This window comes from Bombina bombina, chromosome 2, assembly GCF_027579735.1.
Source record: "Bombina bombina isolate aBomBom1 chromosome 2, aBomBom1.pri, whole genome shotgun sequence".
Classification (NCBI taxonomy): domain Eukaryota; kingdom Metazoa; phylum Chordata; class Amphibia; order Anura; family Bombinatoridae; genus Bombina; species Bombina bombina.
In genome coordinates, this window is record NC_069500.1 from 1,179,262,594 (window position 1) to 1,179,406,772 (window position 144,179).

Here is a 144,179-nt window from a genome sequence, read left to right on the forward strand (position 1 = left end):
CCATATATACATAGAAGGATTATATACATAGAAAATATATTTTGATAGACTCTAGATATGTTAAAAGTAATGCCCTTTCATTACTTTTGGTACTATCGATATGGGAGCTAGGCCCTCAATAGACATTCCTCAAATAATCGAAATAATGTTGTCGTTCCCCGGCACACATGTTGCAACACTTTAATTCAAATAAAAAATGACTATAAATACGGGACAGGCTAGTTAGCCCATGAGTGGGATATTATATACTCTGTACAATGACTTCCATTCTATTGGGATTATATCATATAGTGCTGAGACCGGGTGTATTGTACCCCTACTATATCATGTCCCATATGTATAATTACAGAGCTCCATTAGTATCACATAATTGGCACCATATACAAAATTATCATACTGCATCCATTCTTCATGAGTCCCCAATATATACCCAGAAGGTATCATAAATTTTCACTGGAGAGATAGAGTAAAATCAAGCCAAATCTGCCTGATTCATTGGGTCTAGGAGAACTCTAAGTGGGTAACTTTTAGAATGAAGACCTATTGGTTACATGATGCCAAAGGATCACATAATGACTCAATTGCATCATGGGGCTTGGTGTAGAAACAGTGGGTCTACCCTCCCTAGGGTCTGACCCCCAGCTACACCAGTCCACACCAATATCTGATTCTTGCGTACCCCAAGTATGTATCTCCACCCTAGAATAGCATCTTGAAATCCGGTGGTGAGTTAAGCCCCCTTGGGATTATTGTGCCCAGGAGGTACAGCCACTCAGCTTCACGTCAGAGCAGAGTCCTATCCCGGTCACCACCCCTGTCCAGGCAGGGGATATGGTCAATCAAAATGTATCTGATTGGGGGGGGCGGAGCTAACCGCCGACATGGATGGCTGCATTCCTACAGAGCTCCTGACCCAAGACTCTCAAAAAGGAATTTAAATATCAAATTCGCCTGCCTAAAGCAACTACAGTAAAGTCCTACTTAGTGGGGATGCTATGTGATCGAGTTTGAGGAACTACAAAGCCTCTTTCTGCTACTGCAGGCCCTATTATGAGCAATCAATGAGGGGATCTTAGAGCCGGAAGCATTCAATATGGCGACCTAAGCATTAAACAGATTGGTGCAGAGAGATCAACGGAATAAGTTGGAGCGAGTCTGACACAGAAAACAGCTGCAGAAAGTTGAGGTGGAGTTGCCCGCATATACTAAAACACCATATGAGTGGATTTGTGCACACAGCGGGAGGAATCGTCGCTGCACTTACAAGTCTGTGACCATTCTCCAGGCCTCTGCTGTCCCATTATGCCTGGGGGAGGCTACGGAACACCGCCGCTCAGAGTTGAAACCCGAATACCTTACGCTGCTGTCAGGGACCTCCTGGTGGATCATGGGAGGAGGATCTGCGAGAGACTTGATGCTCTCATTAATACTGTACAAACGGCACGCACACGGAATGACAGCGTGGGAGAAGAGCGCACAGAAGCACAGGAGCTGCAGAGAGCCACAGTGTCTACAACTTCTCAGGTGCGTCCCTCGCCATTGGCGCTAGCAGATTTAGGCCTGGAGCCGGAGCTTCACTCTCTCTCTGCTGACACGAGTGGACTGCACGCATGGAGGGGGTCAAAATATAACCGCTTGTACATGGCGGTGGGCACCACAAAGCGCTACAGCGCTCACGCATCTCCAGACTCTCCCCTATCAGTCAATAGCATGGCTCTTTTATGTTTGTTTGTCCTGTTCTCACAGGGCCCTGGATTGCCTACCTGTGCCAGCATAAAAACCGGAGTAGGGTGAGAACCGGGCAGCAGCAGCGGACACCAACTGAGTTGCAGCAGGGTTTTGCGTACTTTGCATGCTCCTCTTTAAGTTTGGTATTCAGACTCATTCCCTAACTATACTATGATTAATATTCTGCATTTATGAAGAATATAACTGAATATTGTGCAGATTGAGTACTTGACTTCTGGACACTGCAAGGAATATTTGACTCTAGGTTTGCCCAGTTTATTATGAGGGTTGCTTTGTTATCTCTACATTCCCCCCCCCCCTTTTCTTGCATTTATTAGCGATGTATTTCAGCTCCCACTCTGCTCATTCAAAATGATTATGAAGCGTGTTTGATAATTTTAATATTACTTGAAAAGCCAAATATAGCTCTTACACACATATTTTGTTTACTTGCTTAGGCTAATACCTACATCAAATATTCCACTCTATGACAGGTGGGTATCTGTGAATTAGTTTCTCTTTATGCCTATACGTGTCTCCCCCTCCCCCCCCCCCTCTGTACATAATAACAGTTTATTTGAGTTACTGCCCTTCATGTTCATGTTGTCTGTGCAGCCTGTTTGCTAACTGTACTTGTTTTCTCTAATGCAAAGTAATGATCTATATACATAACCACAGGGAACAGCTATTTAATATTGCTTAGGTGTGTGATTGGGGAAGGAAGTACAGTGTAGGGCCATACATACATAAGCTAGCCATCTAGTTACCATGGCGTGCAGGGTTTATGTTTAATTACAATGCTGGAGGCTAGAGTAAATGCTTGCTAGGCAGACTAATATTGATGAACCTTTTAATGCGGAGGAAGTTCTCCTAGCTCTGCGGCCATTTTGGGTCTATTATCTTTTTCGCATAACTAATTTCCCCAATGCCGAGCTGTCAGCGGCCGGGACAGTAAGGCATATACATTATTTTACTGCATAGACCATAGGGGATCAACACAATTTCTTTAGATAACTGACATCGGGTCCCAATGGAGCGGCGGCCGCAGAGGTGCATTGCACTATATAAAGTTCTTCAGTGTGACGCATAGACGCTATAGGAAAGCCTGCTTGTGAGTGGCCCCCACTTAATAGTGCCGCAGCTTATCTCCCAGAAGACCTAACTTTTGATAGTCTAATAATTCTGTCCCTGTGGTTGAGTGGGAAAAAACAAACAAAACAAAAAAAACTTTTTCTTTCTTTGAGTTCATTCTATATTTGCAGACTGTACTCCTATTATGATAGTACTCTAGATGATCACTACTTTATCTACGATCATGAGTGTTCTCCAGAGACCCTTGATGTTATTATAGCTTGTTGCTTATAGTAAGTTACCCGATTGCTTAAGCTTTATAAAGTAAAAAACCTGAGGTACTTGTGATGGGATCCAAGAGCGGTCCCTTTATTCTATTATACCTTCCCCTTTCTTCGGCAATGCTTTACCATATAAGGTCCAAGAGTGGCCTTTAGAGTTTACAGGGAAGGTTAACTTTTATATAGGCACTGTATATGAATATGTCATGGAATGTACTTCAATATTCACTGTTTGTGTGTGATGCTTGTTTGCCTATCCTGAATACCTCAATAAAAATATATTAAATAAAAAAATGTATCTGATTGAAGATACTTGGTGGCCCATTTGGGCACAATGCCTTGCCACCGGTTGTTCGGATTCGCCTGTTCTCAAAGCCACGCATATTGCTCGTGTATGATTGGCCATTCTCTCTTGTAGTGTGCCAATGGTTTTGCCCACATAAAACCAGGCACATGGAAAAAACAGCAAGTAAACCACGTGAGTGGTGGTGCATGTGATGGAATGCTTTATGGAGAAAACTTGGTTGGTATGTGGGTGATGGAATGTTTTTGTGGAGATGAGACCATTACATGTGGTACAGCCAAGACATCTATATGAGCCTTTAATATTCTTGTACATCCTCTCTTGGTACCACTTCTTTGGGTCAGTCTTGACCAGGATGTCCCGCAAGTTGGTACCCCGCTTATATGCTACCATTGGTGTAAGGTCCTTAGTGAAGATCAATCTTGTATCTGATTGCATTAAGGGCCAGTGTTGTCTCAAGGCCTTCCCTGCTTCTGTAGTATTAGGAGCAAATGTAGTGGCCATGATTAACCTTTTTGATTCACGGGCTATAGCAACCTTATTGATAAGACTATCCTGTGTAAGCTCCATCACCTCCTGTAGTACATCATTCACCATCCGTGCCTTATAGCCTCTATTGGATTGTTCCGAATCACTCTGATAAATTGGGATTTGATAATACCGTTAAGTAGTGCAGGGGGGTGGCAACTAGCAGCATTCAGTAGAGAGTTACGATCGGTAGGCTTGCTGTATAGTGTACTACCCAATGTATGTTCCTGTATGAATATATTCAAATCTAGGAAATGTATCTGGGTGTCACTATGTGTCATTTTAAACCTTACAGGTGTGTCTGTATTGTTGAATTTGTCAAACCATTCCATAAGTGTCTGTTGTCCCCCCCGCCAGACCAGAAAGACGTCGTCAATGTACTGGACGTAAAACATGATAGAAGATGTGCCAGTACGCCACAGATACTCATCTTCAAATTGGGACATGTAGATATTGGCATATGATGGGGCCATATTAGACCCCATCGCCGTCCCAGCTACCTGTAGGTAAAAATCATTCTCAAATCTAAAGTAATTTCAATTAAGGCAATATTCCAACAGAGTCAGTAAGTACTCAACCGGGGGGCCGTCATAGGTTATGCTATTAGTGACATATTCCTTAACTTCAGCTAGGCCCACCCGATGAGGGATGATGGTGTAGAGGCTGTTGACATCCAGGGTAACTAGGATGTCCCCAGCCTCCACCGCCACCCTCCCCATCTTGCGGATCAGGTCTGTGGTGTCTAGGATATACGATTGTGTACTCCTCACAGTGGGCTGTAAAAGAATGTCAATATATTGGGCTACGGGTTGTGTCAGAGATTGAATGGCCAAGACAATGGGTCGACCTGGGGGCTTCTCCAAAGTTTTGTGTATTTTAGGGATTGTATATAAAATCGGGATTTTAGGATGTAGTGTGATACAAAACTCAAATATCTGATCTGATATATATCCCTGTTCAAAGCCCAATTTTAGGATGCTGTCTAGTTCCTGTTTAAACTTACTTGTGGGGTCATGTGTCAGAGGTATATATGTGTTGAGGTCCGCCAGCTGTTGCAGAATGTCTGCTCTGTAGTCCGTATAATCCATCAAAATAATCCATCAAAACGATGGCCCCGCCCTTATCAGCAGGGCGGATGACTAGAGAGTGGTCATCCTGCAATGAGCGAATAGCTTTTCTCTCGTCCTCAGAAAGGTTATGTTTCCATACCCTATGTGTTCTCTCAGATTCCATGTCCTGTGTGATTAATCTCATGAAAGTCTTGGTGCTAGCACTACTATTTTGGGGTTCGAAAAGTGCTTGATTTTTTACACCGTTGTGTGGGACTATTGTCTACCTCCCTTTCTGGAAGATGTTGAAAGTGCTCCTTAATCTTCATAGTCCTATGAAGCTTGTATAGATCAATTTTAAGGTCTAATTCAGAAATAGACTGGCTAGGTACAAATGACAGACCCTTATTAAGTGTCTTTCAATCGGAGTTAGAGTGTGGTAGCTAAGGTTAATAACTACATCCTCCGCCGACTGCAGCGGGGTGGTCTGTACCTGCCAGCCCGCCCTACTGATATGTGGTCTACGTTTTCTCTGCCCCCACCCTCCCCTCGTGATCGGGTAGTTACCCCTAAAAAATGATCAGGGGTTGAATGGCCACGGTGCATATATAAGGTGTCGTGTGTAGGTTGTGTAGTGTGCCCCATAGGGGATAGCTGTGAACCTTGTGTCATGCTCCTATCTGTGTCAGATGATTCTGCGCCACTGGTATTAATAGTGGTAAATTGTACCCTTCTAGTTCTCTGTGTCCTCCTGGTTCTCCCCTCTGTAGCACTATTGAGCCATTTATAGACTCTTCCATGTGTGTAATCAGCACTAACGGTGTCTAATTTCTTGTTTTTGAATGTTATCAGATCTGATCTATATTTTTCAATCTGTTGGTTAAGTTTTTGTAACCAATTCTCTTGTTGGTCTCTAGATAGGGTGTCATTATGTGTCTGTTCAAAGCTGACTATCTCCACCCTAACCTTGACCAGGATGGTCGTTACTTCTTCTATAACCAGCAATACCAGGTCTAGAGAACATTTGTTTAATATATGGCACCATTTTTTTCGGAACTCCGGATTGTCCCTCCCTATAGTGGGGATATTTCTGACTCTAAAGCCCCTGGGTATATGGTTTAGCCTATGGTACTCAGATAGATAAGTGCTTCTACACCATCATCCCTCATCGGGCGGGCCTAGCTGCAGTTAAGGAATATGTCACTAATAGCATGACCTATGATGGCCCCCCGGTTGAGTACTTACTGACTCTGTTGGAATATTGCCTTAATCGAAATTACTTTAGATTTGAGAATGATTTTTACCTACAGGTAGCTGGGACGGCGATGGGGTCTAATATGGCCCCATCATACGCCAATATCTACATGTCCCAATTTGAAGATGAGTATCTGTGGCGTACTGGCACATCTTCTATCATGTTTTACGTCCGGTACATTGACGATGTCTTTCTGGTCTGGTGGGGGGGACAACAGACACTTATGGAATGGTTTGACAAATTCAACAATACAGACACACCGGTAAGGTTTAAAATGACACATAGTGACACCCAGATACATTTCCTAGATTTGAATATATTCATACAGGAACATACATTGGGTAGTACACTATACAGCAAGCCTACCGATCGTAACTCTCTACTGAATGCTGCTAGTTGCCACCCCCCTGCACTACTTAAGGGTATTATCAAATCCCAATTTATCAGAGTGATTCGGAACAATTCCAATAGAGCCACGGGGGTCTCTCAGTTACAGCTGATGAGGGACAAATTCCTCCAAAGAGGCTATAAGGCACGGATGGTGAATGATGTACTACAGGAGGTGATGGAGCTTACACAGGATAGTCTTATCAATAAGGTTGCTATAGCCCGTGAATCAAAAAGGTTAATCATGGCCACTAAATTTGCTCCTAATACTACAGAAGCAGGGAAGGCCTTGAGACAACACTGGCCCTTAATGCAATCAGATACAAGATTGATCTTCACTAAGGACCTTACACCAATGGTAGCATATAAGCGGGGTACCAACTTGCGGGACATCCTGGTCAAGACTGACCCAAAGAAGTGTTACCAAGAGAGGACGTACAAGAATATTAAAGGCTCATATAGATGTCTTGGCTGTACCACATGTAATGGTCTCATCTCCACAAAAACATTCCATCACCCACATACCAACCAAGTTTTCTCCATAAAGCATTCCATCACATGCACCACCACTTACGTGGTTTACTTGCTGTTTTGCCCATGTGCCTGGTTTTATGTGGGCAAAACCATTGGCACACTATGAGAGAGAATGGCCAATCACAGACGAGCAATACGCGTGGCTTTGACAACAGGCGAATCCGAACAACCGGTGGCAAGGCATTGTGCCCAAATGGGCCACCAAGTATCTTCAATCAGATACATTTTGATTGACCATATCCCCTGCCTGCACAGGGGTGGTGACCGGGATAGGACTCTGCTCCGACGAGAAGCTGAGTGGATGTACCACCTGGGCACAATAATCCCAGGGGGGCTCAACTCACCACCAGATTTCAAGATGCTAATCTAGGGTGGAGATACATACTTGGGGTACTCAAGAATCAGATGTTGGTGTGGACTGGTGTAGCTGGGGGTCAGACCCTAGGGAGGGTAGACCCACTGTTTCTACACCAAGCCCCATGATGCAATTGGGTCATTATGTGATCCTTTGGCATCATGTAACCAATAGGTCTTCATTCTAAAAGCTACCCACTTAGAGTTCTCCTAGACCCAATTAATCAGGCAGATTTGGCTTGATTTTACTCTATCTCTCCAGTGAAAATTTATGATACCTTCTGGGTATATATTGGGGACTCATGAAGAATGGATACAGTATGATAATTTTGTATATGGTGCCAATTATGTGATACTAATGGAGCTCTGTAATTATACATATGGGACATGATATAGTAGGGGTACAATACACCCGGTCTCAGCACTATATGATATAATCCCAATAGAATGGAAGTCATTGTACAGAGTATATAATATCCCACTCATGGGCTAACTAGCCTGTCCCGTATTTATAGTCATTTTCTATTTGAATTAAAGTGTTGCAACTTGTGTGCCGGGGAACACCAACATTATTTCGATTATTTGATGAATGTCTATTTTATAATATTGAGGGCCTAGCTCCCATATCGATAGTACCAAAAGTAATGAAAGGGCATTACTTTTAACATATCTAGAGTCTATCAAAATATATTTTCTATGTATATAATCCTTCTACGTATATATGGTTTTAGTATTCTGTGATACTCCAAATGGGGGTGACCACCGGAATATGGAGCATTTATCTCTCCCGGCTGGTACTTATAATCATCAGACTTAAGTTTTTAGTACTATCTCAGACACCGTAGAGAAAGGGTGCATGCGATTTTGTTTATCCGGGTTGCCATGGTAACCAGCGGTAGTTCCGTGCACTCGATTCCTCTGAGGTGGACGAGAAAGACCTGAGAGAATATGCCCCAATTAGACATCGGTCACACATTTGGGTAAGGTATATGCAGGTACAACTGATGTGCACTTAATGTGTTAAGTGGATCTAATTTTTTGTATGTTTTCACATATATAATGTATGATGCTAGTATTGAAAAAGCACGGGTTGATTCACTTTTGAAACGGAATTAAGATAAGATTGATGCTATAGGCTAGATCACATTTGATTATTTGCAAATGTAACATGTTGAAATCGGAAAATATATTAATTTGACATTCTCACACTGGTAGTGCTTAGATACATAGCACTTCCGGTTTTTCACTCTATGCGTTCCAGCTCAATGCCTATAGGTTTTTTAATTCACTGATCACACACAGGTATTGCTTGTTTAATTAATTATTTTGTTTTGAACTGTGTATGCATGTATAAATTGAACACATTCTCACTTTTTTGTTATGCTGATGAAGGGGAAAATATCCCTGAAAACGTTACATCAATAAAACAAACCTTTGTAATCTAAAATATACAACACCTTGGAGGCATGGCTGACCATCAGTGATATTTTTCACAGCGATATTATTTTGTGTAGTAAATTTGGATTTTTATTAACAAAATTATATTGTGCAAACAGTGATTTCTAGAAAATAAACAAGCATTTTTATCTTATTAAATACCATACTAAAATAGCTATGTTCTCAACAAAAAGCGACGCTAGCGTTTCTGTATATGATGAAAATGTGCCCTCCCCAAGATCCTCTGTTCATGAAATGGTTCAGGCAGAAACTCTTAAATTTGAAGCCATGAGCCAACTCATGGACAGGCTTGATATTGGGGATGATGTACACACGTATATTAAGGGATTTAAAGCTAAGGCCAAAGGTTTAGTTAAAGATATGTGGGTTGAAGATGGTGAATTATACCAAGTTTTAATGAAGCTTAGTAAATGCATGGAATTAAGAGGGCATGATGAAATAATTTTCAAAACTTGACCGATCCTAATGTATTTGAGCTGTGAGATGTCTAGCCAAATGGCAGGACAAAACAGACAATTAGGACAGCTAAGGGGTGAAAATTATTCATTGCGAGAATTTGAAGAAGCCTTTGTTAACCGAAAGTTAGAGATTCTAGAAGCTAATAAAAAGTTTTTTGCCTTAAATGAATATAATCAAAAATTAATGGCTAAATTAAAAACTTTAGAAGAAGATTATGAAAAATGCCAAAATGAAAATAAAACTTTAAAAGCTAGATATCGTGGAGCTGAAAAAGAATATGAACAGGTAATAAGTGAATTAAAGAGACAAATCAGCAGAAATAAGAAACTTTTTAATAATAACACTAGTGCTGAAATTATTAACTCAATTAAGGACTGGGTCAGAAGTGAGTTTCAAAATATAAGGCATGAGGATAAACAAAAGTCCTTAAATTATGCCCCTAATTCAGACCCAGAGATAACTTTTCCCCTTAGACAATTACCTAACTCTGAAGGACAAGATACTTATTACACCTCAGAGGAAGAGGTCAGTTACTATAGCGGGTCAGAAGGGGGGGCTAGCTTCTCAGACACCCCATACCAAAATACACAGGTGAAATTTCAGCATAGTAAAGATAGGACAGATAAAGGGCACTCTAACCCAAACAATAAGATCCCAATGATTATCGTAGGGGTGTATGACACCCCTACGATAATCAAGTTCCTAAGTAAAGCAGTGCATCCATTCTCCAAATGGGGGACCACTTCCATAATTGATCATTTAGAGGCTTATGAAAATGCCTTAGCTGTATTAAATGTAAATGATGGGCAATCTAAAATTGAATTTCTGCCATGAGTATTTGAGGTTAAGCATCATAAATACTTTGCTTCACTAAAAGATATGAATGTCAGTTCATGGAGTGAAATAAAGCAACGGTGTAAAAGAGAATTCGGCCCATATCGTACAGCGACCGCAGCTAAAGCAGCGATATACAGTTTGAAATGTGGTGCCAATCAGAGCCCAATTAAATTACTTTCTTCACTGAAAGGAGCTTACAGTATGGCCAAAAATTATCCCAAATTTGAGAGCATCAGAAACTGTTAACTTATTTTATGAAGCCCTACCCCCTCATATCAAAGTAAATTTGGCCAGAGACTTTGATGAAAACTGTTCATTCGATTGGCTGATTAGGGAAAGTACAAAATTATATGCTATACAGCAAACCAATGACCATGGGGATAAAAGAGAGAGAGAAAGCCCAATCCTAAAGTTGTAGCCGAAACTAGGGTGTCACCTAGCTCCCTCAATTTAGAATCCAAAAAGAAGACTTATGCAGAAGTGGCCAGAGAAAATAGGCCTAGCCCACAAGGTTTTGAATCTGCCCCTTCCCCATCAAGGGCTGAGTCGCAGAGGGAATATACCCAAGAGGGGGGGGCATGACCAGGAGAGAAGAATACCCACAAGGTAATAGGTATCCCCATAGAGGTAGATAAAATAAGTGGTGGAGATATTCTCAGGGTAACCAGTCGCCCCAGTTAAATAGTGCACCCAAAGAAAATAATGCGAGACAAGCTGAACCCCAGGGGCAACCAAGCGGCCCTGATTCTGAGGGGACCCAATGGTCCAGGAATCACTACTATTGGGCATCAAGAGATAGGCCCAGGGGTAGAGGTAACTTTTACAATCAAGTAGATCAGCTTAGTACCCAGCTAAATCGGTTGAGCGAACAATTTGCTAATATGAGTCAAGCGTTTACGTCTCAGCCACCGAATAATACTTTTTTAGGGGTACAGCCAGTGGTTAACAGTGGGCCACAGGCACAGTCATAAATACTCAGATATTATCTGAGGGGAGAGAAATATCAAATTAAATAATGAATGTTAAAAATTATACTAATCTAATTCTCTCCCTACAGCCCAGCAACGAAAGGCCTGAATGTCATGACAGGTGTCCCCAGTCTGGGAGTATTAATGCCTCTTCTATTTTTCAGTTGTCCCTAAGCATTATTCCCACAGATGAACGCGCAGAACAATCCCTACAGGAGGAAGTATCCCCTAACTGCAGTGCTGTATACAGGAAACCCGTTATCCCTATTACAGAGGAGACAGTCAATAAGGATTGTGCCGCGTCAGGTGATGTTAGTGAATCTAAGTAAATCGTGGCGAAGTCCACCAATGTTTAAACATGATAACTTTATGTGTGAAATGTTAGAAACTGCAGGGAGATATTATGTATCAACTGAAATCCAGGATTCTGTTACTAACCCTATCATGGGATTAATTGATACTGGATCTCAGGCAACTATTCTATCCCACAGGTACTACTCACAGCTAGATGAGCTAATGCCCTAAGCTAAGGGAATTTGATGGTTCGCTAATAGGTGTTGGGGTGATAAACTCAAAGTTTGGGGTACGGCATGGTTAAAACTAAAGCTGGGGAACAGGGTCATAAGACACCCTGTCATTATAGTGAATCTGCCAACTGATCGTTTAATCATTGGTATTGATCACCTGAAGCAATTAAGCACCATAATTGATTGCATAAATAATATAATTTGGTCACAAGTAAAAAGACCTATTAATTATGAGCGATCTATTATGTCTCACACCAGACATAACTGTCACGTGGTGGAAGAGAAGCCAGATGCTGTGGAGATTCATTTCAGGAATAACTCTGTACCTGAAGTAACTATCCTGCAGATAGATGGTCAGACTCCACTAAGTGGCTCTGATGATCATACTTTTAAAATTTCACCTGGAAAAATAGCCAATATTTCCTTAGAAAGCGATGTATTAACAATATCTCTCCACACGGGGACCCTAAATCCCCTAAAGGGGGAGAACATTCACAATTCCTTCCAGAAATTGTGAAAGTTAAAGAGGACCTATTTATCACTATGCAAATTCATGACCTTGGAAAAACCAAGTATGCCAAATTAAGTTTAAAACAGGAAGCTAGCTATATAAGTGAAGGCTTATTAGCACAGATAGCTGAAACTCAGGTGATTAAATATCTTTCTCCCCAAGACTACTGTGTCCATGGCCTGGATAACAGGTCTGAAAGCTATAATATCACAGCTAAATGTTTATTATCTATCTCTATAGGTAATAAATCAACAAAGCACCTGTTTTTAGTTTTAAATACCCCCCATAATTAAATATACATCGGCAATGATCTCTTACATAGATATGCCATACAAATAGATTTGATTAACTCCTGCCTCTGGAGCAGGTTAAAGGGGGACCCTGAAATATTTCAGGATGAAAAAGCAGCCCTGAAATCAAACCAGCAATTGCCATATGCTGTGAATATGCAGGTGTCCAACGATATTGTAATCCCCGCTGGGACTGATAAACTCCTCTTACCCTTACAGGTAAAAAGAGGTCAGAAATTAAAAACTTCTGAAACACTAATTTGCTTCTCCCATAGAGTGCAAAATCTGGGTATAACAATGAGCCATACTCCCATGGTAAATATTGGAAATATTCCAATACATGTTATTGTGTATAACATGACCCCACAGGATATAACCTTATCCAAGGGAACTACCATAGGATATGCGCTGGAATCAAGTTATTACACTTTTGGATTCCAGAATAATATAATTGGGCTAATACCTGAAGGATATTTAACTGAAGAACAATTAATAGAACAATCCTTTGAATCTATGCCAGAGGGACTATTTACAATTCAGTCTATTTATCCCTTCAGCTCAGAGGAAGGCATCTCTAAAATTGAAGAGGCCTCTCTAGTATTTGATCAGCAGATCAAAGCGCAAGAATACCCCAATACCTAGAGTCATGGGGGCAATGTAAATTATAATCAAGGGGACCTCACCTCTAGGTTGGAAGAAGCCTATGAAATAGGACAGCCTGAAATCTTTCCAGGATTTAAACAAATAGTCAAAGAGCAGATAGCTTTAGATAATGGCTGTTCCAGTGATGATGAACACCGACAGCTACGAGAACTCCTGATGGAGTACAAGGATATTTATTTCATGTAATTAGCAAGAGTCCATGAGCTAGTGACGTATGGGATATACATTCCTACCAGGAGGGGCAAAGTTTCCCAAACCTTAAAATGCCTATAAATACATCCCTCACCACACCCACAATTCAGTTTTACAAACTTTGCCTCTCGTGGAGGTGGTGAAGTAAGTTTGTGCTTAGATTCTACATTGATATGCGCTTCGCAACAGGTTGAAGCCCGGTTTTCCTCTCAGAGTGCAGCGAATGTCAGAGGGGTGTGAAGAGAGTATTGCCTATTTGAGAACAATGGTCTACCTCTAGGGGATCTATTTCATAGGCTCTCTGTTATCGGTCGTAGAGATTTCTTCTCCTACCTCCCTTTTCAGATCGACGATATACTCTTATATACCATTACCTCTACTGATTCTCGTTTCAGTACTGGTTTGGCTATCTGCTATATGTAGATGAGTGTCCTGGGGTAAGTAAGTCTTATTTTTTGTGACGCTCTAAGCTATGGTTGGGCACTTTATATGTAAAGTTCTAAATATATGTCTATAAACTTATATTTGCCTTGATTCAAGATAATCAGTATTCCTTATTTTCAGACTGTCAGTTTCATTATTGGGATAATGCATTCAATTATTTTTTCTTACCTTGAAAAATTTTAATTTGGCCATTTTTCCTGCGTGCTGTTAGGCTTGCGGGGGCGGGAAATGTTTCTTTTTATTTAGTCATTTTTTGGCGCGTTCTTTTTTTTTTTTTTGCCACTAAAAATTGTCACTTCTGGCGCGGTAATTTACACCGGAAGTTGTATTCTGTTACGCATGCGTATTCAGACATTTTTTTGCGCAAAAAAAATGTGGGCATCTTTTTTACTCACATTATTTAGACTTTTCTCTTCATTGCTTCTGGTTGCTAGAAGCTTATCATTTTGCATTCTTTCCCATTCCTGAAACTGTCATTTAAGGAATTTGATAATTTTGCTTTATATGTTGTTTTTTCTATTACATATTGCAAGATGTCTCATCCTGACCCTGGATCAAAATCCACTAATGAACAGACGCTGCCTGATGCTGGTTCTACCAAAGTTAAGTGCATATGTTGTAAACTTGTGGTTATTGTTCCTCCAGCTGTAGTTTGTGTTAGTTGCCATGACAAACTTTCCAATACAGATTGTGTCTCCATTAGTAATAATCCTTTACCTGTTGTTGTTCCTTCAACATCTAATGTTCAGGATGTTCCTGTTAATGTAAAAGAATTTGTTTCTAATTCTATTAAGAAGTCTCTGTCTGTTATTCCTCCTTCCAGTAATCGTAAAAGGTCTTTCAAAACTTCTCACATTTCAGATGAATTTTTAGGTGACCGTCATCATTCTGACTTATCTGATTCTGATGAGGTTTTTTCTGGTTCAGAAGATTCTACTACAGAGATTGATTCTGATAAATCCTCATATTTATTTAAAATGGAGTTTATTCGTTCATTTCTAAAATAAGTTTAGATTGCATTAGATATGGAGGAATCCAGTCCTCCTGATACTAAAACTGCTAAACGTTTAAATTCAGTTTTTAAGCCTCATGTGTTAATTCCAGAAGTTTTTCCAGTTCCTGATGCTATCTCAGATGTGATTGCTAGGGAATGGGATAGTTTGGGTACTTCATTTACTCCTTCTCCAAGGTTTAAGAAATTGTACCCTGTGCCATCTGATAGATTGGAGTTTTGGGATAAAATCCCTAAAGTTGATGGGGCTATCTCTACTCTTGCTAAACGTACTGCTATTCCTACGGCAGATAGCACTTCGTTTAAAGATCCTTTAGATAGGAAAATTGAATCTTTTTTAAGAAAAGCTTATTTATGTTCAGGTAATTTACTTAGACCTGCTATATCTTTGGCTGATGTTGCAGCAGCTTCAACTTTTTGGTTGGAGGCTTTAGCGCAACAAGTGACAGATCATAATGCATATAGCATTGTTAAACTTCTTCAACATGCTAATAACTTTGTCTGTGATGCCATTTTTGATATCATTAGAGTTGATGTCCGGTATATGTCTTTAGCTATTTTAGCTAGAAGAGCTTTGTGGCTTAAATCTTGGAATGTAGATATGACTTCTAAGTCAACTTTGCTTTCTCTCTCTTTCCAAGGTAATAAGTTATTTGGTTCTTATTTGGATTCTATAATTTCAACTGTTACTGGAGGAAAGGGAGCCTTTTTGCCTCAGGGCAAAAAATCTAAAGGTAATTATAGGGCTGCTAATCGTTTTCGTTCCTTTCGTCAAAATAAAGAGCAGAAGCCCGACCCTTCTCCTAAAGGAACAGTTTCCGGTTGGAAACCTAATCCAGTCTGGAATAAATCCAAGCCTTCCAGAAAGTCAAAACCTGCTCCTAAATCCGCATGAAGGTGCGGCCCTCATTCCAGCGCAGCTGGTAGGGGGCAGGTTAAGATTTTTCAAAGATGTTTGGATCAATTCGATTCACAATCTTTGGATTCAGAACATTGTTTCACAAGGGTACAGAATATGTTTCAAGGTAAGACCACCTGTAAGAAGATTTTTTCTCTTACGCATTCCAGTAAATCCAGTGAATGCTCAGGCGTTTCTGAAATGTGTTTCAGACCTAGAGTTAGCTGGGGTAATTATGCCAGTTCCAGTTCTGGAACGGGGTCTGGGGTTTTATTCAAATCTATTCATTGTGCCATAGAAAGAGAATTCTTTCAGACCAGTTCTGGATCTAAAAATATTGAATCGTTATGTAAGGATACCAACATTCAAAATGGTGACTATAAGAACTATTCTGCCTTTTGTTCAGCAAGGGCATTATATGTCTACAATAGACTTACAGGATGCATACCTACATATTCCAATTCATCCAGATCATTTTCAATTCCTGAGATTCTCTTTTCTAGACAAGCATTACCAGTTTATTGCTCTTCCATTTGGTCTAGCAACTGCGCCAAGGATCTTTTCGAAGGTTCTAGGTGCCCTTCTCTCTGTAATCAGAGAACAGGGTATTGCGGTATTTCCTTATTTGCACAATATCCTTGGTACTTGCTCAGTCTTTACATTCTGGTACTTGCTCAGTCTTTACATTCTGCAGAATCTCACTCGAATCAACTTGTGTTGTTTCTTCAAAGACATGGTTGGAGGATCAATTTACCAAAAAGTTCCTTGATTCCTCAGACAAGAGTAACCTTTTTAGGTTTCAAAATAGATTCAGTGTCCATGACTTTGTCTCTGACAGAAAAGAGACGTCTGAAATTGGTTTCAGCCTGTTGAAACCTTCAGTCTCAATTGTTCCCTTCGGTAGCATTATGCATGGAGATTTTAGGTCTCATGACTGCTGCTTCGGACGCGATCCCTTTTGCTTGTTTTCACACGAGACCACTCCAGCTTTGTATGCTGAACCAGTGGTGCAGGGATTATACAAGGATATCACAAATAATATCTTTAAATCCCAATGTTCGATCATCTCTAACTTGGTGGATGGATCACCATTGTTAATTCAAGGGGCCACTTTTGTTCCTCCAACCTGGACTGTGATCTCAACAGATGCAAGTCTTTCAGGTTGGGGAGCTGTATGGGGATCTCTGACGGCGCAGGGGGTTTGGGAATCTCAGGAGGCGAGATTACCAATCAACATTTTGGAACTCCGTGTGATTTTCAGAGCTCTTCAGTTCTGGCCTCTTCTGAAGAGAGAATCATTTATCTGTTTTCAAACAGACAATGTCACGACCGTGGCATATGTCAATCATCAAGGTACGACTCACAGTCCTCAAGCTATGAAAGAAGTATCTCGGATACTTGTATGGGCGGAATCCAGCTCCTGTCTAATTTCTGAGGTTCACATCCCAGGTGTAGACAATTGGGAAGCGGATTATCTCAGTCGCCAGACGTTACATCCGGGCGAATGGTCTCTTCATCCAGAGGTTTTTCTTCAGATTGTGCAAATCTGGGGTCTTCCAGAAATAGATCTGATGGCCTCTCATCTAAACAAGAAACTTTCCAGGTATCTGTCCAGATCCCGGGATCCTCAGGCGGAAGCAGTGGATGCGTTGTCAATTCCTTGGAATTATCATCCTGCTTATATATTTCCGCCTCTAGTTCTTCTTCCGAAAGTAATCTCCAAAATTCTAATGGAGCGCTCATGTGTATTGCTGGTGACTCCAGCATGGCCTCACAGGTTTTGGTTTGCGGATCTCGTTCAGATGGCCAATTGCCAACCTTGGACACTTCCGTTAAGGCCAGACCTTCTTTCTCAAGGCCCTTTTTTCCATCAGGATCTCAAATCATTAAATTTGAAGGTATGGAAATTGAACGCTTAATTCTTAGTCATAGAGGTTTCTCTGACTCAGTAATTAATACTATGTTACAAGGTCGAAAATCTGTCTCTAGAAGGATTTATTATCGAGTTTGGAAGACTTACATCTCTTGGTGTTCTTCTCATAAATTCTCCTGGCATTATTTCAGAATTCCTAGAATTTTACAATTTCTTCAGGATGGTTTGGATAAAGGTTTGTCTGCAAGTTCTTTGAAAGGACAAATTTCTGCTCTTTCTGTTTTTTTCACAGAAAGATTGCTAATCTTCCTGATATTCATTGTTTTGTACAGGCTTTGGTTCATATCAAACCTGTCATTAAGCCAATCTCTCCTCCTTGGAGTCTTAATTTGGTTTTGTCAGCTTTACAGGCTCCTCCATTTGAGCCTATGCATTCTCTGGACATTAAAATACTTTCTTGGAAAGTACTGTTCCTTTTGGCTATCTCTGAGTTATCTGCTCTTTCTTGTGAATCTCCTTTTCTGATTTTTCATCAGGATAAGGCGGTGTTGCGGACTTCATTTAAATTTTTACCTAAGGTTGTGAATTCTAACAACATTAGTAGAAAAATTGTTGTCCCTTCATTATGTCCTAATCCTAAGAATTCTAAGGAAAGATCGTTACATTCTTTGGATGTAGTTAGAGCTTTGAAATATTATGTTGAAGCTACTAAAGATTTTAGAAAGACTTCTAGTCTATTTGTTATCTTTTCTGGTTCCAGGAAAGGTCAGAAGGCTTCTGCCATTTCTTTGGCATCTTGGTTAAAGTGTTTGATTCATCATGCTTATGTGGAGTCGGGTAAGTCCCCGCCTCAAAGAATTACGGCTCATTCTACTAGGTCAGTTTCTACTTCCTGGGCTTTTAGGAATGAAGCTTCTGTTGATCAGATTTGCAAAGCAGCATCTTGGTCTTCTTTGCATACTTTTACTAAATTCTACCATTTTGATGTGTTTTCTTTTTCTGAAGCAGTTTTTGGTAGAAAAGTACTTCAGGCAGCTGTTTCTGTTTGATTCGTCTGCTTATAATTTCAGTTTTTTTCATTATAAAGATTAAAACTTTTGATTTGGGTTGTGGATTATTTTTTTCAGCGGAATTGGCTGTCTTTATTTTATCCCTCCCTCTCTAGTGACTCTTGCGTGGAAGTTCCACATCTTGGGTATCTGCTATCCCATACGTCACTAGCTCATGGACTCTTGCTAATTGCATGAAAGAAAACATAATTTATGTAAGAACTTACCTGATAAATTCCTTTCTTTCATATTAGCAAGAGTCCATGAGGCCCACCCTTTTTGTGGTGGTTATTATTTTTTTGTATAAAGCACAATTATTCCAATTCCTTATTTTTTTTATGCTTTCGCTCTTTTATCACCCCACTTCTTGGCTATTCATTAAACTGAATTGTGGGTGTGGTGAGGGGTGTATTTATAGGCATTTTAAGGTTTGGGAAACTTTGCCCCTCCTGGTAGGAATGTATATCCCATACGTCACTAGCTCATGGACTCTTGCTAGTATGAAAGAAAGGAATTTATCAGGTAAGTTCTTACATAAATTATGTTTTTTGCTAGGGATTCTTATGACTGCAGGACTACAGACTTGCACATTGCAAGAATCTAAACAGATCCCAATGCACCGCCTGTCTTTGTTAAACAATACAGACTTCCTTTAGCATCATATGATTCTCTTGTAGAAATCATAAGGAACCTGGAAGAAAGGGGTATTATCTGACAGGTGCACAGCTCTTATAACAATCCTATTCTAGGTGTTCTAAAGCCCAATGGACAATGGCATTTGTGTGCTGATTTAAGACAGCTAAACAAACGAGTGTACATGTCTGGCTGGCCTGTGCCATATATTGACCAATGCCTAGCGCAGATGCAGGGATATAAAATATTCACTGCTATTGATTATGCACAGGGATATTGGACCATAAAGGTACATAAGAAGGACCAGTATAAACTGGCATTCTCATTCCAAAAGGTCCAGTATGCATTCCAAAGACTCCCGTTTGGATACATAAAATCAGGGCATGAATTTGCTGTATTCATACATAAGGCTATGCCTGATGCACTGGAAAGGGGGGGACTTTATCTTATGTTGATGATGTGACAGACTTTGAAAGACACATCACGGAGCTTAAACATGTCCTCAGCCAACTTAAAAGGGCAGGTGTCAAGCTATCCCTACAAAAAGCCCAATGGTGCCGTAACCGTGTGAACTTCTTGGGACATGAAGTCACTTCTGAAGGGTTAAATCCTCAAAAGAAAAAGGTGGAAGCTATAACAAATTCTAAAAACCCAACTAACTTAAAGGAATTAAGATCATTCCTTGGTATGACAAATTATTCTCGCAAATTTATTGATAATTATGCAGAATTAGCTAAACCACTGCTACATCTGCTAAAGAAGGATGTGAAATGGCACTGGAGTGAGGCTTAAGAGACAGCCATAAGAGAGCTGAAGAGAAAACTCACTCAAGCACCTTGCTTAGCTTACCCTGAAGGCGGTAAACCTTTCTACTTAGAAACAGGTTACACAGATATAAGCATGAGTGCTGTCTTATGCCAAAAGCATGATAATTTAAGCAAAGTAATTGCTTATGCGAGCAAAACTCTATCCCCAGTAGAAATAAAATTTAGTGATTGCGAAAAAGCCCTTTTATCTACTGTATGGGCTCTACAAAATTTCCCCAGCTATATACAGGGCGAGAAAATTATTGTAGAAACGGCCCACCAGCCTTTTCTATATCTGCAAAGTGAGAGAATAAAAGATGGGAACCTGTCCAATAGCTGCATAACAGCTTGGACCCTTTCCTTACAAGGCTGGCCTTTAGAAATTCCCTATAAACAAAACAAAAGGAATCCAGTCGCACAGGGGCTTGCTGAACTCCATGACTGTACTGCTAAGGATCATGGGGAAGAGTTATTAGAAGATGATTTCCTGGAGGATCAATTGCTTTCCCCATATAAAATGTATAATGAGGGACTTCCGGTGGGCGGGCGCACCAGCAGGACGCACTTGAGAGGAGCTCCGTGCTGGCAGCGAAAAAAGGAGTAAAATACCCTTTTATAACACCCCACAACGCATATCCTAGGTGGCATCAGATACCATTTGCTGTCGGAAGCAATAAAGTTGGGAGCCGACATCGAGCTCCACACCGGAGGTCTAGCGATTACAGAGCCAGACGGCGGATCGTATCAGCAACCTGACTTAGAGCAGCAGCGGCGAAACAAAAGCCGAGATTGTGAGTAAAAGAGGGGCACTAAAACTAAGAAGGAGAGGGAGGAGAATAACTTTACCCACACCAAGAGTCAAGATTTTGGGCACGAGATTAAGGGCCATTTTCAATAAGGCCTTCACTTGCTGCTGCCAGATCCCGGTACAGGCCACCAGCCCTCAGTACCTCCAGATAACGGCTCAGAGCCAAAAATCTTAGCAAGCAAAGGGGACTCTTAAACACTTGCTTGACTAATAGAGGAGAGAAGGAACACTAGAAACCACATTACCACACACGGGGCCTGAGCTTATTTCTTAAGGGCAGCGGTCTGGATACTGATACCCTGAGATCTAAGAAACACAGGGAGGAACACAGAGCAAGCTGAACGCTGCTTTTTGCAGGTGTTAGGTTTTTTTTCAGCCGGCTCAGCCCCATTTTTTCCTATGGGGAAATTGTGCACAAGCACGTTTAGCCAGCTTACTGCTATCGTAAGCAGCGCTAGTATTGAGGTGAGATGTGGAACTAAATTTTGCTTAACGCTCACTTTTCTGCGGCTAACGCCGGGTTTGTAAAAACCCGTAATACCAACGTTGTCTTAAGTGAGTGGTGAGAAAAAAAGGCTCGTTAACACCGCACACCATTACCGACAAAAACTCGTAATCTCGCCGGAAGTGTTCCCAGACAGAGGACATACACAAAAGGATTGTCTTACGTGTTTCACACCCCCTAGTGGAGCTTAATCTTAGACTACAGGAGCCAGGGCCGCCACTAGAAATTTTGGGGCCCCTGACTTAACCATTGATCAGGCCCCCCCCCCCCCTTTGACAGGTGCAATTTTTGACCAAGTGACTAAAACGTATATGCACTTTATTCTTAAGTGTCTAATTAAACTTGGAAATGTTGTAAAGGTAGTAACATACAAACACACAGACACACTCATACACTGAAACACACACACACACACATAAGGATTCACATATAGACACTCTAGAAACACACTCAGACACAGACACCCAAACAGACACTCAGCACTTGTTTACATTGACCTGACAAGTAATGAGGTAAGGTAAACTACAGTTTCTTTCATGAAATTAGCAAGAGTCCATGAGCTAGTGACGTATGGGATATACATTCCTGCCAGGAGGGGCAAAGTTTCCCAAACCTCAAAATGCCTACAAATACACCCCTCACCACACCCACAAATCAGTTTTACAAACTTTGCCTCCTATGTAGGTGGTGAAGTAAGTTTGTGCTAGATTCTACGTTGATATGCGCTCCGCAGCAGGTTGGAGCCCGGTTTTCCTCTCAGCGTGCAGTGAATGTCAGAGGGATGTGAGGAGAGTATTGCCTATTTGAATTCAATGATCTCCTTCTACGGGGTCTATTTCATAGGTTCTCTGTTATCGGTCATAGAGATTCATCTCTTACCTCCCTTTTCAGATCGACGATATACTCTTATATATACCATTACCTCTACTGATTTTCGTTTCAGTACTGGTTTGGCTTTCTACTTCATGTAGATGAGTGTCCTGGGGTAAGTAAGTCTTATTTTCTGTGACACTCTAAGCTATGGTTGGGCACTTTTTTATAAAGTTCTAAATATATGTATTCAAACATTTATTTGCCTTGACTCAGGATGTTCAACGTTCCTTATTTCAGACAGTCAGTTTCATATTTGGGATTATGCATATGATTAAATCAATTTTTTCTTACCTTAAAATTTGACTTTTTCCCTGTGGGCTGTTAGGCTCGCGGGCTGAAAATGCTTCATTTTATTGCGTCATTCTTGGCGCTGACTTTTTTGGCGCAAATTTTTTTTTCTGTTTCCGACGTCATACGTGTCGCCGGAAGTTGCGTCATTTTTTAAGTTTTTTTTGCGCCAAAAGTGTCGGCGTTCCGGATGTGGCGTCATTTTTGGCGCCAAAAGCATTTAGGCGCCAAATAATGTCGGCGTCTTTTTTGGCGCTAAAAAATATGGGCGTCACTATTGTCTCCACATTATTTAAGTCTCATTATTTATTGCTTCTGGTTGCTAGAAGCTTGTTTTCTGGCATTTTTTCCCATTCCTGAAACTGTCATTTAAGGAATTTGATCAATTTTGCTTTATATGTTGTTTTTTCTATTACATATTGCAAGATGTCCCACGTTGACACTGAGTCAGAAGATACTTCTGGAAAATCGCTGCCTGGTGCTGGATCTACAAAAGTTAAGTGTATCTGCTGTAAACTTGTGGTATCTGTTCCTCCAGCTGTTGTTTGTACTTAATGTCATGACAAACTTGTTAATGCAGATAATATTTCCTTTAGTAATGTTACATTACCTGTTGCTGTTCCGTCAACATCTAATACTCAGAGTGTTCCTGATAACATAAGAGATTTTGTTTCTAAATCCATTAAGAAGGCTATGTCTGTTATTCCTATTTCTAGTAAACGTAAAAAGTCTTTTAAAACTTCTCATTTTTCAGATGAATTTTTAAATGAACATCATCATTCTGATGATGCTGATAAATCTTCATATTTATTTAAAATGGAATTTATTCGTTCTTTACTTAAAAAAGTCTTAATTGCATTAGAAATAGAGGATTCTGGTCCTCTTGATACTAAATCTAAACGTTTAAATAAGGTTTTTAAATCTCCTGTAGTTATTCCAGAAGTTTTTCCTGTCCCTGATGCTATTTCTGAAGTAATTTCCAGGGAATGGAATAATATGGGTAATTCATTTACTCCTTCAAAACATTTTAAGCAATTATATCCTGTGCCATCTGACAGATTAGAGTTTTGGGACAAAATCCCTTAGGTTGATGGGGCTGTCTCTACTCTTGCTAAGCGTACTACTATTCCTACGGCAGATAGTACTTCCTTTAAGGATCCTTTAGATAGGAAAATTGAATCATTTCTAAGAAAAGCTTACTTGTGTTCAGGTAATCTTCTTAGACCTGCTATATCTTTAGCAGATGTTGCTGCAGCTTCAACTTTTTGGTTAGAAGCTTTAGCGCAACAAGTAACAAATCATAATTCTCATAGCATTGTTAATCTTCTTCAACATGCTAATAATTTTATTTGTGATGCCATCTTTGATATCATTAGAGTTGATGTCAGGTATATGTCTCTAGCTATTTTAGCTAGAAGAGCTTTATGGCTTAAAACTTGGAATGCTGATATGTCTTCTAAGTCTACTTTGCTTTCCCTTTCTTTCCAGGTTAATAAATTATTTGGTTCTCAGTTGGATTCTATTATCTCAACTGTTACTGGAGGGAAAGCAACTTTTTTACCACAGGATAAAAAATCTAAAGGTAAATTTAGGTCTAATAATCGTTTTCGTTCCTTTCGTCACAATAAGGAACAAAAGCCTGATCATTCATCCTCAGGAGCGGTATCAGTTTGGAAACCATCTCCAGTCTGGAATAAATCCAAGCCTTTTAGAAAACCAAAGCCAGCTTCTAAGTCCACATGAAGGTGCGGCCCTCATTCCAGCTCAGCTGGTAGGGGGCAGATTACGTTTTTTCAAAGAAATTTGGATCAATTCCATTCACAATCTTTGGATTCAGAACATTGTTTCAGAAGGGTACAGAATTGGCTTCAAGATAAGGCCTCCTGCAAAGAGATTTTTTCTTTCCCGTGTCCCAGTAAACCCAGCGAAGGCTCGAGCATTTCTGAAATGTGTTTCAGATCTAGAGTTGGCTGGAGTAATTATGCCAGTTCCAGTTCTGGAACAGCGGCTGGGGTTTTATTCAAATCTCTTCATTGTACCAAAGAAGGAGAATTCCTTCAGACCAGTTCTGGATCTAAAAATATTGAATCGTTATGTAAGGATACCAACATTCAAAATGGTAACTGTAAGGACTATCCTGCCTTTTGTTCAGCAAGGGCATTATATGTCCACAATAGATTTACAGGATGCATATCTGCATATTCCGATTCATCCAGATCACTATCAGTTTCTGAGATTCTCTTTCCTAGACAAGCATTACCAGTTTGTGGCTCTACCGTTTGGCCTAGCAAAAGCTCCAAGAATTTTTACAAAGGTTCTCGGTGCCCTTCTGTCTGTAATCAGAGAACAGGGTATTGTGGTATTTCCTTATTTGGACGATATCTTGGTACTTGCTCAGTCTTCACATTTAGCAGAATCTCATACGAATCGACTTGTGTTGTTTCTTCAAGATCATGGTTGGAGGATCAATTTACCAAAAAGTTCATTGATTCCTCAGACAAAGGTAACCTTTTTAGGTTTCCAGATAGATTCAGTGTCCATGACTCTGTCTTTGACAGACAAGAGACGTCTGAAATTGATATCAGCTTGTCGAAACCTTCAGTCACAATCATTCCCTTCGGTAGCCTTATGCATGGAAATTCTAGGTCTTATGACTGCTGCATCGGACGCGATCCCCTTTGCTCGTTTTCACATGCGACCTCTTCAGCTCTGTATACTGAACCAGTGGTGCAGGGATTACACAAAGATATCTCAATTAATATCTTTAAAACCGATTGTACGACACTCTCTGACGTGGTGGACAGATCACCATCGTTTAGTTCAGGGGGCTTCTTTTGTTCTTCCGACCTGGACTGTAATTTCAACAGATGCAAGTCTTACAGGTTGGGGAGCTGTGTGGGGGTCTCTGACAGCACAAGGGGTTTGGGAATCTCAGGAGGTGAGATTACCGATCAATATTTTGGAACTCCGTGCAATTTTCAGAGCTCTTCAGTCATGGCCTCTTCTAAAGAGAGAATCGTTCATTTGTTTTCAGACAGACAATGTCACAACTGTGGCATACATCAATCATCAAGGAGGGACTCACAGTCCTCTGGCTATGGGCGGAATCCAGCTCCTGTCTAGTTTCTGCGGTTCATATCCCAGGTATAGACAATTGGGAAGCGGATTATCTCAGTCGCCAAACGTTACATCCGGGCGAATGGTCTCTTCACCCAGAGGTATTTCTTCAGATTGTTCAAATGTGGGGACTTCCAGAAATAGATCTGATGGCCTCTCATCTAAACAAGAAACTTCCCAGGTATCTGTCCAGATCCAGGGATCCTCAAGCGGAAGCAGTGGATGCATTGTCACTTCCTTGGAAGTATCATCCTGCCTATATCTTTCCGCCTCTAGTTCTTCTTCCAAGAGTAATCTCCAAGATTCTGAAGGAATGCTTGTTTGTTCTGCTGGTAGCTCCAGCATGGCCTCACAGGTTTTGGTATGCGGATCTTGTCCGGATGGCCTCTTGCCAACCGTGGACTCTTCCGTTAAGACCAGACCTTCTGTCGCAAGGTCCTTTTTTCCATCAGGATCTCAAATCCTTAAATTTAAAGGTATAGAGATTGAACGCTTGATTCTTAGTCAAAGAGGTTTCTCTGACTCTGTGATTAATACTATGTTACAGGCTCGTAAATCCGTATCTAGGGAGATATATTATAGAGTCTGGAAGACTTATATTTCTTGGTGTCTTTCTCATCATTTTTCCTGGCATTCTTTTAGAATTCCGAGAATTTTACAGTTTCTTCAGGATGGTTTGGATAAAGGTTTGTCTGCAAGTTCCTTGAAAGGACAAATCTCTGCTCTTTCTGTTCTTTTTCACAGAAAGATTGCTAATCTTCCTGATATTCATTGTTTTGTACAAGCTTTGATTCGTATAAAATCTGTCATTAAGTCAATTTCTCCTCCTTGGAGTTTGAATTTGGTTCTGGGGGCTCTTCAAGCTCCTCCGTTTGAACCTATGCATTCATTGGACATTAAATTACTTTCTTGGAAAGTTTTGTTCCTTTTGGCCATCTCTTCTGCCAGAAGAGTTTCTGAATTATCTGCTCTTTCTTGTGTCTCCTTTTCTGATTTTTCACCAGGATAAGGCAGTGTTGCGAACTTCTTTTAAATTTTTACCTAAGGTTGTGAATTCTAACAACATTAGTAGAGAAATTGTGGTTCCTTCATTATGTCCTAATCCTAAGAATTCTAAGGAGAAATCATTGCATTCTTTGGATGTAGTTAGAGTTTTGAAATATTATGTTGAAGCTACTAAGAATTTCCAAAACACTTCTAGTCTATTTGTTATCTTTTCCGGTTCTAGGAAAGGTCAGAAGGCTTCTGCCATTTCTTTGGCATCTTGGTTGAAATCTTTAATTCATCATGCTTATGTCGAGTCGGGTAAAACTCTGCCTCAAAGGATTACAGCTCATTCTACTAGGTCAGTTTCTACTTCCTGGGCGTTTAGGAATGAAGCTTCGGTTGATCAGATTTGCAAAGCAGCAACTTGGTCTTCTTTGCATACTTTTACTAAATTCTACCATTTTGATGTGTTTTCTTCTTCTGAAGCTGTTTTTGGTAGAAAAGTACTTCAGGCAGCTGTTTCAGTTTGATTCTTCTGCTTATATTTTCAGTTTTTTTCTTTATAAGATTTAAACTTTATTTTTGGGTGTGGATTTTTTTCAGCGGAATTGGCTGTCTTTATTTTATCCCTCCCTCTCTAGTGACTCTTGCGTGGAAGATCCACATCTTGGGTAGTCATTATCCCATACGTCACTAGCTCATGGACTCTTGCTAATTTCATGAAAGAAAACATAATTTATGTAAGAACTTACCTGATAAATTAATTTCTTTCATATTAGCAAGAGTCCATGAGGCCCACCCTTTTTTGTGGTGGTTATGATTTTTTTGTATAAAGCACAATTATTCCAATTCCTTATTTTTATGCTTCGCACTTTTTTTCTTATCACCCCACTTCTTGGCTATTCGTTAAACTGATTTGTGGGTGTGGTGAGGGGTGTATTTGTACGCATTTTGAGGTTTGGGAAACTTTGCCCCTCCTGGTAGGAATGTATATCCCATATGTCACTAGCTCATGGACTCTTGCTAATATGAAAGAAATGAATTTATCAGGTAAGTTCTTACATAAATTATGTTTTTGTAAAAAAAGGAGATTTAGAAAACAAAATATGGAGTTCTGATTATCTTTTTGTGAAGGAAGATGCCAACTAAATGATGCCAACTGCATGCAGTGGCTGAAAGGAAGGGCCCTGTACTGTCTAAACAATCATTTAAAGGTTAAATGGTAGATTGGTGACTTCCGGAAAGGTCTCATTAGTCTCAAAGTCTGTAGAAAGATGTGAATAATCAGTAGTAAGGTCAAAATGTCCTGAAAAGGAACAGACAATGGACACACACACACAAACTCAAACTTGCACATACACCCAAGGAAACACCGACAGAGACAGCCTCAGAAGTCACACAAAGACATACACACAGAGAGGCACCCACAGAAAACACACAAAGACATACAGACACACAGAGAGACAACCACATAAAACCCAGATAGATAGACATACATACACACACCCTCACTGAGACATCCACAGAAAACACACAAGGACATACACACACCCTCACAGAGACACCCACAGAAAACACACACCCTCACAGAGACAGCCACAGAAATCACAGACAGACATACATACATACATACATACACACACACACACACCCTCACACAGAGAGATCCACAGAAAACACAGGCATACACACCCACCCTCACAGAGGCATCCAGAGAAAATAAATACACAAAGACAAACATACACACACCCTCACAGAGACCCCCATAGAAAAAGCTCAAAGACATATGCACACACCCTCACAGACATCCACAGAAAATGCACAAAGAGATACACATCCACCCTCAGAGAGAGACCCACAGAAAAAAATACATACACACTCATATAGACACAAACCAAAGCACAAATACATAAACACAGACACCCACAGAAACACTTACAGGAGGAAACATTTATGCACCTTGCATCCCCTAAATCAACATTGTGTGGCATGCATGATAAAAAAAATTGCAGAAATTAAGAGATCACTTTTTAAAGAATCATATTTGTAAATGTGCAAACAAAAATAATTCTGTGAATTCAAAATTGTACAATAATGATCTGGGTAGATGGCTAGATGACGAAAAGTACTTTTAAAAGATTGACATATGTTTGTTTGATTTTTCCCCATTTTCCCCAACCAAGAGCACCACTTCAAATATAGTGTACAAATGTTCCCATCTGTCAGCTGTACTTATGGATTTTAAAAATGCTGTACTCTATATGGTCTTGGTGGAACCATAAACTGTGGTACTCATACCACAAAATGCAGGATTTAGGCATGTTGGTATGTATTTCAAAATTAAGTTAGCTGTAGTGTAAACAGAACAGTTTTAAGTTAACCTGTCTAATTTCAAACACTGAGCAATCTTAGTCTGAGAGTATAACATGTTATGCAGATGTAAACATCTTAGATAAAATGCCTCCTTGCATCTGGAAAGTCCTTCCATAAAGGGGCAGTAAACTGGAATGTAATATATATATAGGAGGAAACATTTCCGCATGATTTTAAATATAGAAATTCAACAGTATTGTCAAATAATCATAAATACACTGCTGCTAAAAATGTGTTTTTATGGACACCTGGCCCCACCATACAACTACTACCACACTGAAGTTACAATCTGAAATTGCACAAAGAATTAAAAAAAAAAAACATTTGCTAATTAAGTCCTACCTCCTCTGCAAATTAAAGTGATCTGCCGTCTGACTCAGGCACACACTGTACAAACAAAGTGCCTAGTCTGTCTCACACTGTGCATAGCGGTTGAGTGCACACTCAGCAATCCTCTCAAATGCTAATACTTTACTCCTTGTAATAACATCTCCCATGCTCAATTAGCACTCTGCTGTAGTACCCACTGGTGGCTGCCAAAATAATAAAAAAAAATAATAATATTTTTTTAGTTAATAATATAATAATATTTTTTTAGTTCTTGCCTCATGGGGCCCCTGATAGGAGTCACCCCTGTCACCCCCTGATGGCGGCCCTGACAGGAGCAGGTAAGGGGCAGCCAATTTATGCGCAAAGCAGTAATTGATTAACCCTTCACTGCTCACAGAAAATGTAAAAACACACTCAACACAGAGTCAAGGTAAAAAAGCAACATTGCTTGAGTAATATAATCACAGAGGCGTGGCAGAATACAAAATAATACACATTGATATACAAGCATCCTATATATTAAATAAATATTCTAAATGATACCAAAAAATGGAGGCAGAGACATAATGAAAACTACCGCAGTAACAGAAATGGGAAAAAGAAAATATGTATTATATATTATATATACTGGTAGAGACATGATGGGTAAAGGAGGCTATGTAGCATAACTAAAAAATGATAATAAATCAAAGTAATAAGAATAGTAGAACGAACATCAGTCATCAATAAAGTAACTGATGTCAAATTCTCTATTCATGCATAGAGGTGTTTTGGTTTTAAGTTTGAGAATCCAAAACAATTCTTGTTTATCTAAAATGTATTGTTTGTTACCACCTCTGATTCGTCTCAATAAAGTTTATATTTTTTATTTTATCCTAACTGAGCAGTGCCTGCTATTTTTTCTACTACTTGTTACCACTTGGCCTGATCCGCTATTTGCTATGGCACTCCGGGTATTTGGGCAGCAGCAGTTTGCTTGTTTTACTGCTTGACCTGTAGTCTTTGACTGTGTACCGGTGCTCACCCCTCATCTGCCACTACATGAACCTGTTAACCCCTAAACTCCCGGCCTTCCACATCGCAAAACACTAAATTACATTGCAACTGCTAAACTAAACCTATTAACCCCTAAATTGCCAGCCCCCCACATCGCAACTACTATAATAAAGCTATTAACCCCTTAACTGCCGGCAGCCTACATCACGACACACTAAATTAAACTATTAACCCCTAAACCTAACATCCCCCCTCACTTTAAATTAAAATTACAATATAACTATATTTAAATAAATAAAAACTTACCTGTATAATAAAAATAAACCTAACATTAAACTATAAATAAACCTAACCTTACTATTATAATAAAATAAAAAAACTTCCAAATAAAAAAACTAAATTACAAATTTTAAAAAAACTAATCCTACGAAAAAATTAAAAAAACCTAACTTTAAAAAATACCTAAGCTACCCATTGGCCCTAAAGGGGCATTTGTATGGGCATTGTCCTTAAAAGGGGCATGCAGCTCTTTTACTGCCCTTAAAAGGGCATTCATCTCTTTTACAATTGCCCAAAGCCCTAATCTAAAAAAAACCCACTCAAAAAAAGAAGAAAAAAAAAACTAACACTAACCCCATAAAATCTACTCATGGTTCCTGAAGTCCGGACATCCATCTACATCCAGGTGACGAGAAGTCTTCATCCCGATGGCAACACCTTCATCCATCCTGGGAGCGTCTTCTATCTTCATCCCGGTGGCGCGGTGCTATCCTGGAAGCCGATGCCATCCTGCGTGGAGTGTCCTCTTCATACGATCCCCACTGTACACTGAAGCTTCAATGCAAGGTAGCCGTTTCAAAATGGCGTACCTTGCATTCCTATTGGCTGATTTGATTCTTTAAATTCAAATCAGCCAATAGGATGAGAGCTTCTGAAATCCTATTGGCTGTTCAAAACAGCCAATAGGATGAGAGCTACTGAAATTCTATTGGCTAATTTGAACAGGTTTTACTGTTGGGGGGGGGGGACTTTGTATTTTTTTTACAGGCAAAAGAGCTGTTTAACTTAGGGCAATGCCCTACAAAAGGCCCTTTTAAGGGCTATTGGTAGTTTATTGTAGGTTAGGGTGCTTTTTTATTTTTTAGGGCTATTAGATTAGGTGTAATTGTTTTCATATTTGTAATTTAGTATTTTTAATTGGTATTTTTTATTTTATTAGAATAGTAAGGTTAGGTTAATTTATAGTTTAATGTTCTTTATTTTTAGTGCACAGGTAAGTTTTTATTTATTTAAATATAGTTACATTCGGCTAGATTACGAGTTTGGCGTCAGCCTTAAAAAGCAGCATTAAGGGGTGGGTGGGTATAGGTGTACAGCTCACTTTTCTTCCGTGACTTTTCCATACCGCAAATCCCCTTACGTCAATTGAGTATCCTATCTTTTTAATGGGATTTTCCTAACGCCGGTATTACAAGTCTTGGAAGAAGTGAGCGGTACAGCCTCTACCTCCAAGAATGCTACCGCATTTAAAAGTCAGTAGTTAAGAGATTTATGGGCTAATGCCGGAACATAAAGCTCTTAACTAAAGTGCTACAAAGTACACTAACACCCCTAAACTACCTATTAACCCCTAAACCGAGGCCCCCCCACATCGCAAACACTAAAATAAAATTTTTTAACCCCTAATCTGCCGACCGGACATAGCCGCCACCTACATTATACCTATGAACCCCTAATCTGCTGCCCCAAACATCGCCGACATCTACATTATATTTATTGACCCCTAATCTGCCGCCCCCAACGTCGCCGCCACCTACCTACAATTATTAACTCCTAATCTGCGGACCGGACATTGCCACCACTATAATAAATATATTAACCCCTAAACCGCCGCACTCCCACCTCGCAAACACTATAAAATTTGTTTATTAACCCCTAATCTGCCGTCCCTAACATCGCAGCCACCTACCTACAATTATTAACCCCTAATCTGCCGCCCCCAACGTTGCCGCTACTATATTAAATGTATTAGCCCCTAAACCTAAGTCTAACCCTAACCCTAACACCCCCCTAACTTAAATCTATTTTTAATAAATCTAAATAAAATTACTATAATTAAAAAAATTATTCCTATTTAAAACTAAATACTTACACCTATGTGAAGTTGGCACCCCATGTTTGTAAAAACTGAATTAAAATATACCATTCGTTTGTGCTGCGTTTGTGCTGATTTGTGCCACAAAAACCAACGTTTGTGCCGGTTTGGTTTAGGAGATATTGCACATTATTTTTTTATGAAACCCCGCCCACTTTGCACCCCATGTTATGCAATTTTAAAAACAAATATACCATTTGTTTGTGCTGCGTTTGTGCCGGTTTGGTTTCGGAGATATAGCGCATTATATTTGCTGAAACTCCGCCCACTTTGCGCCCCATGTTATGCAATTTTAAAAACAAATATACCATTTGTTTGTGCTGCGTTTGTGCTGATTTGTGCTGCAAAAACGAAAGTTTGTGCTGTTTTGGTTTCGGAGATATAGCGCATTATTTTTTATAAAACCCCGCCCACTTTGCACCTCATGTTATTCAATTTTAAAAACAAATATACCATTTATTTGTGCTGCGTTTGTGCTGATTTGTGCCGCAAAAACTAACGTTTGTGCCGGTTTGGTTTAGGAGATATTGCGCATTATTTTTTTATGAAACCCCGCCCACTTTGCACCCCATGTTATGCAATTTTAAAAACAAATATACCATTTGTTTGTGCTGCATTTTTTACTTACACCTATGTGAAGTTGGCACCCCATGTTTGTAAAAACTGAATTAAAATATACCATTCGTTTGTGCTGCGTTTGTGCTGATTTGTGCCACAAAAACCAACGTTTGTGCCGGTTTGGTTTAGGAGATATTGCACATTATTTTTTTATGAAACCCCGCCCACTTTGCACCCCATGTTATGCAATTTTAAAAACAAATATACCATTTGTTTGTGCTGCATTTGTGATGATTTGTGCCCCAAAAACGAATGTTTGTGCCAGTTTGGTTTCGGAGACATAGCACATTAAATTTGTTGAAACTCCGCCCACTTTTTTGTTTTCGGAGAAATAGCGCATTATTGCAATTTTAAAAACAAATATACCATTTGTTTGTGCTGCGTTTGTGCTGGTTTGTGCCACAAAAACGAACGTTTGTGCCGGTTTGGTTTCTGAGATATAGAGCATTATATTTGCTGAAACTCCGCCCACTTTGCACCCCATGTTATGCAATTTTAAAAACAAATATACCATTCGTTTGTGCTGCGTTTGTGCTGATTTGTGCCGCAAAAACTAACGTTTGTGCCGGTTTGGTTAAGGAGATATTGCGCTTTTTTTTTTATGAAACCTGGCCCACTTTGCACCCCATGTTATGCAATTTTAAAAACAAATATACCATTTTGTGTGCAGCGTTTGTGCTGATTTGTGCCACAAAAATGAATGTTTGTGCCGGTTTGGTTTCGGAGATATAGCGCATTATATTTGCTGAAACTCCGCCCACTTTGCACCCCATGTTATGCAATTTTAAAAACAAATATACCATTCGTTTGTGCTGCGTTTGTGCTGATTTGTGCCACAAAACAAACGTTTCTGCTGGTTTGGATTAGGAGATATTGCGCATTATTTTTTTTATGATATCCCGCCCACTTTGCACCCCATATTATGCAATTGTAAAAACAAATATACCATTTGTTTGTGCTGCGTTTGTGCTTATTTGTGCCGCAAAAACGAACGTTGGCACCAGTTTGGTTTCTGAGAAATTACGCATTATATTTGCTGAAACTCCGCCCACTTTGCACCCCATGTTTTGCAATTTTAAAAACAAATATACCATTTGTTTGTGCTGCGTTTGTGCTGATTTGTGCAGCAAAAACGAACGTTTGTGCCGTTTTGGTTTCGGAGATATAGCGCATTATTTTTTATGAAACCCTGCCCACTTTGCACCCCATGTTATGCAATTTTAAAAACAAATATACAGATTGTTTGTGCTGTGTTTGTGCTGATTTGTGCTGCAAAAACGAACGTTTGTGTCGTGTTGTGTTAAGGGAAATATAGAACACCAGTGATTAAAGGGACATTATACACTCATTTTATCTTTGCATAAATGTTTTGTAGATGATCTATTTATATAGCCCATAAAGTTGTTTTTTTAAAATAAAATAAAAAACCTGATAGTTTTTGCTTATACTTAAATAACATTGCTCTGATTTTGAGACTCCTAACCAAGTCCTACTTCACCTTGCTTCTGTTTGTGTAAAGGGTCTTTTCATATGCAAAGGAAGGGGGAGGGGGAGTATCTGATATTTCCCACTTGCAATGGGTGCTCCAGTAACCTTTTTAACAGAGCTAAACTGGAAGCTTCTAAGTAAGTTTTTAAATGGTTTAATACCAGATTTTTATGTCAGTATCTGTGCATCTTATTCTTTATAATAGTATCTATTACATGCAGTTATATGACAATTGGTGTATACTGTCCCTTTAACACTGCACCAGAAAGTAAAATGTAAGAGGGTTAATATTGCACCAGAGAGGTTAATGTGGCATTTACAGGGCCAGATTAGTAATGAGGCAGAGTAGGCATGTGCCTACAGGCACCCTCCATAGAGGGGAGCCGTGCCTAATTGCTGGTGTTCTGTCAATTAATTCGACAGAACACCGGCAACAACAAGGAGGGTGCGCTCTATATAGAGCACTATTCACAGCGCACCTCCTTCTTTTCCATGACCGGCGACTTCCGTGGGGGCAGAGAGGGACCTCGGTGTAGGCTACCCATTAAAAAGTCTGTCCAGCACAGGCAGGCGTTTCATTTGCACCACGGAAGCCGCCGGTAACAGAAAACAAGGGGATGCATTCTGTATAGTGCACTCTGTGCCTATGGGCGCCCGAAATGTAAATCCGGCCCTGAGCATTACAGGATTAACATGGTACCATACCGGTTTATACGGCATACATGGGGTTATTGAAGAGTAATGGATTGGAAGAAGCCCAAACCATAGCTTAAAGGGATACTGCACCCAATTTTTTTCTTTCATGATTCAGATAGCGCATGCTATTTTAAGCAACTTTCTAATTTACTCTTATTATCAATTTTTCTTCATTCTCTTGCTATTTTTATTTGAAAAAGAAGGCATCTAAGCTTTTTTTGGGTTCAGGCTCTGGATAGCACTTTTTTATTGGTGGATGAATTTATCCAACAATCAGCAAGGACAACCCAGGTTGTTTACCAAAAATGGGCTGGCATCTAAACTTACATTCTTGCATTTCAAATAAAGATTCCAAGAGAATGAAGAAAATTTGATAATAGGAGTAAAGTTGCTTACAATTTCATGCTCTATCTGAATCACAAAAGAAAAATGTGGGTTCAGTGTCCCTTTAAAGGGATATGAAACCCACATTTTTTCTTTCATGATCTAGAAAGAGCATGCAATTGTACACAACTTTCCAATTTACTTATATTATCTAATTTGCTTAATTTTCTTGATATTATGCTGAAAATGCATATCTAGATATGCTCAGTAGCTGCTGATTGGTAGATGCACATAGATGCCTCGCTATTTCTTCAAAAAAGGATATCTAAAGAATGAAGCAAATTAGATAATAGAAGTAAACTGGAATGTTCTTTAAAATTGTATTATCTTCTTAAATCATGAAAGAAAATGTTTGGGTTTAGTGTCCCTTTAAGTAATTTAACTGCAAAGTGAATAAGTAGAAACCCACTACTTAATTGAAAAAAGACATTTTCAATTAAATTGCAGTAAAGCCCTCTTCAACCCTATTAGGCCTAATAAACCTCCTTTAGCCAATTTAACCTCTTTGTTGCCATATTAATCGCCTGTAATGTCATGTTAACCACAGACAGCCCAATATTAACTTGCTTAGATTTAACAAGCGCTTTATAGCACTCAAGCAAGTTTTCTTATATAAGTCAATTCTTTTTTAGTTGCTATTTTTATTTTTAAAACATTTAGGGTGGCATTACATCCCTGGCGATGGGGGAAAAATTGTCTCACTAGTTTTCTATGCAGCGTAACTAGACTGTTGCGCTGAGCAGCTACACTGAGGCGCTGCATAGAAAACTGAAACAGGTTTTTTTCCCAGTTGCCAGGGATGTAATCTCCCCCATATGTTCTTAAATATTTTTTTCTGGTGTGGAAGTCACATCTGTTCTTTTGTATACCCCAAAGTTTTATAATTCTAATGTACTTACAAACATTTTTGTTGTTATAATACTTTTGAATCAAAGAGTACATGTACAAATAATGCACAATATCTCCGAAATCAAACCGGAACAAACGTTCATTTTTGCGGCACAAATCAGCACAGACGCAGCATAAACAAATGGTATATTTGTTTTTAAAATTGCATAACATGGGGTGCAAAGTGGGCAGAGTTTCAACAAATATAATGCACTATATCTCCGAAACCAAACCGGCACAAACATTCGTTTTTGCGGCACAAATCAGCACAAACGCTGCACAAACAAATGGTATATTTGTTTTTAAAATTGCATAACATGGGGTGCAAAGTGGGCAGGGTTTCATAAAAAAATAATACGCAATATCTCCTAAACCAAACTGGCACAAACGTTCATTTTTGCGGCACAAATCAGCACAAATGCAGCACAAACGAATGATATATTTGTTTTTAAAATTGAATAACATGGGGTGCAAAGTGGGCGGGGTTTCATAAAAAATAATGCGCTATATCTCCGAAACCAAAACAGCACAAACGTTCGTTTTTGTAGCATAAATCAGCACAAACGCAGCACAAACAAATGGTATATTTGTTTTTAAAATTGCATAACATGGGGTGTAAAGTGGGCGGAGTTTCAGCAAATATAATGCGCTATATCTCCAAAACCAAACCGGCACAAACGTTCGTTTTTGCGGCACAAACGCAGCACAAACAAATGGTATATTTGTTTTTAAAATTGCATAACATGGGGTGCAAAGTGGGCGGGGTTCATAAAAAATAATGCGCTATATCTCCTTAACCAAACCGGCACAAACGTTCGTTTTTGCGGCACAAACCAGCACAAACGCAGCACAAACAAATGGTATATTTGTTTTTAAAATTGCATAACATGGGGTGCAAAGTGGGCGGGGTTTCATTAAAAAAATAATGCGCATTATCTCCTAAACCAAACCGGCAAAAACATTGTTTTTTGTGGCACAAATCAGCACAAACGCAGCACAAACGAATGGTATATTTTAATTCAGTATTTACAAACATGGGGTGCCAACTTCACATAGGTCCAAAAAGGAGCATAATTTAATTTTCTATTAAAACCATTAGGTTATAATGTAACAACATTGAGAATCTGCTTACATTTTGATTTAAAGGACTTCTCATTGCAGTAGAATTGCATAATTACCAAATTTATAATAAAAAGACAATGATTTAACACCTACTCTGAATTTCAAATAAGCAGTAGTTGTTTTTTCTGACAAATTTATTTTTTCTCCCATTTTCCGGCGCCCTGTATCATGTGACAGACAACAGCCAATCACAGACTAGAGTATGTATACCCTGTGAGCTTGTGCACATGCTCAGTAGTATCTTGTTCCTCAGAAAGTATGAATATAAAAATATAAAAAGATAATGGAAATTCAAATAATCATCTTTGCTATTATAAGCTTCTTTGAACCACTATATTTTATATATGTTTAAATATTCTTTGAACCACTAAACCATTATATTTTACATGACCTTTAATTATATGCCTCCAGTGGTCCTTCATTCTCTCATAAAATCCTCTAATGGTCTTACCTGCATATTGATGTAGTCAATTATATAATGTCCCATACGCAACTCCTAAACTTCTAGAGTTGCTGATTTGATTTGAACATTGGCTGATTTCAAAATTTCCGCCAATAGGAATGCAAGGTACCCCAATATAGAAGGGGTACCTTGCATTCAATTTTCAGTGTTTGGTGGAGATCGCATGAAGAAGATGCTCCGTGTTGGACGTCCGTGCGCCGGCGAACCTGCTCCCTGCTGCCACAGCTCGGTACCACTGGGATGAAGAAAGAAGATGGCCCCGCGCTGGATGAAGATGTTGCGGCCTGGATGAAGACTTTACTCCACTTTAAAGAAAATGGATGTCCGGACTTCAGGAATGGTGTTTACATTTTTTGTGGTTATTGTTAGGTCTTTTTTATTTTTTGGGGTGTTTCTTTTTTTTTTTTTAAGATAAGGGCTTTTTTATTTTTTAATGGGCACTAAAGAGCTCATTGCCCTTTTAAGGCTAATGCCCATACAAATGCCCCTTTAGGTAGCTTAGGCTTTTTTATGTAAAAGAGCTGATTGCTTCAGGGCAATGCCCTACAAAAGACCCTTTTTTAAGGGCTATTGGTAGTTTATTGTTAGATTAGCGGTGTGGCTTTTTTGTTTTTATAGGGGTATTAGATTAGGTTTAAATTTATTATGTTGAATAATTTCGTTTATTATTTTTTGTAATCTTAGATTTTTTTATTTTTTTGTAATTGTAGAATTTTGTTTTGTTTTTAAAATATTTTTTTATTGTTTTTGCATATTTTTTAATACAAACAGTATATTACCATACTTTCGCCTAAATTCCAAGTTTTGCATTGCGGCTTTCAAAGCTGAAAAAATGGCAATTTCAGCGTAAAAGCAGTAATGCCGCTATTGGGAGTTGTGTTGGTATAGCTATACCGCAAGCATTTTAGCCTTTAACGCAACATCAATCCTGCACTCAAAATGAAGTTTTTGCGTGGGATTTCCATAGCTCTGGTATTACAGGTTGTGCGGTGAGGCTAAAATGCTTGTGTTACAGCCTATACCGACACAATCCATACCGCCATTTTAGAGCAGTAGTTATGAATTTTGCACCACAAAAATGTTTCATAAAACTCATAACTAAAGTGTTACAAAGTACACTAACACCCATAAACTACCTAGTAACCCCTAAACTGTCACCTTCCCACATCACAAATACTATATTAAACCTATTAACCCCTAATCTGCCGCCCACCCACATCGCAACTATTCAGTAAAGTTATTAACCCCTAATCTGCCGCCCACCCACATCGCCAACACTATTTAAAAATATTAACCCCAATTCCCCCACACCCCGACATCGCCGCCACTATAATAAAGTTATTAACCCCTATTCGGCCGCTCCCCAACATCGCCGCCACTAAATAAAGTGGTTCAACCAATCGGATTGAACTTGAATCTGATTGGCTGATTCAATCAGCCAATCAGATTTTTCTACCTTAATTCCGATTGGCTGATAGAATCCTATCAGCCAATCGGAATTCGACGGACGCCATCTTGGATGACGTCATTTAAAGGAACCTCATTCATCAGGAAGTCGTCGTGCCGGATGGATGCTCCGCGGCGGAGGAGCGAAGAAAGAAGATTGAAGATGCCGATTTGCTTGACGACATCGCCGATGGAAGAAGACTCTCTGCCGCTTGCTTGAAGACATCGCCCGGATGGAAGAAGACTTCACTGCCGCTTGCTGGAAGACATCGCCCGGATCGGATGAGGAGTTCGGCCCGGCGTGGTGAAGATAAGGTAGGGAGATCTTCAGGGGGGTAGTGTTAGGTTTATTTAAGGGGGGTTTGGGTTAGATTAGGGGTATGTGGGTGGTGGGTTGTAATGTTGGGGGGTGGTATTGTGTTTTTTTTTCCAGGCAAAAGAGCAGTTTTCTTTGGGGCATGCCCCCACAAAAGGCCCTTTTAAGGGCTGGTAAGGAAAAAGAGCTTTGAAATTTTTTAATTTAGAATAGGGTAGGGAATTTTTTTATTTTGGGGGGCTTTATTATTTTATTAGGGGGCTTAGAATAGGTGTAATTAGCTTAAAAATCTTGTAATCTTTTTTTTATTTTTTGTAATTTAGTGTTTGTTTTTTTTGTAATTTAGTTTAGTTTATTTAATTGTATTTTTAGATAGATATTTGTAGTTTCTTTAATTTATTGATAGTGTAGGTGTATTTGTAACTTAGGTTAGGATTTATTTTACAGGTAATTGGGTAATTATTTTAACTAGGTAGCTATTAAATAGTTAATAACTATTTAATAGCTATTATACCTAGTTAAAATAATTAACAATTTACCTGTAAAATAAATATAAACCCTAACATAGCTATAATGTAATTATTAATTATATTGTAGCTATCTTAGGGTTTATTTTATAGGTAAGTATTTAGATTTAAATAGGAATATTTTAGTTTATAATATGAATTAGATTTATTTAATAAGAATTTAGTTAGGGGTGTTAGGGTTAGATAGAGTTAATATAGTTTATATAAATACTATAGTAACTATATTAACTATATTAACCCTAATATAATTAGGGTTAATATAGTTAATATATATAATGTAATAACTATATATTAACTACAATATACTTAGGGTTAATATAGATAATATAGCTGGCGGCGGGGTAGGTAGATTAAATTAGGGGTTAATAATTTTAATATAGATGGCGGCGGTGTAAGGGGTCCACATAAGGGGATAGATCAGTTAGATGGTGGCGGTTTTAGGGGTTCACATTAGGGGATAGATCAGTTAGATGGTGGCGGTTTTAGGGGCTCACAGTAGGGGGTTAGTTTATGTAGATGGCGGCGGTTTAGGGGTTAAATACTTTATTAGGGATTGCGGCGGGGGATCGCGGTTGACAGGGAGATAGACATTGCGCATGCGTTAGGTGGTAGGTTTTATTTAGCAGATCGCAGTTGACAGGGAGATAGACATTGCGCATGCGTTAGGTGTTAGGTTTTATTTAGCAGATCACGGTTGACAGGGAGATAGACATTGCGCATGCGTTAGGTGTTAGGTTTATTTAGCAGCCAGTTTAGGGAGTTACGGGGCTCCAATAGTCAGCGTAAGGCTTCTTACGGCTGCTTTTTGTGGCGAGGTGAAAATGGAGTAAGATTTCTCCATTTTCGCCATGTAAGTCCTTACGCTGTATATTGGATACCAAACTGCGCGGGTTTGGTATACCTGCCTATGGCCCAAAAAACTACGGGCGACGGCAGAAATATACGTGCGTAACTTCTAGGTTACGCCGTATATATAGGATACCAAACCCACGCAAATATTGGCGTCGCCAGCTTTTGCGGGTGACGATTTTTATCGGATCGACCCCTATGAAAGCATTAAGATTACAAGAAAATAAACAAAATTATCAAAAATAAAAACAAAAAACAAAACAAAAAATCCCCTAGCCTACAATAATCTACCAATAGCCCTTAAAAGGGCCTTTTGTGGGGCATTGTCCTAAAGAAATCAGTTCTTTTACCTGTAAAAAAATACAAAGTCCCCCCAACAGTAAAATCCACCACCCAACCAACCTCCAAAATAAAAACTTTTTTACCCCATAGACATCAATTGGGTTGTGTTACGGAATTTTTTCATTTTTCATTCCGCGATCATTTTCTAACACTCTCTCCCCATTGATGTCTATGGGGGAAAGCGTGCACAAACACGTCAAAGCAGCCATATCGCACAGACAAGGAGGCTTTTCAGAAGTGTTACGGTTACCCTTAGTCTCGCTGAGAGATGGACCGCTTAGTAGCCTGGATCCCTATTGCTAAAGAGGGGAGAAGCTGCTTTCCATAGTATTCTATATGAGTCTCGCAAATATAGAATAATCTCCCTTAGCTGCAGTACAGCTAGGATACCCTTCTGCCCACAAAAACGAGTCAACGCTGCGATTGAGGGTCAAACAAGAACTCAGGACTGGGATGCCCAGCCTGCTTTTTATTAAGGTTACATGCACACAGGGCACTCCCAGGGGGAGAGGGGGGGAAGCACAAAATCCCCCATCACACATTTAGATAGAGAGCACTGTCCTTTGACAGGCCACAATAGGATTACAGTACTTAAGATAACAAGTTTACAAGTTCATCTTATCAATTAGCAGTCTGGCTCCAGAGGTGATTAGACAATAGTTTCTAAAAGCTGAAAAAAAAGAGTTAACTCTTTATGAAATGAAACTTGTTACAGTTTTCTTGGAGCCCTTCTTAGGCGCTGGCTTGCTGGTTCAGGCATTGCTGCTGGGAAATAAGCTCTTCACAACAAAATAACTAATGCTTCTGTAACATTGCTCCCTTTCTGTGGAACACTCTGGCAGACACGGTCTGACCCCTTTTCGGGGCAGACTAAGGCTGTCCAGACCGCTGGTTATGCGGGGCTGAGGTCGGTTTGTCTGGACAACCCGTCGGCGTTGCCATTCTGTTTCCCAGGTCTGTAAGTAATGGTGAAATTGAAGGTTTGCAACGATAAGCTCCAACGTAATAGCCTGCCGTTATCTCCAGAGACCCGGTTCAGCCACACCAACGGGTTATGGTCGGTGACCAGAGTGAACTCCTGACCATATAAATAGGGAGTCAATTTCTTTAATGCCCACACCAAAGCCAAACACTCCTTTTCGACCGCTGCATAGCTGACTTCGCGGGGCAGGAGCTTCCGGCTGATGTAGGCAACTGGATGCTCCCCTCCATCTTCGCCTACTTGGCTGAGGACGGCTCCCAGCCCGAACATGGAAGCATCGGTATGGACGATAAAACGTTTGTTAAGGGCTGGGGCCGCCAAGACAGGAGCGTTAATTAGAGCATTTTTGAGAGCCTGGAAAGCCGTTTCACAGTGGGGAGACCACAGGACCTGTCGAGGTAAGTTCTTCTTGGTCAAGTCAGTCAGGGGTTTGGCAAGTGTGCTGTAGTCTGGTACGAACCGTCTATAGTACCCTGCCGTGCCCAGGAAGGCTAGGACCTGAGTCTTAGTGATGGGGGTGGGCCAATTGGCGACAGCTTCTATTTTGGCCGGCTCTGGTCGCTGCTTTCCACACCCCACCCGGTGACCCAGGTACTGTACCTCGGCCATCCCAAAGTGGCATTTTTCTGGCTTCAGAGTCAGGCCAGCAGCCCGGATCTGATCCAGAACCATTCCCACATGAGCTAAGTGGTCCTCCCAGGACTCACTGTGGATCGCTATGTCGTCCAGGTAGGCGCAAGCAAAACTCTGGAAGCCATCCAGGAGCCTATCCACCAAGCGCTGGAATGTAGCTGGGGCATTCTTCATCCCAAACGGCATTACCCTAAACTGATATAAGCCGAATGGGGTGACGAATGCCGACTTGGGGATAGCCTCCGGGGCCAGGGGAATCTGCCAGTAACCTTTGCAGAGGTCAATAGTGGTCAGGTAATTTCCCCTGGCTATACGATCGAGTAGCTCGTCTACCCTGGGCATAGGGTAAGCGTCCGTCACGGTATTTTCATTGAGCCTCCGATAGTCTACGCAGAACCGGGTGGTCCCATCTTTCTTGGGCACCAAGACAACTGGGGAGGCCCAGGGACTATCGGAGGGCTCAATTACCCTGAGCTGGAGCATCTCATCGATCTCCTTCTTCATTCCTGTCCTAACTGCTTCGGGGATTCGGTACGGAGCCTGGCGCAAGGGAGCTTGTCCCGGAGTATCTACCTGGTGGGTGGTTAAAGTAGTGTACCCTGGCTTCGGGGAGAAGGTGAGGTGTTTGGACTGGAGGAGTTGGTTGAGCTGCTCCCTTTCAGTGGGGCTAAGTCGGTCCCCTATCTGAACCTGCGCCACTATACCTGTGGGGAGGCTCTTTTCTAATAGGTCTGGAATGGGTAAACTGTCGGGGTCTTCCTGAGGGGAACAACATACGGCCGTCACGTTCTCTGGTCGCTCAAAATATTCCTTGAGCATGTTTACATGGAATGTCTTTCTAAGATTGTTGTCGTGGCAGCTAGCTATCACATAAGTGGTGTCTCCCCTTTTCTCTACGATCTGGTAGGGACCCTGCCAGGACGCCTGCAATTTGTCTGTCTTCACCGGCTTAAGTACTAACACCTTTTGTCCTATGGTGAAGATTCTCTTTCGGGCCCCCCGATCGTACCATACTTTCTGTCTTCTCTGGGCCAACTGGAGATTAGCCCGCACGGATTTGGCTAATTGCTCCATTCGGTCCCTGAGTTCCAGCACGTATGGCACAATTGGGACACCGTCAGCCTCCATCTCTCCCTCCCAGTGCTCCCGGATCAGGTTTAGGGGTCCCCGTACCTTTCTTCCGTAGAGCAACTCGAAGGGAGAGAACCCTGTCGTTTCCTGGGGCACCTCCCGATAAGCAAATAGGAGGTGCGGCAGGAAGCGTTCCCAGTCTCGGTATTCCTGAGTGAACGTCTTGAGCATTTGCTTGAGGGTCCCATTGAACCTCTCACACAGCCCGTTCGTCTGGGGGTGGTATGGGGAGCTTAGGAGGGACTTAATTTTGCAAACCTGCCAGAGTTGTTGGGTCAATTCAGCCGTAAATTGGGTGCCTCGGTCGGATAGGATTTCTTTTGGAAATCCTACCCGGGAGAACACCTGTACTAGTGCATTCGCTACCGTATCCGCTTGTATGTTGGATAGGGCGACAGCCTCTGGGTACCTGGTAGCGTAGTCCACTACGGTAAGAATGTATCGCTTACCGGAGGGACTAGGGGTAGCCAGTGGTCCCACTAGGTCAATAGCAACCCGGCTGAAGGGTTCCTCTACAATGGGCATATTTACTAGCTGGGCTTTAGGGTGATCGCCTCGCCTTCCTACTCGTTGACACACATCGCAGGTGTTACAGTAAGTTCTAACGTCAGCGTGCACCCCTGGCCAAAAGAACGTGTGAGTAATGCGGTGTAGGGTACGGGTAACGGCTAGGTGGCCTGCTAAGGGGATGTCGTGGCCTATTTTGAGGATTTCTTGACGGTATTTGTGGGGCACTACCAGCTGTCGCCTACGCTGTCCCCTTTTCTCTGTCCAGCGGTATAGTTTCCCTTTTTCCCATAAGAATGTTTCGTTATCTGCCCCGCCCCCTCCGGTCTCTGCTCGTTCCCGGTACTTTTGTAAGGTCGGGTCAGTCTTAGAATCTGCCTCGAAGGCATCTGGGGTGTCCCAGGGTATGGGGCCTAACCTGTCAGGCAAGGTCGGGGTAGGTCTTACCTGTGTCTCCCGCACTGGTGAGAGCTCTCGCTCCGTCCGGGCTTGGGCCCGTGTAGTCACTGGGTCCGCCTCGTTGTTGCATACTGGAGCATAGGCAGAAGTCATGGGGCCCAAATCGTTGCCCAGTAGTACTTCGGCAGGTAAATTATCCATTAGGCCCACGTTCACAGCCCCCTTTCCCGCTCCCCAATCAAGATGCACTTTAGCTGTTGGAATTTTGTACACATCCCCCCCCGCCACTCTAACGGCCACAGTCTGTCCGGATCGCTTGTGCTCTGGCACCAAATGACTCTGTACCAGCGTGATAGTAGCCCCTGTGTCTCGCAATCCCTCGGTAGATCGCCCCTCGAGCCATACCCTCTGCCGATGGTGCTGGCGGTTATCTGAGGCAGCATATACAGGGTCTGCCTCGTGAAGCGGCCCCACATATCCCTCCATAGGGGCCTCTTGGTTAACACAGAGGGCCCGGGCCGGACGATAGGACCCAGAGGGGTAATTGTAATTCCTGGGTGTCTGGTGCGTATTAAGGGGGCAGCTAGCCATGAAATGCCCTGGTTGCTTGCATCGGTGGCAAGTCGGTCTGGGACGCTCAGAGCTGTTATTGGGTGGTCCTGAGTGTCGGACGGGCCCTGTGGGCACCGGGGCTCGGAATTCAGCACGAGGGGGTGCACGGTAAACCTCTCTGGGTTCGACCCATGCTGGAGCTCGGTAGTTCATGGGTTCGTGAAGACGGGAGTCATAATGTTCATCGGCCAATTTGGCTGCTTCTTCTAAGGTAGAAGGCCGCCTGTCTCGCAGCCATTCCTTCCCTTGCTGTTCCATGCCATTATAAAAATGTTCTAAGAGAAACAATTGTAAAATTTCCTCCCCAGTCACCGCTTTACTTCCGCTCAGCCAGTGATTTGCCGCTCTCCGCATTCGGTGCGCCCATTCCATATGGGTATCGTTAGGCTTCTTTTCCGTGCCCCGAAACTGTCGGCGATACGTGTCCGGAGTTACAGCGTACCGTCGCAACAGTGTCTCCTTAACTAGCTCATACTGTGTCACTTCCTCAGCACCCAGAGTACGAAAGGCTTCCAGGGCTCGCCCGGATAGTTTCCCAGACAATATCGTGGGCCACTCTCTGTTGGGAATCTGGTGCAGGGCACATTGCCTTTCGAAGTCCGCCAAATATTCATCAATCCCTGTCTCGCTCTCTAGGAAGGGTCGAAATGCCGCATAGGGTATCTTGGGCCTCCCAGCATTTTCGACAGGGATGATTACCTGCGGGGCTTCAGCATTGCGGTGTGCGTTCGCTAGGTTGAGTTTGTGGGCTCGAGTCTCTCGTATATCCTCGTCCGCCTCCGCCATCAACTGCTGTACCAATTCCATGGAGGGGTTCGGCCCGTATAATGAGAGCCTTTCCCGAACAATCCTGGTTTTTTCGTCACTAATCGTGGTCGGTGTTTCCGCCATTGTGAAGCTCTGATCCAGTTCGGTCAATTCTGCGATCAGCTCTCTCCTCGGCCGGTTGCTGGCGTACCCCCATCTGCTTTCAAGTAAATCCTTTAGGGTTGTACGCTTCAATTTTTCGTAAGCGCTCTCCATCCGTTCTGTACCTCTCCTAGGAAATCCAGGAAAATCCCGCCGCTGCCGCCAAATGTTACGGTTACCCTTAGTCTCGCTGAGAGATGGACCGCTTAGTAGCCTGGATCCCTATTGCTAAAGAGGGGAGAAGCTGCTTTCCATAGTATTCTATATGAGTCTCGCAAATATAGAATAATCTCCCTTAGCTGCAGTACAGCTAGGATACCCTTCTGCCCACAAAAACGAGTCAACGCTGCGATTGAGGGTCAAACAAGAACTCAGGACTGGGATGCCCAGCCTGCTTTTTATTAAGGTTACATGCACACAGGGCACTCCCAGGGGGAGAGGGGGGGAAGCACAAAATCCCCCATCACACATTTAGATAGAGAGCACTGTCCTTTGACAGGCCACAATAGGATTACAGTACTTAAGATAACAAGTTTACAAGTTCATCTTATCAATTAGCAGTCTGGCTCCAGAGGTGATTAGACAATAGTTTCTAAAAGCTGAAAAAAAAGAGTTAACTCTTTATGAAATGAAACTTGTTACAGTTTTCTTGGAGCCCTTCTTAGGCGCTGGCTTGCTGGTTCAGGCATTGCTGCTGGGAAATAAGCTCTTCACAACAAAATAACTAATGCTTCTGTAACAAGAAGTTATAATGGCAGCGCTATGGAGAGTGAAATAACGCAACTTTTGTTGCATTCGTTTCACACCCTGTTTAGCGCAAAATTTGTAATCTAGGTGATTGTCTTTTTGGTATTACAACATATGTAATTTACAAACAAAAGAAAATAAACATTGCTTTTGACAAGTTCCTAATCTTCCTATGTTTTCTATTAGTCTGGTAGGATTGCTTACATATTATCAAGATTTTCATTAATTTATATTAGCAATAGTGATGATAGAAACTAAAACAATCTGGGTTCGGATATAACTCTTTATACATTTGTCTCAGCAGTTTTAACATGCGTTTGTTGTCTAGCTTCATAATACTTTATACTGTATATGGTTCCCATTGATCCAGAAATTGGTCTTTGGAATGTCATAGAGTAGCAGTGATACTATTCATCTGATAATTATACTCAATCTGCTTTAGTATGTAACTTAAGCATGGTGGCTCCCTCCTCAAAATCTTGCAAATTGCAATATGTATTCTAGTAATAGTACATATCATGCTTACTAATTTAGAGTATTTCTGTAGCACGTCAGATACTGGAAAATGAAGTAGTGCCTGTTCTGGAGTAAGTGTAATATTCTTATAAAAAATTGATCTTAATAAGTTAGATATTTGTGTTCATATATCTTGAACCTTGTGCAATCCCACCACATACAGTATATCTATAGGATTCTATTTCCCCACATCCTCTATAGCATAGCCTAGTTTGTAATTCATCTATTTTGCAGAATCTGGTAGGATAATAGTACTAACGGAATGCTACTTTCAAGTAATTCTCTTTCAATGATTATTATTATTATGATTTAGTTGTATAGCGCCGCCAAATTCTGTAGCACTGATGTGTTTGCTTTAAAAGAGGTGCCTCTGTATAGATTTTCTATCTAATCTGCTATATCCCAAGTTTTGCCTAATTCTTTCTTCCATCTAAGCATAATTGTTGTTTTATCATCTGTATGCATGTGACTGAGTATTGTGTATAGTTTTGATATTAAACCTTTTATAGGTAATTTAGACAAGAGTGTCTGCAATTCTATATAATCCTTTGTTCGTCCATTTGTTTTGTACTTGTTTCGTGATTGAAGTATTAAGTGTTACTAAGGATGTGATTCTAGCTCTCTCAATAAGTAGTGGATATTTGCTCTATTTTCAACATATCTGTTTTGAGTTGTACCCATTGCGATAAATTGGTCACTTTATACCATTGAATTGTTTGGGCCATTCAAGCTGCATAATAGTATGAGGTGAGCTGCATTACCCCTACCCCTCCCCTACCCCTCCTCTCCGTCTATGTGTTAGCATTGTTTTTTTATTAATTCTTCCTCTTTTTCCTTGCCATATAAAGTTTAAGATATGTTTTTGAAGTTTGTGGAGTTCCGAAAGTGGTATGGAGACTGGCAGAGATCGAAAAATGTATAATAATTTTGGCAGTATTGTCATTTTAGTGGTTACAATTTTGCAGCACAGGTAAATTTTATATTTAGTCCATGTAGACATTAATTTTCTGATTTTAGTGTATAAAGGTATGTAGTTTGCATGATATAAATTATTTACATTTGGTGTTAGGTTTATATCAAGATATTTGAGAGATTTCTTTGCCCAAGAAAAATTAAAATTCAGTTCAAGTAATTTTTTTCACATGTGGTGGGATAAGTTCACATTTTTCTTCATTAACTTTATAGCCAGATAGGTGTCCAAAATCTTGTAATATGGCATATAATGGGGGGGGGGGCGGGGTGATAGTAACTGCTTAGTTAAGGACAAAATAACATTGTTTGCAAATAATGAGATTTTATAAGTATTTGGTCCTAATGGTATTCCTGAGATATCCGGGTTATCTCTTATTTTTACTGCTAAGGGCTCTATGCATAGTGTAAATCGGTGGGGCGATAGTGGACATCCCAGCCTTGTATCATTACATATCTGCATGGGATTAGATTGGTATACTGAGAGTCTAACAAAGGCCTCAGGTTTGGAATATAATGATTTCAAAGCATCATGAAAAGGTCCCTTGATCCTATATTTATGTAAGACAGCATGCATATAATCCCAGTTAACCCTATCGAATGCCTTCTCTGCGTCTAGAGACAGAATCAGAAAAGGCATTGCTTTGGTGGAGGTTCAATTGATTAGGTCAATTATCTTACGGATATTATCTGGTGCTTCTCTTTGCTTGGTGAACCCAACTTGATCAGTATGGACTAATTTCATGATAGGAATAGCCAATCAGTTTGCCAGGATCTTTGTGAAAAGTTTAAGATCTTGATTGATAAGTGATATCGGTCTATAATGTTTGCAATATTGTCTACTTTTTCCTGGTTTCGGTATTATTGAAATCCTGGCTAGTAGCATATCTGTTGGTATCGCTTTACCTTCTAGTATGTAATTACATAGTTTGACCAATTGTGGTGTTATTGCTTTCTGTAGCACTTTATAAAAATAGCCTGCAAATCCATTAGGGCCTGGGGCCTTGTTTCCCTTTAGCTCCTTAATGGCTAACACTACTTCTTGTGTTTTTATTGGGGCATTCAATTTACTCAATTCTTCTGATGAGAGTATGTTAAGTGTACTATTTCCTAAAAATGTATCCAATTCTTCCATTTTATTTTGGGAAGCGTTCCGAGAATTTAGATTATAGAGTGAGGTATAAAAATCAGTGAAGATATTCGCTATTTGTAGCAGATCATTAGTATGTTCACCATTTGGATGTTGTGGCACTGTAGTAGCCCTAGTGATGTATTTTAATTTGTTAGCTAGCATTTTGTCTTGTTTGTTACTATATAGATAGTATTGTGAGTCTACGGAGCGCCAGAGATTTCACACAAGATTTTTTTTATAAATCATGCACACATTTTGCTAAATCATGAGCACATTTTACTAAATCATGCGCACATTTTGCTAAATCGTGAGCTCATTTTGCTAAATCGTGTGCACGATTTAGCTAAATCGTGCTCCCGATTAAGCTAAATCGTGCTAATGATTTAGCTTCATTGTGCTCCCGATTTAGCTAAATTGCGCGCATGATTTATAAATAATTACAATCATGTTATTCCACCTTAAAGGGATATTATACACTAGATTTTTTTTTTGTAGATGATCCATTTATACAGTCCACCTGGGAGTTTTTTGTAACAATGTATAGTTTTGCTTATTTTTTAATAACATTGTGCTAGTTTTGAGACTCCTACCCAAGCCCCAAACTGTCAGATGTATACGTGCATTTTCAGACCACTGCTGGCTCCTGTTTGCCTAATCTGTCTTTTCATATGCAGGGAAGGGGGGGGTCGTATCTGCACCCAGCCCCTTTCACTGGGTGTTCCAGCTAATTTCATCAACAGTGCTAAATTTGGAGCTTCTAAGTACGTTTTTAAAAGGTTTCATACTGGATTTTTAGATCAGTATCTCGAAATATTCTTCTTTATAGTAGTGTCTAATACAGTTATATGAAAATCGGTGTATACTGTCCCTTTAAGCATTAATTCTCACTTACAGATCAGCATGCTCCTACCCTAGCTAGTAATGTTTTGATGACCTATCTACAGGAGGAGGAGCTCCCACCCACCAGCTACTAGTATTTTCAGTTCACTTCAGTGTGTCAGTAGAGATGGGAAGTCTGATTCAACTTGATGAATCAGTTCATTTCGGACGGTTCATTTAATTGAACCAGTTCATGAACCAATTCATCAGTTCACTTGTTGGGCACGTGATGCATGAGGGACGAGGCTCAGATTCTCCTATTATGGATGCTCCACCGATCCAATTCCTGATTTCTGAGTCACTGTCCGACTCGTCCTGACACACAATGCAGCGTTACATCTATTTCTTATCCATATCATATGGATAACCAGTCTTTTGTTGTATATGAGAAACTAAGGCCAATACATACAACATGGTGCATAGAACAGAGTATGTTGCATATATTGTGTGGGTTCCAACACAGTGCATAGAACAGAGTATGCTGCATTGTGCACTGTTGTATTTGCCTAATAGTTGCATATATGACAAAAGACTGGTTATCCATAATCATACACAGGGAACTGATACCCACTTTATTTACCTAATAGGTATTATAATATATTTACATTAATACAATAACTATTATCCCAGAGCTCCACAGCAATATTTGGGGTTAACAGGGGTTTTAAGATTAAGTTATGGTGAGTGTTTTTAGTAAGGGACAGTAATGGTTAATTTAAGGTGCAGTTAGGGGTTAAGGCCGGGGTCTATTGATCTGATATTTGAATAAGTGTACCGTTAAATGTTTCATTGCAAAGGAATTAGTGAAATGGGACACTCAAGTAAAAAAACCTTTTATGGCTCAGACAGAGCATGCAGTTTTAAGACATTTTCCAATTTACTTCCATTATCAAATTGTGCACAGTCTTTTTATATTCACACTTTCTGGGGAACAAAATTCTACTGAGTATGTGCACAATAAAGTGTTTAACACCTAAACCGCCGCTCCCAGAGCCCACCGCCACCTACATTATACTTGTTAACCCCTAATCTGCCCCCCCTACACCGCCGCCACCTACATTATACTTATTACCCCTAATCTGCCCCCCTACACCGCCACCACCTACATTATACTTATTAACCCCTAATCTGCCCCCCCCTACACCGCCGCCACCTACATTATACTTATTAACCCCTAATCAGCCCCCCCTACACCGCCGCCACCTACCTACATTTATTAACCCCTAATCTGCTGCCCCCAACGTCGCCGCCACTATATTAAATTTATTAACCCCTAAACCTAAGTCTAACCCTAACCCTAACACCCCCTAACTTAAATATAATTTAAATAAATCTAAATAAATATTACTATCATTAAATAAATGATTCCTATTTAAAACTAAATACTTACCTGTAAAATAAACCCTAACGGCTAGATTTAGAGTTCTGCGGCCAAAGGGGTGCATGAGCTACGCATGCTTTTTTCCCCCCGCACCTTTTAAATACCGCTGGTATTTAGAGTTCACAGAAGGGCTGCGTTAGGCTACAAAAAGGGAGCGTAGAGCATATTTACCGCCACTGCAACTCTAAATTCCAGCGGTGCTTACGGACGCGGCCAGCTTAAAAAACGTGCTCGTGCACGATTCCCCCATAGAAAACAATGGGGCTGTTTGAGCTGAAAAAAAAAAAACCTGCAAAAAAGCAGCGTTCAGCTCCTAATGCAGCCCAATTGTTTCCTATGGGGAAACACTTCCTAAGTCTGCACCTAACACCCTAACATGAACCCCAAGTCTAAACACCCCTAACCTTACACTTATTAACCCCTAATCTGCCGATCCCGCTATCGCTGACACCTGCATTATATTATTAACCCCTAATCTGCCGCTCCATACACCGCCGCAACCTACATTATCCCTATGTACCCCTAATCTGCTGCCCCTAACACCGCCGACCCCTATATTATATTTATTAACCCCTAATCTGCCGCCCCCAACGTCGCCTCCACCTACCTACAATAATTAACCCCTAATCTGCCGACCGGATCTCACCACTACTATAATAAATGTATTAACCCCTAAAGCTAAGTCTAACCCTAACACTAACACCCCCCTAAGTTAAATATAATTTAAATCTAACGAAATAAATTAACTCTTATTAAATAAATGAATCCTATTTAAAGCTAAATACTTACCTGTAAAATAAACCCTAATATAGCTGCAATATAAATTATAATTATATTGTAGCTATTTTAGGATTTATATTTATTTTACAGGTAACTTTGTATTTATTTTAACCAGGTACAATAGCTATTAAATAGTTAATAACTATTTAATAGCTACCTAGTTAAAATAATTAAAAAATGACCTGTAAAATAAATCCTAACCTAAGTTACAATTAAACCTAACACTACACTATCAATAAATTAATTAAATAAAATACCTACAATTATCTACAATTAAACCTAACACTACACTATCAATAAATTAATTAAATAAAATACCTACAATTAAATACAATTAAATAAACTAACTAATGTACAAAAAATAAAAAAGAACTAAGTTACAAAAAATAAAAAAATATTTCCAAACATTAGAAAAATATTACAACAATTTCAAACTAATTACACCTACTCTAAGCCCCCTAATAAAATAACAAAGACCCCCAAAATAAAAAAATGCCCTACCCTATTCTAAAATTAAAATAGAAAAGCTCTTTTACCTTACCAGCCCTGAAAAGGGCCTTTTGCGGGGCATGCCCCAAAGAATTCAGCTCTTTTGCCTGTAAAAAAAACACATACAATACCCCCCCAACATTACAACCCACCACCCACATACCCCTAATCTAACCCAAACCCCCCTTAAATAAACCTAACACTAAGCCCCTGAAGATCTCCCTACCTTGTCTTCACCTCGCCGGGTTCACCGATCGATCCAGAAGAGCCTCCGATGTCTTGATCCAAGCCCAAGCGGGGGGCTGAAGAGTGATTGGAACAGCCAATATAATGTGAGCTCAATTTTCCTACCTTAATTCCGATTGGCTGATAGAATCCTATCAGCCAATCAGAATTCGAGGGACGCCATCTTGGATGACGTCCCTTAAAGGAACCATCATTCGTCGGGAAGTCGTCGGTGAAGATGGATGGATCCGCGCTGGAGGTCTTGAAGATCAGCCGGTCGTCATCGAATTGAAGAACATAGAAGATGCAGCTTGGATGAAGATGTTTGCCGGTCCGGATGTCCTCTTCTGCCTGCTTGGATCAAAACTTCAGCCGGAGGATGGACGTCACTCTTCAGCCCCCCGCTTTGGCTTGGATCAAGACATCGGAGGCTCTTCTGGATCGATCGGTGAACCCGGCGAGGTGAAGACAAGGTAGGGAGATCTTCAGGGGCTTAGTGTTAGGTTTATTTAAGGGGGTTTGGGTTAGATTAGGGGTATGTGGGTGGTGGGTTGTAATCTTAGGGGGGTATTGTATGTGTTTTTTTTACAGGCAAAAGAGCTGAATTCTTTGGGGCATGCCCCGCAAAGGGCCCTTTTCAGGGCTGGTAAGGTAAAAGAGCTTTTCTATTTTAATTTTAGAATAGGGTAGGGCATTTTTTTATTTTCGGGGGCTTTGTTATTTTATTAGGGGGCTTAGAGTAGGTGTAATTAGTTTAAAATTGTTGTAATATTTTTCTAATGTTTGTAAATATTTTTTTATTTTTTGTACTTTAGTTAGTTTATTTAATTGTATTTAATTGTAGGTATGTTATTTTATTCATTTATTGATAGTGTAATGTTAGGTTTAATTGTAGATAATTGTAGGTATTTTATTTAATTCATTTATTGATAGTGTAGTGTTAGGTTTAATTTTAACTTAGGTTAGGATTTATTTTACAGGTCATTTTTTAATTATTTTAACTAGGTAGCTATTAAATAGTTATTAACTATTTAATAGCTATTGTACCTGGTTAAAATAATTACAAAGTTACCTGTAAAATAAATATTAATCCTAAAATAGCTACAATATAATTATAATTTATATTGTAGCTATATTAGGGTTTATTTTACAGGTAAGTATTTAGCTTTAAATAGGATTCATTTATTTAATAAGAGTTAATTTATTTCGTTAGATTTAAATTATATTTAACTTAGGGGGGTGTTAGGGTTAGGGTTAGACTTAGCTTTAGGGGTTAATACATTTATTATAGTAGTGGTGAGATCCGGTCGGCAGATTAGGGGTTAATTATTATAGGTAGATGGAGGCGACATTGGGGGCGGCAGATTAGGGGTTAATAAATATAATATAGGGGTCGGTGGTGTTAGGGGCAGCAGATTAGGGGTACATAGGGATAACGTAGCTGGCGGCGGTGTACGGAGCGGCAGATTAGGGGTTAAATTTTTTTAATAGAGTGGCGGCGATGTGGGGGGGGCCTCGGTTTAGGGGTACATAGGTAGTTTATGGGTGTTAGTGTACTTTAGAGCACAGTAGTTAAGAGCTTTATAAACCGGCGTTAGCCCAAAAAGCTCTTAACTACTGACTTTTTTCTGCGGCTGGAGTTTTGTTGTTAGATTTCTAACGCTCGCTTCAGCCACGACTCTAAATACCGGCGTTAGAAAGATCCCATTAAAAAGATAGGATACGCAAATGGCGTAGGGGGATCTGCGGTATGGAAAAGTCGTGGCTGCAAAGTGAGCGTTAGACCCTTTCCTGACTGACTCCAAATACCAGCGGGCGGTAAAAACCAGCGTTAGGAGCCTCTAACGCTGGTTTTGACGGCTACCGCCCAACTCTAAATCTAGGCCATAGATAGCTACAATATAACTAATAGTTACATTGTAGCTAGCTTAGGGTTTATTTTTATTTTACAGGCAACTTTGTATTTATTTTAACTAGGTACAATAGTTATTAAATAATTATTAACTATTTAATAACTTCCTAGTTAAAATAAATACAAATATACCTGTAAAATAAAACCTAACCTAAGTTACAATTACACCTAACACTACACTATAATTAAATAAATTCCCTAAACTAAATACAATTAAATAAAATTACATAAAATTATCTAAAGTACAAAAAAAACCAAACACTAAATTACAGAAAATAAAAAACAAATTACAAGATTTTTAAACTAATTACACCTAATCTAATCCCCCTAACAAAATAAAAAAGCCCCCCAAAAATAACAAAAAGCCCTACCCTACACTAAATTACAAATAGCCCTTAAACGGGCCTTTTGCAGGGCATTGCCCCAAAGTAATCCGCTCTTTTACCTGTAAAAAAAAATTTACAACCCCCCCAACATTAAAAACCACCACCCACACAACCAACCCTACTCTAAAACCCACCCAATCCCCCCCTTAATAAAACCTAACACTAACCCCTTGAAGATCACCCTACTTTGAGAAGTCTTTACCCAACCAGGCCGAAGTCCTCAACGAAGCCGGCAGAAGTGATCCTCCAGACGGGCAGAAGTGGTCCTCCAGAAGGGCTGAAGTCTTCATCCAGACGACATCTTCTATCTTCATCCATCTGGCGCAGAGCGGCTCCATCTTCAAGACATCCGACGCGGAGCATCCTCTTCTGACGACGTCTTCTTGAACAATGATGGTTACTTTAAGTGACGTCATCCAAGATGGCATCCCTTCAATTCCGATTGGCTGATAGAATTCTATCAGCCAATCGTAATTAGGGTAGGGAAAATCCTATTGGCTGATGCAATCAGCCAATAGGATTGAAGTTCAATCATATTGGCTGATCCAATCAGCCAATAGAATGCAAGCTCAATCCCATTGGCTGATAGGATCAGCCAATAGGATTGAACTTCAGGATTTTTCCTACCTTAATTCCGATTGGCTGATAGAATTCTATCAGCCAATCGGAATTGAAGGGACGTCATCTTGGATGAAGACTTCTGCCCGTCTGGAGGACGGGCTTTTTTTATTTTGGAGGGGCTTTTTTATTTTGTTAGGGGGATTAGATTAGGTGTAATTAGTTTAAAAAACTTGTAATTGGTTTTCTTTGTACTTTAGATAATTTTATTTAATTTTATTTAATTGTATTTAGTTTAGGGAATTTATTTAATTATAGTATAGTGTTAGGTGTAACTGTAAGTTTTTTTTTATTTTACAGGTAAATTTGTATTTATTTTAACTAGGAAGTTATTAAATAGTTAATAACTATTTAATAACTATTGTACCTAGTTAAAATAAATACAAAGTTGCCTGTAAAATAAAAATAAATCCTAAAATAGATACAATTTAACTATTAGTTAAATTGTAGCTAGCTTAGGGTTTATTTTACAGGTAAGTATTTAGTTTTAAATAGGAATAATTTATTTAATGATAGGAATATTTATTTATATTTATTTAAATTATATTTAAGTTAGGGGGTGTTAGGGTTGGGGTTAGACTTAGGTTTAGGGGTTAATACATTTAATATAGTGGTGGCGGTGTAGGGGGCGGTAGATTAGGGGTTAATAAATATAATGTAGGTGGCGCCGGTGTAGGGGGGGCAGATTAGGGGTTAATAAGTATAATGTAGGTGGCGGCGGTGTAGGGGGCGGAAGATTAGGGGTTAATAAGTATAATGTAGGTGGCGGTGGGCTCCGGGAGCGGCGGGATAGGGGTTAATAAATCTATTTAGTTGCGGCGGGGTCCGGGAGCAGTGGGATAGGTGTTAATACGTTTATTTAGTTGCGGCGGGGTCCGGGAGCGGTGGGATAGGTGTTAAAAACTTTTATTTAGGTGGCGGCAGTGTAGGGGGGGCAGATTAGGGGTGTTTAGACTTGGGGTACATGTTAGGGTGTAAACATTACCATAGGAATCAATGGGATATCGGGCAGCAGCGAACATGAGCTTTCGCTGCTTTCAGACTCCCATTGATTCCTATGGCATCCGCCGGCCTCCAGGGCGGCGGATTGAAAACCAGGTACGCTAGGTCGGAATAGTGGCAAGCGTATCTGGTAGTAGTTTGTTAACTAGCAAACAGCTAGATTTAGAGTTCTGCGGCCAAAGGGGTGCGTTAGCTACGCGTATATTTTTTCCCCCGCACCTTTTAAATACCGCTGGTATTTAGAGTTCACAGAAGGGCTGCGTTAGGCTCCAAAAAGGGAGCGTATAGCATAATTTACCGCCACTGCAACTCTCAATACCAGCGGTGCTTACAGACGCGGCCAGCTTAAAAAACGTGCTCGTGCACAATTCCCCCATAGGAAACAATGGGGCCGTTTGAGCTGAAAAAAAACCTAACACAGCTGTAGGTAAATTATTTTTTTATTTTTTGTAACTTAGTTCTTTTTTAATTTTTTGTACTTTAGTTAGTTTATTTAATGGTATTTAATTGTAGTTATTTGTAGGTAATTTATTTAACTAATTTATTGATAGTGTAGTGCTAGGTTTAATTGTAACTTAGGTTAGGATTTATTTTACTGGTAATTTTGTAATTATTTTAACTAGGTAGCTATTAAATAGTTATTAACTAATTAATATAATTAATAGCTATTGTACCTGGTTAAAATAAATACAAAGTTGCCTGTAAAATAAATATTAATCCTAAAATAGCTACAATATAATTATTATTTATATTGTAGCTATATTAGGGTTTATTTTACAGGTAAGTATTTAGCTTTAAATAGGATTAATTTATTTAATAAGAGTTAATTTATTTTGTTAGATAAAAATTATATTTAACTTAGGGGGGTGTTAGGGTTAGGGTTAGACTTTAGGGGTTAATACATTTATTATAGTAGCAGTGAGATCCGGTCGGCAGATTAGGGGTTAATAATTGTAGGTAGGTAGCGGCGACGTTGGGGGGGGCAGATTAGGGGTTAATAAATATTATGTAGGTGTCGGTGGTATTAGGGGCAGCAGATTAGGGGTACAAAGGGATAATGTAGGTGGCGGCGGTGTGCGGTCGGCAGATTAGGGGTTAAAAAAATTAATAGAGTGGCGGCGATGTGGGGGGACCTCGGTTTAGGGGTACATAGGTAGTTTATGGGTGTTAGTGTACTTTAGAGCACTGTAGTTAAGAGCTTTATGAACCGGCGTTAGCCCAGAATGCTCTTAACTCCTGGCTTTTCTCTGCGGCTGGAGTCTTGTCGTTAGATTTCTAACGCTCACTTCAGCCACGACTCTAAATACCGGCGTTAGAAAGATCCCATTGAAAAGATAGGATACGCAATTGACGTAAGGGGATCTGCGGTATGGAAAAGTCGCGGCTGTAAAGCGAGTGTTAGACCCTTTCCTGACTGACTCCAAATACCAGCGGGCGGCCAAAACCAGCGTTAGGACCCCCTAACGCTGGTTTTGGCGGCTAACGCAGAACTCTAAATCTAGGCGAAAAGTAGTTAGATTGTGCCGAATTTGCATTTGGAACATCTGTAATGACGTAAGCATCGATCTGTGTCGGACTGAGTCCGGTGGATTGTATGTTACGTCACTAAATTCTACTTTTGCCGGTCTGAAGGGTTTGATAACTAAGGGGAATCAGGCTCGCCACAAATATGCTGCGGAATTCCAGCGTATTTGTGGTTGATGGCTTGATAAATAGATGCCGTAGTCGCAATTTATCAAGCAGCGGTCATCAGAAGCTCTTCTCCACCTCTTAGGTGGAGAATTTCAATCTCCACAGTCTCATCCAACCAGGGAGATTGACAGCTCACAAGAGAACCTGCAGTCACTATTTATCAAGCAGCGGCCATGAGACCACCTACGCTCTTTTCCTCGTCCGACCAGGGAGATTGACAGCTCCTGGCCATGCGTTATTGGCTGTGTGAGTAGGTAGCGGGATTACAGGCGAGCGCAAAATAGCGCTTGTGTGCAATGTTAAATTCCAGCAGCAGATTACTGCCCACCAGAGGAGAGCTGGGGAAAACAGGGGCGAATATGTCCGCCCCTTGATTGATAAATCGAGACCTATGTGTCAGTGAGTTTCAGCACAAACTGGTAAACTGGTAGCAAGTAACTAGGCACCTCAGCTTCAGTCACATGGATTTCTAAAAGCCCGATGTTAGCATTATGTTATGTGACAAACAGTACATTTAGCATTGCAATGCTCACAAAGCATATTTATTCTTTCACAATACAATGCTAAATAATCTGTGATTACCTTGTATCTAAGGCTTTGCACCAATCCCCCTTATCTCAGAGGTGTGTGCATACTTTAATTTAGCCAATCAGTGATCACTCACGAATCAAAGAGAGTCAGCTCAGTGTCATCTATATTGTACACATTATCTAGCTTTTGTCTTGCTGTGAAAAAATTTATAAAATGCTATGGATTTTAGTTCTTATAAATTATACAAAATATAACAATGTTGGTTGTACAAAGCTGGTGAATGGGTAGTACAGGGGATATATATCTTTTTACACAATAAAACATTTGAAGTATACTGTCCCTTTAAACTTTACACTGCACTCAGACAGATAATCTCAATGTAAACAACACATTTTGCAGCTATACTGCTTTGAAATGCAATCCCTATCTTTTGGATAAGCTTTGCAATGTACAGCATTGTGTGTACAATAACACAGGCTTCCATGATTCTATTGTGCACAGAGCATTATGAAAATGTGTACAGTTTTCACTGCCACTTTTTTCTTTAGATAGTGGAATCAAATTGGATGTTTCCATAGTATTAATAAAAATTAATTGCCGGGGGGCGGAGCTTGGCCACGCAGGTGGATGGCCGTGTTTTAAACGAGCTCCTAGTCCAAAAGGCCAAAACGGCTCAATAAATGAGCAAAATAATAACTAAACATCCCTAAATATAACAGGGGAGGCAGAACTCACACACCTGCTCTTGATGGAGTTGGAGACAGTCGCTGCCGAAACTGAGTTATAGATCTGGAGCAGCTGTAGTGAGCGGAGCGGGCGCATTGTTTTTGTGCCATCAACTAGACATTACACACTTGTGGTTTCTTCTGGTAGCTGACATAGGAGCTACGAACAGTGCATTGTTCTAATTTTACAAGCGGGCCTCGGCTGGAAGGAGGGGGCATTTATCGGGAGTAACAGGAGTTGAGCGGCTAGAGGCGTCTCATGTGAGTACAGCACGCACTTACCATGAGGCCTGACATAACACACAGCAATAGCTACGTCTCAAGTTTACTAGGGGACTGGAACCCCCATATATGTAGATCTCTGCTTTGGCGCTCAGGGGTGCTGGAAGACGTTGCATAAGTGCAACAAAGGAACAGTTATAATTGCGGGGGGCGATTCCCAGGCAGGCAAGTCAGGTGTGTGGGGCTCCCCCCCCCACAGACATTTAATCGCTGTACCAATGCTAAAGCTCTTTGCAATGGCGGGTCCCCCATAGTGACTGTGTGACCAGGGGCTGCTGGTATACGCCGGACCAGATTAAAACTGCAAGCTATAGTTCTTGGAAGCAAAAATTAACTTTTTATTTTGGCCTGCTGAGCGCCAGGGGCTCACAACGCAGCATTGAGAACTTCTTTTGCCTTCCAGGGTGGGCCCTTAGTCTGAAGTATAGGAGTGTGCCCATTTACGCATCTTTGTATGATTAAAACTCAACTAAGAGGTGATGCCTAACAAAAAACAAAATAAAGTAGACAAAGGGACACCAATTAGACTGCTTAGCAAGTACCTAAAGCAGGTGGACTCTAACACCATAGCAGAAAAAGGGGACATTGGTCCCAGTGGGCAGACAATGGCAGCGCAATCTCAAGTTGAGGAGCAACAACTACAACAATACATCACAAAAAAAGATCTCCAGCACCTCTCCACTAAGGAAGACATACAGAACAGTATGCAAGAAATGCGCACTTACGATTTAAAGAAAGACATTAACGTTTTAGACACTAGAGTTACTCAAATAGAGGAAACCCAGAAAAAGGTCTTTACATCAACGCAATGCCATAAGTCAGAGTTACAACACCACGAGGACATTATACAGACTCTCTCAGAAAAGTTAGAAGATTTGGATAACCGCGGACGGCGCAATAACTTAAGACTCAGAGGAATCCCGGAAGCTATCCATCCACCAGCCATTGAAGGATGCCTGCAGAATCTATTCCGCACACTGAAAGGTAACTCTTCCTCAGCTGAAGTTCCACTGGAACGTGCTTACAGAGCATTGCGACCAAAACCCCCTCCAAAGGCCACCATGGGACATCATAATAAAGTTCTTGAATTTTAAAGATAAAGAGGAGATTCTTCGCTATGCAAGGGCCAAACATCCACTGCAGCATGCAGGCGTTGATATCCAAATCTTCTCTGATCTATTTCCAGTCACGTTACAAAAAAGGAGAGAACTCTCACAAATTACTTCACACCTGAGAGCCCACAAAATACAATATCGATGGGGTTTCCCAGTCTCCCTGATTGTTACCTGCAATAACAAAGTCTACACCTTTAAGCCTGGATCTGATAAACAGGCCTTCCTGGCGGAAGGTTCACTGGGTAAGGAGCAGCAACAGAGCAGAGATACGGAGGAGCCGGGCAGCTCGGAACCATCCCCTATGGATAGCCAATCACCAGATGAGTGATAAACATGCCGATATCCTTAGGCAATAAACTGCTGTATTGATTTAACTTGTTTTAAGGTTAATGTATGTTGTTTGAAACCAAATTTTTATGAACATGCCGCTATCCTTAGGCAACAAACTGCTTTATTGACTCAACTTGTTTTAAGGTTATCGTATGTTGTTTGAGACCGAGTTGTCTGTGCCACACTTAGTATATAATAGACCACCCGCACCCCGGGAACTCTATAGGTATATAAATACAGTAAAATCTTTCCTGGGCGAAATATATTGTAAGATAGGCCTACAGTCCTGATAATAGAAAACAGACAAAATAGGGCCGATAGACATGGTACTCTCTAGCTAGTTGGTTTAAAAGCTTCTCCTCTCCCCCCCTTCAGTGGGCAGCTACTGCAGGTGGCGAATGTGCATGTGAGTGCCTAGACTGCCTAGAAATAATTACAATAAAGTTCCAATCCCCCCTGTTATTTTCCAATTATGCTTTACTCAATAGTACACCCATGACTAGGGCCTTCTAGTTTGTGGGCACTTTATGTATGATTGAGCCGTGGGACCTCACAGACTACTACCCTCATTGTGAATTGTTATACATTTATTTTGTGTGTTGATATAGATATATTGTCTATTTCCTAGGTGTCACTGACTGTACTACATTTTTTCTTCCCAGAGCACAGGGTGTTGGACGTACTAATTATTTAACCCTTTTAAATTTTCCCCTTCCTCTCTAACCAACCTTTTCCCCTCTGTTTCTCGCCAGCCTCTTTTCCCCTCCCACTCTTATCCCCTCCTCCCTTTTTTTTTTTTTTCCCTCTCTCCCCCGGCTCTCTCCAGGATGGCTGAGCAAGAGAGTAGGTTCTCCATGCACAGTTCAACCTTCACAACTATTAATGCAAAGGGCCTTAATAACCCAGGTAAGCGATCCATCGCTTTTAGAGAAATTAAAAACTTGCACAGCCATATCTTATTTTTGCAGGAAACACACTTCCGTAAAGGAAAAGAACCCAAGTGGTATAACACTCAGTTTCCTACCGCCTTTTTTGCTTCAGGTGCATCTAAAAAGTGTGGGGTAGGTATCTTAATTCAGAATACAGTCCCCCACAAAGTTACACATATGGAGAAAGACCCAGAAGGGCAGTTCATAGTTGTGTTGGGAACACTGTATGACCACCCAATAACGCTATCCACAGTATACGCCCCAAACACAAAACAACATAAGTTCATTAAAAAGTTTTCTAAAACTCTACTAGATTACGCTAAAGGACCAGTATTTCTAACTGGTGACTTCAATGTCCCTCTCGAGCCGCAATCAGACACGTCTAGTGGATCAACCAGCGTCCCGGACACAGTGATAAAATTGATTAGGGCTACTGTCTCAGAGTTAAATTTGCATGATGACTGGAGGACAGTAAACCCAACAACAAAAGATTTTACCTACTATTCCTCCCCTTACAACAAGTATTCACAAATTGATTACATCTTCACGGACCCCATAGGGCTAGATATGATTAGTACAAGTAAAATTGGTTTGATCTCCTGGTCGGATCATGCCCCTGTTACCTGTTCTATGTTGTGGCCCGATATACCTCCCACCACCTACATTTGGAGACTAGATGACACTCTCCTTGACCAGCCATTAATTAAAGCTGATCTCCAGAGGTCTTTGACCGACTATATAGCACATAATAATCCATCACACACATCCCTGCCCACTATTTGGGAGGCCCATAAATGCGTCATGCGTGGTGAGTTTCTCAAGCATGCGGCTAGGCTACGTAAACAACACAGATTAAAACATTCAAGCCTTCTACACGAAATAGCAGCATTAGAACACAGACATAAAGATGACCCACTTAATGCAGAAATAGGGACCAAGTTGACACAAGCCAGGTTGGACCTCAAACAACATCTTCTGGAGGCCTATCAGCGCAAGATGCTGTCAGTTAAACAGCATTACTATGAGGGGGGCAATAAGCCCGGTAAACTGCTTGCCCGTTCATTACGTAGACAACAGCTTAAGTCACATATACATTATATTAAAACAACAGATGGAACCATATTAAAATGCAACAAAGGAATTGCTGACGCATCTAGTACATACTACACAGCATTATATAATATTAATGTTGAGACAAAAACCCAAGTACAACAACTAGAGAGAAAACAGGCTATAGATAGGTATCTAGCCACAATTAACCTGCCAAAATTGGATGACTCAGACGCTAACAAATTAGATGCCCCAGTTACACATGAAGAACTAAAACTAACAATTAAATACTTACCGAACGGCAAAAGCCCAGGGCCTGATGGTTTGACCCCAAAATACTATAAGACATTTTTCAAGTACTTAGCCCCTACAATGCTACAGCTTTTCAATGATTTAATAGAGAAACCCCACCTTAGCTCCTCCATGCTAGAGGCACATATTACAGTTATACCATAGCCTAGCAAATTACCTACAGTAACCGAAAACTTTAGACCCATATCTTTATTGAATTCAGATATTAAGATCCTAGCCAAAATCCTTTCCAACTGTCTAAACAAGCATTTACCGAGTTTGATCTCAACAGAGCAGGTAGGCTTTGTGCCTGGCAGAGAGGCCAGGGACAACACCTGTAAAGTGGTGCAATTGGTTCAGTGGGCCAGATTGCAGGCTATATCCGCGGCCCTCTTCTCAACCGATGCAGAGAAGGCCTTCGACAGTGTTGATTGGTTGTTCCTACACCAAGTCATGAGGGCTATGAATTTCGGTAACGCATTCACGAACATGACTTTTGCGCTTTATTCCAACCCAAATGCACGTGTTAGAGTGAACGGAACGTTATCGAACACATTTAGGATTGCTAACGGCACAAGGCAGGGGTGTCCCCTGTCTCCACTCCTTTTTGCCTTATCTGTTGAAGCCCTTGCGCAGAAGGTTAGAGAAAACAATAACGTCACAGGAATAAGGGTAGGGGAGGTCGAATAGAAACAGGTGCTGTACACTGATGATATCTTGTTCACACTAACGAACTTAGATACATCTATTCCTGAACACCTAAATGCAAGAAGCATGACAGGTAAAATGGGGGAGCTGACGCTCTTAGTTGCAGAAGAGGACTATGATGTTATCAGTATAACTGAAACTTGGTGGGATGATTCACATGACTGGGCAGTTAACTTAGAGGGGTATACATTATTTAGGAGGGACAGGAATAATAAAAGGGGTGGAGGAATCTGCATGTATATTAAACCTAACCTTAAACCTACAATAAGGGAAGATATTTATGATACAAGTGACAATGTAGAGACCCTGTGGGTTGAAATAAAGAGTGGGGGGAAAAATCCTAAAAAAATATTACTAGGAACATGCTACAAGCCTCCCAACATTAGTGACCCGGAGGAAACTCAACTACTTATCCAAATAGGTAAGGCTGCTAAAGCTAACAGTGCTGTAATTATGGGAGATTTTAACTATCCTGATATAAACTGGGCCAATGAAACTAGTAATTCAGCTAAGGGGGATAGATTTTTAAATGTTCTCAGGGATAACTTCTTGTCACAATTAAGAGGAGCCAACTAGGAGTAAAGCTATATTGGATTTAGTGCTATCAAACAATACAGATATAATATCAAACATAGAAGTTAAAGAACATTTGGGTAACAGTGATCATAACATGGTCACATTTGAAATCTCTTTTCATATGCAGTGTTTTAAAGGCTTAACTAAAACTTTTAATTTCAAGAAAGAAAAATTCAACGATTTAAGGAAATCATTAAATAATATAAATTGGGACAATGTATTTTCTAATAAAAATACAGAGGATAAATGGATAATATTTAAAAATGTGTTAAATAAATATACATATCAACACATACCATATGGTTATAAAAATAAAAATAAAAAAACTAAGCCGTTATGGCTAAATAAAAATGTGTTAAGAGAAATTAGGAAAAAACATAGGGCATTTAAATTATTAAAAGAAAATAGTACAGACTCAGCATACAATATTTATAAGGAATGTAACAAAGCATGCAAAAAAGCAATCAAATTAGCAAAAATTGAAAATGAAAAATTAATTGCCAAGGATGCTAAGTCTAACCCTAAAAGGTTCTTTAAGTACATAAATAGCAAAAAATCTAAGAAGGATAATATAGGTACATTAAAATACGTGGAGGGTAGCATGATAAATAATGACAGGGCGAAGGCTGAGGTACTAAACCAGTTTTTTTCTTCAGTATACACAAGAGAGGAACCATTGAATGATACTTTGGAACAGAATAGAACATGCCAGTCCATACCACTAACTGGGTTTTGTTTAGAGGATATCAGGAAAAAACTGGAAAATATTAAGGTAAATAAACCTCCAGGCCCAGATGGAATACACCCAAGGGTGTTAAGGGAATTTAGCACTGTTATAGACAAACCTTTACTCTTAATTTTTCAAGACTCATTATCCTCAGGCATGGTACCCCAGGATTGGCGTAAAGCTGATGTGGTGCCACTCTTCAAAAAGGGAAGCAGGGATGATCCAGGAAGCTATAGACCAGTTAGTCTGACATCAATAGTGGGGAAGATATTTGAAGGGATTATAAGGGATTATATTGATGAGCATATTCGTGTAAACAAGATTATGAGTTCTAATCAGCATGGCTTTAGGAGAAATAGATCATGTCAAACTAATCTAATTAGATTCTACGAGGAAGTAAGTAAAAATATAGATAAAGGGGAATCAGTTGATGTGATATACTTAGATTTTGCAAAGGCATTTGATACAGTGCCACATGAGAGATTAATGCACAAAATTAAGGGACTGGGAATAGCTGAAAATGTTAGCTCATGGATAAATAACTGGATAAAAGATAGGGAGCAACGAGTAGTAGTAAATGGATCGTACTCAGATTGGACAAAGGTAATCAGTGGCGTCCCCCAGGGATCAGTACTGTGCCCTGTTCTTTTTAATATTTTTATAAATGACTTGGAGCAAGGATTAAATAGCGACATCTCTATTTTTGCAGATGATACTAAGTTAAGTAAGGTCATTAGGTCAGAGCAGGACGAACTCTCTTTACAAAGGGATTTGCTAAAATTAGAACTATGGGCAAGTGAATGGAAAATGAGATTTTATACGGAAAAATGCAAGGTTCTACATTTTGGAAATAAAAATAAGCAGGCTACGTATTTTTTAAATGGAACAAGACTTAGCCAAACACAGGAGGAAAGGGATTTGGGAGTAGTAATAGATAACAAGCTAAAGATGGGTGTACAATGCAGGGCAGCGGCTTCAAAGGCTAATAAGATACTAGCATGTATTAAAATAGGCATTGATTCAAGGGAGGAAAGCATAATTCTGTCATTATATAAAGCCCTGGAAAGACCTCACCTTGAGTATGGAGTGCAGTTCTGGGGACCGATTGCTAAAAAAGATATTGCAGAACTAGAAAAAGTTCAGAGAAGGGCCACAAAGCTAATAAGGGGATTGGAGAAATTAACCTATGAGGAGAGGCTAGCCAAACTGGGTCTGTTTTCTTTAGAAAAAAGGCGCTTGAGATGTGACATGATTACTTTATATAAATATATTCAAGGTCCATATACAGAGATGGCAGAAGCTCTGTTTATTCCAAGAAAATTGTTTCTGACAAGAGGTCATAATTTAAGGTTGGAGGAAAGGAGATTTAATCTCCTGCAACGGAAACGTTTTTTCACTGTAAGAGCAATACAATTGTGGAACTCATTACCAAAGGAGGTAGTGAATGCCAATACCATAGATACATTTAAAAATAGTCTGGATAAATTTCTGTATATAAACAAAATTCATGGATATGATTGCTAGTATTAAATGGGTCACATTTTAATGGGGTTATTTAAGCTTAACTGGAGCTTTTTGAAAGTATTTTAGATTTGTATAGGTTGAACTCGATGGACTTCAGTCTTTTTTCAACCTTATCTTATCTACTATGTTACAAACATACGGAGCCCTGTCCAACTTCCATTTAAATCTTTCAAAATCAGAATTACTAAATATCAACGCCCCATCAGAAAAAATACACTATCTGCATACAACACATGGTGTCCCGGTTGCTTTCACTAAACTGAAATACTTAGGTATACATATAACCCCAGACCCTCAAAATGTATTCAAAACCAACTACCTAGGCTTGAAAAAAGAGATATTAGGATATCTTTCATCATGGAGGAACAAAACGCTCTCATGGTTAGGCAAAATAGGGGTGATCAAAATGAACATCCTCCCGCGTGTATTGTACTTAATGCAAACTCTTCCAATACAATTACCAAAAAGCTTCTTGACCAATTTTCAAAAAATCCTAGAGCAATTCATTTGGAGAGGTACAAAACCATGTGTACCAAGAAAAACTATGTATTTAGCGAGAGATAGAGGGGGGTTGGGGTTTCCTAAGTTGGTTAACTATAGACGTGCAATACTCCTGCAGAGGCTTGTTGAGTGGTCACACAATGCCACGCACAAAGCCTGGGTGCGTTTGGATGGTCACATCTTTCAGATAAAGAACATGGGCACGTTGGCATGGATTCCTCCAGGGCTGCGCCCCAAGAAATTAAGCAATTATCCCTTATCTATGGAGGTCCTGCATGAGTGGGATAGATCAATAAATACTAGTACACACCTATCCTCTAGGTATTCCCCTTTAGTGCCAATTATAGAGAACCCAGAACTACCCTATAGCCTCCTAGGCACACGTCTAAGCAACCCATACAGTCTGAGAGATGGTACATTGCATTTTGCGATGGAAAATGGCAAGATAGGCTCCCAGAAGCACCTGACAGAAAAATGTGGTGATGTTTTCTCCTGCTGGTTGAGATACCACCAACTCACTCACTACCTTATGCACCACCGACACAAAGAGAATTTTCCTAGAACGCTCACTGTGTTTGAGCACTTATGCACTACACTTACACCACCACGACGGCTTATCTCCTTAGTGTATAAACTACTATCTACATATGCAGAACCACAACTTCCGACGTACACCATAGCCTGGAACAAAGACCTAGGTAAAGAGATTGACCAGGATGACTGGCTCAGATCATTTCAAGTTACAAAACGTTTGTTGGTTTCGGCCATAGTACAGGAGATACATTTAAAATTGTTATGTAGATGGTATCTGACACCGACAAGGCTCCACATGTACTTCCCTGCAGCAAGCCCACTGTGCTGGAGGGGATGTGGGGAGCATGGCTCCCTCCTGCATTTATGGTGGTCATGCCCTAAATTACAGGGGTTTTGGCCAAAAGTGTTGGGCCTCATATCCGATAAATTACAGACCCTCGTACCCAATACTCCGAAGACGATGCTCCTTCTTAACTTACCCAAAATTAGGGAAACACACAAGAGGTCCCTGCTACTCATTATGATCACTGGCGCTAAAAGATTAATCCCCAAAAGATGGAAGACCGGGGTCATCCCAACGGTCGGAGAATGGACCTGCTCAGTGGAGGATCTGCTCCAAGTAGAGAGATTCCACTATTTTAAAATTAACCAGTTAGGCACCCACAAAATGATGTTATCCACCTGGAGACATGTTGCTGTGTAAAGAGAGATAGAAATACTAATTACTCCTTCCCCCCCCCCCTTTTTTTTTCTTCCCCTTCTCTTCATTCTCTCACTTATTTTCCCCTCCTGAATGTGTGCTTCTCCCCCTCCTCTGAGAGACACCTAGCATATATGATCTAGACTATGTTTTGTCTACAGTTATAGTATTTTGAAAAATGTTAAAAATAGCTCAAGCATATGTAAAACAGTGTACTCAATACCTTTTTGATTGGATATTGTAGCATTTACAGAAAAATTGTATTAAGAATGTATCTTGATCATAACGAATCTCCTAACTAAGGGACAGTCTTTCATAGAGATTGTATATAGAGGGTCCTACGCACTTGAGGAGATGCATGTTATATATAGTGATCAATTTTCTTTTCTAATTGTATACACTGTAGATTTTGTTTTGTTTTTCATTTCTGACTTAATAAAGCTTGATTGAAAAAAAAAAATGAATTGCCAACATTACCCTGCTTAATAAAGACAGAAGAATGTGACAATATTTTATAGAGAAATTACAGAAAAATATATATTTGAAATTGTACAATTCATAATTTTTTACAGGGAGCACAACTATTTTGTTTTGAGAAACCAGTTTTTTAACCTGAATAATTAATTCCTGTTCAATATATAATTAAAATATAATATAATTTATGTACACCTATTTCACCTCCAATTATTTGAATATAATTTCATTGTATCGTGAAAGGATACATATGCTTTATGCTAAATGTACTGTTTGTCACATAACATAATGCTAACATTGGGCTTTAGAAATCCATGTGACTGAAGCTGTACTGATTACTGATTCTCACTAACACAGTGACTGGCTGAATCTGAAAATGTAGTTGGTGAGGAGTCATGCTTAAGGTGGAATAGCAGGATTATAAATCGTGCTCACGATTTAGCTAAATCGTGCGCACGATTTAGTAAAATGTGCTCACGATTTAGCAAAATGTGCGCACGATTTAGCAAAATTTGCTCACGATTTAGTAAAAGGTGCTCACGATTTTGCTTTTGCTTTGTTCAAAAGCAGATTAAGCTTCTCATTTTTGTCTTTTAATTTATTTTTTATCAATTGTTTTGGATTATGTATTGCTTGTTCCCTAAGTGTTTTTATTTCAGATCTTAAGGTTGGTATTTTAGCATTCTTTACTTTTTTAGCTTTACTAGCCTCTAATTTCAGGAAGCCTGAAATGTTTGCTTTAAGGGTATCCCAATTAAATATTGGATTAGAGGTCGAACCTTCATTTATCGCTATGAATTCCTTAATGTTTTGATGCAGTCTTTGTAGCAGTAATTTGTCACGTAGTACATGATCTCACTCGTTGTGTACTTATTATACAGTGAAGTGTAATTTCTTCTATTGCATGGTCTGACCATGAACAGTTTATAATGTCTGCTGTTGAGACCAAAGGGAGCTTAAAAGGAAAGTTCCATTGATACTTGATTTTGGCTTTAATGAGGGCTTGTATCACAGGTTTCATCTACCTGCGTAGTTGGTGAAAGATCTGTATAGTATGGTTTGAATATGCACCTCTGTGTGGCTATGGGTTTACATTATTACCATAAAGTACGGGTAGTAGAGGCCTAAATGATTCCTTTATGCTTCAAGTTGGTGTCCTAGAGCTCTATTCAAGATGAGGATCTGACGTTCAGGGGTTAATGCTTTTCTGCAATGATTGTAGTTTATCAGAGTGTTCAGCATAAAATAAGATCACTCTAGTCACAGGCTTGTAAACTTATCCTCAGGAATTTTATAGAGGGCTGGGTAGCTGTCCACTTAGGCCTGGACATGTCAGATAATTCCTCTGTATAGTTTTAGTTAGGGGATAGCACTGTAACTTATATGAGAAGGAAAAGAAAATTGCATTTTTTTCCCACCTTGTGGCTTTGATTCTTTTCAAGAATTTTCCTCTCTCACTGTCTTAGGTTTGCAAAGTCGCTTATTTGTGAGAACTTGACAACTGTGTTTTTTTTTTTTTGGAAGGGGGTGGGGGATATGTTGTGCTATGAGTTGCAGTTACCCACTGTTAGTGCGTGGTTATTTTTCTGAAATGCTGCTTGATCGCTTCTTTCCTCCAGTCCGCCTCCAATCCCTCTCTTTGCAGACGTCTTGGGGATATAGCTGTTGTGTTCAGCTACCAACTCTGTTGCTTTTGGGATTGCTCTGATGACCACCGGAGTGAAGCCCCGACCCTCCGGTAGTCGCGTTGAATCCTTAGGCTGCACTTCAGTCAGCAATCTCCTTGTGTCCGTTTTCGTCATCACACTTAAGATTTGTTTCCAAAGTACCTAGGGGACAGGTATGTGGCTTGAGTTGTCCAAGGATTATCTCTGCACGCCTATATAATATTGTTTTAAGTACTTTTATTGTCTCTTTAACCAGAGCTCCAGCAAAGCACGTCTATGCGCTATAGCTGCTGGCTCTGCCCCCGACTGATTTTTTTTTGTAATTTTTTTCGTAGTGTTAGGATTTTTACATTTTGTAATTTAGGTTTTTTAGTTTTAGTTTATTTTAGTTTTTTTTAAAAAAAATAGTAATGTTAGGTTTATTTATAGTTTAAGCTTAGGTTTTTTTTATTTCACAGGTAAGTTTTTATTTATTTTAAGGTAGTTATATTGTAACTTTAATTTAAAGTTAGGGGGTGTTAGGTTTAGGGTTAATAATTTAATTTAGCATGTCGTGATGTGGGGGGCTGGCAGTTTAGGGGTTTATAGATTTATTTTAGTATTAGCAATGTGGAGGGTTGGCGGTTTAGGCGTTAATAGGTTTATTATAGTATTTGTGATGCGGGGGGTTGGCGGATTAGGGGTTAATACTTTAATTTAGGTAGTCACGATGTGGGTGGGCAGCCTATTAGGTTTAATAGGTTTATTTAGTGTTAGTGATGTGGGTGGGCGGTGGATTAGGGGTTAATACTTTAATTTAGTGTTGGCGATTTGGGGGGGCAGCGGATTAGGGGTTATGGTGGTGAGATGGTGGTTTAGGGGTTAATTAGCAGTTTATGGGTATTAGTGTACTTTGTAACATTTTTGTTATGAGTTTTGTGGTCTTTGATAGAGGAATAGATCATGGCGGTATAAGCTATAACACTAGCGGAATAGTCAGACCGCACAACCTGTAATACGGGTGACCTGAAAATTCCACACTGAAAAGCCATTTTTTTGAGTGCAGAATGGATCGTTGCAGTATAGGCTAAAACGCTAGCGGTATAGCCGTACCACTGCGACTTGTAATACGGGTGAGCTGAATATTCCGCTTGCATAGGCCATTTTTTCATTGGTATAGCCGTACCACACAACTTGTAACCTAGGCCATAGTTTTAAAATCAACTAGGCAATTATGTCACTCAGGGTCTAAACCATGGGCTTAGGTTATGGTGACAATAAATTTACAAAGGACATGTACAAGTTGGCATAGCTGGGGAAAACTTGACGCCCATCGCTGTGCCATTGATTTGAAGATAAAACTGATAGTTGTACCACAAAAATATTGATATCCAAAATAAATTCAATACCTTTTAAGATAAAAAGAGTATTATGTTGTTGTAATATTTTTCTTATGGTGTCTAAACCTTTATCTTTTTGGATGTTTGTATAAAGGGATGTTACGTCTGATGTAACTAACCAAAGATCATCATCCCATTTATGTTCTTTTTGAATATTAATTATATCTAAAATGTCCTTTAACCCCTTAGTGACCAGAGCACTTTTCATTTTTCTGACCGTTTGGGACCAGGGCTATTTTTACATTTCTGCTGTGTTTGTTTAGCTGTAATTTCCCTCTTAGTTATTTACTGTACCCATACATATTATATATCAATTTTCTCACCAATAAATAGACTTTCTAAAGATACCATTATTTTCATCTTATAATTTACTTATAATTTTTTTTATAAAATATGATGAAAAAATGGAAAAAAACACACTTTTTATAACTTTGACCCCCAAGATCTGTTACACATCTACAACCACCAAAAAACAAACATGCTAAATAGTTTTGTCATGAGTTTAGAAATACATAATGTTAACATGTTCTTTGCTTTTTTTGCAAGTTATAGGGCAATAAATACAAGTAGTACTTTGCAATTTCCAAACCATTTTTTTTTCACAATTAGCGATAGTTACATTGGAACTCTGATATCTGTCAGGAATCCCTGAATAACCCTTTACATGTATATATTTTTTTTTAGTAGACAACCCAAAGTATTGATCTAGGCCCATTTTGATATATTTCATGCCACCATTTCACCGCTAAATGCAAACAAATAAAAAAAAAATGTTCACTTTTTCACTAATTTTTCAGAAATGTAATCTTTTCTCACTGAAATTATTTACAAACATCTTGTGCAATTATGACACAAATGGTTGTAAATGCTTCTCTGGGATCCCCTTAGTTCAGAAATAGCAGACATATATGGCTTTGGCATTGCTGTTTGGTAATTAAAAGGCCGCTAAATTCCACTGTGCACCACACTTATATTTATGCCCAGCAGTTAAGGTGTTAATTAGGTAGCTTATAGAGTTAATTTTAGGTTTAGTGTAGAGATCAGCCTCCCATCTGACACATCCCACCCTCTGATCCCTCCCTGACCCCCCGCAAACAGCTCTCTTCCTTCCCCCACCTCACAATTGTCACCGCCATATTACATACTGGCAGGAAGTCTGCCAGTATAAAAATAATGGTGTTTTTTTTTTTAAAGATTTTTTTTTTTTTTAGATATATTTTATATAAAGTGTAGGATCCCCCACTACCCCCAACCACCCTGATCCCCCCTAAACAGCTCTCTAAGCCTGCCCCCTTGACCTATTGGCCGCTATCTTAGGTACTGGCAGCTGTCTGCCAGTACCCAGTTTACTTACAAATTTGCCCTTTGTTATTAAAATAAATTCTGTAGTGTAGCTTCCCCCCCCTCTCATTACCCTCCCCCCCCCCCCCGGATCCCTTTCTAAACCATTTTTCTCCCTTTCCCTATCCTTCACTGAACAGTTTCCCTACTTCTAACATCTGTTATGTCCGTGCATGCTCGCTCCCGAGCCCCGCCCCCCACCTCACCACGTGCTCACAGACCAACGGTGACTCGGATCCGGAACAAACACCAGCGATGGGCCTCTCACCTGCCTCCCTCAAATGGCTCCCACCCATCAACGATCGGCACCATGCTGGCCGATGCAGAGAGGGCCACAGAGGGGCTCTCTCTGCATCAGATGCTTAAAAAATGGTATTGCAAGATGCCTCAATATCGAGGCATCACTGCAATACCCTTAAAGCGCCTGGAAGCGATCATGATCGCTTTCAGTGCTTTAAAACCCTGAGGACGTACAGGGTACGTCCTTGGTCATTAAGGGGTTAAATATGATCTTGTTTTCAATACATAAGGTTAAAGTAGCTTATCTATGTATAGCAAAAGATTACTAGTTAACCCAATTTCCAACACAATACGTCTTCCTGGGGGATTAATTGGGTCCTTTCGAATCTTAGGAAATACATAGAAAGTTTGAATCTTGGGAAACTGTACATTTAAAAAATAAAATCTTTTTTATTCTGAATATTTTCTTCCAAACCTTTTTTCAAAAACGTTCACTCTCATATATCTTTTTATCGAAGATGTCTGCAGGTTTAATTACAATGTTCTTTTGTAACTGTTCAAGGGCCTCCCTCTCTTTCGGCTAGATTACAAGTGTTGCGGTACGGCTTTTTACACTGAAAAAATGGCCATTCCAGCGTAATGGCCAGGAACCCATATTACAAATCATGTCAGTATAGCTATACCGCAAGCATTTTAGCCTGTAACGCAGTGTTTACCAACCGCGATCCTCAAGTACCCCAACAGTCCTGGTTTTCAATATAGCTGAACTAGAGCACAGGTGAACTAATCATATGATGGATGAGAGCTGGTTGGTTACTGATCATCTTATTGCTTCACCTGTGCCTTGGTTCAGCTATAATGAAAACCAGGCCTGTTGGGGGGTACTTGAGGACCGCGGTTGGGAAACACTGTTGTAACGCAACGTCTATTCCGCACTCAAAAAAATTACTTTTTTGTGTGGGATTTTCATAGCACGGGTATTACAGGTTGTGCGTTGAGGCTAAAATGCTTGCGTTACAGCCTATACCGATACAATCCATATCGCCATCTGAGAGCAGTAGTTATGGATTTTGCGAAACAAAAATGTTTCACAAAACTCATAACTAAACTGTTACAAAGTACACTAACACCCATAAACTACCTAGTAACCCTTAAACCACCTACCTCCTGCATCGCAACCACTATTTAAATCTTAATAACTCCTAATCTGCCGCCCACCCACATTGCGGAGGGTTGGCGGTTTAGGCGTTAATAGGTTTATTATAGTATTTGTGATGCGGGGGGTTGGCGGATTAGGGGTTAATACTTTAATTTAGGTAGTCACGATGTGGGTGGGCAGCCTATTAGGCTTAATAGGTTTATTTAGTGTTAGTGATGTGGGTGGGCGGTGGATTAGTGGTTAATACTTTAATTTAGTGTTGGCGATTGGGGGGGGGGCAGCGGATTAGGGGTTAATAAGTTTATTATAGTTTTTTCGAAGTGGGGAGATGGTGGTTTAGGGGTTAATTAGCAGTTTATGGGTATTAGTGTACTTTGTAACATTTTTGTTATGAGTTTTGTGGTCTTTGATAGAGGAATAGATCGTAGCGGTATAAGCTATAACACTAGCGGAATAGTCAGACCGCACAACCTGTAATACGGGTGACCTGAAAATTCCACACTGAAAAGCCATTTTTTGGAGTGCAGAATGGATCGTTGCGGTATAGGCTAAAACGCTAGCGGTATAGCCATACCACTGCGACTTGTAATACGGGTGAGCTGAATATTCCGCTTGCATAGGCCAATTTTTCAGCGGTATAGCCGTACCACACAACTTGTAACCTAGGCCATAGTTTTAAAATCAACTAGGCAATTATGTCACTCAGGGTCTAAACCATGGGCTTAGGTTATGGTGACAATAAATTTACAAAGGACATGTACAAGTTGGCATAGCTGGGGAAAACCTGACGCCCATCGCTGTACCATTGATTTGAAGATAAAACTGATAGTTGTACCACAAAAATATTGATATCCAGAATAAATTCAATACCTTTTAAGATAAAAAGAGTATTATCTTGTTGTAATATTTTTCTTATGGTGTCTAAACCTTTATCTTTTTGGATGTTTGTATAAAGTGATGTTACGTCTGATGTAACTAACCAAAGATCATCATCCCATTTATGTTCTTTTTGAATATTAATTATATCTAAAATGTCCTTTAACTCCTTAGTGACCAGAGCACTTTTCATTTTTCTGACCGTTTGGGACCAGGGCTATTTTTACATTTCTACAGTGTTTGTTTAGCTGTAATTTCCCTCTTAGTTATTTACTGTACCCATACATATTATATATCAATTTTCTCACCAATAAATAGACTTTCTAAAGATACCATTATTTTCATCTTATAATTTACTTATAATTTTTTTTATAAAATATGATGAAAAAATGGAAAAAAACACACTTTTTCTAACTTTGACCCCCAAAATCTGTTACACATCTACAACCACCAAAAAACAAACATGCTAAATAGTTTTGTCATGAGTTTAGAAATACCCAATGTTAACATGTTCTTTGCTTTTTTGGCAAGTTATAGGGCGATAAATACAAGTAGTACTTTGCAATTTCCAAACCATTTTTTTTCTCACAATTAGCGATAGTTACATTGGAACTCTGATATCTGTCAGGAATCCCTGAATAACCCTTTACATGTATATATTTTTTTTTAGTAGACAACCCAAAGTATTGATCTAGGCCATTTTTGATATATTTCATGCCACCATTTCACCGCCAAATGCAAACAAATAAAAACATTTTTTTCACTTTTTCACTAACTTTTTCACAAATGTAATGTTTTCTCACTGAAATTATTTACAAACATCTTGTGCAATTATGACACAAATGGTTGTAAATGCTTCTCTGGGATCCCCTTAGTTCAGAAATAGCAGACATATATGGCTTTGGCATTGCTGTTTGGTAATTAGAAGGCCGCTAAATTCCACTGTGCACCATACTTATATTTATGCCCAGCAGTTAAGGTGTTAATTAGGTAGCTTATAGAGTTAATTTTAGGTTTAGTGTAGAGATCAGCCTCCCATCTGACACATCCCACCCTCTGATCCCTCCCTGACCCCCCGCAAACCGCTCTCTTCCCTCCCCCATCTCACAATTGTCACCGCCATATTACATACTGGCAGGAAGTGTGCCAGTATAAAAATAATGGTGTTTTTTTTTTTAAAGATTTTTTTTTTTAGATATATTTTGTATAAAGTGTAGGATCCCCCATTACCCCCAACCACCCTGATCCCCCCCTAAACAGCTCTCTAAGCCTGCCCCCTTGACCTATTGGCCGCCATCTTAGGTACTGGCAGCTGTCTGCCAGTACCCAGTTTACTTACAAATTTGCCCTTTGTTCTTAAAATAAATTCTGTAGTGTAGCTTCCCCCCCCCTCTCATTACCCTCCCCCCCGGATCCCTTTCTAAACCATTTTTCTCCCTTTCGCTATACTTCACTGAACAGTTTCCCTACTTCTAACATCTGTTATGTCCGTGCATGCTCGCTCCCGAGCCCCGCCCCCCACCTCACCACGTGCTCACAGACCAACGGTGACTCGGATCCGGAACAAACACCAGCGATGGGCCTCTCACCTGCCTCCCTCAAATGGCTCCCACCCATCAACGATCGGCACCATGCTGGCCGATGCAGAGAGGGCCACAGAGGGGCTCTCTCTGCATCAGATGCTTAAAAAATGGTATTGCAAGATGCCTCAATATCGAGGCATCACTGCAATACCCTTAAAGCGCCTGGAAGCGATCATGATCGCTTTCAGTGCTTTAAAACCCTGAGGACGTACAGGGTACGTCCTTGGTCATTAAGGGGTTAAATATGATCTTGTTTTCAATACATAAGGTTAAAGTAGCTTATCTATGTATAGCAAAAGATTACTAGTTAACCCAATTTCCAACACAATACGTCTTCCTGGGGGATTAATTGGGTCCATTCGAATCTTAGGAAATACATAGAAAGTTTGAATCTTGGGAAACTGTACATTTAAAAAATAAAATCTTTTTTATTCTGAATATTTTCTTCTAAACCTTTTTTCAAAAACGTTCACTCTCATATATCTTTTTATCGAAGATGTCTGCAGGTTTAATTACAATGTTCTTTTGTAACTGTTCAAGGGCCTCCCTCTCTTTCGGCTAGATTACAAGTGTTGCGGTATGGCTTTTTACACTGAAAAAATGGCCATTCCAGCGTAATGGCCAGGAACCCATATTAAAAATCATGTCAGTATAGCTATACCGCAAGCATTTTAGCCTGTAACGCAGTGTTTACCAACCGCGATCCTCAAGTACCCCAACAGTCCTGGTTTTCAATATAGCTGAACTAGAGCACAGGTGAACTAATCATATGATGGATGAGAGCTGGTTGGTTACTGATCATCTTATTACTTCACCTGTGCCTTGGTTCAGCTATAATGAAAACCAGGCCTGTTGGGGGGTACTTGAGGACCGCGGTTGGGAAACACTGTTGTAACGCAACGTTCATTCCGCACTCAAAAAAATTACTTTTTTGTGTGGGATTTTCATAGCACCGGTATTACAGGTTGTGCGTTGAGGCTAAAATGCTTGTGTTACAGCCTATACCGATACAATCCATACCGCCATCTGAGAGCAGTAGTTATGGATTTTGCGAAACAAAAATGTTTCACAAAACTCATAACTAAACTGTTACAAAGTACACTAACACCCATAAACTACCTAGTAACCCTTAAACCACCTACCTCCTGCATCGCAACCATGATTTAAATCTTAATAACTCCTAATCTGCCGCCCACCCACATTGCGGAGGGTTGGCGGTTTAGGCGTTAATAGGTTTATTATAGTATTTGTGATGCGGGGGGTTGGCGGATTAGGGGTTAATACTTTAATTTAGGTAGTCACGATGTGGGTGGGCAGCCTATTAGGTTTAATAGGTTTATTTAGTGTTAGTGATGTGGGTGGGCGGTGCATTAGTGGTTAATACTCTAATTTAGTGTTGGCGATTTGGGGGGGGGGCAGCGGATTAGGGGTTAATAAGTTTATTATAGTTTTTTCGAAGTGGGGAGATGGTGGTTTAGGGGTTAATTAGCAGTTTATGGGTATTAGTGTACTTTGTAACATTTTTGTTATGAGTTTTGTGGTCTTTGATAGAGGAATATATTGTGGCGGTATAAGCTATAACACTAGCAGAATAGTCAGACCGCACAACCTGTAATACGGGTGACCTGAAAATTCCACACTGAAAAGCCATTTTTTGGAGTGCAGAATGGATCGTTGCGGTATAGGCTAAAATGCTAGCGGTATAGCCGTACCACTGCGACTTGTAATACGGGTGAGCTGAATATTCTGCTTGCATAGGCCAATTTTTCAGCGGTATAGCCGTACCATACAACTTGTAACCTAGGCCATAGTTTTAAAATCAACTAGGCAATTATGTCACTCAGGGTCTAAACCATGGGCTTAGGTTATGGTGACAATAAATTTACAAAGGACATGTACAAGTTGGCATAGCTGGGGAAAACCTGACGCCCATCGCTGTACCATTGATTTGAAGATAAAACTGATAGTTGTACCACAAAAATATTGATATCCAGAATAAATTCAATACCTTTTAAGATAAAAAGAGTATTATCTTGTTGTAATATTTTTCTTATGGTGTCTAAACCTTTATCTTTTTGGATGTTTGTATAAAGTGATGTTACGTCTGATGTAACTAACCAAAGATCATCATCCCATTTATGTTCTTTTTGAATATTAATTATATCTAAAATGTCCTTTAACTCCTTAGTGACCAGAGCACTTTTCATTTTTCTGACCGTTTGGGACCAGGGCTATTTTTACATTTCTGCGGTGTTTGTTTAGCTGTAATTTCCCTCTTAGTTATTTACTGTACCCATACATATTATATATCAATTTTCTCACCAATAAATAGACTTTCTAAAGATACCATTATTTTCATCTTATAATTTACTTATATTTTTTTTTATAAAATATGATGAAAAAATGGAAAAAAACACACTTTTTATAACTTTGACCCCCAAGATCTGTTACACATCTACAACCACCAAAAAACAAACATGCTAAATAGTTTTGTCATGAGTTTAGAAATACATAATGTTAACATGTTCTTTGCTTTTTTTGCAAGTTATAGGGCAATAAATACAAGTAGTACTTTGCAATTTCCAAACCATTTTTTTTTTCACAATTAGCGATAGTTACATTGGAACTCTGATATCTGTCAGGAATCCCTGAATAACCCTTTACATGTATATATTTTTTTTTTAGTAGACAACCCAAAGTATTGATCTAGGCCCATTTTGATATATTTCATGCCACCATTTCACCGCTAAATGCAAACAAATAAAAAAAAAATCTTCACTTTTTCACTAACTTTTTCACAAATGTAATGTTTTCTCACTGAAATTATTTACAAACATATTGTGCAATTATGACACAAATGGTTGTAAATGCTTCTCTGGGATCCCCTTAGTTCAGAAATAGCAGACATATATGGCTTTGGCATTGCTGTTTGGTAATTAGAAGGCCGCTAAATTCCACTGTGCACCACACTTATATTTATGCCCAGCAGTTAAGGTGTTAATTAGGTAGCTTATAGAGTTAATTTTAGGTTTAGTGTAGAGATCAGCCTCCCATCTGACACATCCCACCCTCTGATCCCTCCCTGACCCCCCGCAAACAGCTCTCTTCCCTCCCCCATCTCACAATTGTCACCGCCATATTACATACTGGCAGGAAGTCTGCCAGTATAAAAATAATGGTGTTTTTTTTTTTTAAAGATTTTTTTTTTTAGATATATTTTATATAAAGTGTAGGATCCCCCATTACCCCCAACCACCCTGATCCCCCCTAAACAGCTCTCTAAGCCGGCCCCCTTGACCTATTGGCCGCCATCTTAGGTACTGGCAGCTGTCTGCCAGTACCCAGTTTACTTACAAATTTGCCCTTTGTTCTTAAAATAAATTCTGTAGTGTAGCTTCCCCCCCCCTCTCATTACCCTCCCCCCCGGATCCCTTTCTAAACCATTTTTCTCCCTTTCGCTATCCTTCACTGAACAGTTTCCCTACTTCTAACATCTGTTATGTCCGTGCATGCTCGCTCCCGAGCCCCGCCCCCCACCTCACCACGTGCTCACAGACCAACGGTGACTCGGATCCGGAACAAACACCAGCAATGGGCCTCTCACCTGCCTCCCTCAAATGGCTCCCACCCATCAACGATCGGCACCATGCTGGCCGATGCCACAGAGGGGCTCTCTCTGCACCAGATGCTTAAAAAATGGCATTGCAAGATGCCTCAATATCGAGGCATCACTGCAATACCCTTAAAGCGCCTGGAATCGATCATGATCGCTTTCAGTGCTTTAAAACCCTGAGGACGTACAGGGTACGTCCTTGGTCATTAAGGGGTTAAATATGATCTTGTTTTCAATACATAAGGTTAAAGTAGCTTATCTATGTATAGCAAAAGATTACTAGTTAACCCAATTTCCAACACAATACGTCTTCCTGGGGGATTAATTGGGTCCTTTCGAATCTTAGGAAATACATAGAAAGTTTGAATCTTGGGAAACTGTACATTTAAAAAATAAAATCTTTTTTATTCTGAATATTTTCTTCTAAACCTTTTTTCACTCTCATATATCTTTTTATCGAAGATGTCTGCAGGTTTAATTACAATGTTCTTTTGTAACTGTTCAAGGGCCTCCCTCTCTTTCGGCTAGATTACAAGTGTTGCGGTACGGCTTTTTACACTGAAAAAATGGCCATTCTAGCGTAATGGCCAGGAACGCATATTACAAATCATGTCAGTATAGCTATACCGCAAGCATTTTAGCCTGTAATGCAGTGTTTACCAACCGCGATCCTCAAGTACCCCAACAGTCCTGGTTTTCAATATAGCTGAACTAGAGCACAGGTGAACTAATCATATGATGGATGAGAGCTGGTTGGTTACTGATCATCTTATTCCTTCACCTGTGCCTTGGTTCAGCTATAATGAAAACCAGGCCTGTTGGGGGGTACTTGAGGACCGCGGTTGGGAAACACTGTTGTAACGCAACGTCCATTCCGCACTCAAAAAAATTACTTTTTTGTGTGGGATTTTCATAGCACGGGTATTACAGGTTGTGCGTTGAGGCTAAAATGCTTGCGTTACAGCCTATACCGATACAATCCATACCGCCATCTGAGAGCAGTAGTTATGGATTTTGCGAAAAAAAAAATGTTTCACAAAACTCATAACTAAACTGTTACAAATTACACTAACACCCTTAAACTACCTAGTAACCCTTAAACCACCTACCTCCTGCATCGCAACCACTATTTAAATCTTAATAACTCCTAATCTGCCGCCCACCCACATTGCGACTATTTAATAAAGCTAATAACCCCTAATTTGCCGCCCACCCACCCACATCGCCAACACTATTTAAATATATTAACCCCTAATCCGCCGCTCCCTGACATCACCTCCACTATAATAAAGTTATTAACCCCCTAAACCTCCGGCCTCCCAAGTCGCCGCCACTAAATAAACCTATTAACCCCTAAACCTCCGGCCTCCCACATCGCCGCCACTAAATAAACCTATTAACCCCTTAACCGCTGCCCCCCACATTGCGAAACACTAAATTAAACTATTAACCCCTTAATCTAACACCCCCTAACTTTAAAATAAAATTACAATATAACTATAGTTAAATAAATAAAAACTTCTGTGAAATAAAAATAAACCTAACATTAAACTATAAATTAAACTAACATTACTATTCTAATAAAATAAAAAAATACTCCCAACTAAAAAAAAATAACACTACGAAAAAAAATCTAAAATAACAAAAAATAATAAACACTAAATTACGAAAAATAAAAAAAACCTCTAAGCTTACAAAAAATAATAAAGTAAATTAAAAAAAATAAAAACAATTACACCTAATCTAATAGCCCTATAAAAATAAAAAAGCCCCTTCATACGGTCACCGCCATACACTGAAGCTGAATGCAAGGTAGTCGTTTCAAAATAGTGTACTTTGCATTCCTATTGGCTGATTTGATTCTTCAAATTCAAATCAGTCAATAGGATGAGAGCTACTGAAATCCTATTGGCTGATTTGAACAGCCAATAGGATTTCAGTAGCTCTCATCCTATTGGCTGTTTTGAACAGCCAATAGGATTTCAGAAGCTCTCATCCTATTAGCTGATTTGAATTTGAAGAAGGGTGTTACAGTTATGCAAATCTCTTTATGGGTTACTTCGAAAAAATATTCATTGAAGGTAGCTACTGGGGAGCGAACCTTGTGCATTGCCATTGCTACATAGACAATATATTCATTGTCTGGAAAGGGGAATCTGAGTTACTAGAACTATTCATAGAAGACATGAATACCAACACACTAGGATTAAGTTTCACACATGAATCTAGTGCAAACATCATTCACTATTTAGATATAGAAATTGAGATAAAAGAAAAAAACTATTAATACTATAACTTTTTTCAAAACTACAGACGCTAATAACTACATTCACAATGATAGTTGCCATTTGAATAAATGGAAAACTAATATCCCCAAAAGGCAATTTCTTCGAATAAAAAAAAACTGCTCAGATATAAACAACTTTATAGAACAATCAGAAATACTAACACAAAGATTTGAGGAGAAAGGTTACAATCCTCAAATTGTAAATAAAGCGAAACACGAGGTCCAAATATTAGATAGAGATTCAATCCTAAAACCCAAAATTAGACATAGCGGAAATGTAGAAGAAAATCTCTTTATACCGTTTGTGACACAATATCGCTCACAACACTATGAAATTAAAAAGAATTTAACTAAACACTGGCACTATATTAAAAAAAGATCAAATTTTAGGACATAAAATAAAAAACCATCCGGACATTATTTTTAAAAAAGCAAAAAAATAAAAAAATATCTTATCTCCTAGCGTATTCAAAGACACAAAAGAGAAAAATCTCGATAAAAGGAACCTAATTTTTATAGGTAGCAATTGCATAAAACAATGGGTGGCCAAGAACTGGAAGAGCAGGAACATACCTAGTATAGCACAGTGGCTACACACATTTAAACTAATTCTAGACCTTGAAGAATATACATATTTAGTCAACAAGAGATTAGATACTTACACCCAAATGAAGGTACTGTGGGAAGACCACGTAAAAACCAAAGACTACACACCCGTTCATTTAAGGGTGCCTTAGTGGTTAAAAACAACTTTTTACTCTAGGGAGCCATGCATTCAGATGTTAAATCAATAGGGTCTATATTTTCACATATCCAAGTATTGCAATCAAGTCATTTGAAATTAATGTTATAGTTTGTATAATTTGTATAAGTTATATTAGTTTTCATGTTTAGATATATTCATGTTAATAGCAGTACACTAAGAGCACATAAGATGTATTATGGAAAAGGCATGTACTTGTATTTCTTGGCATTGAACAAAATGTATCCTACCCTTTTCTTTTTCAATAAAACTGCTTTAAAAAAAAAAAAAAAAAAAAAAAAAAAAGAGAAAAATCTCACTGAAAGTAAACTTTTCGGAAAAAAATTTGAAGGCTTTTTTTCCATGCATCTCTTGCAAAGCATGTAAATACAGCACCAAAATAAAAGCAATCGAACCCAACAATTATGACCAATGTATAAAAATAAGAGATGTTATACGAAGTTCTGATAAAAATGTAATATACTGTATTCAATGTTTATATGGGCATCAGAATTTCGGCCAAACAAGCGGAACGCTAAGAGATAGAATAAGGGAGCACCTACAACAGATTGAACACAAAGCGAACAACACAGTATTATATAAACACTTCACTGAAGTACATCATGGTAATAATGAACATATGAAATTCTGGGTTGTTAAAAAAGTTCAGCTAGGCCAAAGAGGAGCAAATATAGAAAACAACCTCCTGAGAAAGGAGGCAGAATATATTTATAATTTCAAAACTCTACACCCCTATGGGTTAAATATGGAATTTGACTTAAATATCCTCATTTAATTCCCCTACTATATTTAAAGTGTAACATCTGTGCACTATAGGATCACTCCTTAGAACATTCTCTCTATATATTTGTTATTTATCCTTTAAATTCCCTATTGACTTGCCTTTTTTTCCACACATCATATCCAATAGTGCAACATAAGTAATATATACATGGCATACGTCTCAGCAATAGATTATATTGTACACCTTAGGAACACTCTCCAGCACATTCTCCCTTATATATTTGTTATATTTGTGTTTTACCCAGGATTGACATGACTTCTCTCGCACATACTTAACTCCTTTACATTTAAGTAGATATATACATATATGTAGAACTATATACAGATGTATGGTTAATCTACATATATCTATGTATATAAACATATCTTTAATTTCAACCCTATTACATTTTACAAATAGTAACCTTTAAGTGGAGTTTTTCATATTACTTAAATTATTATGTAAAGTTCGTTATAATTTATTTGTGTTTTTGCCTGTATTTGATTTATTATTATTTTTATTTTTATTTTTGTTCTATATTTTTTTGAAAGGTCATACATAACAAAAACAAAATGTTATTATATTGAAAAGCGTAAATATGTGTAACAATCGACATATATTAGGTATCTAAGTCCAAAGGACATTTCATTGGCTGACAGAAATTCAAACCGAACCAATAGGGAAGAACCCACATCCTATATATGACTGGGACTAACTACCTATGGGCATCTTGATAAAGGTCATCGGCCGAAACGCATAGATTTGCCCAAGCTAAGTCTTTTAGCTAATACAGAGGAAGATAGCTCTGTTACAGCTATATCCATCTGACACCAGGAGAGATATTATCTCTATTTCTCTTCACGGACTTGAGAATTTGCTACCTTCCACATCACCAAACAACTTATCCAGAGCTGCGATAGTAGCTACTATAGAGGGATTCCACTCGTGTTTGGTAACTAGCTATTACTAATAGCACTCACAAAGGATATCATTTCCATAATCCTTACCAGATAAACACCGGCTTTTTACAAATCCACAAAGTATATGTTACAATCAGACGGTTCAACAAACTGTATAGAACATTGTTTTACACAAAGATTGCTAAACATCTACAAGGATTGCTAACATCTTTATTATCTGCCAAGTATTTGGAAACATCAGGGCTCACCAATTTTGCCCAATCAGCTTTTGTTATCTTTTCTGCAACTACTAGTGACCCACTACAATCCGTGATCCGGAAATCTGGTTTGAATACTCCTCTCACAGATTCACTAGGACAAAGCTAGCAAAACAAAGTAACTCTGTAACGGCATAAAACACAAACAATGTACAGAAGTGCCAGATGGAATAAACACAATATTGGAAGAAACACAATATTCTGTAAAAAATGAACTAAGAACTTATACTCTGCTTTAGATTAGATCGCTGCCTTCTTGCAGTCTCTCCTCTGTGACTGTATGGAAATAGGGTAGTGGTAATAGATGGCGCAGGTCTATTGGATGATTTTTCTCTAATAAATGAAATGAAAAGAGGCTTGAAGCGTATATAAAAGCCAATTAATATTGGTGCAGTATACTCACTCCGTAAGTTGTATATGGTCAGCTGAACTGGAATGTAATATCAGGTGGCAAGAGTCCACAGGATTCTGGTATCAAATGCCAGTCTTCCAAAAAGTATCCAAATACTAGACTGGGAGTGAATGGAAACTCAAATGACAAAGATATCCAATATAAAATGGAAAAAATTTAGTAACTTACTCCATATAAAAGGAGAATCTGGCAGGCACAGCAAAGAAAGATGTTGACAATCTTTCAACTGAGATAAAAGAAGGTTTTATTTGCTCAACGCGTTTCAACATGTTACACATCTTTATCAAGAGCACAAGTTAAAACAAGTAAAACAAATGAGTAAAAACAAATGCTCAGCATTTGTTTTTACTCATTTGTTTTCCAAATACTTGGCAGATAATAAAGATGTTTAAGTAACAAATTAAGTAAAACAAATGAATAAAAACAAATGCTCAGCATTTGTTTTTACTAATTTGTTTTACTTGTTTTAACTTGTGCTCTTGATAAAGACGTGTAACACGTTGAAACGCGTTGAGCAAATAAAACCTTCTTTTATCTCAGATGAAAGATTGTCAACATCTTTTGCTTTGCCTGGCCGGATTCTCCTTTTATATGGAGTAAGTTACTACATTTTTTCCATTTTAGATTGGATATCTTTGTCATTTGAGTTTCCATTCACTCCCAGTCTAGTATTTGGATACTTTTTGGAAGACTGGCATTTGATACCAGAATCCTGTGGACTCTTGCCACCTGATATTACAGTCCAGTTCAGCTGACCATATACAATTTACGGAGTGAGTATACTGCACCAATATTAATTGGCTTTTATATACGCTTCAAGCCTCTTTTCTCTTAATTTATTAGAGAAAAATAATCCAATAGACCTACGCCATCTATCACCACTACCCTAACTCTGTAACGGCTTCTCCGCACACGGAACCTCAAAGTATACAGCCGTTTGAACACTAAACATTTCCTTCAGTCAAGGTTTTCTTGTTTTTTATATTAAAGCACTATTCAAAGCTAATACATGCTTTTATCCACTGCAGTGTGATATGTTATAACCTTTTTTTACTTTTTATATTGCTTGAGCTCATTGGTTACTTTTTTACGTAGCGTCTACTTGTTATATCTTATGTATCGCTCCCACTATACCAGCACATTATTGTTCCTTATTATCGATATTTTCAAATACTTATTATTGTAACATATTATTGCTACATTCATTCACTGCTACATTTCTTGCAATTGTTATTTACTGCAGAACCCATCAATGTTATACTGCTGCTATTATTATATGTATTTATTAATTTTATAGCTTTTAGTCCCAATTGTTTTAACCCTAACTCTTTGTGTATAAACTTTATATTATGCTAGTAAAAATTTTTTTTTTTTAAATCAATTTATTTAACTATTTTTGTGCATGGAATTACACATTCTTATACAAACAGACCCCCTAACTACATATTAATTTTTAACAATATTATAACAATATTATTTACAATTCAAAAGATTTTGACCCCTAAAACACAATACACTGGATATTTTATATTGTTTCACCAATCAGCAAATAAATATTTGCCACACTTCACTATCAATATTTAACCTTACCATATTGGTTCCCTAACATTTTCAACCATCTTTTTAGCGCTCTCCCCTATATTGTCTTTAAATTTCCTTTCATTCTTAGCATTTGTTTGGAGGAACAAATGTTTTTTTTAGGGTGTTAAGCAGTGTTGAAATAAGCCACAGAAGTGCACTCACTCATATTTGTTTATTTAATGTAACTTTTTTCCCACATAGACATCAATGTGGTTGCGTTACGGAGATTTTTCATTCTGCACTTCAGGTTTGTTTCTAACACTCTCTGCCCATTGATGTCTATTGGGAAAGCGTGCATGAGCATGTCAAATCAGCCCTTGGATTTTGTGTGGTATGGAGCTTATAGCCACCATATCGCACGCACAAGGAGGCTTTTCAGTAACTCATAATGGCAGCGCTATAGTGAGTGAAATAACGCGTTAGTTTTTTACCGTGTTTAGCGCAAAACTCGTAATCTAGGTGTTTATTAGTTAGATTCAGTTTATTTTCTTATTTTTATTTATTTTCTTTATATCTCGATTAACTAATTCGAGGAAAATATCCATAGGAGTAGATTTATAAAAAAAATTAACTGGATTTTACATCCACATGTTTTATATCTTTGTTTTGGATTACTCATAAATTATTTTTTAAGAGTAAGATTTCTAACAGATTTGTTTAAACCAATATATGTATTAAATGTATTTAATTGCTGACTGGGAGCAAATTTTAATCCTTTTTTAAAACCCTTCTCTGGTCAATGGATAAATTGATTTCACTTAAATTAAAAATACCTTCAGCTGTAATGTCTTCCTTTTGTTCTCTTGTCTTATTCTTTCACTCTTTCTCTCTTGGTTTTTCCTTTTTATTAGGTCTTGTTCTATTCTCAATATGTTTCTCTCCCCTCTCTCTAAAAGAACCTCATCCTCATCACTTCCACTGCTTAATGTTTCAAATTTGTTCTGTGTTTCAAGTTCAAATTTATGTTGAGTCACAGGTTTGGATGCTCTTTTATTTTGACCATTTGCCAATTAGCCTCTCTATTCTTTTTTCTCTTCTGTTATTTAACACTAAACACAGCCCTGGAACCGTTAACTGTCAAGTTGAAGCAGACATTACCTGGAATAAAGGTTGAGAGAGCCCCACAGCATCTAGTGTTATATGCAGATAATATGCTTTTGTTCTGTTCATTCTCAGGTTACCAAGAATATCTTGAACATGCTGCTCTGGGAAGCCTCTCTCTTACTTCCACAATATGTTAAAATCAGCAGTTTTGAAACAGTAATATTATATTACCAGGATGAAGATAAAAGATGCTGCCTGGATGAAGATAGAAGACGCTGTCTGGATGGATGAAGACCTTGCCGCCTGGATGAAGACCTCTCGCCGCCTGGATGTCCGGACTTCAAGAACTGTTAGTGGATCTTTGGGGGTTAGTGTTAGGATTTTTTAAACTTTTTTGGGTGGTTTTTTTTTTAGTTTAGGGTTTGGGCTTTTCTTAAAAGAGCTGAATTCCCTTTTCAGGGCAAGCAAAAGAGTTGAATGCCCTTTTAAGGGCAATGCCCATACAAATGCCCTTTTCAGGGCAATGGGTAGTTTAGGTTTTTGTTAGATTTAGGTTTATTATTTTGGGGGGTTGGTTGGGTGGTGGGTTTTACTGTTGGGAGTTCTTTGTGTTTTTTTACAGGGAAAAGAATGGATTTCTTTGGGGCAATGCCCCACAAAAGGCCCTTTTTAGGGCTATTGGTAGTTTATTGTAGGCTAGGGGTTTTTTTTTATTTTGGATGGGATTTTTTAGTTTTATAGGCTATTAGATTAGGTGTAATTCTTTTTTATTTTTGATAATTTCATTTGTTATTTTTCGTAATTTAGTGTTTGTTATTTTTTGTAATTTAGTATTTTTTACTTTTTATAATTAGATACTTTGTAATTTTTATAGTAGTGTTAGGATTTTTTAATGTCTATTTTAGTTTTCTTTAATTGGTAGTAAGTTTTAATTTAATTTAAGATAGGGAAATTGTAATTTTAATATAAAGTTAGGGGGGCATTAGGCTTAGGGGTTAATAGTTTAATTTAGTATATTTCGTTGTGGGGGGCTTGCGGTTTAGGGGATAATAGGTATATTATAGTGGCAGCGGTGTCGGGGAGCGGCAGAATAGGGGATAATGAATTTTCATAGTGGCGGCAATGTCAGGAGCAGCTGATTAGGGGTTAATAACATTATGTAGGTGTCAGCTATGTCGGGGCAGCATATTAAGGGTGTTTAGACGTGGTTTTTATGTTAGGGTGTTAGGTTTAAATGTAATTTATTTTTCCCCATAGACATCAATGGGGCTGTGTTACAGTGCTTTTCATTCTACGATCGCAGGTGTTTTTTTTCTAACACGCTTTTCCCATTGATGTCTATGGGGAAAGCGTGGACGAGCACATCAAAACAGCGCTTGTATTTTGTGCGGTATGGAGCTCAACGCAACCATATCACACGCACAAGCCGGCTGTTTGAAAACTTGTAATGGCAGCACTATGGAGGGTGAAATAACGCAACTTTTGTTATGTTTGTTAAATAACCTCAATCGCGCATAACTTGTAATCTACCTGTATGTAAAGGGCATTGGTCTGTCCTTTCCATATTTCTCGAAGCTTTATTCAAATTACATAGATTTTCAAGCTCTAAATCTACCAGTCCATGTTAAAGAAGAGGTTAGCTAGGGCATCCTTGATAGTTGAAACGTCTCATATTTTTACTAATACTTGTATTTTTCCCTCTTCTGTATTTTAATCCCCACCGTTAAGAGGTGGAAAGTCTGCCCACCTTAAGCTTCATTGACCATTTCTGAGTATACAGCTGACACACTGATAGATAGATATATATATATATACATATATATATATATATATATATATATATATATATACAGTATGTATATATATATATATATATATATATATATATACTGATGTTATCAGTTTTACATTTTATAAAAGACTGACTCTTTCACGTGTCCATTCTTTATATGCTAATGTTTACGTTTAGGTTTTATGTTGTATAATAGTGTTTAAAATATAAAAAAAATCAAGGAAAGGTCAATGCTGTACTTTTTATTTATATGTAAGATAGATGTCTGTTGTCTGACAAAAACATTGGAATATGCTACAATGTATATCTTAATATATGTACAAAGGATTTATTTATTAATGTTCAAACTACAGGAAACATTTCTATTTCAAGTTTTTATGATTGTTCTTTGTATAATTCATTTCCAAAAAACATATAGTTAAAATAAAAATAAAATATTTTACACACTCACACACACATATATATATAGATGGATAGATAGATATACAGTATATAAATATATATTGGCAAAATCTTACGTTAAAGTCAGTCATCATTGATTACATCAAACATGACATTTGATGACATCATCAGTAACATTACCAGTGACCAGGGCCACCATCAGGGGGTGACAGGGGTGACTCCTGTCAGGGGCCCAATGGGCCAGGGGGCCCCATGAGGCAAGAACTTAAAAAAAAAATAAAAAAAATTAGCAGCCACCAGTGGATACTACAGCAGAGTGCTAATTGAGCATGGGAAATGTTATTACAAGTAGTAAATTATTAGCATTTGAGAGGATTTCTGAGTGTGCACTAAACCACTATGCACAGTGTGAGACAGACTTGGCACTTTGTACAGTGTGTGCCTGAGTGAGACGGCAGATCACTTTCATTTGCAGAGCAGCTAGGACTTACTTAGCAAATATTTTTTATTTCTTTGTGCAATTTCGGATTGTAACTTCAGTGTGGTAGTATTTGTATGGTGGGGTCAGGGGTCCATAAAAACACATTTTTTTAGCAGCAGTGTATTTATGATTATTTGATAATGCTTTAGAAATTCTATATTTAAACCCATGCAGAAATGTTTCCTCCTCAATACACAAACGGTAGGTGCCCTTTTGGCAGATATGCATTTTTTAAATTTGAAATGAGACAGGTTAACTTAAATCTGTTCAGTTTACACTACAGCTGACGTAATTTTGAAATACATACCAACAAGCCTAAATCCTGCATTTAACCAGATCTAATGGTATGAGTACCACAGCTTATGGTTCCACCAAGACTATATAGAGTACAGCATTTTCAAAATCCATAAGTACAGCTGACAGATGGGAACATTTGTACACTATATTTGAAGTTGTGCTCTTGGTTGGGGAAAATGGGGAAAAAACAAACAAACATATGTCAACCTTTTAAAAGTACTTTTCTTCACCTAGCCATCTACCCAGATCATTAATGTACTATTTTGAATTCACAGAATTATTTTTGTTTGCACATTTACAAATATAATTCTTTAAAAAGTGATCTCTTAATTTCTGCATTTTTTTTATCATGCAAGTCACACACTGTTGATTTAGGGGATGCAAGGTGCATAAATGTTTCCTCCTGTGAGTGTTTCTGTGGGTGTCTGTGTTTATGTCTTTGAGCTTTGGTTTGTGTCTCTATGAGTGTGTATGTATTTTTATTCTGTGGGTCTCTCTGTGAGGGTGGGTGTGTATGTCTTTGAGCTTTTTCTATGGGTGTCTCTGTGAGGGTGTGTGTATGTTTGTCTTTGTGTATTTTCTCTGTGTGCCTCTGTGAGGGTGGGTGTGTATGTCTGTGTTTTCTGTGGATGTCTCTGTGAGGGTGTGTGTGTGTGTATGTATGTATGTCTGTGTTTTCTGTGGATGTCTCTGTGAGGGTGTGTGTTTTCTGTTGGTGTCTCTGTGAGGGTGTGTGTATGTCTTTGTGTGTTTTCTGTGGATGTCTCAGTGAGGGTGTGTAAATGTGTATGTCTTTCTGTGTTTATGAGGTTATCTTTCTGTGTGTATGTCTTTCTGTGTTTTCTGTGGGTGTCTCTGTGTGTGTGAGTATGTATGTCTTTGTGTGTTTTCTGAGGCTGTCTCTGTCGGTGTTTCCTTGGGTGTATGTGCAAGTTTGTGTTTCAGTTTGTGTGTGTGTGTGTGTGTCCATTGTCTGTTCCTTTTTAGGACATTTTGACCTTACTACTGATTATTCACATCTTTCTACAAACTTTGAGACTAATGAGACCTTTCCGGAAGTCAACCAATCCACCATTTAACCTTTAAATTATTGTTTAGGCAGTTCAGGGCCCTTCCATTCAGCCACTGCATGCTGTTGTCATCATTTAGTTGGCATCTTCCTTTACAAAAAGATAATCATAACTCCATATTTTGCTTTCTAAATCTTTTTTTTTTTTTACAAAACTGTAGTCTACCTCATTACTTGTCATGTCAATGTAAACAAGTGCTGAGTGTCTGTTTGGGTGTCTGAGTGTGTTTGAGTGTGTTTCTTTGCATGTCTGCTAGAGTGTCTATATGTGAATCCTTATGTGTGAGTGTGTGTGTGTTTCAGTGTATGAGTGTGTCTGTGTGTATGTTACTACCTTTACAACATTTCCAAGTTTAAATAGACACTTAAGAATAAAGTGCATATACGTTTTAGTCACTTGGTCAAAAATTGCACATGTCAAAGGGGGGGCCCTGATCAATGGTTAAGTCAGGGGCCCCAAAATTTCTAGTGGCGGCCCTGCCAGTGACATCACCTATTATATTTAGTATAATCTGCACTACCTAAGCTCACTGTCCCTAACATAAGCCCCTGGTAACCTTATAATTCCCCCTCCCTTACATGCAATCACCTCCTCATCCTCCCACCCCACACACAATCTCCTCCTCACACTCTCACCTCCAGTTTCCCCACACACATTCTTTATCTACCTTTCCCTCAAACTTATCTTCTCAGCAGCCTTTCCCTTACCCTCTCAATACAACTAACTTGCACACATTTGCTATAGCCTTCCCTCCTCAAACACAGCCATCTCCTCAACCTGTCTTTGCACCTACAAGAGATACACTGCCCTCCTCATTCTCTCTAACAGCTTCCTCTTCCAACTGTCTGCTTCAGACCCTCTTATTCCTCTCTCCCTCATGCACAGTTCCCTCCTCAACAACATTCTGTTACACACAACCTCCTCCTTATCCTCTTACTCCTTTATTACACCCAGTCTTTGCTCACCCTCTTAGTCCCCCTTTCCCTTGGGCACTGCCTCCTCAGCCTCTTATCTCTTCTCCCTTACATATAACCCTTGCTCACCCTTCAACATCACACTAATTAATTTGTCTAGTGGCATCACCTATACAGTTACAAAAATGAAATTATTTTTTTTTTTTAAAGGGACAGGCAACACCAGAATTTTTGTTGTGAAAAGATAGATAATCCCTTTATTACCCATTCCCCAGTTTTTCATAACAAACACAGTTATAATAATACACGTTTTACCTCTGTAATTACCTTGTATCTAAGCCTTAGCAGACTGCCCCCTTATTTCAGTTCATTTGACAGACTTGCATTTTAGTCAATCAGTGCTCACTCCTCGATAAATTCATGAGCATGAGCTCAATGTTATCTATGTGAACACACATGAACTAATGCTCTCTAGTGGCGAAAAACTGTCAAAATGCTTTCAGATTAGAGGTGGCCTTCAAGGTCTAAGAAATAAACATATGAACATCCTAGGTTTAGCTTTCAGCTAAGAATACCAAGAGAACAAAGCAACATTGGTGATAAAAGTAAACTGGAAAGTTGTTTAAAATTGCATGCCCTATTTCAGGGGTCGCCAACCTTTTCGGACCTCAGGGACCACTAAACATGAATCCTGTGGACCACTAACATGAATTATATACACACACACAGACACACACACACACATATATATATATATATATATATATATATATATATATATATATATATATATATATATATACACACACACACACACACACACACATATACTGTATATACACACACATATACTGTACACAACGGGTATAACCGTAGCTAAGTTTACATTATGTATATATTTACACATTTTTAAGAATTATGTTTTGGAATTGACTAATTGAATGACTGAAATGAGAGAATACTTCCAAATGACAGATGAAGGGTGAGTGCCTGGAAACAGAGAGGCAGAAAGTGGGGAAAAAAGAATTATGTTTAAAAGGACCACAAGACTTCCAAGTTACCCCCCCTCCAGTTAGGAATTATTCAAAACTACTTATGATCATGGCCAGACATTGGAGTCATAAATTAAATTTATATAAGAAAGCTCTCAATATGGATGTGAGCTAACCATGACTGATGTTAAGGGAAATTACTATAATACTGGTGGGATATGGCTGATCTGCTGGATGGCAATTACTGGAATTCAGGTTGAATAAAATGATTAGAATGAAAAATAATTAATATTTAATAAAAAAAAGAACATGGAGGGGAGGAAGACAAACAGTGATGCAAGTCCATCTGAAGGAATTAGGAAAACTACTACAAAAAACAGGTAAAGGGAAGAAAATAAATGAAATATAAGAGATTTTTTTTTAGAATTTCTTTTTTTATATACGTTAATTCCACTATTTTAAGCCAAGACTATACCAACCTCTGCTGGCTTTAGAATGAAAGCATCTTCCTTTGAGCAGCATGCCGGGCAGAAGGAGTTAAAAATACAATCTAGCTACGCAACTTGCACTGTACTACGCAAAGTGCGTAGGCTAGGGAGATTGCAATTTAACTCCTCCATTGTTTTTTTACTGATGTCCAGCCAGGCACTGTAGGGAGTTGCAGGGCAACGGGGTGACACCATCAGATTAATTCCTGCTTGATGGTGTCCAGGACCACCAACATCTTCTTGTGGACCATCAGTGGTCCACGGACCACTGGTTGGCGACTGCTGCCCTATTTGAATCATGAAAGTTTTTTTGGACTTGACTGTCCCTTTAATATATACTTCTGCACAAAATGTATACACACACACACATGCACCCATATATATATATATATATATATATATATATATATATATATATATATGTATATATATATATATATATATATATATAATTTGACTAGTGATGATGCAATCAATGATATCATGTGTCAGTGATGATGTCATGCAAAGGGGGGAGTGGGGGCAGTTTATATAACTCATACAGTTGACAAGGGGTTTATCACAGCTGTTTGTGCACTTTGGATTACAAAGTAAACATGTTTGCTCAAACGCAATTTAATTTAACGTGCAATGAGATTAAAAAGTTGCACAAAACGCAACAAAAATACATTAAAAAGTACAGTTACACTCATAATAACACTATCTAATTAAAAAATATTTTTTTAAAAATTGCATTAAAAAGTTATAAGGGATCAAAGATAAAAAAAGGCATTTAAGGGGGGGCGGAGCCGGCCAGCGAGAGATATGGCCGCACTTTGAGTGAGCTCCGAGCGTAATTGCCCAAAACAGCTCATGTAGGGGCACTAGACAGCCATCTCGCAAGGAGAATACTTATCCTACACTCCGGAGCTAATGGAAAGTTAAAAGTTGCGGCCACCTACATAAAAAAAACGGACTCTGCAGCAGTTTCATATTGAGGCCTTGGTCACGGCCGCCATCTTTGCAGCCTGGATTACCTACAATGCCGCACACATAAATAACGGATCTCAGGGGCTATACGGACAAGCGCGCAGTGTACTACCGATCGCTTAGAAGAAATAAGGTATGTTGGCAAATACAGACCTATAACACGGTCGCCAACTCCATAACCCTAAGATATAATATACCGGACATTCCCGGATCAATAATTAAGGTCGCATGACTTAAAAAGAAGGACTGTTGGGGCGCACAGACTACAATAGTGTGGGTATTCAGCGGCCGCATGGATCTGCATGCGTTAACTGTGATGCAGCAGATGTAATACTATAAGACACATACCCATATAATAGACGCTGTCAAAAGGATTAAAAAACAGTGAGAAGGGTTTTCCTTTTCTTCTTCTCCCTCCCTGTTAACACTCAATCGCCTTTGGGTCTACCTGAGTATGCTTCAGCACAAGAGCCTTGTTTAACATTTACCATGCTGATTTGATAAGACACATCTATCACAGCTCACATTTGGTGAGGGAGATTTTATACTTCTATACCTGTCATTATTACGGGGTACTACTGCAAATCCTGAAATATAGCTATAGCTTTGAATCTGGAAACAGTTGTGACAGCATCCCAGTTCTGTATGAAAATGTCGCCGAAAAAGATAACTAAAGCAGGTAAAGAAGCCAAAAAGCCAGCAACTCCGCGACATTCAGTAAGTTCTTTTTTTAGAGCTGCAGAAACCCCACAACCTGTTCTGCCTGACCATACCACATCACAGAGATCGGAAATGTCGCATTCAGATAGCGAGGAAAGTGATACAGAGGAGTCCATTCCACTAACCAAGTCCTTCTTAGCTACTATCCCATCCAAAAGTGATCTGGATAATATAATTGTTAAGGTAAGAGACTGTATAAAGGAAGAACTAGCTACTCTAAGAAAAGATATGTCAGAGATTGGCAATAGGGTGGAAACACTCGAAGAAGATAACGAATTTAATCAGCAAGAAATTTCTAACTTACAGACCACTGCCCAAGTACATGACACTATGCTTGTGCAATTGCAAGATAAGTTGGAAGACTTAGAAAATAGAGAACGTCGCCAAAACCTTAGAGTCAGAGGAATCCCGGAAACAATCCTGCCAAACACCATTCCTGAATTTCTTAGGGGCCTCTTTTCCTACCTACTAGGCCCTTCGTCTACAGCAGATCTATCAATGGACAGAGCCCACAGAGCTTTGAGGCCAAGGCCTTCAGATCAAGCACCCCCCAGAGATGTCATACTTAAAATGACTCATTTTCAAACAAAGGAAGATATCCTGAAAGCGGCAAGGCAAATCAAAGACATCAACTTTCAGAATTGTCACCTGCAGATATTTGTGGATCTCTCCCCACGCACTTTGCAGAGGCGTAAAGAATATCAACACCTGACAACACTACTTAGAGCAAAAGGCATTCCTTATCGCTGGGGCTTCCCTTGTTCCCTTAACATCTCCTATAAAGGCAACAAACTTACCTGTAAAGCACTGGATGATATCCCGGACTTTTGTGAAGCTCTGGGGATAGATCCCCCTCAACCAACATCATTGAGGGAAGAAAAAGATATGGACACAACAGAGAAAACATCAAGACCTCCCAAAGCACAATGGCAACAGCAAAAGAACAAGAAGCCGAAAAAGCAACAAGACCATGCACCTGCTGACAAGCCGGGATGATCTAGGACTGAGCAAATTGGGTGAGATGCATCCATGTTGCATAAGTTTAATATTGTTTTATTATTTCAATGATTATTATCTCTGTAAACGTTTTTCAGACTCTTCAGAGAAAAAGACTGAACATTCTATAATAGTTCCTTGAGGCGGTTACAGCCTGATTGTTTCAAATTGACCCAGGGTCCTTATAGGAGTGTTTGTACACCTTCTATTGTTTTCATTATAGCACTAACCACTATCTTTGTCTATTTTTATCAGACTCTTCAAAGAAAAAGATTGAACATTTTATCATAGTTCTTTGCATGGTTATAGCCTGAATGTTTCAATCTGATCCAAGGTCCCTGTAAAGGTGCCCTTACACCTACCTAATTATAAGCTCTCATTCTGGGCAAGTTAATTTTCCCCCTAAGTGGAGACTTGTAATGTCAAGTTACTTGTTATTGTTACTGGTTTTATTGTTTTTGTTTATGATTATGTTTTTGTTTTTGATGTTCTTGTTTATATCTAGCTTATTTGCAATCAGCATAACTCCAATTGTGTGTACCCTTGATGCTATCCTTGCACTACTCTGGCACTTTTATAATGAGACACTAATGCTAGACAAACTGTGACCAAAAGAGAAGTCATGACTGGACTAAAACCGATTACATTCATGACACAAAACGTAAAAGGCTTCAATACATCTCATAAACGATGTATAGCATTTACTGACATTATACACAAGCAAGTTGACGTCCTTTTCCTACAAGAGACGCATTATATAGAGGGACAGGAACCTGGGTTTTTTACATCTACATATACTAGATATTACCACAGCAGCCACCCCACAAAAAAGATCTCAGGAGTCAGTGTGTTACTTCACAATTCCTTACAGTTCCATGTCCAGCAAATAGACAAAGACAGTGAAGGGAGATATCTGGCACTAGAGGGATTACTTCATGGGAAACCAATCACATTGGTTAATATATACACTCCAAACACACGCCAGGCATCTTTCTTTCGGAAGATATCCAATGATATCTTAGCCTTCTACAAAGGGTCCCTTATAATTGGTAGTGACCTAAACACCTCCTTGAATCCGGTGCTAGACAGCTCAACCAAACAATCCCTAGTGTCGAAAAAATCAATTAAGTCTATAAAGGAGGATTTAACGCTATTAGGGGTTCACGATGTCTGGCGTGCCCAACACTCGAGTGACAGGAATTTTACATTTTATTCAGCACCGCAAAACACACATTCACGTATAGATTACATATTTGTAGACCACCACACTATTTCCTCAGTGACTTCCTCAGACATTGTCCCGACTAGTTGGTCTGATCACTCAGCAGTTATTTGTAAGATACAATGGTCTACGCTCCCCTGTAAGACATTTCAATGGCGCTTTGATGACACCATACTAAAAGAAGAACCACTATTTCACCAGGTAGAAAAATGTTTAACAGACTATTTTAATCACAACAACACTCCAGGTACAAACCCGTATACTTTATGGGAAGCACACAAGTGCGTTATGAGAGGTGAGATGATAAGAATTAAAGCTTTTCAAAATAAAACATATAGGATGCAGCAAACAGATCTTACTAACACTTATTATCAAGTGGAAAGTATATATAAGGACAACCCACACGATGACTCCTTAAAATCACAACGAGACCGAGTTAGACAACAACTTAAAAATTTCTTAGAAAAGGCAGCCCAGAAGCAAGCGCTAAAATTACAGCAGAAATTCTTCATAGAAGGTAATAGACCGGGTAAACTTTTAGCGAGAACTCTTAAAACAAAGCAGTCGGCCCATTACATTAATACCCTGCAAGATCCCCCTAGTGGTTTAACCGTAGAAACTCAAAGAATGGCAGAAATATTCAAGGAATATTACTCGGAGCTATATAACTTAACCCCACGAAGAAACACTATAGTACACAACATAATTTGCAACAAATATTTACATACTGTTTCACTACCCACAATACCTCAGGAGGAACTTGATTCTTTTAGTTCGGCTATAACGGCCGAGGAGATTGAAAGGGCCATACATTCATTAAAACAGGGTAAAAGCCCTGGCCCGGACGGCCTCACCAGCGGCTATTATAAAAAATTCAAACATCTTCTCCTCCCACACTTGCTAGCAGTTTTTAATTATATTGACGAAACCCATGAGCTTCCTTCTTCTATGCTCGAAGCAATAGTAACAATTATACCGAAACCAGGTAAAGACCCGACTATTCCATCAAATTACCGCCCAATATCCCTTTTGAACATAGATATAAAAATATTCGCCAAGATTTTAGCCACCAGAATTAACAAAATACTACCCTTACTGATCCACCCAGACCAGGTAGGCTTCGTACCACGACGGGAAGCTAAAGACAATACTGTCAAAATTCTACACCTAATACAATATGCAAACACACATGATATCCCGACTGACGCTGAAAAAGCTTTTGACAGACTGGACTGGACCTTCTTAAAACTCACTTTACAGAAATTTGGCTTCCCAGACAACTTTACCCAGAAAATTATGGCCCTTTATACTTACCCAACTGCTAAAATTAAAGTCAATGGCACCCTTTCTGAATCCTTCCCTATCTTAAACGGCACTAGACAGGGTTGCCCTCTTTCACCCCTGTTGTTCGTACTCTCAATGGAAACCCTTGCTACCAAGTTACGTGACAACCCTAATATAACTGGACTTACCATTGAATCCACCCATCATAAATTAGCACTCTACGCGGACGACTTATTACTGACATTGACTCACCCGACTACATCCCTCATAGCTACACGGAGTACACTGGAGGAATTTGGCCTCTGTTCTAATTATCTGGTAAATAGACATAAGTCTGAACTACTCCCCAATTGTTTAGACGATACGGCCATCCAAGCACTTAGCTCCCAGATACCATATTTGGTACAGAGGACCTCCTTGAAATATCTGGGCATTCATCTCGCTAGCAATGTCCAACAACTGCAGGAACTTAATTATGATCCACTCCTGACTGCTATCACCAAAGATACATCATTGTGGCTACATAAAAATGTATCTTGGTTGGGTAGGATAGGGATAGCTAAAATGACCATTCTCCCTAAGATTCTCTATTTGTTCCAAACAGTCCCTATTCCACTTTCAGACTCCTATCTCTGTAGATTACAATCAGTGATGAACTCATATATCTGGAGGAAAAGACCCCCAAGAATAGCCAGAACTACACTTTATTTATCTAAACAATATGGAGGCCTAGGAGTCCCAGACCTAGTTAAATACCGAACTGCAGTCTTTTTAAAGAGAATTATAGATTGGTGTACAATTTCTAACAATCAGGATAAAAGTTGGATAGCATTAGAACATGATTTGACTGACTCTCCACAACTTGGGGTATACTGTTGGCAACCGAAAGGACATCTTCCGGCTTTAATGAAAGCCTACCCATAATTAAAGAAACATTTGCTGTATGGCACCGGGTCCTAACCAATTGCCCACATATCTCAACTGTACCTTCCCCACTGACAACAGTACTATCCAACCCTGACTTCCAAAGTGGATTACCAATCACGCCTAAGACACAGGGTAGCCTAGATAGACTTCTACCAATGTATACATTACTTGAAATGAACAAGTTGCTACCTCAACAACAACTGTCAGAATTAGGAGTCACGCAATTTGCCACTTGGTTTAAATATCTACAACTTCAACATTTCCTACAGACTCACAAACTTAAGCATTTAATGACGAGAGAACGGACCCCTTTAGAGAAACTTTGTACTCTTGACTTCCCACTGACACACGCTATATCTACCTTATACCAGCTTTTACTCACACCCCCCGAATTTAAACAAACTCCGACTATAATATCATGGCATAAGGAACTTCCCTATACACTCTCTGAGGAGGAATGGTTTGACATTTTCTTGTATACCAGCAAATCAGCTCACTCGGCTACTCTATTGGAAACCAATTATAAATTTTTGCTTCGCTGGTACCTTACTCCTCACAGACTAAAACATATATTTCCAGAAGCATCAGACAGATGTTGGAGGAAATGCTCAGGGGTGGGTACTCCCTACCATATCTGCTGGGAGTGTCCCAAAATTATGAACTTCTGGACAGAAATCACCCAAGAAATGAGTAGATTATTAAATCTTAATATCACACTAGATCCCCTCATTTACTTATTCCATATTTTACCTAAATTCCATTTTAAGCATTACACATCTCTTCTCCACTTGGCCATATGCAGTGCTAAACAAATAATTCCTAGGATGTGGAAATCGGAGGCCACTCCAACTCTGTTGATGTGGAAAACACAAATGGAGAGGAACTTGTCATTAGAGAGATATTTTTATTATACAGTAGACAAACTGGACTTTTATGCTGAGATGATATTTTTCTGGGAATCTCATTATAGTCCTAAAGAGACCTAGATCGCTCTGAGGGCACCATTAGGAAACATAGGTGGGGGTGACATACACTGACGTACGTTGAATATATTCTCATACATGGGTAGGATACGATTCTCTGCACACAAAGATAAATATCACTATCATACACTTCTGGACGTACCTCACATTCTTGACTCCCTGGACTCATCCTAAAATCGAAATAACCTTAAGTTTGATTGGAGGGTCAGGTCTGGGTCTGTTTTAGCTCAGATCCTATGTTGATAGCATAATTTGACTAAAATAGCTAAGTTATCATGTATCAGATCTATATAGCTGTCAGGTAACACCCATGATTTACCAACTAATGATCACCTATTGTGAAGAGAAAAGGACATACAAGGAGACTTTTTTTTTTTTTTTCTTTGACATACAATATGTGCAAGATTGTTAACAGAATTGATTTTGTGCCTAACTATATCTGATGGAGTGTACATGCTGTTGGAAAACTGTTTTTGTATTACTGTATTGTGAAATTTTGATATAAATAAAAGATTAAACAAAAAAAGGCATTTAAAGGGCTTTAGATAATGTATGTGTGTACATATGTATTAATGTATTTATATGTCTATATATGTATTTGCAAACATTTATACAGATATAAACACATAAATACAAATGTAGCCACCAATAAGAAAGCGCTATACAGGGAGCTGAACCTAAAATGGGTTGGCTCCTAAGCTTTACATTCCTGTAATTTAAATAAAGATAGCAAGAGAATGAATTTTGGTTTAGTATCCCTTTAATAAAGTGTTTAACTGTGTATTTACTGTAAATATTTAACATTCCAATGTTTTCAGGGGAATATATTCTAAGTATTTTTAAATAGATATTCCTATATATATATATATATATATATATATATATATATATATATATATATATATCTGTACATATCTAAACCTAAATATAATTGGGTTTGGGTGCATGTAAGAATGTTAGTTTTTTCCCCTCTTTTCATGCTTTATTGAAGTCTATTGGGGAATATTTTAACATGGTTGCAATAATCTAACTTCAGCTTTTTGCATGCGTTGAGTTAGTGCGCAAGTGAAAACTTTTTACTTTGAAATTGTAATACGCGTGGTACCCGATGCACACAAAAAGCTTTAATCAAAGTTCACAATACACTTATTTACCTGACATAATAGTAATGTTAAGAAACTAGAAGCAAATACACATTTTATTACAGTGAAAACATTTCAGTTAAATTTGTATTTGCTGTAAACTGAGAATTTATATCCTATTAGATTCACTATCCCAGAGAGAGCTTTATTACTTTCTATTTTAAATCACTTGAAAGATGAAAGTGCTGCTTTAAAAAGCTGACTAGAATATATCACCTGAATATCTCTAAGTAAAAAAGGAAGATTTTTTACCTCAAATTTTCCTCAGTACCCACATTCTATTGTAAAGGTAATATAATCAGCCAATCAGGAGGCATGCCCCAGGACTTGTAAGGCAGTGTGCCTCTAGAATGTGCAGCACAGTTACTGTATTTCCCTTCTTAGTTTAAGGAAGTTTACCATACAATCTTGTGAGATTTCAGTGAAATGCCATCAGATCACAGTAAAGCACTGTAATGCTGATTGCAGGCTCCCCCTGCTGACATACTCCTACACTGCAACTACATTGAAGAAGCACCCTACTCAGCGTTCCAGGTGCTGATATAACTGACCGACTATACTGAGCTGTGGACTGTTGCAAAACAAAAGCTAATTTGTATGAAATAACTTAAAAATAATAAAAGTTATAAACTTTTCTAAAGGATTGAAAACTTTTCATGATTCCATGCTCAAATAATTAATCAACCAGTTAATGTATTGTAAGTTCATATTAAGCGGCCGAATTATCAAGCTCCGAATGGAGCTTGATGCCCCTGTTTTCGTGCGAGCCTTCAGGCTCACCGGAAACAGCAGTTATGAAGCAGTGGTCTAAAGACCGCTGCTCCATGACTTGTCCATCTGCGCTGAGGCTGCGGACATTAATCTGCCCGATCCTATACGATCAGGCTGATTGACACCCCCTGTATTGATGTGTGGTGGACATGATATGCTACATCGTACCATGTCCGTCCGCACTTTAATAAATCGGCCCCTAAATCTATTAGAGAACACATATTACAGACCAGCTAAAACCTTGGAAATAATGCTTTGTTTACTTTCTTACTCCGCGCGTGACAAACAATAGAGGCTTTCAGTATTGCCTAGCGCTAGGAAAATCTAACTTTATTATGACTAATTAATATAATGTTATTAAACAACTGGCACTGCTTGTTAATATATTGTTCACAGTCTTGTAAAAAAAAGTTAATTCTGCGATTCTGTGGAAGGGGAGCAACGAGCTACACAACATTCTCTCAAACACCATACAAGCAGAGAGAGATGCAGACTGAAAATGTGATTTCCAGTGTTGCTTCTGTTTATCATCACTGTATTGTAACTGGACTGTTCCTGTTGAGATGAGACTTGGCTGAACATCATCTACAAAGTGTTTGTCACCTGATGAGATGAAGTTTTTCCTGTGTGTGTGGACTGTGATTATGTTCCCTGCCACTGTATGCCAACTTAAGCAACTTTCAAGCCATTAACAATCAAAGCTAAGTATTGCCAAATGTATAATAATTGCTTTGTTTAGCATAAGTTGTCAATAAAAGTGATCTATTTCACACATTTCCGGTTTCCTCATTTTATTCAGTACCAATAGTTGCTCTGGCACTCTCACTGGCACAAACTACTTTAAACTACCAAGGGACATTAGATCAAGCCAAAAGCCACCAGGACACTATGGCCTAGATTTGGAGTTTGGCGTTAGCCGTGAAAACCAGCGTTAGAGGCTCCTAACGCTGGTTTTAGGCTAACTCTGGTATTTGGAGTCACTCAAAAAAGGGTCTAACGCTCACTTTTCAGCCGCGACTTTTCCATACCGCAGATCCCCTTACGTAAATTGCGTATCCTATCTTTTCAATGGGATTTTTCTAACTCCGGTATTTAGAGTCGTGTCTGAAGTGAGCGTTAGAAATCCAACGACAAAACTCCAGCCGCAGGAAAAAAGTCAGTAGTTAAGAGCTTTCTGGGCTAACGCCGGTTTATAAAGCTCTTAACTACTGTACTCTAAAGTACACTAACACCCATAAACTACCTATGTACCCCTAAACCGAGGTCCCCCACATCGCCGCCACTCTATTACATTTTTTTAACCCCTAATCTGCCGACCGCCAACTACGTTATCCTTATGTACCCCTAATCTGCTGCCCCTAACACCGCCGACCCCTATATTATATTTATTAACCCCTAACCTGCCCCCCACAACGTCGCCGCCAGCTACCTACACTTATTAACCCCTAATCTGCCGACCGCAAAGCGCCGCCACCTACGTTATCTTTAAGTACCCCTAATCTGCTGCCCCTAACACCGCCGACCCCTATATTATATTTATTAACCCCTAATCTGCTTCCCACAACGTCGCCTCCACCTGCCTACACTTATTAACCCCTAATCAGCCGAGCGGACCGCACCGCTACTATAATAAAGTTATTAACCCCTAATCCGCCTCACTAACCCTATAATAAATAGTATTAACCCCTAATCTGCCCTCCCTAACATCGCCGACACCTAACTTCAATTATTAACCCCTAATCTGCCGACCGGAGCTCACCGCTATTCTAATAAATGTATTAACCCCTAAAGCTAAGTCTAACCCTAACACTAACACCCCCTTAAATTAAATATAATTTTAATCTAACGAAATTAATTAACTCTTATTAAAAAAATTATTCCTATTTAAAGCTAAATACTTACCTGTAAAATAAATCCTAATATAGCTACAATATAAATTATAATTACATTGTAGCTATTTTAGGATTAATATTTATTTTACAGGCAACTTTGTAATTATTTTAACCAGGTACAATAGCTATTAAATAGTTAAGAACTATTTAATAGTTACCTAGTTAAAATAATTACAAAATTACCTGTAAAATAAATCCTAACCTAAGTTACAATTAAACCTAACACTATACTATCATTAAATTAATTAAATAAAATACCTACAATTACCTACAATTAAACCTAACACTACACTATCAATACATTAATTAAATACAATATCTAAAAATAACTACAATGAAATAAACTAACTAAAGTACAAAAAATAAAAAAGAACTAAGTTACAAAAAATAAAAAAATATCTACAAACATAAGAAAAATATTACAACAATTTTAAACTAATTACACCTACTCTAAGCCCCCTAATAAAACAACAAAGCCCCCCAAAATAAAAAAATGCCCTACCCTATTCTAAATTACTAAAGTTAAAAGCTCTTTTACCTTACCAGCCCTGAACAGGGCCCTTTGCGGGGCATGCCCCAAGAAGTTCAGCTCTTTTGCCTGTAAAAAAAAACATACAATACCCCCCCCCCAACATTACAACCCACCACCCACATACCCCTAATCTAACCCAAACCCCCCTTAAATAAACCTAACACTAATCCCCTGAAGATCTTCCTACCTTATCTTCACCATACCAGGTTCACCGATCCGTCCTGAAGAGCTCCTCCGATGTCCTGATCCAAGCCCAAGCGGGGGGCTGAAGATGTCCATGATCCGGTAGAAGTCTTCATCCAAGCGGGGCAGAAGAGGTCTTCCATCCGATTGAAGTCTTCATCCAAGCGGGGCAGAAGAGATCTTCCATCCGATTGAAGTCTTCATCCAGGCGGCATCTTCTATCGATATCCATCTGGAGCGGAGCGGCAGCATCCTGAAGACCTCCGACGCGGAACATCCATCCTGGCCGACGACTGAACGACGAATGACGGTTCCTTTAAATGACGTCATCCAAGATGGCGTCCCTCGAATTCCGATTGGCTGATAGGATTCTATCAGCCAATCGGAATTAATGTAGGAATATTCTGATTGGCTGATGGAATCAGCCAATCAAATTTAGCTCGCATTCTATTGGCTGTTCCGATCAGCGATAGCGATGTCAGCAGAATAGGGGTTAATAAGTGTAAGGTTAGGGATGTTTAGACTCGGGGTACATGTTAGGGTGTTAGGTGCAGACGTAGGAAGTGTTTCCGCATAGCAAACAATGGGGCTGCGTTAGGAGCTGAACGCGGCTTTTTTGCAGGTGTTAGGTTTTTTTTCAGCTCAAACAGCCCCATTGTTTTCTATGGGGGAATCGTGCACGAGCACGTTTTTGAGGCTGGCCGCTTGCGTAAGCAACTCTGGTATCGAGAGTTGAAGCTGCTTTAAAAATGCTCTACGCTCCTTTTTTGGAGCCTAACGCAGCCTTTATGTGGACTCTCAATACCAGAGTTATTTTTTTGGTGCGGCCAGAAAAAAGCCGGCGTTAGCTACGCTGGTCCTTACCGACAAAACTCTAAATCTAGGCCTATGTTTCATGAAATTATATTCAGTCATTTTAGCTATAGAGCTGACAGCAAATGCCAAATATAAGACAACTGAACTTTTTTCCACATATATTTTTTTTTTAAATGGCTTCATCAATTTAATTTTAAATTTGTCAATTTTGTTGTCACCTGTAATAGCTACAAAACTGCCAGATTTAAACACAATTACATTTTATGTTTCAGTTATGTAACCTTGAAAATTAAAATTTAAACAAAAACTTTGATCAAACTTAAACTATTGCTGTTCTACCGGGCAGCTATAATTAAATGTAATATATATATATATATATATTTATTTATAAAAGTGTTTTGTGTGTGTGTGTGTGGTGATGAGGGAGGGATTTGTATGTGTGTACGAATATGAATATACATGTATGTATGTATACACTGCACATGCATATGTTCACACACATATACATACAAACATACTTAATCCACACTTCTTCCAAGTCCAACACCTTGTCATATGTCATATCACTTTAAATCACTGCAAGAACACTTTTATTCATAAAAACACCCACGTACAGTATATATATATATATATATATATATATATATATATATATATATATATATATATATATATATATATATATATATACAAAATCAGGAAAAAGGACAGCACGACCAGACTGGACCGGGTACACATCCCTTGACCCATAAACAGGCTCAGCTTTGGTTGCTATCGCACTCACATAAAGCTCCTCTATTTACACAGTCACAGGCAGTTAACCCCGGGCCTGCCAGGGTGCAATTCCCAAGGGAGAAGCACATCCAGACTGGACCGGGTTCACATCCCATGACCCATAAACAGGCTCAGCTTAGGTTGCTATCGCACTCACATACAGCTCCTCTATTTACAGAGTCACAGGCAGTTAACCAGGGTGCAAATCCTTAGGGAGAATTACAAAAACATACAATACAACACACATAAAGTGCAGTACTCACTCACCAGCTCTCAGGATTAAAAAGCAAAACCGGAAGAGTTAGTTACCGCATTTGGCCAAATGGGACAAGCCCAGGTAAATCGTCAAGGTCTCTTCCACATACCTGGGTCCCTAATATAGCCACACAACTGCAGCCATCCACACAAATGCAAGCTAATAATCAAACAAACTGGGAACAAGTCAGGGTTCACAGACTTATGTAATCACCCTGGACATAAGCAAAATCAGGAAAAAGGACAGCAGGCTCAGCTTAGGTTGCTATCGCACTCACAGCCCTGACTTGTTCCCAGTTTGTTTGATTATTAGCTTGCATTTTTGTGCATGGCTGCAGTTGTATGGCTGTATTAGGGACCCAGGTATGTGGAATAGACCTTGATGAGGTACCTTGGCTTGTCCCATTTGGCCAAATGCGGTAACTAACTCTTCCGGTTTTGCTTTTTAATCCTAGCTGAGAGCTTGTGAGTACTGGACTTTATGTGTGTTGTATTGTCTGATTTTGTAATTCTCCCTAAGGACTTGCACCCTGGCAGGCCCGGGGTTAACTGCGTGTGACTCTATAAATAGAGGAGCTTTATGAGAGTGCGATAGCAACCAAAGCTGAGCCTGTTAATGGGTCATGGGATGTGTACCCTGTCCAGTCTGGATGTGCTGTCCTTTTTCCTGATTTTGCTTATGCCCAAGGTGATTACATAAGTCTGTGAACTCTGACTTGTTCCCAGTTTGTTTGATTATTAGCTTGCATTTGTGTGCATGGCTGCAGTTGTGTGGCTGTATTAGGGACCCAGGTATGTGGAAGAGACCTTGACGAGGTACCTGGGCTTGTCCCATTTGGCCAAATGCGGTAACTAACTCTTCCAGTTTTGCTTTTTAATCCTAGCTGAGAGCTTGTAAGTGAGTACTGGACTTTATATATATATATATATATATATATATATATATATATGACCATTTGTTTGTTGCACACTTCACTTAAGTAGGTGAGGAATTTAGCTCTCTTGCACTATCTGACCAACAGATTTTAGTGAGTGCAATAGCAACCAAAGCTGAGCCTGTTTATGGGTCATGGGATGTGTACCCAGTCCAGTCTGGATGTGCTTCTCCCTAAGGACTTGCACCCTGGCAGGCCCAGGGTTAACTGCCTGTGACTCTGTAAATAGAGGAGCTTTATGTGAGTGCAATAGCAACCAAAGCTGAGCCTGTTTATGGGTCATGGGATGTGTACCCAGTCCGGTCTGGATGTGCTGTCCTTTCTCCTTGTTTTGCTTATGCCCAGTGTGATTACATTAGTCTGTGAACCCTGACTTGTTCCCGGTTTGTTTGATTATTAGATTGCATTTGTGTGCATGGCTGGAGTTGTGTGACTGTATTAGGGACCCAGGTATGTGGAAGAGACCTTGACGAGGTACCTGGGCTTGTCCCATTTGGCCAAATGCAGTAACTAACTCTTCCGGTTTTGCTTTTTAATCCTAGTTGAGAGCTTGTAAGTGAGACTGGACTTTATGTGTGTTGTATTGTCTGTTTTTGTAATTCTCCCTAAGGACTTGCACCCTGGCAGACCCGGAGTTAGCTGCCTGTGACTCTGTAAATAGAGTAACTTTATGTGGGTGCGATAGCAACAAAAGCTGAGCCTGTTTATGGGTCATGGGATGTGTACCTTGTCCAGTCTGGATGTGCTTCTCCCTAAGGACTTGCACCCTGGCAGGCCCGGAGTTAACTTCCTGTGACTCTGTAAATAGAGGAACTTTATGTGAGTGCGATAGCAACGAAAGCTGAGCCTGTTTATGGGTTATGGGATGTGTAACCGGTCCAGTCTGGATGTGCTTTTCCATAAGGACTTGCACCCTGGCCGGCCCGGGATTAACTGCCTGTGAGAGAGCACAAAAGAGAGGGGAGAGAGCACAAAAGAGAGGGGGGAGAGCACAAAAGAGAGGGGGGAAGAGAGCACAAAAGAAAGGGGGAGAGAGAGCACAAAAGAGAGGGGGGAGAGAGCACAAAAGAGAGGGGGGAGAGAGCACAAAAGAGAGGGGGGAGAGAGCACAAAAGAGAGGGGGGAGAGAGCACAAAAGAGAGGGGGAGAGAGCACAAAAGAGAGGGGAGAGAGAGCACAAAAGAGAGGAAGGAGAGAGCACAAAAGAGAGGGAGGAGAGAGCACAAAAGAGAGGGAGGAGAGAGCACAAAAGAGAGGGGGGAGAGAGCACAAGAGAGAGGGGGGAGAGAGCACAAAAGAGAGGGGGGAGAGTGCAAATGAGAGGGGGAGAGTATGCATAAAAGAGAGGGGGAGAGTGCACAAACGAGAGGAGAGAGAGAACAAACGAGAGGAGAGAGAGAGCAAACGAGAGGAGAGAGAGAAAGAGAGCAAACAAGAGGAGAGAGAGAGCAAACGAGAGGGGGAAGAGAGAGAGAGAGCAAAAGAGGGAGAGAGCAAAAGAGATGGGGGAGAGAGAGAGCAAAAGAGAGGGGAGAGAGAGAAAATGAGAGGGGAGAAAGAGAGAGAAAAAGAGAGGGGGGATAGAGAGAGAGCAAGGGGTGGGACCGCTGTACTGCAAAAAATGGCCCGTGTACACGGGCTTTAGGACTAGTTTTATTATAATGGATAATCTATAAAAATTATATTTAACAATTATATGAAATACATCTCCACTCTATGGTAAAATAAATGTGAAATATGAAATGTTATTATAATAAAAATACAAAACAATAAGAATAAATATGATATTAAGATAATAAAACAAGGTTACACTTCTGACATATTAGTTATATTTCTATAAGTCCCAAAATGAAAATGTATAATCTAAACATAATTGGAACACTATAGTCAAAAGTGTAATGATATATGTCCTTCTGATTGGTACTCACTAGGATTATATGCTAAAATAGCTCAATTCAGACAGCAGCCCACACATTGCCCCAGTAAGCAGGAAACAATAGTGCAATAGTGTATTGTTGGTTCTAATATATCAAATTTACCGTTTTTGCCATGTTAGTTCTCACATGAAGGACAGCTATGATTAGCTTACACAATAAATATCAATTGTGTGATTATGTAACAATCTGGTAGCTAGGCTCCCCTCTTCTATCCCTGGATGATATGCGGCTTCAGGTGGTGGGGTCCACAAGCTGCAAGGAGAGTTTGTAGAAGTAGACCGGTGGTTCAGGGGAACACAAGGTAAAGCAGACTAGATTCTGCAATGGGATGGCAACAAAAGTATAGAATCAGAAATCATAAAAAGGTCTGGTCAGACAAGAGTCAAAACACAATCAGGCAGCAAAGTACAAAACCACAAGACAAAAGCGTAGTCAGATCCAGGCCAAAGTTGTAAACAGAGATAATCCAGAATAAATAGACAGGATACAGCACACCCAGCAAGCTAGTCCTATACACACATAGGGAATACAAGAAAATGCAGGATTTAAATAGTCTGAGTGTGGTTGAAAAATGAACTGCAGCTGCAGGTAAGTAGTGCCAGAGAGAAAAGAAAGAACAAAGACTAATTTCTAAAAAGCAGCTCAGCAACTGACAGACCCCTTTTCAACTCTCAGTGTGTGACAAACACCCCTCACTGACCTTCAATCTTTGCTAGGCCTATTAAACTTCGGGTCCAGGGTGATCCCCATGGGTTTGATATTCAACAGGATGATGGAGGCTGCAACTAGGGGGCTTAGGTTACCGAGGGCTCTGGTGAGGATCTCTCTAGCTATTCAGAAGGACCTGGCAGTTTGGTTTTTGTTCTTGCATGAATTTAATGGTGTGAGAATCTGGTTGCCCAAACCAATCAGCAGCCAACAATTGCACTTGTACATCGATGCGGCAGGGAGTCATGGGTTAGGGTCTTATTTTGAGGGATCTTGGTGCACAGCCACCTGGCCGGCCAAATGGATCGGTACAGGTTGGTTGAAGGATCTTCCTTTACTCCAGCTCTTCCCCATCTCAGTGGCCGTGGAATTATGTTGCTGGCTGTTGCAGAACCGGGCAGTCAATCTGAGTGTGGTTGACACCATCAATCGGCTGTCTGCTTCTTCTCCCACAGTAGTTAACGGCTTATGCCAATTAGTTTTGCTCTGTTTGTGGCATAACATTTCATTCACGGTGAGGCATGTTCCTGGGGCACACAATGTCATTGCGGATGCTCTGTCCAGGGGTCAGTGGGATAGGTTTAGGGAAGTAGTGCCCGCTGCTTTAGCTCAGGGTGATGAATGTCCTGCTTATCTCTGGCAGGTGTAGAGTTCTGTGGAACTGCATTAAGGTTGCTACAGGGGTCACTGGCTGCTAAGACCTGGCAATAGTACCGCAGGTATTGGGGCGATTGGGAGTTTTGCTTACACAGGGGCTTTCATGGAAATCGCAGGACACACACAGCTTTTTGCAGTGGGTTGCATGTTTGAATGAGAAAGGCCTGGCGCCGGGCGCCATTGCCAGCCGAGCTGCTGCTGTTTCTTTCTTTTCTAAATTGTATGGGGTCCCTGATGTATCCAAATCCTTCCTAGCTAGGGCTGCTATTAAGGGAGTGCATAGAAGATTTGGCAGCATGATACAGGTCCTCCCGACAATTTGTAGCTCAGAGTACGAAGTTGTCCTCTTTGCTGCAGCTTTTTTCCTTGCATATTTTGCCACGCTGCGTATTAGCAATTTGGTAGCTCCATCTAAGGGTTCAGCAGGGTCAGCACTGCTTAGGGATCATGATAGGCTAGAAGGGGAAGCTGTTTTTGTTTTTGTGGCACGTTCCAAGACCAATCAGACGGGTAAGGGTAGATGGCTCAATTTACTCTCGCAGGCGGAGCCATTGATTTGCCCAGTTAGGTTGTGCAGAAGGTTCTTAGAACTCAGGCCACATGTTGCAGGGTTGTTCCTGGTTTATGAAGATGGGTCATTCTTATCCAGGTTCCAATTTCAGGTAGTCCTGAGCAAGGTGGTTACCAGTTTAGTGTGGGATCCCTCTGTTGTGGCTCCACATTCTTTCAGGATTGGTGCTGCTACAGACGCAGCTTTGGCAGGGTCTTCTGAGGGTGAAATTAAGGCTTTAGTAAGGTGGGCATCAGCCAAGTTTAAAAAGTACATACATACAACCGCTGAAGCAAGAGGATGTCTAGTTGGTTCCTAATTTTGTAGTTCAGGTTTTTTGTTCTGTTGTTGTTTCAGTTGGGAAGAAAGGTTTTTTAATTTCCTATGTTTTTGCAGGTTTGGAGCTGCCGTGCAAAAGAGTTTGGATCTTGGGACATTCGTATATCCATTGGGCAGCATTGCATGCAGCAGCAAGTGCGGAAGGCTTGCAGTTGGGTTTGCCGTTGCAGAGACTGGGCATTTGTTGGCTGGGAAAGCGTGGAATGATGTGGTCGGAGTTGCTGACTCAAGTGGTGGAGGAAATGACGTTGGGACTATGCCCATGCGTGATTTAGCTAGTGTCATGCTAGCAGACATTAGGTGGTTGGCAGCTCAGTTTCCAGGGGTAAAGATCGTATGGTCAAATATTATTTCTAGAAACGTGTGGAGGCACATGAGATCCCATAAGGCAGGTTTTATGGTATAGAGGAAGCTGAATAGGGATGTAGGTAGGGCAGTGCTAGCGGGAAAGGGGGAGAGGTTATCACCCATGAAAACATCAGGATTGATTGCCTGGGTCTCTCCCACAGGGATGAGGTCCATCGGTCAGATACGGGAACATATTTGTTTTTGCAGAATATTCGGTGTTCTCTGGCTTCCCTTTGTGTGTAATGGCGGCAAGAGTTCCTTGTCCTGTTTGGGTGGTGGCAGCAGGGGTGTGACAAATCACCAGTAGGGGCAGCCTGGAGGGTGAAAGAGGAGGGGGATACGAGAGCACATTCAACATCAGCCGCAAGGGCTGACGCTCGGTGGCTCACTGCACGATCCCTCCTGAAAAGCCCTCCAGGCTGTTGGAAAGGGGGCACCCCCATTCCTTTAGGGTGGTCACACCCCTTTCTTAGGAGTTGTAGGACAGGGACGTTCTTGCCAGCCAGCGTTAAATTATTAAGTTATTTAGGTTAAGTTTAAGTTATTGTTTTGATAAATGCAACCCTTGTCCCCATATGGGGAGTGATTTTTTTATCCCATAACTGGTGTCTGTGTGTTTATTGGGGTTTATAGGTTAAGGGTATTGTCATCACCCAGTGGGTAAGGTATAGAAAGTTTTACCCTTAGGAAAGGGGAGAGCTGACTAAGCGTGCAACAACTTAAGGGTTAACTTTTTTCTGGACTGCTAGGTGTATTTTTGTCTAAGTGTATTAGCTGGTCTGACAGCTAGAGGGAGATGTTGCAGAGCCTATATTAGTGTCTGCAGGCAGGAAGTAGGGTCACTAACCTGTTCTTGTCTTCCCTCCCTTCCCTTCCAAGTTACAGGTGTTCGGTTCCAGTTATGGATGGAGTGTTCCGGTCTACAGTGGTCTGCTGGGATGCCGGCAATAGTATCATTTTGGCTGGGGGCTGAATAATCATTCGGACCTTAGTAATTCCAAAGTGCTGTACTTGTGCTCTTAGAGACCCCCTTAGGAACTAACAGTCTTTTGGCCGAGGAACCGTTGTCTTAGGAGTTTGGGGGTCCCTCAACTCCTGTGTGGCGGCAGCAGGAGTGTGACAAATCACCGGTAGGGGCAGCCTGGTGGGGTGAAAAAGGAGGGGGGGGACAAGAGCAAATTCAACGTCAGCCGAAAGGGCTGACGCTCGGTGGTTGCCTGCATGATCCCTCCTGAAAAACCCTCCAGGCTGTCAGAATGGGGGTGCCCCCATTCCTTTAGGGTGGACACACCCCTTTCTTAGGAGTTGTAGGACAGGAATGTTCTTGCCGGCCAGCGTTAAGTTATTAAGTTATTTAGGTTAAGTTTAAGTTATTGTTTTAATAAATGCAACCCTTGTCCTCGGATGGGGAGGTTTTTTTTTCTCCCATAACTGGTGTCTGTGTGTTTATTGGGGTTTATGGGTCAAGGGTATTGTCATCATCTAGTGGGTAAGGTATAGAAAGTTTTATCCTTAGGGTTAGACAGGTAACGTAAGCCAGAAACTTTGCCAGGATCAAAACCAAGAGGGCATGAATAGTCCTCATATGAAATAACCAAGCGCAGTATAGGAATCAGAGATAACTTTTTAATACCTTAGAATTGGTGCCAAATATATTGCAGAGGTCACTTCCAACAAAAAGTATATAAATATCACTAACTTAGCACACATACACATTGCTCCAAACCAATGAAGAACAAACAGTGCATACACACACTGCCAGGCGTGCTAAGCCGAGTACTTCTTAGCATGGTCCTAGTCACAGCTCTTCTTAGAATAGTGTGCCCAGTCTCAGCAGCATAATTCCTAGCACGCTCCCAAATATGGTATGTTGTAACCAGGGTCACCCAAGTTCTTTATTGTTCCTATTCCTTCACTTCCATTTAACTAGGAATATGCTGTTCCTTCACTGATTACTTTCACAAGCAGCCTGTGATAATGGCTGCTATTATATCCAACTGGGGACTGTGAAAAAGTCCAACTCGGGACTGTATGGGAATTGGAAATTATGAACATACTGAAATCCTGCTATCAGGAGTAGGAAACGTTATTCTAATTGTTTAAGTAATTTAGCTTAAATTACACATTTTATATAAACAATATTCTTTATTAAAATATTGTATCTTAATTTTTGATTATACTGTTCCTTCAAAGTTGAGGACTTGACATAGACTTGCCTGTCTTGAGTTGGGACTTGACTTGGCACTTTCCAGTGTTGACTAAGGACTTGACTTTTGACTTGAATGCAAAGACTCGAGACATACATGTGACTTACAAAACAATAACTTGGTCCCACCTCTGGTAAAAAGGGTATTACACTTAAATATTTAAGACATTTAAAAGGAACATTTTATAGAACCAGTTTAATGTTGCTTAAACCAATATGAATTCAGGCAAGATGAATTCTAAAATTAACATTTTCAAACCTCTATACACTGAGCATATTTAAGTAGAGGAAATGTTTTATAGTTTTAATGTGTGATAGGAACTATATTTTTTACTTTTTATTAATAAAAAAAACAGTGTTTTAACATGTGAACTGAGAATCAGCATAAACTTTAATATTAAAGATAACTGTGCAACAATAACTGTGCAACAACCCCAAAGACATGCTATTTAAAATGAACTTAGGCAAATCCTACCTGTGAGTATGGGGGATATTTATCAAAGCCTCAACTGCAAATACGCTGGAATTCCGCAGCGTAATTATTGCGACCTTGATCCGACCTAGTTATCAAAGCCTACAGACCGGCAAATGTTGAAATTTGTGACGTAACATTCGATCCACCGGTCTCAATCTGACGCAGATCGATGCTTACGTCATTACAGATGTTCCAAATACACATTTGGCTCTATCTGAGACTTTTTCCCATTTACCAAATAGTTAACAGGTATGCTCACGGCTATTCCGGCCCAGTGTAGCTGGTTTTCAATCCGCCACCCTGGAGGCCACGGATGCCATAGAAATCAATGGGAGTCTGAAAGCAGCGAAAGCTTATGTTCAATGCTGCCAGATACCCAATTGATTTATATGGAAGAAAATTAGTTACGTTTACACCTAACACCCTAACATAAGCCCCGAGTCTAAACACCCCTAATCAGCCACCCCCGACATCGCTGCAACCTAAATAAAATGTATTAACCCCTATTCCGCTGCTCCCCAACCCCGCCGCAACATAAATAAAGTTATTAACCCCTATTCCGCCGCTCCCTGACACTAAATAAATGTATTAACCCATAAACCTCTGGCCTCCCACATCACCACCACTAACTAAACCTATTAACCCTTAAACCGTCAGCCCCCCACATCGCCATAAACTTAATTAAGCTATTAACCCCTAAACCTAACAACCCGCTAACTTTAAATTAAAATTACAACATCCCTATCTTCAAAAAAAACTAAACTTACCTGTAGAATTAAAATAAACTATTTTAAAATATTATTTAACCTACCCTAACTATTATACTACAATTAAATTAAACTACCAATTAAATTAACTAAATTACATATTAAAAAAACCTATTATTAAACCTTATTACAAATTACTAAATTACATTAAAAAAACACTGTTACAAAAAAAACCACTAAATAAGAAAAATAAGAAACCACATTATCAAAAATAAAAAAAATTACACCTAATCTAATAGCCCTATCAAAATAAAACAGCCCCCCAAAATAAAAAAACCCTAGCCTACAATAAACTATCAATGGCCCTTAAAGGGCCTTTTGTGGGGCATTGCCCCATAGAAATCAACTCTTCTGTAAAAAAAATACAAACACCCCCCAAACAATCTAAAATAACCTAAGCTCCCCATTGCCCTGAAAAGGACATTTGTATGGGCATTGCCCTTAAAGGGGCATTTAGCTCTTTTACATGCCCAGACCCTAATCTAAAAATAAAACCTACCCAAAAAAATCTTAAATAAACCTAACACTAACCCCCGACGATCAACTTACAGTTATTGAAGTCCCGCTTGAAGGATCCATCCAGCCGGCAAGAAGTATTCATCCAGGCAGCCTCTTCGATCTTCATCCAGCCGGCGAAGTCCTCATCCAGGCGGCAAGAAGTCTTCATCCAGATGGCATCTTCTATCTTCATCCATCCGGTGCGGTCCATCCTGAAGACATCAGACGCGGAGCATCCTCTTCATACGGTCGCCGCCGTAAACTGGAACTTCAATGCAAGTGACGTCATCCAAGATGGCGTCCCTTGCATTCCTATTGGCTGAAAGATTTCAATCAGGATTAGAGCTGCTAAAATCCTATTGGCTGTTCCAATAAGCCAACAGGATTTGAACAGCTTTCATTCTATTGGCTGTTCCAATCAGCCAATAGGATGAGAGCTCAATCCTATTAGAGACAGGGTATAAATAGAGTTTGGAAAAAGCTGAATAGATGCGAGATAGATGACTGTTAGTTAACAACAGTCCAATGTTCATCGCCCCGTACTTGGTACGCATCTTTTTTCATAACTAAGTAGAGCGTATTGATGTTAGGCGAGCGTAATGATACCGGCGAATGCATCATAAATATTTCCCTTTGACTCATCAGTCTGGGAAGGGTACTTTCCTCTTTTAAAAGAGGGGTTGACTGCCTAATTTTGGTGCTAATACTAGAGTAATGGGGTGCCCTACAGAGGTCAGACTACCCCAAAAATTACTTATTGACAGTAGGTTTGGGCTAATTCTGAGCAAAAATTTAAATATTTAATGAGTCTTTGTTTGGGCCAATGCATTTGAAACTCATTAAATAATTTGTAACTAGGATGTATGAGTCCTTACCCATACCTGTTGCTGGCACCAACGTAAGGAGAAAGAAAACAGCAATCCAGCATTTGTGCAGATTAAGTGTTGATTTATTCTGGTCAGTACAGGTAGAACATTACAAAACTTCACTTAGAGCAACAAAAGTCCTCTTACACATTTCGTGTGACCAAACACACTTCGTCAGAGAGTGTGGATGTGCAGGTGTGTGGTTCATTTATACCTAAGGATTGTATTTACCCTTTATGGGTATAAGCTTAAAGGGCCAGTCAAGTCCACTGATTGGCTAAAATGCAAGTCTGTCAAAAGAACTGAAATAAGTGGGCAGTTTGCAGAGGCTTAGATACAAGGTAATTACAGAGATAAAAAGTGTTTTTCTATAACAGTGTTGGTTATGCAAAACTGGGGAATGGGATTTATCTTTCTTTTTAAACAACAACAATTCTGGTGTTGACTGTCCCTTTAATAAGTGATACACTATAAAACATTAAAGTGCTGTGTGAATGATTAGAACCGTTCAATTATATCAAGTTAACAAATTTGTCAATTTACTTAACATGTTACATCCACAAATAGTATTAAATATGATAACAGAAATAAAACAAACTAAAAATTATTAAAAAAAAAACAAAAACTTGTATTAATTTAGAAAATGATAAATGAAACCTAATAAATGAATAAAATAAAATACAATAAAGAAAATATGATAAAGTAAACAAATAAATGATTTTATATAGTTTGACTTATGATACTAAATCAAAAATTAAATTCATCATCATTCAAGAGAAGCGGTAAACTTCTAAAAAAGTTTAAGATCATGTTTTTAAAGGTTATCTTTAATTTAGAATTTTGGCATTGATAAAGTTTTTATATTTATATATAAAACTATATGCATTATTTTATTGAAGATCGGACATATGATTAACATTCAAAGGAGCAGCTTTCAAGAACAATTAAATTAATTATTTGTTTGTACAGTAGCTACACTATAATTATAATACTAATTAGTTAAATATCATTGAATGTTAGAGAAAAACCCACTTTCATTTAAATATAAAGTTTCTATGTAATGAAACGAAATCTTTAGGAAAAAAAACAGAGATTTTATTATGCATATGTCCAATAAATACAAGATATGTGACTTTTTATTATTAATGAAGTGCGCCAACCAACATATGCCCGATCAAAATGAATGTTACAAAAAAATAAATATGTATATTTTTATTATTAAAAATGAAAAAAGTGCAATGTGTGAAACATCAAATTCCCTCTTATAAGTATATTTACTAAGTAATTGAGTTTAAAATAGAATCTGATGCTCAACATAAGAACAAAGATTAACAGGCATATGTGTCGGAGCACAGACAATAATTATATATATATAGTCATTTTGAGTACAATTCTTTGGATCATTTGGATTTATACAAAAAATATACCCAATTTGTAGAGAAATATATATTTTATAGAGTTTCTTAGAATTAAGGCTAACAGAACCAAATATTAGTCTATTCTGTGTATAAATCCACATCCCATACAGCATTTAAACCTTTAGGTTTCATGGTGTTTAAGGTGAAAATCCAACAGGCCTCTTTTCTGTTTAGACCTTTGAGTCTATCTCCACCCTTCACACTTTTAGGGACTTGGTCTATTCACACTTTTAGGGACTTGGTCTATTAAAGTGACCGATAAATGTGATGAAGGATTAGGATTTGAACAAAAATGTTTTCCTATAGGTGTGGTTGGGGGATCTTGTTCAATGGACAGTATGTGTTCTCTGACTCTATCCTTAGCCATACCTGTAGACCTACCAACATACTGCATCCAACAAAACTTACAGGTTATTAAATAAACTATATATGTAGAGTTACAGTTCAAATAATGATTAATCCTGTAGGTTTTTTGGTTGTTGGTGGAGTGAAAACTTTGTGATACTTTTATATGTGTATATGATTTAAACGGTCTAGTACCACATTTATTACTACCATTTCTTGGTGTTAACCAATTTTTGCAAATATGGGATTTAGAAAAATCTCTACTCAGACAATTCTCCAAAGTGATACTTTTTTTTTAGACAAATCTTAGTTTATTTCCTAGTACATTGTGTAACTTATTATCTCCCCTTAATATACCTGTTCATTGACCAAATGTTTAATTTTATTTAAATTTCTCTTTTTATAGCCTCTAGCTATTAGTCTGTTTTGTAAATCATTTGCATGTTTAAAATAAAATTCATCAGTACTGCAGTTTATGTTAGTCCTGTTTGTTTGACATGATTAGGATGACAAGAGTCAGCTCTTAGTATTTTATTTTTCTATAGATCTCAACTTGTACCTGTCTTTTAGCAATATTCCCATTAAGTTTTAAATCCAAAAATGATATCTCACTGTTTGATTTCTCATAGGTAAACTTTAAATTTACTTTATTGTCATTTAAATATTGGTAAGTAGCTGCATAATAGTTCATCAATTCCCTGCCAGATTAGAATCATGTCATCTATAAAACGACCATAATGTACTATTTCCTGCTTGAAGGGATTACTATCTCCAAAGATTTTATTACGTTAAAACCAAATCATAAAAATGTTAGCATAAGAGGGGGCAAATTTTGCCCCCATTGCTGTACCTTGGCGCTGTAGATAGTAAATCTCCTCAAACAGGAAAAAGTTGTGCTTTAGTAAATATTCAGTCACTTGAATCAGAAAACGTATAACTGCAATATCATAGTCTGTGTATCTAGTTAATACATAATATAAAGTTTCCAATCCTTCTCTATGAGGTATGCTTGTATAAAGTGACACCACATCTATAGTAGCCCATTTATAGTGTGATTGCCAATTTATTTGTAATATTTTTTTCTTTAAAATTCCAAGAATTTCTGATATAACCTGGACTGGTAGACACTATAGGTTGCTGGCAGGTGACTTTTATTACTATGATAACCACATGACAGTTATAAGGACGTAAAAATGTCCCTCTTTGTATTCAGGCTGCATAGTTATTTATCATATGTATATGGTTTTATCAGCCACTTGCCTACATGTGAGTTTAACTCCTCAATGGGAGAAGAATACCATCTTCTTTCAAAAGGGGACAAAAACGTTTTAATTTATTTTTTCATATACGTATATTAATATATTAATTTAAGTCTAAAACAACCATATATTTGAAGACCAAGTTAAATCATGTGAAATAGTCTTAGCTGTTTGAGTGTTATTGGTTATTCAAGGAGACATTTGAGTATATGTAGATTTCTGCAAATATCTAGGGTCCGATCACATATGCGTTATCGCCCGCAAAATCTGGTGTCGCCAATTATTTTGTGAATCTAGCGATCACATATACCGTACTGCAAACAAGTGTGGCATGTATATTTTACCCTTCGCCCGCTGTTTTTACTCCCATAAACTAACAAAGAACCGGGTTCAAAAGTCGGTATCATATATTCAGCGCAAGGACTTATGCTACAAGAATGGAGAAATTTTACTCAATTTTCACCTCGTCACACATAGGCATGAGCAGCAAGCCTTGGGTTGAGTATATAATCATCGGAACTCCCTACAAGCCGTAACAAACATCTAACGCATGTGCAATATGTACCTCTCAACCGACATCCCCCCACCGCAATAACTAATAAAATATATTAACCCCTAATCCGCCAACCCCCACGTCGCAAAGTACCTAATAAAGTTATTAACCCCTAATACGCCGCCCACCCATAACCCAAAGTATCTAATTACACTATTAACCAGCCCCCAAACCTAACACCCCCTAAGTTAACCCCAGTTAAACTACCATTACATAAAATTAAAAAAAGACTACCTAAATTTAAAAATAATAAACATTTACCAAAAAATAAATAAATACTAAATTACCCTATCATTACTGGGGGGGGGGGGGACCTACCCTTACTCAAAATAAAAAACCTAAGATTACAAAAAATAAAAAGAATCTAAGATTACAGAAAAAAATAAAATTATCCAAAATATTCTTTTTAAACCTAATCTAATACCCCTATAAAAAAAGCCACCCCAAAATAAAAGCACCCCTAATCTAACACTAAACTACCAATAGCCATTAAAAGAGCCTTTTGGGAGCATTTGTATGGGCATTGCCCTTAAAATGACAAACAGCTCTTTGGTGCACATAAAAAAATAAAATAAAAAAACCCTAACGCTAACCCCGAAATAGATACTCGCCATTTCTGAAGTCCGGCGGTGAAGGTATTCTTCCAGGCGGCTCCATCTTCATTCAGCACTGGACCATTTTCTTTCTTCATCCCGGTGACGCGGAGCAGGATCGGTGGCGATGCGGACATCCAACGTGGAGGCTCCTCTTCATGAGATCGTCTGCCTCACACTAAAGATTGAATGCAAGATACCCGTTTTATATTGGGGTACCTTGCATTTCTATTGGCTGAACATTTAAAATCAGCCAATAGGATGAGAGCTACTTAAATCCTATTGGCTGATATATTTTTATTAGATTAGGGCTTTTTATTTTTTTTTAAATGGACACTAAAGAGCTGATTGCAAATTTAAGGGCAACCAATGCCCATACAAATGCCCCATTAGTGGCCATGGGTATATATATATATTTTTTTTTTTAAGAGTTAGGTCTTTTTTATTTTGGGGGGGGGTTAGGTGTGGGAGGTTTACTGTTAGGGGCTAATTTGTATTTTTAACCCCTTGGCGACTGAGTACGTATCAGGCACGGCCTACAAAGGGTGTCAGTTAAGGACCAAGGACGTGCCTGATACGTCCACGGGTAATCTGAACGATGAAAGCAATCGAGATCACTTCCAACCACTCAAACAGTATTGCAGCAATGTCTCGATGTTGAGGCATCCTACTATACTGTTCCTAACTGCTGGGCTCCATTTTGATCGCTCCCACTGGCAGAGCATCGGAAGAGATTGGGCAAACTTCTGATGCTCTGTAAGTGTGCTAAGTGCCTCGAAGCACTCAGTAAAATAACATAATAAATTAAAAAAATAATAAAAATATATTTATTTTTAATAAAATAGCCCCATATAGCCCCCATATAGCCCTCCTCACCCCTCTCCCATGTGGCTTCAAAGATGGCGATGCCCAGTGCATCATGGGGCTTCTGGGGGTGTCCCTAGCCTGCCTCATCATAGGGGCAGGCTAGGGTCATCCAATCTGAGCTTGACCCTATAATAAGGTGGCCAGATTTTTAAATTGAAATCCAGGGACATTTTTTTTAACTCCTTACAGTAAAATATATTTTGCCCCTACAATCATCACTTGCAAAACTAACTATGCCTGACACGTCCTCATGTAATCTGAGTGCTGGAAGTGATCGAGATCGCTTCCAGTCACTGAAACAGTATTGCAGCGATGCCTCGATGTTGAGGCATCCTGCAATACTGTTCCTGACTGCCGGGCTCCGTTTTGATCGCTCCCACTGAGCGATCACTTACGGTTTCACTCCACGTGGAGCCCAGCAGTCAGGCAGAGCATCAGAAGCAATCGGGCAGGCTTCTGATGCTCTGTAAGTGTGCTAAGTGCCTCGAAGCACTCAGTAAAATAACATAATAAATTAAAAAAATAATAAAAATATATGCCCCATATAGCCCCCATATAGCCCTCCTCAACCCTCTCCCATGTGGCTTCAAAGATGGCGATGCCCAGTGCATCATGGGGCTTCTGGGGGTGTCCCTAGCTTGCCTCATCATAGGGGCAGGCTAGGGTCATCCAATCTGAGTTTGCCCCTATAATAAGGTGGCCAGATTTTTAAATTGTAATCCAGGGACATTATTTTTAACCCCATACAGTAAATTATATTTTGCCCCTACAATCATCACTTGCAAAACTAACTGGCCAGGTCAAATCTTGCTTATGTGTTTAATACCTGCTTTGTTTTTTTATAAAAAAAAATTATAAAAAGGCCTAGCAAAATTTAGAAAGTCGGGGGGGGGGGGGTTCCAACATTGCTTCCCTATCTTCTACCACCAGTCCAAGCAGCGTGATCCATTAATTGAGGTTGAGGATTCCAGGCCTGTATAGGACCAGCTCAAACACCTACATAAAAAAAGTTATTTCTTGATAATCTTATTCTATTACAGTGAACTAGCATTCACTTTTTTTTTTCTTCAAAAAAAAAAACAAGTAAAAATGTGAAACGTATACTATAACATAGTTACCCCTACAAGCAATGCAGTACCCTTTTGGTTTTTAACACGCACGCATTACTCGAAGCCAAAGATGCACATCTCTTATATGCGCTTTAGTAATAATGCCTCATGATAGGCCACTAGTAAACTCAATCACCAGAAGATACCCCTACTTTGTAGTTTTTGACCATTCAAAGTCTTAGAAAGATTATGTACTTCTAAACATTCCAATTTAACATACTAGACCTACCCAACAAGGGCTCAGCCTCTCAATTCCATTGCGCCTGCACATATCATGCTTCCACTACTAACTAAACACTAGCAACCAATGAGAACTTACCTTGCGCTTTTTAGCCCTTGCAAAGCAGGGTTAGTAACCCTGTGCAGCACCTTACAATCTATATAGAGAGGGCTCCGAAGCTTTTAGCTTCAGTTGCACTGTGAGCGCCAGCGGTGAATTATCCAGGGGAAGTGGAACCGCTGCTGTAGCTCTATGCAACTAATCAGTGTCTAAAACAGATAAATCTATCAACTTCCCACCAGCACCGCTAACATGCACAGGTCTCCGACCGTCTCTCCGGGGACATTTCTGGGGACATAATTTGTTCGGGGACGGACTCCTCAATCCGGGGACTATAACCTAAAATTATGGACGTCTGGTCACCCTACCCCATAATTTAATTTTTAATAATACAATATCCCATTTGTCTGATCATGTCAATATTTGTAAATATTGACTCTGACCAGTGTGGATCTCCCTCCCTCTCCTCACTTGCGTTATTGTGGGAGGGAGAGAGAGATCTGTGTTTAGGAGAGAGAGATTTAGATAATATATTTTTTAAAAATTGTGAGACCCAAAGGTTCTTTTCAGGGCCATTAACCCCTAGCTTGCCAGTGATCACTATAAATCACTGACAGTAGCCCAGCAGCACTTTTTTCTCTCTGTGCATTTTTTTAGGGGTTAATTTTTTTTAAGTAATTTTTTGTGAGACCCAAAGGCTCTCTTCAGAGCCATTTAGCTAGTTTAAATACATTTTTGTAAATAATTGTGAGAACCAAATGCCCTTTTCAGAGCCATTAATCCCTAGCTTGCCAGTAATCACTATAAATCACTGGCAGTAGCACAGCAGCACTTTTTTGTTCTCTGTGTATTTTTTTTAGGGGTTATTTTTTTTGAGACCCAAAGGTTCTTTTCAGAACCATTTAGTTAATTTAAATTTTGTGTTTATTTTTTATTAGTAATTTGTTTTCTCTGTGGCACATAAATAAATCATGTCACAGAGAACATATAGTGCTAAAGAGTCATATGCCATCCTTGCGTCAGAGTCAGACACCTCTATGGGAGACGTGTTGCTCCAGCTGCCAGAGGCAAGATATCCCACCCTTCATGGCAAATCTCATCAAATCACATGTGGATGTGGCAGGATTTTGCCCACAACAGTTTATGGAGTGGTGTTTCTGGGCGATGATGTATTGGGAAACATTGTTGCCCAAACTTATTTATATGCCCATCAGTTCCGTGCTGCAAAGCCTTTTGGCAAAGCAGCAATAGGCCCCCATTGATGTGGCAGAATTAAAAAAATTCTGGGCCTTGACTATGCTGATTGGCATCATAAAGAAACCCTCCATCTGCTCCTAATGGAGCAGTAGCCCCATTTGCTCTACCTACATTTTCTCTCAGAGTATGTCGAGGAAGAGGTATGAAATGATTCTACAAAAACTGAATTATTGAAAGCGATATTTCAGACACTGATGCTGAAGAATCTGATTCAGTCAGTGAGGAGCCCTCCAGATCCCTTAAGGTAGCAACTGGTTCCACTATTGCAGGTACTCTTAAAAGGAAGGATTTTTTAGAAGAGGACAGTTAAAATTCAGACAAACCAGAAGAGGTGGGCGGGGAAAACAAAAAGGCATCTCGAACCAGAAATGTCAAAGAAAGAAATCAGGCGGCCAAACCATACAAGAGAACCCCCAGCCCTTTCTCCAGACTGAGGATAAAAACATAAAAATTATTAATTTATCCACCAATATGCTGTCTCAAGATCGTATAAGTTTACTTTCTAAAGGCCTCTCATTTTGCCCCAATACTGGTATTGATATGTTTGAGATCATAAAGGATATACATCTTTATTTAAGAAAACTGCTCCTTAGGAAACAGTATAGTACATTGGAAACTACCACAGCTTATACAATACCACCTAATTTATCTATAGAGGAAAGGGAGAGTTTACAAGATTTGGAAGATTTACTATTGGAGAACGAACCTTTGAATAGTACCAATTGGTGTCACAATCTAAACCATAAATCTAACTACATACTTAAACTCTCCAATGCACCTTGTATTCAAGTATTCAGTGAAGTGGTTTGTACTGAAATTGCACAACTAGAGTTACAATTCCCAGGTAGAAATCTAAGCAAAGGAGAAACTAAATTAAAGAATGCGAAGATGTAATATACGTCAAGCTGATAAAGGTGGAAACATTGTTATCTGGCCTAACAATATGTACTTACAAGAAGCAGAGAGACAATTAAAAGATGTCACCTGTTATAAAAAATTATGGTCATGTCCTCTCCAAGATTTTCTTGATCAATATCAAAATTTGATTGCTAATGCCAGACTAAACAGTATCATTTCAGCTAAAGAGAAGAAATTCTTAACAGTAACTAAACCCAAAATATCTACATTTTACTTAATACCCAAAATCCATAAGAACATGGGCATCCCATTGTATCTGGCAATGACAACCTGATGGAAAAAGCCAGTCAGTATGTGGACTCGAGACTACGAGAATTCCTTACACAATTACCATCCTACATTAAAGATACCATGGAGACCTTACAACAGAAGATATATGGCTAAATGAAGATACCTGGCTAGTTACTTCTGATGTAGAGGCATTATATACAAGCATCAGCCATAAACTAGGCCTACAAGCTGTAAAACATTTTTTAGATATGTCTCCAGAGGAAGACAAGAACCATAATGCATTTGTACTGCAGTTACTTGAGTTTGTATTAAAGAAAAACTTTTTTGTCTTCAACAACAGATACTACCTGTAAACGAGGGGTACTGCCATGGGCACAGCATGAGCACCAACCTACACAAATTTATTCCTAGGTTGGTGGGAACAAACAATTGTCTTCTCTGATATACATGATGAGTATTTTCAGCATATACCTATATGGCTGAGATATATTGATGACATCATATTCATCTGGGAGGGTCCCAAGAACAAGTTAGAAGATTTCTTAAAGGAACTTATTAATAATGAGTGTAACATCAAACTCACTTACAACACAAGTCAGACAGAGATACCTTTTTTAGACCTGAGAATTTTCGAAAAGCACAATGGACAGATTGGAACATATTTATTCAGGAAACCAACATCTTGTTATACAGCACAAGTGCCCATGCACCAAGTTACGATCAAGTCCCTGCCAATAGGGGAATTCCTAAGAACTAAACGCAATTGTTCGGAAGACAATCAATTTAATGTAAGAGCTCAAGAACTGGGGGAAAGATTGTTAAAATGGGGATACAGTAAGACATATATTCAGAAAGCTAAAACAAGAGCTCTATCAACCCCAAGACAGGAGCTACTGAAACCGAAGTGTTGAAAATCTGATGGTAAAACCAGATTAATATTGACCTATAACTCCTATAGCCAAAAAGTAATTAATGTGATCAATAAGCACTGGGACATCCTACAATCAGACGCAACATTAAAACAGATATTGGGCAACAAAGTAGACATGAGCTACAGAAGATGTAGGAACTTGAAAGCTATTGTTAGCCCTAGCCATTTCTGTTATAAGAAGAAGAAAATCAACACTTGGACGGTACAGGGTTCCTATCCATGTAGCACATGTTGCAGCTACAGACACATGCAAAAAACTACAAAAGTCCATGATAGATTTGGGAAAGCACATGATATTAAATCATATATTAGTTGTTATACAACTGGTGTGATTTACATAATTGAATGAAGCTGTCCAAAGATCTACATTGGCATGACAACACGTAAATTACGCACGCGTTTACAGGAACATCTGCGTAATATCAAGAATGCTGCAAATGATTTACAAAGACAGAAAAATATCACCTCGGTAGCTCACCACTTTCTTAAATACCATCAAAGTAAAGTTGGTAATTTAATATGCACTGGTATTCAAAAAATCATTGTAGGCATAAGAGGTGGAGATATAAGTAAAACTTTGTTGCAGTGGGAGAGCAGATAGATTTTCCTGATGAATTATTTTCAACCCAATGGACTGAATGAACATAATAATTATTTTTCATATCTATAAGTGTCATACTCTGCAAGGGAGCAGGTTCAGGAGTAAGGAGCTGTTGTGCAGAGGTGTCAGGTTTTGGGGTTAATGTTGTGTTTTGTCTGCGTGAGTCTTTCCTTTTAGGCATAATTAAACAGGTACAAGGTTTTAGGAAATAAAGGAGATGGTTTTATTTATAGGATAAAGCAATGCAGAGATATGCAATTAGATAAGACAAAGTCTATAAGTTGTTGTATTAGGCAGGAATACAGTTCTTTATAATAACAGGCAGGATACTTGCATATGCTCTAGACTGGAACAGTGAAATTACACGCAGGAAAGCAGAGCTTTGTAATAACAAGCAGGATACTTGCATATGCGGTAGAACTGGAGCTGAGTAGAATCAGGCAGGAAAACAGAGCTTGCATAACAGACAGGATACTTGCATATGCTGAAGACTGGAATTTGTAATTACACTCAGGAAGGCACTCTGGCTTGGATCCATTTGATAACTCAGGATTTAGAGGTGGAGACCGCGGAACAGACTTCTTTGGGGGTCTCACTGGACAATAGGATATTACATGCCCAGTAGCTCCACAATAGAAACATAAGCCATTATTTCTCCTTCTGGCCATTTCATCAGTTTTAAGAGGGGTTGAAATCCTCCTTTTGATTGATAAGGATACAGCCTTTGGGGTAGTGGGCACAGGAGTAGGAGTGCAAAACCCAAAAACATTTTTATTGAAAAAGTCTTTCAGACTATCCTGTAAAGTCTGGAATCCCGCAGTGAAATCTTGGATAAGTGACTTCAATGCATCCGGAAGAGATTTTAGAAGTTGGTTAAGTTGTAGTAGATGAGAGTCCACAGACAAAATTCTCTCTGACACTTTAGTCAAAGAGTGAATCACCTCTGCAAGCTCCAATTTATGGCTTTCACATTCTGTCATACTCTGCAAGGGAGCAGGTTCAGGAGTAAGGAGCTGTTGTGCAGAGGTGTCAGGTTTTGGGGTTAATGTTGTGTTTTGCAGTGACGTGCAGTGAGGTCAGAGGCAGGTGAGGCACTGGCTAGGATATGCCTTCATTCTTTAGATATCCTTTGTTGAAGAAATAGCAATGTACATGGGTGAGCCAATCACATGAGGTATCTATTGTGCAGCCATCAATCAGCAGCTACTGAGCATATTTAGATATGATTTTCATTTAAGGATATCAAGAGAATGAAGGAAATTAGATATTAGATTATAAATTGGACAGAGGGGGTGGGAGAGACAGGGAGAGAGAGATAGTCAGAGAGACAGAGGGGGGAGAGAGACAAAGAGACAGTGGGGAGAGAGAGAGAGACACAAAGAGAGACAGAGGGTAGAGAGACAGAGAAAGAGACCATGGGGGAGAATGAGACACGTAAGGAGAGAGACCGAGGGGGTGGGAGAGACAGGGAGAGAGAGATGGATAGAGAGAGAGAGAGAAGAGAGAGAGACACACAGAGGGGGAGAGAGAAAGAGAGACACAGAGGGGAGGGAGAGAGACAGAGGGGGAGGGAGAAAGGGAGAGACAGAGGGGGAGGGAGAAAGAGAAGACAGAGGGGAGAGAGAGAGAAGACAGAGGGGAGAGAGAGAGAGAGACAGAGGAGAGAGAGACAGAGGGGGAGAGAGAGACAGAGGGGGAGAGAGAGAGACAGAGGGGAGAGGGAGAGAGACAGAGGGGAGAGGGAGAGAGACAGAGGGGAGAGGGAGAGAGACAGAGGGGAGAGGGAGAGAGACAGAGGGGAGAGGGAGAGAGACAGAGGGGAGGGAGAGAGACAGAGGGGAGGGAGAGAGACAGAAGGGAGGGAGAGAGACAGGAGAGAGACAGAGGGGAGGGAGAGAGAGAGACAGAGGGGAGAGAGAGACAGAGGGGGGGAGAGAGAGAGACAGAGGGGAGAGAGAGAGAGACAGAGGGGAGAGAGAGACAGAGGGGAGAGAGAGACAGAGAGGAGAGAGAGACAGAGAGGAGAGAGAGACAGAGAGGAGAGAGAGACAGAGAGGAGAGAGAGACAGAGGGGGGGGGAGAGAGAGACAGAGGGGGGGGGAGAGAGAGACAGAGGGGGGGGGAGAGAGAGACAGAGGGGGGGGGAGAGAGAGACAGAGGGGGGGAGAGAGAGACAGAGGGGAGAGAGAGAGACAGAGGGGAGAGAGAGAGACAGAGGGGAGAGAGAGAGACAGAGGGGAGAGAGAGAGACAGAGGAGAGAGAGAGAGAGACAGAGGGGAGGGAGAGAGACAGAGGGGAGAGAGAGAGACAAAGGGGAGAGAGAGAGACAGAGGGGAGGGAGAGAGACAGAGGGGAGGGAGAGAGACAGAGGGGAGGGAGAGAGACAGAGGGGAGTGAGAGAGAGAGGGGAGAGAGTGAGAGAGAGAGGGGAGAGAGTGAGAGAGAGAGGGGAGAGAGTGAGAGAGAGAGGGGAGAGAGTGAGAGAGAGAGGGGAGAGAGATACTGCATATTAAATATATTATGTGCATTGTGCAGTGTGCACAAGATGGCTGCTCATTCTGTAAAATAAATTTTGTAAGCAGAGAAGATGTCAGACTCAGACACTCAGTAGTAGGTGTAGGCAGCAACACTGACCGGGTCAGACTCAAAATTTAACATCAGAGAGGGGGAGGCCACTATTCTCTGCCTTATAATCCCGGTCAGTGTTGCTGCCTACTACTGAGTGTCTGAGTCTGACATCTTCTAGTCTGCTTACAAAATTTATTTTACAGAATGAGCAGCCATCTTGTGCACACTGCACAATGCACATAATATATTTAATATATTATGTGCATTGTGCAGTGTGCACAAGATGGCTGCTCATCATTCTGTAAAATAAATTTTGTAAGCAGACTAGAAGATGTCAGACTCAGACACTCAGTAGTAGGCAGCAACACTGACCGGGACCATCAGGCACAAAGTTAATTTAACATCATAGGGGGCGGGCGGCCACTACTCTGCCTAACTGCCTTAGTGCCCACTGTCTACTGCTTACAAAATAAAAAAAAAAATTACAAGATGCCGGCTGCTCATTTACATTTTACATTTTAGTAAGCAGAGGAGAAGATGATGTCACATCAGAGTCTCATTACATGTCATTGACACCCGGTCACTCACTCATCAGTCATCAAACAGTCCCCCTCTGATGTTAAGTGTCTGTGTGAGACTCACACACAGACACTTAACATCAGAGCAGAGGGGTGGGGGGGCGGCGGCCGCGGCCACTACTTGTCTCTCAGTCTCCACTCTCTGCCTTATATTTACTGCAGTGCTCACATCACAGTCACACACGATGGCTTGTCATTCTGACTTACTTGTGTGACTGTGTTGGTGACTCGGCGTCGGCGACGGCTCCTCAGTGATCAGGCAGGACCAGGGGGCAGCAGCAGCTGCGATTAGCTCAGGCTCCACTCGCTGACAGTCCCAAACAGTTAGCAATGAGCTGTGGCACTGACTGTTGTTCCCGTGCCGTCAGACTGCTCCTCGTTGCGCATGTGCAGTAGGCACCATACAGCAGGGCCAGGGAGTCAACCAGTGTTGATTGGCTGAGCCGGTCTCCCAGGGAAAATACGAGGCCTCATCAGAGGTGCCTCTTTCAGGTTTTTTTCAGCTGCGCTGCTGCTGCAAATCACCACCGGGTGGTGCTGCAGAGCGGCTAGTAATAAAAATACATGTAAAATATTGCGCAATAGAGAAACACCAGAATCCAGTGCCTCTCTATTGCACAATATTATAGAGCTAGAAATGTAAAACAAAACAAAAAACATTTAACTTTTTTTTTTTAATAAAATTATATATATTTTTTTCATTTATCCCAAATGGCAGGTGCGGCAGTGCCTCACCTGCCTCCTATGAGTGCACGTCACTGGTGTTTTGTCTGCGTGAGTCTTTCCTTTTAGGCATAATTAAACAGGTACAAGGTTTTAGGAAATAAAGGAGATGGTTTTATTTATAGGATAAAGCAATGCAGAGATATGCAATTAGATAAGACAAAGTCTATAAGTTGTTGTATTAGGCAGGAATACAGTTCTTTATAATAACAGGCAGGATACTTGCATATGCTCTAGACTAGAACAGTGAAATTACACGAAGGAAAGCAGAGCTTTGTAATAACAAGCAGGATACTTGCATATGCTGTAGAACTGGAGCTGAGTAGAATCAGGCAGGAAAACAGAGCTTGCATAACAGACAGGATACTTGCATATGCTGAAGACTGGAATGTGTAATTACACTCAGGAAGGCAAAGCTTTGTAATAACAAGGAGGATACTTGCATATGCTGTAGAACTTGTACTTTAAGGAAACTTGCATAAACTGCAAACTGGTACTTTGTAGAAACAAACAGGATATTTGCATAGACTGCAATTGGAACTTTGTAGTATCAGGAAACAAGCAAGCAAAAGTACATGAATCAGTCCTTAGGAAATAAAGTTTTAGGCAAGTTCAATTGCCAGGAATTCAGTCCAAAAATGAAACACAGTACCAAGGAATTATCCAGAAGAGAAGTCAGTAATTGAAACAGAAGTCAGGAACCAGGAAATCCAAGATAACTGTATTTCTCACAGGAAACAGGAGCAGAGAGTGTTTCAGAGTATCACTCTTAATGTGAAAGCACCAAATTGCAAACAAAGCTCCCAGATAAAGCAGGCTGCTGATTAAATGATTTATTTCAGCTGACAAGCAGGTGGAGCCAGAGAGCCAAAGTTGCAGCAAACAGAAAAACACAATATTCCTTTCCTGTGATCAAGCCATCTGGTGGCATAGTGGTAACACAACAGGCTGGGAAATAACAGCTGCAGAAATAGAGACAGGTCCCAGGTTCAATTCCAGGCTGAACCCTGACAATAAGATCATCAAAACATTATATGAAATAAATTGTGTTCTTGATAAATGAGTAGAAAATCATACCATCACATTGAGAAACAGAATAGTTCTCATACTGTAAACTATCTGACTATGTAGGACATCATCATTTGAATCTTATAAGAGCACATCCTACAGGATTATTATGACACACTTATGTATAAAATAAGACTTCTTTTAATATATACTAACACTTTAAGATGGAATGTAATCCTCTAAAGAGAAGACATATCATTTGTTATGATCAATGTAATATGATATACCCACTCAAATAAATACAAGTTGTTTTTCTTGTTGAAGCAACCTTCAGTACATATCACTAATACCAGTATTATGTGTCAAATCAGATTCTCTAGTGATAAGCGTTGATAGGACTTACTAATACTATGTATAAAATACAAAATTATCTTAATATAGGTTACAATCTCAGACTGAGATGTGAGAAATATACATTACTATAATACTAACTAACCAGTAGTATGTTTACAAGTTCCAGGGACATCCAAAAATGTAAACTGTAATTTTCTATTCACAATTAATTTTTAGTTGGTGTGCACTTCAGTTAATTTTCACAAGGAATATTAATAGCTTATGATCTATTAAATACGTCAGTTTTTAGTAAACATTTTTATGGGATGTTGCCTTCAGATGGTTGTAGGCAATTGTTACTTCACTTGTAACAACAATTAAATGCCCACGGTAAGTTTATTAAACTATCGCTTACATCACACACATTTCTTTAATGCATTCACAACTTTATCTATTTTTAATATTAATAAGAATAAACCTGTAATTCATTTATTTCACTTTCACTGAATTTTGAATATGTGCAGTGTCTTTATTAGGTCACCTTTGCATCACTTGTAATCTTCATGTCCCACATGATCCCCCCAAAATTACATGTTTAAAAAAATCCCAATATATTCTTGAAAATTCAGATCCCTGAAGACTTTTTTTGAAATGTATTCTCATTTGAGATTGTTCTGTCTATTATATGCTTATTATGTTCATGTTGATGGCATCTGGTGGTTTCATGTAGCAATTACAGCTTAGTTCCTCTCAAGAATAAAACAGGAAGTGTTAATAAAGTTTGTTAATAAAAAGTTTACTTTCAGTTTCTCAGCAGCCATCTTAGCTTCAAGAAGCATGGAAATCAGCTCTTAATATTTGTCTCTAAACATACATATGCCTGTAAGTTATTGTTTGCTAAGAGTTCATTGTACATTTGAATTGCATTGCTATTTGCTGTAAGGATTAAATGTAAGCTCTCTGTGTTAGAAACATGTATTATTTATTGTATGTATTGCAAGCACCACGTGTAACTACATATTGTAATTTCAACTTTTCTTATTGTATTGCAGTTTTACAAAATAACTATTCAGAAATAAAATCAGTTTTGAATAAACACAAAGCTATTTCTGTCTGGTTTGTTAACTAGCTGTCTAGTTATCAGTTAATGAGGACAGTACAGTAAAAAGGCATGCTATATCAAGGCAAGATACAAGGGCTGCATTTTATAGTAAAAAGGCAGGCTATATCAGGGGAAGATACAGAGCTGCATTGTAAAGTAAAAAAGCATGCTATATCAAGGGAAGATATAGGAGCTGCATTGAAAAGTGAGAAGCAATAACAAGCAAGATACAAAGGCTGCATTTTAAAGTAAAAAGCAGTAAATAACAAGCAAACATACAAGACCTGCAATTTAAAGTGAAAGGCAGTAAAAATAATTTGCACAAGAACTGCATTTAAACCAAGATAAGAGTGATATGACGCAGCAAACTTTTGAGACCAGATCCTATGCCTCTGGCTCTAAATATTCAATGCACTCCAGCAGATCATCAGCCAGTTCTGCAGGACTCAGAGCCCGTGCTAAAGCGCAAGCAGCCCAGGCACAAATTTCTTATGCTGAAAAAGAAGCAGACATGATAAAGCAGAAAGCATCACTAGAAGCAAAGGCAGCTAGGCACAAAGCAGATATGGAAGCAGAGGCAGCAAGGTGCAAAGCAGATATGGAAGCATAGGCAGCAAGGTGCAAAGCAGAGGCAGCTAGACGCAAAGCAGATATGGAAGCAGAGGCAGCTAAGCGCAAAGCAGATATGGAAGCAGAGACAGCAAGGTGTGAAGCTGAAACAGCGCAACGCAAGGCAGAGTTAGAAGCTAATATGCATGTGCTAAAGATTCAAAGAGCAGCAGTTGCAGCATCTGCAGAAGCAGCAGTCTATGAAGCAGCAGCTGAACTAGAAGAGGAACCACTTCAAGATTTTGCAGAAATAACTACCCATGATTCAGCACAAAGGACTCATGAGTATGTACAGAACCATGCTCTAGACCAAGATAAAACAGAGCATGCTCCTATCCAACATATGTCCAGCATAATGCCACAGTTTCCTGACTCAACATATTTACAGTTTACTCAAAGTATTCCTGACTTGCACCCTCCTTCCCAGACTGACACTGCAAATGTCTCTACACCAAGAGTGCGCTTTCAAGAAAGCAGAGGTTACGCTGATCCACAATATCCATCACATTATATGGACTCTCACATATCCCCTCTCAGAAATAGTACATTAGGAACTTCAGAGACTACTGACCTAGCAAAGCACCTGATTCGTCGAGAGTTAGTGAGTACAGGGCTACTAACATTTGATGATCGACCAGAGAACTACTGGGCATGGAAGACATCATTCCAAGGTGTCACCAGAGATCTTAATCTTACAGCCAGAGAAGAGCTAGATCTTTTGACTAAGTGCCTTGGACCAGAGTCATCTCAACAGGCTAAGAGAGAGGTCAGTGCATGTTCATAACCCAATTGATGGAGTTAAAATGGTATGGCAGAGACTAGAAAAATGTTATGGCAGCCCTGAAGCTATTGAGAATGCACTGTTAAAGAAGCTAGAAAACTTCCCCAAAATCTCAAACAAAGATAACATAAAGTTAAGAGAACTTGGTGACATGTTGTTGGAGGTGAATGCAGCTAAGGCAGGAGGCTTTTTGCCAGGACTGGCATACCTAGACACAGCTCGTGGCATCAAACCAATTATTGAAAAACTGCCATATAGCCTGCAAGAAAAGTGGATTTTTCAAGGTTCCAAGTACAAAGAAGACCATCATGTCTCCTTTCCACCATTCAGTTTCTTCACCAGATTTATTGTCAACCAAGCAAAGACCAGAAATGATCCAAGCTTCATATTCTCAACATGCAGCAACCAATTTCCAGTAAATACAGAGAAGTCAGGAAGAAGGTACAGCAACAGACCAACGGTGTCTGTAAGAAAGACAGAAGTGTCAGCTACTAATGCAACTCCACAAGTGAACAGCCCTGCAAGGAAATCCATGGAATCAGACAGTCCATTTCCAATTCATAATAAACCACACCCACTGTCAAAATGTCGTGGGTTCAGAAGCAAGCACATCGATGAACGTAAAGCTTACCTGAAGGAGAATTCTATCTGCTTTAGATGTTGTGCATCCACCAGACACATTGCCAAAGACTGCAAAAATAACATAAGATGCAGAGAATGCAACAGTGACCAGCATACTTCAGCTTTGCATCCAGGTCCAGCTCCCTGGGAGGTAGAGACTCCTTTACCAAAGGGAGAGCAAGGCGGGGAGCAAGAGGAAGCTACTCCACCCACTATTGTATCCAAGTGTACAGAGGTATGCGGGAAAGGGACAAGGCCCAGATCATGTTCCAAGATTTGTTTAGTGACTGTATATCCCTCTAATAAACCTGAGTGTTCTGTAAAAATGTATGCAGTGTTAGATGATCAAAGTAACCGTTTTTTGATGTGTTTAACATTAGTGGTGAAACATTTTCCTACACTCTAAGAACATGCTCAGGCATTACAGAGAAAACAGGGCATAGGGTATCCAACTTCACTGTTCAGTCTATTGATGGGAAAACACACATAAAACTCCCCACACTCATTGAATGTGACATGATACCTGATGACAGGTCAGAAATTCCAACACCTGAGATTACACAGCATTTCCCTCATCTGAAATCCTTAACAGACAAGATCCCAGCACTTGACCCTAACGCACAAATACTTCTCTTGTTAGGAAGAGACATTACGAAGGTGCACAAAGTACGTGAGCAGATTAATGGGCCTCACAACAGTCCTTATGCACAACATTTAGACTTAGGTTGGGTCATAGTTGGGGAAGTATGCTTAGGAGGAGCCCATAGACCAGCAGATCTTTCAAGACAAATGTGTTGCCTAGTGGGCGCACTTCTCTGTTCAGCCCATGCACTAGCTATATACAAGTAAAAGAGACTTTTAATGCTTGTAAACAACAGTCATACAACCCCTCATTGTGTTATTTAGGAACTGCAACTCATAATGTGGGCAGTTTAGATGATAATGTGTTTGTTACTACTCCAAACGATGACAAACCTGCTATGTCTATTCAAGATGGTATGTTCCTTGATGTAGTTGAAAAAGAGATGTTTATTGATGAAGCAAATTACTGGGTAGCACCCCTACCATTTCGCTCACCTCGACTTAGACTACCAAACAACTTAGAGCAAGCCCAGAAAAGACTACTTGCTCTACAGCGTTCCTTTGTGAAAAAAACTGAAATGAAAGAACATTTTGTTAGCTTTATGCAAAAGATCTTTGACCATGACCAAACAGAACCTGCCCCACCATTGGAAGCAGGTGAGGAGTGTTGGTACCTACCAATCTTTGGTGTCTATCACCCTCAGAAGCCAGGACAGATCAGAGTAGTTTTTGACTCAAGTGCTCAGTTTGAAGGCATCTCACTGAATGACACACTCCTCAGTGGGCCTGATTTAAATAATACACTACTAGGTGTCCTTTTACGTTTCCGCAAAGAGCAAGTTGCAATTACCACTGATGTACAACAAATGTTTTACTGTTTCATGGTTAGAGAAGATCACTGTAACTATTTGAGATTTCTTTGGTATCGTGACAATGACCTTAACAAAGAAATTACAGAGTTCAGGATGAAGGTACATGTCTTTGGAAACAGCCCTTCTCCAGCCATAGCCATTTATGGTCTAAGACAAATAGCAAAACAAGGAAAGAGTGAGTATGGCGAAGATGTAGAACAGTTTATCTTGAGGAATTTCTATGTAGATAATGGACTCGCATCTGTGCCTATTGAAGCTGAAGCAGTCAGTCTTCTGCAGAGGGCTAAGGACATGCTTGCAGGATCGAATCTCAAGCAGATGACAGAGCTAAAGATCTAAAGGACCTTGTTCTAGGTGTCGATCCTTTACCCCTCCAAAGGAGCTTAGGGGTAAGTTGGAACTTACAGACCGACAGTTTCACCTTTCAAGTGTCTAAAGAGGTAAAACCTTTCACATGGAGAGGTATCCTGGCTACAGTAAACAGTCTTTATGACCCACTTGGGTTTGCATCTCCAATCACTATGCAAGGTAAATCTTTAGTCAGAGAACTCTCAACAGACCAATGTGACTGGGATTCCCCACTCTTACCAGATAGAGAAGCTCAATGGAGAGCATGGACAGAAGACCTGATCCATCTTGAAGATCTCAGTATTCCCAGACCCTATGTGCCAGTGTCACTATCATCCACAGTAAGAAAGGAGGTATGTGTTTTTTCTGATGCTTCTACTGTAGCGATAGCAGCTGTGGCATATATCAGAGTCATAGACAGTAGCGGTCAATATCATGTAGGCTTTATTATGGGCAAATCTAAACTAGCTCCAAGACCAGCCCATACAGTGCCACGTCTAGAATTATGTGCAGCTGTTTTGTCAGTTGAGCTAGCTGAACTTATTACTGAAGAAATGGACATTGAACTTTATGCAGTTAAATATTACACTGATAGCAAAATTGTGTTAGGTTATATTCACAATACTTGTAGGAGATTTCTTGTATATGTCTCAAACAGAATAATTCGTATTAGAAAATCTACTAATCCAGATCAGTGGCATTATATTAACACCAGTCAGAATCCAGCAGATCATGGTACTAGACCAATTCAAGCAGCTCACCTAAAACATACCAACTGGTTCTCAGGCCCAGATTTCTTACATCAGGCAGATACTAGTGATCAATCTGAAGCTAAAGTATTTGACCTCATTGAACCAGATTCTGACAGTGACAACAGACCCTGAGAGACCTGAAATTCTTACACCAGCTATGATCTTGACTCAAAAGGCTTGTGCAACATCAGCTCCACCTGGTGAGTTTACCTTGAAGGAACTTTACAAGTGCCAGTGGAAACAAGTTCAGAATCTTGCTGAAACCTTTTGGAAACATTGGAGGCAAGAGTACCTGTCATCACTCCAAACAAGAAGAAAATGGAATGAGGAGAAACCAAATGTTCAAGAAGGAGATCTTGTATTGTTGAAAGACTCTCAAGTAAAGCGCAATGAATGGCCAATGGGTCTTATTGTAAAAACCATTCCTAGTGGTGATGGTAAAATTCGCAAAGTAGAGGTCAAAATCATTAAACAAGGGACTGCTAAAGTATACCTTAGACCTGTGTCAGATTTGATTGTTCTTTTTCAAAGTAATAAGTTATCTGGTTGAATTTAATAATAATTTATAGATCATGTAATAGTGGCTCTTTTGGATAAGCACAAACCTAGTACACATAAGGTCAAGGGTTCGAGCCCAACCTAGAAATTTATTGTAGCTCAAATTATTTTTAAGATAGATAAAGCGCTGTTCTCTTTTGGGATTGTTTTTTATGTTATTGCCCAATTATATCATTCATGAAATGATCACTTATTTAGAATATTAATATGGGCGATGCATTCTCAGAAACATTACTACAGGTTACATCTATTAGTGCAAACATGCGTTGAAATAGTTATTTGTATAGTTTTCATTTTGAAATTTTAATGACATGTATATGTTTTCTGAACATTGCTCAATATGACATTTGTAATGTATTGTTTTTAATAATTTTTTAATGTTAATGGTTTGGAGATGACCTCCAGATTAGATTCCGGGTCATTATCAGGTATAAATAGTCACCTATGAAACATCTTTGTATATGCCTGAGGAAACGGTCCTTTACGGACTGAGAAACGTGTAGTAAATAAAACATTCTGTTTTTACACAGACCCGGTTTCTTTGCTATTTTATACTGCTGCCTATAACGCTTTTTTATCTTGCTGGATTTTAAACATTTTTCCTTATATGGACTATCATCAGTTCATTTGGGTTCAAATCTGACTATACAAACATTATTGTTTGGGGAAACTACACACAGCTGTTTGCACCTCTCCACTGGTGATCCGGCTTCCTAAACGACCTACAGCTGACGCAAGCTACACCTTTCTTCACCAATCCATAGGTTTCCCGGGTGAGACCTCCAGTGTACTGACTGCTGGTCCTGAATATCAGCCTGCCTGCACGCACCTTGTTGATTCAAGGTGCCACTCCACTTGTGAGTATATTTCTTACACTTTGTCTCTCAGCTGATGTAAACTGATTCACACTATGTTGGCGCCCGTTGTTGCTTTTTATGCTCACAGATTCATTGATCCATCACACCGTGGACACAAGCGGAGCAAGCCTTTTTGTCACAAACTATTGATTGCCACTATATCCTTTACTTTGAAGCGGACTGTTTTTTGTTTGTTTTTACTTACTCCCTTTTGTAGGGCTTGGACTCTTTAAGCATATTGGACACTGGGAGTTTCACTTATATATATATATATATATTGTTAAATTGTACACTTGTTTTGTTATACGCTTATGTTATTTTAAAGCAATATTTTATCTTGCCTTGAACACACTATAGTGGTCAGAATTACCACATACTGAAATAAGTTGCCAATTTGTTTTTTAACAAATTTCATACCCATGTTTGCACAACATTCACTCTTTATTTAAGCAGACACATCACGATATTTACACTTCCACTTCTTTCTTTAGTAGCGCGTCCCCTTAGTTTTTTTCTTTTTAGAAATCACATTAGTATATTTTTATACCAGGTGGGGAGTGTTCTGTCTATTATATGCTTATTATGTTCATGTTGATGACATCTGGTGGTTTCATGTTGCAATTACAGCTTAGTTCCTCTCAAGAACAAAACAGGAAGTGTTAATAAAGTTTGTTAATAAAAAGTTTACTTTCAGTTTCTCAGCAGCCATCTTAGCTTCAAGAAGCATGGAAATCAGCTCTTAATATTTGCCTCTAAACATACATATGCCTGTAAGTTATTGTTTGCTAAGAGTTCATTGTACATTTGAATTGCATTGCTATTTGCTGTAAGGATTAAATGTAAGCTCTCTGTGTTAGAAACATGTATTATT